At 41.0% G+C, this 144,179-nt stretch overlaps 1 protein-coding gene and 1 long non-coding RNA gene across 3 annotated transcripts; both read left to right on the top strand.

Annotated features, from left to right (window-relative positions):
* Positions 1–20,168: 20,168 nt before the first annotated feature.
* Positions 20,169–23,827, top strand: kcnf1b (potassium voltage-gated channel, subfamily F, member 1b). Its single transcript, XM_063071245.1, has one exon. The coding sequence runs from the start codon at positions 20,709–20,711 to the stop codon at positions 22,155–22,157; it is 1,449 nt and encodes a 482-aa protein (XP_062927315.1). The 5' UTR covers positions 20,169–20,708; the 3' UTR covers positions 22,158–23,827.
* A 49,246-nt stretch (positions 23,828–73,073) lies between these two features.
* Positions 73,074–122,398, top strand: LOC134358766 (uncharacterized). 2 transcript variants are annotated; one of them, XR_010020945.1, is made up of 3 exons: positions 73,074–73,349; positions 77,283–77,424; positions 122,160–122,398. It is a non-coding gene; the product is annotated as an uncharacterized LOC134358766 (long non-coding RNA). The 2 variants fall into 2 exon arrangements; XR_010020946.1 differs by having other exon boundaries at positions 77,280–77,424.
* Positions 122,399–144,179: the final 21,781 nt, after the last annotated feature.

Here is a 144,179-nt window from a genome sequence, read left to right as displayed (position 1 = left end):
AGGGAGGGCATAAGATTTTTGGATTATTGGGCTCTCTTCAAGAGAAGGTCGGACTTGTCTAGAAGGGACAGCTTGCACCTCAACAGGAAAGGGGACTAATATCCTCACGGAAGGTTTGTTAATGCTGCACAGTGGGGTTTAAACTAGAGTTGCAGGGGGATGCAAACCAGAGTGCCAGAATAGTTAGTGGAGCATTTGCGGAGGCAGATGTTGGTAAGACCTCAGACAAAGTTATGAATCAAAAAGGTGAGCATAGTGTGACTGGTGTCATGAGCTGCATATATTTCTATTCAAGAAGTATTCAAGCAGATAGTAGTGCCGTAGACGAGGTAGCTGGCTTACAAGCAGAGGCAATGTGTAGTGAGGAGAGGCTGTTGATAGGGAAAAATTGCAGTCAACAGCATAAGTTGCAATGTAAAAGGCGGATAAAATCAAAAAGGTGAATACAGGACTGAAGGTATATTTGAATGTGTGCAGTATACAGAATAAAGTAGATGAACTTGGAGCACAGTTGCAGATTGGGAAGTATGATGTAGGCATCACTGAATCATGGCTGAAAGAAGGGTATACATTGTATCAAAGGGATAGACAGAAAGGCAGAGTGGCTGGCATTGCTCTATTGGTAAAAAAATGAAATCTAATCATTGGAAAGAGGTGACATTGGATCAGAAGGTGTTGAAACATTGTGGATAGAACTAAGGAATTGCAAGGGTAAAATGATGGGAGTTGTATACAGGCCCCCAAATAGTATTCAGTATGTGGTCTACAAATTACAATGGGAGATAGAAAAAGCTGCCAAAAGGGCAATGTTTCAAAGGTCATGGGGAACTTCAAAATGCAGGTAGATTTGAAAAATCAGGTTGGTGCTGGATTCCAGGAGGGGGAATTTCTAGAGTGCCTACGAGATAGCTTTTTAGAGCAACTCGTGTTTGAGCCCACTAGAGGATCAGCTATTCTGGATTGGGTGTGGTGCAATGAACCAGAATTGATTAGAGAGCTTAAGATAAAAGAACTCTAAGGGACAAGTGTTCTTAGGGAAAATTTACCCTGGAATTTGGGAAGGAGGAGCTAATGTCAGATGCATCAGTACTACAGTGGAGTAAAGGGAATTACAGAGGCACGAGAGAGGATTTGACCAGAATTGATTGGTAAAGAACACTGTCAGGGATGTTGGCAAAGCAGCAATGGCAGGAATTTCTGGAAGCAATTTGGAAGGCAGAGGATGTTTGCAACCCAAAGAAGAAGTATTCTAAAGGAAAGATGACATAACCGTGGCTAACAAGAGAAATCAAAGCCAACATAAAAGCCAAAGAGAGGGCATATAATCGAGCAAAAATTTGTGGGAAGTTAGAGAATTGGAAAGCTTTTAAAAACCAACAGAAGGCAACTAAAATAGTTAGTAAGAGGGGAAAGATAGAATATGGAAGTAAGCTAGCCAATAATATTAAATTGGATACCGAAAGTTTCTTCAGATACATAAAGTGTAAAAGAAAGGCGAGAGTGGCTATCGGACCACTGGAAAACAATGCTGGAGGGGTAGTAATGGAGGACTAGGGAATGGCGGACAAACTGAATAAGTATGTTGCCTCAATCTTCATGGTGGAAGACTCTATCAGTATGGTCAAAGTTCCAGGTGTCAGGGATCATGAAGTGTGAAGTTACTATAACCAGAGAAAAGGTTTTTGGGAAGCTGAAAAATCTGAAGGTAAATAAGTCACTTGGACCAGATGGTGTCCACCGTAGAGTTTTGAAAGAGGTGGCTGAAGAGATTATGGAGGTATTATTAATGATCTTTCTAAAATCATTAGATTCTGAAATGGTTCCAAAAGACCGGAAAATTGTAAATGCCACTCCATTCTTCAAAAAGGGAGAGGGACAGACAAAAGGAAACTATCTGCCAGTTAGTCTGACCTCAGTGGTTAGGAGGATGTTGGTGTTGATCATTAAGGGTGAGGTCTCAGGGTACTTGGAGAATCATGATAAAATAGGCTGTAGTCAGTATGGTTTCCTCAAGGAAAAAATCTTGCCTGACAAATCTATTGGAATTCTTTGAAGAATTAACAAGCAGGATAGAGAATGCAGAATCAGTTGATGTTGTGTGCTTGGATTTTCAGAAGGCCTTTGACAAGGTGCAACATGAGGCTACTTAACAAGCTATGACACCATGGTATTACAGGAAATTTAATTCTAGCATGGATAAAGCAGTGGTTGATTGGCAGGAGACAAAGTGGGAATAAAGAGAGCCTTTTCTGGCTGGCGGCCGGTGACTAGTGACTAATGATTTGGATGATGGAATTGATGGCTTTGATGCAAACTTTGCAGGAGATATGAGGTAGGCGGAGGTGCAAGTAGTTTTGAGAAAGTAGCGAGGCTACAGAAGAACTTTGACAGATTAGGAGAATGGACGAGGGAATGGCAGATGGAATACAATGTTAGGAAGAATATGGTCATGCACTTAGGTAGAAGAAATGACAGGGTTGGCTATTTTCTAAATAGATAGAAAATACAAAAACTGAGGTGCAAATGGACTTGGGAGTCCTTGTGCGGGACTTCCTAAAGGTTAGTTTGCAGGTTGGGTCTGGGGTGAGGAAGTCAAATGCGATGTTAGCATTCATTTCTAGAAGATTAGAATGTAAAAGGAAGGAAGTAATGTTGAGATTTTTTTTTAAAGCACTGGTGAGGCCTCACATCGATCCAGGATTGAATTTTTGTCATATGAAGAGGGTCTGATGGCTCTGGGCCTGCATTCACTGCAATTCAGAAGAATGATGGGTGACCTCACTGAAACCTATTGATTGTTGAAATGCCTTAATAGAGTGGATGTGGAGAGGATGTTTCCTATGGTGGGAGAGTCTAAGACCATTGCGGATATGATAGGGTCTTTTAAGAGACTTCTGGATAAGTACATGGAGCTTAGAAAAATAGAGGGCTATGGGTAACCTTAGGTAATTTCTAAATAAGTACATGTTCGGCTCAGCATTGTGGGCCAAAGGGCCTGTATTGTGCTGTAGGTTTTCTATGTCTATGTTTTCTATGTAAGACCAGAGGAGACAGCCTCAGAGTACATGGACGTCCTTTTAGAATGGAGATGAGGAATTTCTTTAGCCAGAGAGTAGTGAATCTGTGGAATTCTTTGCCACAGGCAGCTGTGGAGGCCAAGTCTTTATTTATATTTAAGACATAGGTTGATAGATTCTTGATTGTCCAGGGGATGATGGAATATGGGGAGAAGGCAGGAGATTGGGGTTGAGAGGATAGTTGGATTAGCCATAGTGAAGTGGCAGAGCAGACTTGATGGGCCAAATGTCCTAATTCTGTTCCTACAGCTTATGGTCTTATTTGCCCTTTCGTAAATCCATGTTGATTTTCCAAGTTCCCTGATAGTGTTTTCTTAAAACAGATAATAGCATTTTCTGCATCAATCCATTTTCATCAAACCTCTCACCTCATCCAATCTCACAGGTATTGGACCCCAGTTTTAGATGTTATTATATCCTCTGCCTTCACTCCTATGCCTCAGTTTCATCTGACGGGGGGGGGGGGAGGCAAAAGGTCTTGGCAGGCTTGGATGTCATGGGGAAGAGTCGTCAAAGAGTCTGGGTAGCCTTATTTACAGGAAAGAGAGCGAGGGGTTCTGCATCCACTGACCTCGGTGGAGGTGGATGAATGTGGGTGTAGCTGACTCTATACACCCTCCTGGCTTTTGTGGGATGAGGTTACTTATGATATTTGGAACCCAGGGAGTCTACTCACTCTGTGCACCCAGTTTACTTCAGAAATTCAGAGTATACATTCACATAAAACACATACTGCACAGAAAATGAGAAGGAACATCAACAACCTAAACATCATTGGCAAGCTTGCAAACTCAAAACAGGGAGTGCCACAGCCAAAATCAGGGCCTCTGTTCATCCTATACTATTCTAGCATCTAATATGCTTCTTCAGTTTAGGAGTACCCTGGTCATATCAAGAATATAGCCAGTGTCTAACCAGAGAATTGTGACCAGTCAAGCAAAGGTAAAGTGGAGAAGGAAGATTGCCCGTAGTTCTTTAAAGGGCAATACTAAATTAAATTCAAGAGCTTCCTCATTGCAGACACCACAATTGATCAACTATGGGGAGATGTGCCAAAATAACTTAGACGACTAAGTGTTGGGATCCACATGAGCATCAGAGGAATTGATCTACTTCATCTTGTGGCAGAAAATACTATCTGAATGCCCTTAAGCTGCCTCCACAAGTACAAAACTATAAACTTTGGAATAGGAACTATAATAAAAGGCAGACCCCATACTTTTTCATTTGCCTATTGATCATTTTTAGTGAAAACTTGTCAGTGGTAACCCATGAGTATTAATATATGAATTTGTTGAATGGGCATGCAAATGGAGTACATCCCCTTACCCTCTATCTGTGGCTCACTATTATATTTGTCCTTTGATAATACTCCTATTAAGTTCCAATGGGCATTTTATTATACTGGAAGTAATAGACAAATTAAATTAGTTTACTGAAAATTTCAGCCAATCGATTAAATGGTTATCATCTGTAATTATGCTGAAACCAGGCTTTCCAAAGATGACAATCCATGAGTTTCAAATGAATTGGCAACATGGGGCATAAAAATTAAGTAGTATTCTTACTTTCCTGACAAAATAGAATAAGGTCAATCTACCCATTGTCTATGTGAGCTCGCTTGAGTAATCACTTTCCTTCATGCGTTTTTCTATAACCTCTCACATACCCATTAATTCCCCTCTGATTATTCAACCACACACCTACCGACCAATTTACAACAACCAGTTAACCTATCCACAATCAGACTATGGGATGCCTATGAGGGAAATCCAGACAGTCACAGGGAGAATGCGCAAACTCCACAGAACAGGACTGGAAGTCGGGATTGAACCCAGATCACTAGAGCAGTCGGTAACACTAATTGTGTTGACAGGAATACAAGCATTAGGCTTCAATTTTCACTCATTTTTGGCCAGGGATTCAAGCAGTTCTTTTAATGGAATTATTTATAACTGTATTAAGTTGTTTTGTCAGTGAGATTTCATATATTTATTATGCAATAGGTTAGAAAATTATTTTAATTATTGCTTGTACTTGAAGCAATACTCTATTATAGTTTTGTAATCACATTTCAAATCATATGATTAATTAGATCTTCTATTTGATTCATCCAAATTAAACCTTTAGTTGCATTAGTGAGTCAGGATTAGACATAAGTCGTAGGAAATTAATTTCCCCATTCTTCATCCAAAGTTTAGACTGCCAACCAAATATGTCTTAGCTGCATAGGTTAGTTCAGTAAATTATTTCTTATTTTTGGAGGACTATCTTGTACAGCACACACAGGAGTCCTTTGGCCTGCCACATCCATGCTGACCTTTTTGCCCATCTACACTAATCCCGTCCACCGGTGTTAGGACTATATCTTTCTGTGCTCAGCCTATAGGGACATCTTTAGGGAGCGGTGTCTCAGAAAGGCAGCGTCTATTACTAAGGACCTCCAGCACGCAGGGCATGCCCTTTTCTCACTGTTACCATCATGTAGGAGAGACAGAAGCCTGAAGGCACACAATCAGTGATTCAGGAACAGCTTCTCCTCTGCCATCCGACTCCTAAAGACATTGAAGCCTTCGACACTACCTCAATTTTTTTAATATACAGTATTTCTGTTTTTTTGCACATTTTTAAAAATCTATTCAATATATGTAATTGATTTACTTGTTTATTTATTATTATGTTTTATTTTTTTTTGAACTGCTGCTGCTAAATTAACAAATTTCATGTCACATGCCGGTGATAATAAACCTGATTGATTCTGATTCTGATTCTGATATATAGGCACCTGAGTAAACCCCTCTTACTTTTGATCTCCCTTGCATCAGGAAAAAAATTCTGACTTTCTATCTAACCCTCTCATAAGATACTTCTATCAAATCACTCTTCAATCTCCTAAACTTTAGGGAAAACAATTCTAGCCTATTCATTCCCTCTGCTGAACTAAGGTCTTCATATCCAGTCAGCATCCTGCAGAATCTCCTCTTCAATCTTCAATCTCTCCAGTGTAATCACATCTTTCCTTTCACGTGGTGATCAAAAATCCACATAGTGTGGCCAAGCTAGTATTTTGTAAAGTTGCAACGTAACATCCAAACTTACCTTCTATGCCCTGACCTATGAAGGCAAGGACGCCATACGCATTTATTGCCTCACTATCTACCTATGTTGCCACTTTCACAGAACTTGGGACTTAGATGCTTAGGTCTCTCGGTTTATCAATATTCCTTAGCATCCTACCATTTACTATATATGTCATAGTCATATTTGACATCCTAATATGCTTCACTTCACACTTGATGGGATTAACCTCCATCTCCAATGTTTGCTCAGATTGCTATCAGATGCATACATTGCTGTAGCCGTAGACTGCCTTTCATGCAGGTTCCTGCTCTGATCCTGCATAACACCACTAGTCCGAACGTCCAATAAGAAAAACACCACTACCATCAAGCTTCCTACTGCTGAGTCAATTCTGGATCCATTGCTGCTTTCACTTTATCATTAGACATTCTGTTTTACAACTGTGAGTATTGTAGTTAATTTCTAAGTTTACAAAGTTGATTAAGTAAGTGAAATATTGATCTAACATTATAGTTAACTGATATCTGATAAATGGTTCCTATTTAATTATTAAAAGTAAAGAATTCATTGTTGTTTTTGTGTCAAAACATTCAACAATAATTAATCTTTGCCATTTAACTCAGGTATTAGTAATGTTATTATCAGATACGGCTTGAGGAAATGTAAGCTAATAGCCAATTTGCACAGACCTTTGAAAATTATATGCTTTCCAATGCATTTGAGATTAGTACCTGCAGAGCTTATTTGTACTAACAAACTTTTAACACTCACAGCATCTCTTTACTGTTGGCTGAGGTCAATCATAAAATTCAGTTCATCTGCACTTATGGAATCAGTGTTCATTAGGTACCTATTTGTTAATAATGCAGGGGAAGGCAGCTTTTAAAAATTTAAAATATTGTTCAAGGAAAATCTGGTAGACTTTTTATAAATGTACCTGGCAGATATAGATTGAATAAAGTGGTCCTAGATTGGCTAAAACCATCAATGAAACAGTTAGTTCACCTGAGATCTCTGCCCTGAAAAACAACTACAAAGATTGCCCAATATTTAAAATAACACCTTTCTGACAATCAGATAATTAAATGTTAGGACTTCAGCAGCATGATGAAGAGAACTGAATTCTTCTCTTTGATACTTGTATTCAAATGAAAAATTAATTTTGACCCAATAGTAGCTTTGTGAATCAAGTTTATAATCACTTTGTTTACAGGAACATGCTGGAGATAAACTATATGAGGTTCTATGCCGTGGTCTCGTCACATATCTAGAAGAAAGTAGTAGGATACTTGTAGAAACCCTGTTGTTATCAGACTAGTAAATGGTTCTTTAATATGATCAGATGGATTCCTGACCTCACAATCTACCATGATATGATTTTGCACTTTCTCTGTTGCTTTATTCTGTACTGTTATAGTTGATCTTGGTCTATCTTAGTGCACTATGTATGAATTGATCAGTATAAACATTATGCAAGTCAAACATTTCACTGTATTTCAATACACATGGCAATAGTAAACCAAATCCATTTCCAAACTCAGAGAAACAAAAGAAAGTAGATGGAAATGCTGGAAGCAGTGACATGGAGAGGTTAAATGTTATGGAGAGCATACAGAGTATAAAATTGTAAGATCAAAAATATGAGAAGAAAAAAAATTGGAGAAGCAATTTCATGAACAGTTATCATAGTTTTCTTTTCCTTCCAACAAACATGTTCATATATCCACCCGCTGACTTAACATATTTTAAAATTAAGGTATTATTCATCACATTATTGTTAAAACTGTCTTAGGTGACTGCTATAGGGAGGCTAATTCTAAAGACAAAACTGTTATCGACAATTGTTTGAGAAGGTTAGGAGTGCAGCAGCATGACAAAGAGCATTGAATTCTTCTCGTTGATACTTATATTAAAATGACAAGTCGTCTATGGCACAGTATATCTTAGTGAAAAAAGGTTATAATCATGTTGTTCACAGGAGCACACTGGAGATAGATAATATCAAGTTCTCCTCTGTGGTCTCAAATCACATGTCCAGAACAATGGTTCAAAGTTAAAAGTAAATTTATTTTCAAAGTACAGATACGTCACCATATACAACCCTGAGAGTCATTTTCTTGTGGACATACTCAATAAATCCAATAACCATAATAGAAACAATGAAAGACTGTACCAACAGGGTCAACAGTATTGAGAATTTAATAATTAATAGAGTGTGAAATCTGCTTGACTGATGGCTTTGATTATTGTGAGGACTGCTCTTTATCTTTCTTTTGTACCATTTTAACTACCAACTTTGTAAAAGAGAAGCATGCAATTATTTGTCAATCTTAATTCTTTAATTCTTGCTTCTGCAAGCCTGAACGTGAAGCAGTCTATAACAGCTCACATATTTTTCATTACAAGTTCATGGTGGGAATATAAGAATTACTGGCAAGGTCTGCTGTACTTCATTTCTGGGAAAAAGCCAACTAATTTTGGTGTAACATAGGAAGGGAAGAGGGAGGACTTCAGGAATTGGAGGCACATTTCACTCTTGAAGGTGAATTATAAATCCTGTCCAAGGCTGTCGCCAACTGGATCAAGTCTGTTCTGGGACAGGGGATCCACCTGGATTAAATTTGTGCTGTGCTTGGCAGGTAAACTTCTGCACTGCTTGGCTTGAACTGCCTATGTTCAGGGCAGTGGGGTGGATGCCTGTATGGCTGGCTTAGAACAAGAGAAGACTTTTGATAGGGTATCACACATGTGACGTGGATGGGCTCTCCAAAATAGGTTTTGGCAATGGAATCAAAAATCCAGCTGCTCTACACAGATATCCATAGTGCAGTACAAATCAATGGGTAGGAGACGGATTGCGTCTCATCAATCTGGAGTCAGGTAAGGTTGTCCACTCTCCCCTGTCTTGTTTGTTGCAAAGAACCCTATGTCAAATCCAAAAGGAAAAATGTGAAAATACATTTGTAAGAGGAGTGATGTTGCCAGACAATAGAAGTGCACGGTCAAAACCTCCCCATACATAGATGATGTTGCCATCTTCTGCTCAAATCCGTGGTCACTTCGCTGATTAATCAGTATCTGTGACTGTTTTAAATTGGCATTGGGAGCTAGAGTCAACCGTGGTAAGAACAAGACCATTCTCTTTGGCAAATGGCCCAAATGATCCAACATTCCCTTTACTGTCAGGTCCAACTACTTAATTGTGTTGAGGATCTGGTTCAGAGGGGCTGATGTGCACGACAAGAATTGGTTGCAATGGATTGGGAAGGACAAGCAAAAACAGTGTCCCTGAAAACTGTATTCTCTGTCAATAACTAGGAAAAACTTGGTCATCCCTGATGTACTCTCAGGTGTGGCCTGTTTCCTGCTCCTCTGCCATGGTAATTACTCAACCTGTCTTCCAGTTTATCTGAGGGGTTCAAAATGGAACAGGTCAAATGGGTCAAGATGTACAACTCCTGAGGGAATGGCGGGGGGGGGGAGTGTACCCAACATTTGCCTCATCCTGATGACCATCTTGAGTGGCTGATTCACTTGTTATGCAGATCCAAAGTATGTGGGCTCCAAGTGTCACTATGTAGTGAGGTTCTCCCTGTTCCTAGTGTTGCGGAGGATAGTTCTGGCCCCATTGTAGCACAACATCCCATTCAGTTGGACATTGCTGTTCTACCTGAAAACATTCTTGACTACAAGTTCATCAGGCAGTGGTCAGCATAGAATATACTGCAGATATTGTGGGACACGGACTATTATAAATGCAGTGGAATAATTCCCTGAGCAAATTGTCCAGAATTGCCTCATTGCCAGATCTTACAATGAACACCAAGACCTTATCTGGCTGGCGGTGAGAGGCCTTTCCATTCAGGTCCTTCCAGTACGGATAACATATCATCCCCAGCTCATGCTGCCCATGGGATGGTGGTGGTGGGGAAGAGACTGTCACTCACCTTTTTGTGGACTGTAGATTTGCCTAGAGGGTTTGGGAAGGATGCAAAGGTCCTTATCTTGGTTCATCAGCTACATAACAGATGATTCTCTGATCTATGGACTGGTCCCAGGATTACATACCAAGACAGACATTAAGAATTACTGGAAGGTCATCAGTTCGGTGAAAGATGTTCTTTTGGTGTGCTTGAGACCTATTGGTCTTACAACACAGCAAGATGCCTGTAAGGGAATGCTGCTAACTGGCATATTCCAGTTTGCGGGACTATGTGCTGAGGAATGCACTGAAACTTGGTACAGCCAATGCAATGGCTCTGTGGGGAAGGACCACAGTCTAGGATCCCTTTGCTACTGCACATGGAGCTGAGTTGAATAGGGAAGCTCTCAAACAATGATGGCTGTATCACTCTCTCCAGGGGACCACATGAATGGTAATTCTTCCAGGACAAGGCTCATGTGTGCTCATGCCTGCAATTTCCCCAACGTGAGATACTTGATTGCAAAATCTGTGGTAGTGGGGAATTGCATTTGCATGCTTTTCTGATTTACAATGAAAAAATAGAACAATTCAGAACTCAGTTCTGTTGTATTTACCATGTACTCGATGAATATGTATAATAACTTTATACTTTGAGCTGCAAACCATTTCCTTTCTCAACAGAGAATATAATTTACTGCAACAAATTTCATCTAAAATTACGGTAACTTCAAACAGTGAAATTTTGGCTATATGGATGGAAACTGTGCTAAGTTTTGCTTACTTTAACAGTACAAAATATATTGACCGTGATGTAGAATGTAACATTGTCTTCATTTGGTTTAATCATTGTGCATTTTTAAAATGAGGATAAAGTCTATGTTTCAAATTTATAAGGTGGGTAAATACTTTCTGGTTTTTTTCATCTTTGGATGAATATTTATATAAATGGTGGTAAATTGGAAAATATTGATGCACAGAGGGATCTGAGTGTCAGTATACACCAGTCCATAAGACCATAAGACATTGGAGTAGAATTAGGCCACTTGGCCCATCGAGTTTGCTCCACCATTCCATCATGGCTGATTTATTATCTCTCTCAACCCTATTCTCTTGCCTTCTCCCTGTAACATTTGATGCTCTGACTAACTAAGGACCTAAAAATCTCTGCTTTAAACATACTTAATGACTTGGCCATCACAGCTATTCCTGGCAATGGATTCCACAGATTCTTTACCCTCTGGGGAAAGAAATATCTTCTCATCTTTGTTCTGAATGGATTCTGAAGTTGTGCATTGTGGTCCTAAACTCACTCACTACAGGAAACATCCTCTCCACCTCCGCTCTGTCTAGGTCTTTCAATATTCCACAGGTTTTAATGAAATTCCCCTTCATTCTTCTAAACTCAGGTGAGCACAGGCCCAGGGACAGCCATCAAGTGCTCTTCATATATTAACTCTTTCATTCCTGAAATCATTCTTGTGGACCTCCTGTGGAACTTCTCCAATGTCAGGACATCTTTTTTTAGTTAAGGGACTCAAAACTGCACACAATACTCCAAGTGTTGACTGACCAATGCTTTGTAAATCCTCAGCATCATATTTTTGCAGTTTTATTCTAGTCCTCTCAAAATGATTGCTAACATTGCATTTGCCTTCCCTACCACCGACTCAATCTGCAGAGTAACCTTTAGAGAATCCGGCACAGGGACTCCCAATTCCCTTTACACCTCTGATTTTTGAATTTTCACCCCATTTAGAAAATAGTTTACATCTTTATTCTCCCTACCAAAGTCCATGGCCATACACTATATTCCATCTACCACTTCTTTGCCCATTCTCCCAATCTATCCAAGTCCTCCTGCAGACTCCCTGGTTTCTCAACATTACCTGCCCCTCCACCTATCTTCGTATCTTCTGCAAACTTGGCCACAAAGCTATCAGTTCCATCATCCAAATTATTGACATATAACATGAAAAGAAGCAGTCCCAATACTGATTCCTGCAGACCACCACGTCACTGGCAGCCAACCAGAATAGCTTCCTTTTATTTAGATTCTTTGGCTCCTGCCAATCAGCCAGTCTTCTACCAATGTAAGTATCTTTCCTGTATTACCATTGGCTCTTTTGTTGTTAAGCAGCTTCATGTATGGTACTTTGTCACAAGCCTTCTGAAAATCCAAGTAAACAGCATCCACTGACTCTTTTGTCTATTCTGCCTGTTATATCCTCAAAGAATTTCAACAGATATCATTTCCCCTTAAGAAAACCATGCTGACTTTGACCTACTTTACGATGCACCTTCAAGTACCCCAAATCCTTACCCTTAATTATGGACTCCAACCAGGGCTGGATTAAGCTAGTGTGAGACCTATAGCATATGATATAAAGGGGCCCTAAATTTAAAAAATGCGTGTAAGTATTAAAACGTAAATTATTTACTTGCATAGTAAAGTAATTCAATTTTTTCCTTTGCTATACAGCCAGATAATATGACAAATGTCTGACACTTCAATAACAGTATTACTTACAAGTAGGTATCAATTTCAAATGTCAAAAGTCACAATACTACAATTTAAAAGTTAGATTTTCTAGACTTAGCATGAGCAAATTTGTTGATGGTACTGGAAATGACTATTTCACACAGAAGTTCATCTTCAATGCTCATTAAAGTGAGATTGTTCAATCTGTTTTGACCCATGGTGCTCCTTAGTTCATTTTTAATCCTTTTCAGTTTTGAAAATGAGCGTTCTCAACTGCAGTTGGTAACCATGAGTGACAAATGGATGCACAAGGCATTTTCTACATTTGGAAAACATGACTCCAAAGAATTGTCAGTTATCAAATGGTACAATTGCAACTCTACAAGGTCTTGTTTGGCACCAATATGAGAAGCAAGATCAGCTTTCAACAGTTCAGTAAACTGGACAAATCCTTCATTAAGACTTTCTTCCAGATCTTCTGGATATGATTTAATAAGATCTGATGACCTCTTTACCATCTCTTCGGGTGTAAATGACTGTAACTGATGAAGGAATCCAAAAACACCATTCATCTTTGGATAAGCTATCTGCCTTTTTGACAGGGCAGAAAGCAAGCTGTCAATAATGGCAAGAAATGTTCGGCTTTTAAACTTTTGAGAAGGCGTTTGAGATTCAACAAGTGGATCAAGAGTGCTGGAACCACTGAAATCATCATACGTGTGATTTTGCTTGTGTTGTCTTCGAGTTTGCTGTTGATAATCTTCACACTTCGTCAAATCCTTGGCTTTTTGCTCAATGTCTGAAAAAGTAGACCACATAGCTTGAATATATCCATGCAAGGATTCATAGAGTGCACAAGATGTGTTCAAGTCTTGGCCAGAAGATTGCAAGGAAGCACTGGTCATTTGAAAATGCTGTAATATTTGATCCAACTTCTTCAGGTAAGTAGTTCGTGAAAGTAGTCCACGAGCATGTTGTCGACACACTGCCTTCTGATCATTGTTATTTGGAATGTCATCCAAGACTTGTTTTATTGCAGAAAAGCTGTGTAAAAGTGCTTTTGTTGCATCTGCACAAGCTGACCACCTCATATCTGACATTTTTTTCACAATGGGCAAATGAGCACCGCCATCAGATAATGCAGCAGCATTCACAACACGATAGAGGAACTCAGCAGGTCAGGAGCATCAGTGGAAAAGATCGGTCGATGTTTCGGGCCAGAACCCTTCGTCAGGACTGTAGGGGGAAGGGGCAGAGGCCCTATAAAGAAGGTGTGGGGAGGGTGGGAAGGAGAAAGCTGGTAGGTTCCAGGTGAAAAATCAGTAAGGGGAAAGATAAAGGGGTGGGGGAGGGGAAGCAGGGAGATGATAGGCAGGAAAGGTGAAGAAAAAATAGGGGAAAACACAATGGGTAGTAGAAGGAGGTGGAACCATGAGGGAGGAGGTAGGCAGCTGGGGGAGGGGGCAGAGTGACATAGGATAGGGGAAGGGAGGGGAAGGGAATTAACAGAAGTTGGAGAATTCTATGTTCATACCAAGGGTCTGGAGACTACCTAGACGGTATATGAGGTGTTGCTCCTCCAACCTGAGTTTAGCCTCATCATGGCAGTAGAGGAGGCCATGTATGGACATATCTGAATGGGAATGGGAAGCAGAGTTGAAGTGGCTGGGTACTGGGAGATCCTGTCTGTTTTGGCGGATGGAGCGGAGGTGCTCGACGAAGTGGTCCCCCAATGTGCGTCGGGTTTCACCGATGTAGAGGAACCCGCACCGGGAGCACTGGATGCAATAGATGACCCCAACAGACTCACAAGTGAAGTGTTGCCTCACTTGGAAGTACTGTTTGGGGCCCTGTTTGGGGAAGTACTGTATGTCTAGGGAGTCTCCAGCCCCTTGGTATGTCTTGCCACCAATCAGGGCCCCAAACAGTACTTCCAAGTGAGGCAACACTTCACTTGTGAGTCTGTTGGGGTCATCTATTGCATCCGGTGCTCCCAGTGTGGCCTCCTCTACATCGGTGAAACCCGACGCAGATTGGGGGACCGCTTCGTCTCTCACCTCCGCTCCATCCGCCAAAACAGACAGGATCTCCCAGTAGCCACCCACTTCAACTCTGCTTCCCACTCCCATTCAGATATGTCCATACATGGCCTCCTCTACTGCCATGATGAGGCTAAACTCAGGTTGGAGGAGCAACACCTCATATACCGTCTAGGTAGTCTCCAGCCCCTTGGTACGAACATAGAATTCTCCAGCTTCCGGTAATTCCCTCCCCCTCCCTTCCCCTATCCCTATCTCTACCCCCTCCCCCAGCTGCCTACCTCTTCCCTCTCGGTTCCGCCTCCTTCTACTACCCATTGTGTTTTCCCCTATTCTTTCCTCACCTTTCCTGCCTATCACCTCCCTGCCTCCCTTCCCCCACCCCTTTATCTTTCCCCTTACTGGTTTTTCTCCTGGAACCTACCAGCCTTCTCCTTCCCACCCTCCCCCCACCTTCTTTATAGGGCCTCTGCCCCTTCCCCCAACAGTCCTGATGAAGGTTTCCGGCCCGAAACGTCGACCGATCTTTTCCACTGATGCTGCCCGACCTGCTGAGTTCCTCCAGTGTGTTGTGAGTGTTGCTTTGACCCCAGCATCTGCAGATTATTTTGTGTTTAAGATAATGCAGCAGAAAGGAGATCCCACCGATAAGTAGAAGCAGAAAGAAATATGTACAGGCTTTCTACAAATTGCAAGAAAATAAATGCTTCTTGACAACATTCAGTGACACATTTTCCAACCAAATTTAGTGAATGTGCAAAACATGGAATGTAATCCACAAACTCATTCAGCTTTTTAATTCGTGCTTTTAACCACTATGCTTGCCACTCATGTTGCTGGCATTGTCATAACTTTGACCACGGCAGTCTTTTATATCAATGTCATTTTCCTTTAAAAAGTCAAGTAAACTTTGAGCAAGTTGTTCATCACTATGACCTTCCATATCCAAAAACTTCACAAATCTTTCAACTGGTCCAGACGGCAAAACATAGCGCACAGTTGAAGTCAGCTAGTCCACATTAGCTATATCTGGAGTAGAATCCAATGAAACAGTTGGATTCTTCACTTGTATTTCTTCACTTTACCGATAATGTGATCCAATCTGCTGGATCCAATCTGATTGATGAATTCCTCACATGTTGTTTTAGATAGGTATGATTTATGTCCGCTTCCTTGGTTTGCATGAGCATTTATACCACGACACAGCAAGGAGCTAACACACGCCTACACACACATACTGTACCATGCAGCATGCAGCTCCCCCAACATGAAAACAACAGCATTGTCAGATCGTCGTTGTTGTGGTGTGTATGAAATCACAGAGCATTCCATTACCGGTAGGTACAAGGCAGTTTCTTTATTCGACAAAACAAGGTTACAGCAGGCAGAGACCCCTGGCAAAGCAGGTCTAACCACCTTGTGATTGAGGTTCGATATTTATTTGCTAAACACGAAGGACAGTTCGTAGTTACAAGTATAGACAATTCTTTGAAGTTTTCACATCTTTTGATTAAATTCATTCTACTGGTGCCAGTATGCCTAAACTGGCATTCATGGCCTTTAGGAATGCAAGTTAAAATCCATAATACAATATTCGGTATGTTACGTGCTAACATAGAGGACAATTCATATTCAAAAGGCATAAATATGGTGTCTTTGCAATTACCTGTAAACTTAGCATTCTTGTCTCAGAGGTGCCAGAGATGCATTGTTACAAATGAAACTGGGCTCACAGCTTTTAGGAAATGCATTGTTATGAACTCAATCCACAGTACTTTGTCAACGAACAGAAGACTGATGGCTGAAGTCATTTATTATTTAAGTGTAAATGAATCGTCTACCCAAAACACACTCTAACAGTCATGAGAATACAATTTCACCAGACTGCAGCTTGCAAGCATTCAGTGTGGGCGGGGCCCTCGAAAATGTGGGGCCCGTAGCATATGCTACTTCTGCTACTAGGTTAATCCGGCCCTGACCTCAACATCTTCCCAGTCACTGAAGTTAGGCTAATTGGCCTATAATTTCCTTCCTTCTGCCTCCCTCCTGTCTTAAAGAGTGGAAGGATATTTGCAATTTTCCAGTCCTCTAGTGATTCTTGAAATCACTGAAATCAAATATGCAGATGAAGTGAAAATTTAAGAAGGCAAATGATAGTGGGAGACAGCCTTATAGAGCGGACTTCAGAGTACAAGGAGACAGAGTAGGAGGGCTTTGGCTCAACGGGGCTTTGGCAGTAACACGTCGAGGTGAGGTAGGTTGCTTGTGTAGAGTACAGACAGGAAGTATGTGTGTGAGGCCGGTGTTAGATTTGGGAAATCCTGGGACCACCTTAGGGAACTAGAGATGCAGCTCAATGACCTTCGTCTGGTCAGGAAAAGTGGGAAGGTGATAGAGAGGAGCTATAGGCAGGTAGTCACAACGGGGCCTTGGGAAACTGATAAGTGGGTAACAGTCAGGAGATGAAAGGGCAAGAGTCAGATGCTAGAGAGTAACCCAGTGGTTGTTTGTGTACTGTTGGGGGGGTGGGGGAACGGCCTACCTGGGGGAATCAACAGTGGCAAGTCTGGCCCTGTGGCTCAGAATGGTAGGGAAAGAAAGAGGATGGCAGCAATGATAGGGGACTCAATAGATAGGGGTTTAGACAGGCAATTCTGTGGATGCAGGAAGGAAACACAGATGGTAGTTTGCCTCCCAGGTGCCAGGGTCTGGGATGTTTCTGATCAGGTCCACGATATTCTGAAGTGGGAAGGAGAACAGCCAGAAGTCGTGCGACATATTGGTGCCAACGAAAAGGGAGGAGGTCCTGAAAACAGACTTATCAGGCATCAGGAGTTAGGAAGGAAGTTGAAAAGCAGGACCTCAAAGGTAGTAATCTCAGGATTACTGCCTGTGCCATGCGACAGTGAGTACAGGAATAGAGTGAGGTGGAGGATAAATGCTTGGCTGAGGGACTGGAGCAGGGGGCAGGGATTCAGATTTCTGGATCACTGGGACCTCTTTCGGGCAGGAGTGACCTGTACAAAAGGGATGGGTTGCACTTGAATCACAGGGGGACAAATATCCTGGCAGGGAGGTTTGCTAAAGCTATTGGGGAGAGTTCAAACTAGAATTGCTGGGGGGTGGGAACCAAACTGAAGAGATGAAGGAAGAGATGGTTGGCAAATGATAGTGGGAGACAGTGATAGAGAAAGCTTGTAGACAGTGCAAGAGGGAGGATAGGCAGGTGATAGAGAAGGGATGCACTCAGACCGATGGTTTGAGATGTGTCTATTTTAATGCAAGGAGCATTGTGAACAAAGCAGGTGAGCTTACAGCGTGGATCAGTACATCAGGATCAAGCTATGATGTGGTGGCCATTACAGAGACTTGGATGGCTCAGGGACAGGGATGCTTACTTCAAGTGCCAGGCTTCAGATGTTTCAGAAAGGACAGGGAGGGAGGCAAAAGAGGTGGGGGTGTGGTACTGTTGATCAGAGATAGTGTCACGGCTGCAGAAAAGGAGGAAGTCATGGAAGGATTGTCTACAGGGTCTCTGTAGGTGGAAGTTAGGAACAGAAAGGGGTCAATAACTCTACTGGGTGTTTTTTATAGACCTTCCAAAAGCAACAGGGATATCGAGAACAGATAGGAAGACAGATTCTGAAAAGGTGTAATAATAACAGGGTTGTCATGTGGGAGATTTTAATTTCCCAAATATTGATTGGCATCTCCCTAGAGCGAGGGGTTTAGATGGGGTGGAGTTTGCTAGGTGTGTTCAGGAAGGTTTCTTGACACAATATGTAGGTAAGCCTACAAGAGGAGAGGCTGTACTTGATCTGGTATTGGGAAATGAACCTGGTCAGGTGTCAGATCTCTCAGTGGGACAGCATTTTGGAGATAGTGATCATAATTCGATCTCCTTTACCATAGCATTGGAGAGGGATAGGAACAGATAAGTTAGGAAAGTGTTTAATTGGAGTAAGGGGAAATATGAAGCTATCTGGCAGGAACTCGGAAACATAAACTGGGATCAGATGTTCTAAGGGAAAAGTACAGAAGAAATGTGGAAAATGAGACAGGGAAAGGATGGTAGGGTGGAGGAACCGTAGTGTACAAAGGCTGTCGTAAATCTAGTCAAGAAGAAAAGAAAAGCTTACAAAAGGTTAAAAAAAACTAGGTAATGATAGAGATCTAGAAGATTATAAGGCTAGCAGGAAGGAGTTTAAGAATGAAATTAGGAGAGCCAGAAGGAGCCATGAGAAGGCCTTAGCAGACAGGATTAAGGAAAACCCCAAGGCATTCTACAAGTCTGTGAAGAGCAAGAGGATAAGGTGTGAGAGAATAGGACCAATCAAGCATGACAGTGGAAAAGTGCGTAAGGAGGAGACAGCAGAGGTACTTAATGAGTACTTTGCTTCAGTATTCACTATGGAAAAGGATCTTGGTGATTGTAGGGATGACTTACAGTGGACTGAAAAGCTTGAGCATATAGATATTAGGAAAGAAGATGTGCTGGAGCTTTTGGAGAGCATCAAGTTGGATAAGTCACTGGGACCAGATGAGATATACCCCAGGATACTGTGGGAGGCGAGGGAGGAGATTGCTGAGCCTCTGGCCATGATCTTTGCATCATCAGTGAGGACGAGAGAGCTTCCGGAGGATTAGAGGTTTGTGGATGTTGTTCCTTTATTCAAGAAAGGGAGTAGAGATAGCCCAGGGAATTATGGACCAGTGAGTCTTAATTCAGTGGTTGATAAGTTGATGGAAAAGACCCTGAGAGGCAAGATTTATGAACATTTGGAGAGGTATAATATGATTAGGAATAGTCAGCGTGGCTCTGTCACAGAAGTCTATCGAGACTAAGCTACTCAATATATTTACAAAATTAGATTTCTAGATACAAAAGGTGTTAAGAATTATGGAGAAAGATAAATATTCAGATAAAGGATGAGCTATGATCCTATTGAATGGCAATGTCGGCATGAAGGGCCAGATATCCGTCTCCTGTTTACTATGGTATAATTACTTCTTCAGATTGCTTCCGTTAGTTATACCTCTTCAGCTATGCTAATTTAAGCCTGATCTACGAGGTTAACCAGCATGCTATTTTATACAGATCCGAGGAATCCACCAACATGTTCCACTCTACACTCCAATGGGAAAATGCTTTTCTTCTCCTGAATTCACAGAAGAATTTTATGTTGCAAACGAAACATGTAAATAAGCAGTAGGACTAAAGGCGATCAACGAGCTTGTACATTACCCAAACGGAAGAAAAAAAATCATCGAATTCTTTCAGCAAAACATAACACGTGCGTTTTGTGTGGCTTGTAGCTGCATATTTTTCATCACTATGCAATAAAGTTTGTTAAATCTTTCTCGTTCCCAAGTGTTTGCTTTATGAAACGTAAAAAGCGCGATGGGGTTTGCAGTAATTCAGCAATTATTTTCAGACGCCGTGGAGCTGTTTCACCAGTAGGGCGCGCGGCTGGTTTCTAGCTGCTCAGATGTGGTGGATGTGAAGAATTTCAGTACGCGTCCAGGAGACAGATTATGTTACCTTTTGTGATCCGAACTGTTGACATTCTCCGAGGCTGTGGATAGCGGTGATAAAATTTGCCTCTCTCATTGCGTTACACGCACTGACTCTGCCGACAAGTTATCAGCCTATTGCCCGTTTATCAAACTGCCTGCAGGAGAAACAGTCCTTTTAAAACTCCACGTTTGTGAGGTATAGTTTTGTTCTGGTTTCGTGAGATTAGCGACCTGACAGAACGCCGCGTGTTTGGTTTATTTGAATATATTCTATTAATCGACTGCCAGATGATGACGTACGAAGGTATTTGGATGGCTTTTCTGGGGGAGGTTTATAAGTAGGCGATTCCAACTTTCAGCGCGACAGATTTGGTGAATTTTGATCTAAAGCGTTTCATTCGCAGTATTTCACGAATAGCGTTTCCCTTCAACTGCATTCCAGAGGTTAATGTAATGGTTTGTTTTACATTTTCTATCTATAAATTTTACGAAAAAGCGAGGCAGTCGATGCAAGTAATCGAATTCAGACATTCATAAAAGGAGCGAGAAGTGTGGCTGTTGAACTTGTGTCAGTGTAAGGTATCTAAACCATGGGGACGGAGCCCAAGAGCCCAGATTCAAGTGAATCAGAAGCTTCGGAGGATCAGGAGCTGGTGGTGAACATCGGCGGAGTCCGTCACCTACTTTACGGGTATGTTGTGAACCGTTACCCGGAGAGCCGGTTGGCAGAACTCCTTCGCTGCAGTGGGTACGAGGCCATCTCCTCCCTCTGCGACGACTACGACCCAAGTAAGAGAGAGTTCTACTTCGACCGAGATCCAGATTCCTTTAAGTGTGTGATGGAAGTGTACTATTTCGGAGAAATACACATAAAGAAGGGCATTTGCCCTATTTGTTTCAAAAACGAGCTGGACTTCTGGAAGATCGACGTGGACTTTTTGGATGAGTGTTGCAAATGCTTGCTGGGCGAGAAGAACGACGAGCTGGAAGAAATCGCCAAGCAAGTGCAGATTATCCTGGCCGACAGGGGGGTATCGGCGGATACCTGTTGGGGCAAAACTCAGAAGTTCCTCTGGAAACTGATGGAAAAGCCCGACTCGTCCTGTCCGGCCAGGGTGATTGCCGTCTTGTCTTTCCTGTTTATTCTGATCTCTTCCGTGGTCATGTGCCTGAGCACCATTCCCGAGCTCCAAGTGCTGGACGAGGAGGGGAGCCTGGTGGAGCATCCGGCCCTTGATTCTATCGAGACGGCATGCATCGGCTGGTTCACAGCCGAGTATATCCTCCGGCTCCTCGCAGCGCCCAACAAGCTGAAATTTGCACTTGCTTTCATGAACATCATAGATGTGCTGGCCATTCTGCCTTTCTACGTCAGCCTGATCCTCACCACAGTCGGGGCAACCCTGATGGAGCTGACGAACGTGCAGCAAGCCATCCAAGCTCTCCGGATCATGCGGATAGCGCGGATTTTTAAACTGGCTCGACACTCCAGCGGTCTGCAGACCCTCACCTACGCGCTGAAGAGAAGCTTTAAGGAGCTGGGCCTATTGCTTATGTACTTGGCTATTGGTATTTTCGTGTTCTCGGCTTTAGGCTTCACCATGGAACAGAGCCACCCCGAAACGCTTTTCAAAAGCATACCGCAGTCGTTCTGGTGGGCTATCATCACAATGACTACCGTTGGGTACGGGGATATTTACCCAAAGACAACTCTGGGGAAGCTCAACGCGGCCATCAGCTTTCTCTGCGGCATCATAGCTATTGCCTTGCCTATTCATCCCATTATTAATAACTTTGTCAGGTATTATAACAAGCAGAAAGTGTTAGAAACAGCTGCAAAACACGAGCTTGAACTAATGGAATTGAATGCCAAGGCCAGAGATTCCGAGGATCCCAGGCATCAACATGTGGATATTGTGATTACCAAAACCAGTAACCTCTCGCTCAGTAAGAGTATTCTGAACACGTACACTGATACTTTTATTCCACTCTTATCAGAGGAAAAACTGCATCGAAACAGACTTCAGAGCTGTAAATGAACTGATAGTTTGCTATCAAAACAGATTGGGAAATGTGCAATTTTATTAGGTGCATCGGAATGCCATTCCTGTCGTCTTACCTGTCGCCAAACATTGATGCCGCAGACATTTATGACTATGCATGCTTGATACAAAAATATAAAGGAACATCCAATACTGTCAATGTTATTTAGAGTTACAATAAGCTACACCCATATAGTGATTATTTGGCATCGATGATCATATTAATATTTTTGACATTTTAGAAATGTTTGAGTAGTAAAGAGAGATAGGTATGATTTATGGGGTATTTATAAAGTAACATCTGATTTTAATTAAATAAATGGCGTATTGGATCCTTGCATAGTTACATAATGCTGGACAAAGAATATTCCCAAGTAAAAACTTGATAACAAATCTATTGGAAGTGGTTTAACACTGTGACTTACATTTACAGGTTTTCAAAACAAATTATGTGCAAACTGTATCACGACCTCTTGATAAAGTATAAGTATCACCTCTATCACGGGCACAGGGGCAACATGAGAAAATTTTGGTAATAGTTGATCATGATCATTGTCATATGTTATAAATAATTTTGAAAATTCATAAATAAATATCTTTAATACTGTATCAAACATGCTACATGAAAGGGAACAGAATAAAAATAATGGAACTAAAAATCAAACCAGAATATATTATATACAGGTATATGTTTGCCTGGTAGGTCAGCTGAGACCTGTAATGATAAAGTTACTGATAACTTTATCTGTGGCATTGGATCAGAATAAAGAGTACCATATTGCAGGAAAAAGGAGCAACACAAGCATATGTAACTTGGTTTAGAAAAAAAAGTACTTCAGGATGTATATTGTATATATTTCTCTGACATTAAATTGACCTTTGAACCTTTGAATTTTTAATATTATTTAAAAATCCAAACCAAGAGCAAATTATTTAAACTTCATGCAATGGACTCACTGTGAGACAAATACCAAAATAATTTACTTTTATTAGAGTCGATTTTAATACATTTATAGAAAGTAAGACCATAACTATTGGGATGATATAATTTACCTGGGATAAGAAGCACAAAACTACAATGTTTTGCCAACAAGAACACTAATTTCAGAATTACTCTATTAACCAGAAAAGTAAAGTATATGTGCACATATCTCAGTGGTATAATTATTGTTTTATAAGAATAAAGTTCTACAATTTTCATTAATTTTGAGAACCACTTAACAATTACTAATCATCCACTACTGGAAATAATGTCCCAATCCCAATCAATATGTTCTGACAAATATTTCCCATGTTATATACCTTCGAATGTACATTAGGTCTGTTGTACAGTGGTTATATTCTTTTTATGTGAACTACTTTTGTCATTGTGCAGTTCTTATTGACAGAAACCTGTATTAATATTTCCTGCTTGATTTTGTTAACTGTACAATTTTTGTATATTCAATTATTCAAAAGTTCTTAAAATACCATCATTGCTTGAAATCATGCTTTACAATTATAATGTATTTGGAAATATGGGAATATGGTCCAAATATAACAGATGTATCTAGCATACTATGTATTAAACCTTAAAACTATGCATATCAGATTTATAAAATAAATGTCTTATGTAATCTGCCACATTGCACTGCCATCACTGAGATGGTAAATGTACATAGACAATGTCACAGGCATAAGAATTTATGATGAAAATATGTAAATAAGAACAGAATAATGAACTTTACATGGAGACTGAATTACATTTCTCTGTCCTAGTCCAGTTAAAAGTTATCCTTTAACCCATAATTTGTTGCAACTCAAGGAGGCATAGTGGTCAGAGTAATTCATTACATTACCAGCGATTTGCAGATCGGGGTTCAATTCCCGCTGCCCTCCGCAAGGAATTTGTACATTCTCTCCATGACTGTATGGGTTTTCTCTGGGTGCTCTGGTTTCCTCCCACGTTCGAAAAGATATATGGGTTAGAGTTAGTAAATCACCTCACTATAGGAAGGATGTGGAAGCATTAGAAAGGGTATAGAGGAGATTTACCGGGATGCTGCCTGGTTTAGAAAGTATGCATTATGATCAGAGATTAAGGGAGCTGGGGCTTTACTCTTTGGAGAGAAGGAGGATGAGAGGAGACATGATAGAGGTGTACAAGATAATAAGAGGAATAGATAGAGTGGATAGCCAGTGCCTCTTCCCCAGGGCACCACTGCTCAATACAAGAGGACATGGCTTTAAGGTAAGGGGTGGGAAGTTCAAGGGGGATATTGGAGGATGGTTTTTTACTCAGAGAGTGGTTGGTGCGTGGAATGCACTACCTGAGTCAGTGGTGGAGGCAGATACACTAGTGAAGTTTAAGAGACTACTAGATAGGTATATGGAGGAATTTAAGGTTCGGGCTTATATGGGAGGCAGGGTTTGAGGGTCGGCACAACATTATGGGCCGAAGGGCCTGTACTGTGCTGTACTGTTCTATGTTCTATGTTCTATGTTAAATTGTAGGCATGCTATCTTGGCGCTGGATGCATGGTGACAAATGCAGGCTGTTCCCAATACATCCTTGGATTGTGTTGGCTGTTGATGCAACCAACACATTTCACTGAATGTTTTGATGTTTCAATGTACATGTGACAAATAAAGGTATTCTTAATCTCTCTGTGTGAGAAATCAACTGGTAAACATCAGAAAAGAAAAAAATAAACACTCATTGTGACAGTACTAAAAAAGATAATTAACCTTTAAGAAACATTGCACCATTGTATCACTGCTAAATTTCACTTTCCAGTTAATTCCAGAAAAGTAAAATTTAATAAATAGTGACAATGGTATGTTTGTTGCACTAGCATTATTCATTAACCAAGGTGGTGCTTGCAGGTGAGATTTTATTACAGATTTGTTTCCTAATTTTGCTATTAATAAATGCTACAACTTTAACATATTTGATCAGTGGAATATATTTCGGAGGCATAGTACAATGTGTTAATACAACTGAATACCATGTTTCATGCATATGAAAAATTATTTTGTTAGGCACTATTGAAACAGCTTATGACAAAATTTATATTCTTTGATATTAAATTGCATACATCAATTCAAAGCAGGAGTAATCACGAAGCATGCCTATCTGAACTTTGTGTTACTACATCCTAATTTTGGTGGTTCAAATAGTCAAGTTGGGTTTGAAGTCTATTTTCAGATGTTTGTATCATGGGCTCCTCATTCTTATCAATTGTGACTCCTTCTTCACTGGGGTATTACTTCAGATAGTTACATAAGGAAACTATTTTCACTGTAGTTATTACAATCCAAACAACAAATGCTCTTCTTCTGTCCTGGATTTGAAGTCTAGATCTTCAAACACTCATTTTCCCCAGTGTACAAAGACGACACTGTTGCATTGCGGGCAATGAGAAATTTTGTCAATGATGTAATATGCCTTCATTGGGAGATAACATTCATGATACGGGAGGCAGTCTACATTTTCTAGGTTATCAATATGGATCGTTATTGTCAGAGGCAGTGTTGTTAACTGGAGGTATGCAAGTAGATGGTCTTTGTATTCTGGATGTCAAGTGTAAAGCTCAGATTGTAGTGAAGGTGTTGATGATGGTTTGATGTGGGAGGTCAGCTCTGCCATTGCAAAAGGAAGGACTGAGGGAAGTTGCTCAGCAACAGTTAACAATGGGACTGCAGTTGTTGTGATGACAATGTGCATATCATTATGAAACAATTGTAAGATGGAGATGAGTTTTATTGAAACAGCTTATGACAAAATTTATACTCTTTGAAATTAAGAGATGTAGATTAACTCAAAGCAGGAATAATCATAAAGCATGGCTATCTGAACTTGGTGTTACTTCATCTTAATCTTGTTGGATCCTATCAGAAACAAGAGAAAATCTACAGATGTTGGAATTCCAAGTAACACACACAAAATGCTGGAGGAACTCAGCAGGCCAGGCAGCATCTATTGAAAAGCGTATAGTGGATGTTTCAGGCCATAGACGCTGCCTAGCCTGCTGAGTTCCTCCAGTATTTTGTGTGTTGTTTGGTGGTTCCTAATTTGGTGGCAGCCACATTTCAGAGGAATAATTCATTTTCTCTCGATTCAATGAATCAGAGGTTTTGTAAGGCCACTGATGGCCACATGTAATGGTAGTTGGTGATGTCCATAATAAATCTTGCGCAGACAGTTACCACAATTCTGCATGAAGTTTGGGATCTGGAACCTTAGGACCCTCATGAATAGATGTACAGAGAAAGATGTGGATTATCTGCTGTCATATCTAGGGAATCAAAAGCTTTGACAACAGCATCACCACCCTGAAACAGACATAATTGGCAGGAGATGTACAGTTCAATAATAAAGCTGTGGTGTATTTTTTTCTGGAAAGACCAACCAGGGGCAACGAGTTTTGCCATTAAAAATGAACTAGTCTGGTCACCCAGTCACTCCCTCCATGGGATAAATGACTATATCAGCACCCATGGATTTTAAAGAAAGTGGCTATAGAGATTGTCATTGGTTGTAGTTTCTGAACTAATGGAATTTCAGAAAATATTAGCAGACTGGAAAATAGCAACTCCATTATTCAAGAAGAGAAGACGACAAAAAGTGGGTAACTATAGACATTTCAGCTTAACATCTGTTACTGGCAATACAATGGACCTTACAATCAAAGAAGAAATAGCTGGTTATTTAGACAAGCTTAAAATAATTGAGCCGAGTCTACATAGTTTCATGTAAGATAAATTATGTTTGGCAACTTTGCTAGGGCTCTTTGAGGATGTATGAAGTAGAATCAATAGAAGGGTGTAGTTGTAAGTGTATTGGATTGTCAGAAGATATTTGATAAATGCTACATAAATACCTGGTGAACAAGATCAGAGCTCAAGGTATTAAGAAGTGTGTTAGGATGAACTGAAGATTTGTTCATAGTTCAGAAGTTCTAAGCAAATTTATTATCAAAGTTGTATATGTTACCATATGACTACCTTAAGAATCATTTTCTTGCAGACATTTACAGTAGAAAAGAAGTACGATAGAATTTTACATAAAACTATACAAAACAGGCGGAGAATGAGAAACAAACAATGTGCAAAAGAACATAAACTGGACAAATAAAAATAATACTGAGAACAGGAGTTGTAAAGAGCCCGTGAAAGTGAGTCTTTATGTCATCGGATTAGTTCAGAGTTGAGGTGAGTGAAGTTATCCATGCCAGTTCAGAACTGTTCCTGGACCTGGTGATGTGAGATTTGAGGCTTCTGTACCTCCTGCTGATGGTAGTAGCGAGAAGAGGGCATGACCTAAATGGTGAGAGTCTTTGAAGGCGGACACTGCTTTTCTGTGGCAGTTTTCTGTGGGAAAGATTTTACCCATGATGAATAGGGCTGTATCCTCCATTTCTATAGCCTTTTCTGTTTTGTTGAAGATTTATTATTGCATAGAAGACAGAGTCAGAGTAAATAGATTTCAGGTAAAAAGTATGTAACTAGTGGGGCACTGAAAAATCAATTTGTTGTCTTCATTTAGTTATGATTTATATTAATATACTGAAGGAGAGACAACAGTGTAAAATATCAAGTTTGCTGATGACATGAAATTAAGTGAATAGATATACTGCAAAGAAGACAGTAAGCTTATGGATATGCACTGCAAGTGGATATAAGTATGTTGAGTGGTAAATGGGGTTTAATATGGGAGAGTATGAGGTGATGCACTTTAGTAAGAGGAACCTAAAAACAAATTAATTCTATTTAATGTAGATGAGTGAAGTACAGAGAGATCTAGGTGTCCTTGTGCTCTGTGCTGGGCTGAGTCTGGACCTTCCAGTTCATATTCATGGACTCTGAAAGCTGTACTAGTTCACTAAAGATGATGGCAAATTATGTCAGCAATATCTGACTTCAGTGAATAGTCTTCCAAGAAAATGGGAAGCCTTAAAGCTATAGATTTGACTAAGTAAGTGTTCCATGACCTTGAAAAAAAATCCCTGGCCCTCATCCCAGAGGAAGAACATGATCTCACTGGGCAACTCAGTGCCAAAGGTGGAAGAGGCTGAATCCTCTGATGAGGACAATTAACAAGGAGGGCATTGGAAAGGCTAATTACAATGGAGTTTCCCTACAAAATACTTGGAACACAGTCTTGTCATAACCAACATCTTGCTTCAGCAGAAGGACATTCATACAACCTCACAATAGTATTCACATGCCAACCAACAGCTGCGTCCACAACCTTTTGTCCTGGAGATAACCTTCCAACTGGAAATTAGGTTAAGAATAATGAAATCAAAAGCAGCTTCCATTAGGTTGCCACAATTAATCAACTTCGATAGTAAAGTGGATTAGGAGATAGCAGGCTGACTAATCGGTTCACGCTGTCCCTGGCCATGTTATACTTCTTTGTGCAACAAACCTGAAGGACCAGAAATATGGCATCCACTGTTAACTCTGTGCTCACTTCCCATTTGGAAAGAGAATCAATGAAGTAACAGCTACAGAACAAACTCAGTTCTTATTGAAAATAGGTATCATAGATCAGAATGCTTTGCAGACAACAGTCACTTCTTGTAGTTTATTTGAAAGAAATTGCTGTATATCTTATTCAGTGGAAGTTCCCCAACTATATTGCAGCCACCACCCTGCGTCCAGACATTGTCCTAGTGTCTGAGTCTAGTAAGCAAGTGGTGCTGCTGGAGCTGACAGTCCCATGGGAAGATAGCTTGGAAGAGGTCTTTGAAAGGAAGCTCTCCAAGTACGCAGGACTGGTCAGCAACTGTCAGCAGGCTGGATGGAGAGCGAGGTGTCTCCCAGTGGAGGTTGGTTGTAGGTGATTCGTAGCCCGTTCCTTAGTTAGAGCCTTCATCATTTTGGGCATTGAAGGAGAGAGGAAGAGGGGAGCCATCCGCAGTACCATCGATGCGGCAGAGAGGGCCTCAAGATGGCTGTGGCTCAAAAGAGGGGAGCCATGGAGTCATAAGTAGCTAGCCATCTGGACACATGCTGGGGTCTGATCAGCCCCGGCTGGGTCACCTGGAGGAGGTTGTATGATGTTGAAAGACCCGAAACACCCGATGATTCCAGGAACATCACTGAAGATGTGTCCGGAAGCATCAGTAGATGTATGTACACAGCCAAATATAGGGCTTCAGTCTGAAGAGCTAAAGCTGATTTGAGTTCACACCTGCTTCACAGGGCCTCAGATTTTATTGCTGAAGTGGGTGTCAACAGCCTAAGTAAATTCCTTAGCTATGGTTGAGTGGCTGTTGGAAGAAAACCAATGTAAAAGGGCTAGTAAATCCTCAGAGCAATGTTTTCCCCACTAATACACACAAAATATTTCATTTGGGTAGCATCTAACCTGATGGCACAAACGCTGATTTCTCCAATTTATGGTAATTTCTTCCCCTCCCATTCTTTCCTTTTCCATTCTCCATTCTGGCTTCCCTCTTACCCCTACTCTTCTTTTCACCTGCCTATCACCTCCTCCTGGTGCCCCCCTTCCCTTTTCCCATGGTCTATTCTTCTTTTCTATCAGATTCCTTTTCCTTTCCCTTAACACCTATCTCCTCCGAGCTTCTCACTTCATCCCCTTCCCCACCCACCTACTTTGCCCCTTACCTGACTTCATTTATCACCTTTCAGCTTGTACTCCTTCACCTCCTCCCACCTTTTTATTCTTCCCCCTTCCTACTCAGTTCCCCCCTCTTTATTCCTCTTCATAGATGCTGCCTGATCTGCTGAGTTCCTCCAGCATTTTGTATATGTTGCATATTTCTGGGATCTGCAGGCTCCCTTGTGTTTAACTCAGCTAACATTGTTTTCTAGTGGGGAAATAGAATTAATATTACATCTTGCCATGCACAGATGGTCCAAATTAACAGCTTTTGATGGAAAATGGGAATTACTATTTCCTTTGAAGGGTAACATTTGGGCTTAAAAATAGATGATCAAAAGAGATGTCTTTATAGAGCATGGGTAAAACATGGAATGATGAGCATTAAAATCAGTGAGAAATGAATCCATAAAATAAGGTAAAATAGACAAATATTTATAAGGTTTGAATGGAGAAAATTACATCTGTTTTTCAAAGAGCCGGCTTTGTCGTAAACATCTAAAAGTAGCAGTAAAATTCCATATTCCATAATGCATTGAGAATCAGGAAGTGGCAGATGAGTTAACACATAGGTTTTTAACAAATAAGGTTTCCTATACTAATCTGGCTCAGAAACATTTGAGTAATTATCTCAAAATATTTCAGTTTCGGAGTTGAAATCTTGTTAATTCTTGTGCATCTGATTCAAAAAAATGTCTGCTAGCCTGCCAACCCAGCACTTTTTTTAGTCATTAGAGGCAGAGAGGAAGAAGCTTTAATAGTCTTAATCTAGTAAAGAGTACTGACTGGAATAATGCAAAAAGTACGCACTCCACAATGCATACTTAACACTTAAAACATGTCTTCAAATTTAGGAAAAGTAAAAGGAAAACACCAAAATTTCATTTTTTGAATGTGACAGTACTCCATTTGTGACACCCAGTTGTCATTAAAGATGCCATGTAATCCAGCTCTTTCCTTCAACCTGGGGTACAGTAATCCATTAATTTAATGTTGAAATTGTGTTAAGTCTGTCATGAACATGCCTACGAATTGAAAGAAAAGTAGCAGTACAATAGTTGGGTTGAAAAGATCATTGTATCTTTTTCTTTCTGCCATAATAATTAAAATATAACAACAATACTGGGAAAATGATATCACCACACAAAGAAACTATATATTAATGATTAAATGTTTATACTGTATGCAGTTTTTATTCTTTATCTGGTTTATTTGCAAACAACAATGGCTGTGTGTATGAAGAACAATTTCACTACATTTTAGATCAATTATTTTTTTATTGGCACCTATCTGTCTAGATAGTACCAGTAAATCTCTTATCATAAAATGAAGCAGTGGTATAACAATGAAATAATAATTGCATTTAAATTGGATTCTCAGCTCCTTACAGTGACTCATAAAGAAGCTGTTAGGAGCACTGATTTGAAATGCACTATTAAGGAGGTATTTCTCATTAAGCTTAACTAATCAACTATTAGAAACAAAAGCCAAAGAAAAATTGCAATTTGTGATTTAAATAATTCATCAGCTCATCTTGAACAGAATATATTACTTGCAAATATATTGAAGTTTATTCAGATTCTGTTGTACAAAATGTTATAATATAATATTCTCAGCTCATTGCAGTGCTATCATGTATGTTAGTTCATTAGTTTAATGGGCTCTGCTGAGGATATGATACATTTCATCTAAGTGAACTGGATTCATTTCACATAATGCAAATATTTCAAAAAACAAGTGTTTAATTAATCAGAAAATTGTAACATTACTTTGATGTGTTGGAAAATTTCAATAGAAAATAGTGGTCTGGATTATTAGATTAGATTAGATTCAACTTTATTGTAATTGTGCCGACTACAGATGCAAAGCCAATGAAATGCAGTTAGCATCTGACCAGAAATATAATTTTGTGATGTGGTAAAGTTAGGAATATTTGGCAGATAATGGTACAGTACATCCACATATCTTGTATCCTGGGCAGTGATAACAACCTGAAGAAAATAACTTAACTCCAGTGTTTAAAGGGACAATCCAATCATTAACTTGAAAGAAATAACTTAAGAATTTGAGAAATAAAAGGAGTAGGCCACGCTGCCCTTTGAATGAGTGCTCTACCAGATTTGTTGACTATTCCCTATATTCAGTAGCACAAGAGATACTGCAGATGCTGGAAATCTTGGTCAACACACACAAAATGATGGAGGAAATCAGCAAGTCAGGCAACATCTATGGAGGGGAATAAGCAGTCGATGTTTTGGGCTGAGACCCTTCATCAGGATTCAGCATTTTATGTGTGATGCTCCATATTCCTTGATTCTCTTGATGTCTGAAATTCTATAATTGAGTATCTACAGTCATCGGGCAAAGAGTATTCCAAAGGCTTACAACCCTTTGTGAAATCAAACTTCTCCTTTCAGTCAGGAAATGTTGGCACTAAAGCTGAAACCATACCATGATTAATAGTCTACAGCCCAAGACAACTGGCTCTCAGTTTATCATCAATCAATACTTCGCATAAAGTTGTATGTTTTTTTTCTCATTGTAAATGACAGAACCTACCAATGTCAATTTTTGAAGTTTGCTATGAGTAATGAATAAGAGATTGACTGAGATAGAAACATACCCTTGGAACGCCAGGGCATACTGCAACCCATACATACCAAATTGCCTTATACACTTCAGATTTGAGAGACCCTCCAAAGCTTTTGTGTTGCAGCTTAAGTGACTGAATATGCAGCTTCAAGAGCATTTCCACTAACAGGGAAAAATGATTGATGAGTAAACTATAGTTGTAAGGGAGTTGTTAGTCTGAATATTGTTTGGGAGGATGCTGGTAGCGGGGTTGGTTGTGGAATCAAACAATATAGGCTCTTTGCCAACCAGCTGCAGTATTTCCAGCAATGCGGTATTTTTCTTTTGGATGAATAGAAGAAAGATGGTTAGTCACCTTCAGAATTGCTTCAGTAGTGATCCATTAATCTTTCATAAAGATGACTGAACTATGCATGGTACTATATCCTTTAAAGTTCCTTGTATTGTCACTAATTTTAACACATACTTCAGTGATAAACAGCAAGCATCGTAGGCTTCTTAACATACCTTCAGGATGCTTCACAGCCAGGTGACCTGACAGCTAAGTTTTAAAGAGCATCATAAAGATGAGGGAGGTAGGGAGATAAAAAAGATTTAGGGACAGAATTCCAGAGCTAAGGGCTTTGAGAACTGAAAGCATTGCTGTGGATTGTTGAAAACAACTGGCCAATACAAAGAAGAGCAAGGACATTGGAAGTTTGTAGATGATTAGAGAGAAGGGAAGGCACAATGGGTTTGAAAAATTGTGCTACATTTGCATCTATATACAATTAGTTTTTGCCCAGAACTCTTCCTTTCCAACTCAACTTTCACAATGAACATCATGTAATAATTTCTACTGTTGCTCAGACAACACCACTAACCTTTATCTATTTCTAGCACTGATAATACCTTCTGTGCTTTTCTCCCAGACGAATACTCTAACGCATTAATACTGTGAACAGGCAAAAACAATAGCATCATGTTTAATAGCTTCTGATTTAAGATGGAGCAACCTACATGTGCAACAACTTATTTGTAGTTCAAAAGCAAAGGAATTTGATTAAAAACATTGATGATAACACTTTTTAAAAAAGTAAGTTTTGGTAACTAGCACCATAAACAATGAAGAGGTAAGTGAGGGCAAAGCAAACTCCAGAGATGTTCCCTACTGGTACGCAGTAAGATCAATGCAATTGGAGTTGGATCTGTACTGGTGGGAGTGGACCGTAAGACATAGGAGTAGAATGAGGCCATTTGGCCAATCGAGTCTGCTCTGCCATTTCTTCATGGATGATCCAATTTTCCTCTCAGCCCCAATCACCTACCTTCACCCCATATCCCTTCAGGCCCTGACCAATCAAGAATCTATCTGCCTTAAATATACATACAGACTTGGTTTCCACACCTGCCTGCGGCAAAGAATTCCACAGACACACCACTCTATGGCTAAAGAAATTTCTCCTCAACTCGATCTAAAAGGACACCACTCTATTCTGAGGTTGTGGCCTCTGATTTAGGCTTCCAATAGAGGAAACATCCTCTCCATATCCACTCTACAAAAGTCATTCACCGTTTGATAAGTCTTAATTAGGTCACCCCCTCATTGTTCTGAATTCAAGTGAATACAGGCCTAGGGCCATCAAACACTCCTTATGTGACAAGCCATTTAATTCTGGAATAATTTTTGTGAACCTCCTTTGAACTCTCTTCAGTTTCAGCACATCTTTTCTAAGATAAGGAGCCCAAAGCTATTCATAATATTCCAAGTGATGCCTCACCAGTCCTTTATAAAGTCTCAATATTACTTCCTTGCTTTTATATTCTAGTCCTCTTGAAATAAACACTAGCATCACATTTGCCTTCCTCACCACAGACTCAACCTGCAAATTAATCTTTAGGGAATCCTGTACAAGTGTACAAGGACTCCCAAATCCCCTTGCACTTAAGATTTTTGTATTTTCTCTCCATTTACAAAATAGTCAACTCTTTCATTTCTTCTACCAAAGTGTATGACCATACACTTCCTGACACTGTATTCTATCTTGCCATTTCTTTGTCCTTTCTCCTAATCTGTCTGTCATTTGTATCTTCTCTATTTCCTCAAAACAACCTACCCCTCCACCTATCTTCGTATCACCTGAAAACTTTGCAAGAAAGCCATCAATTCCATCATCCAAATCATTGACGTATAGCATAAAAAGAATGGGCCCCAACACAGAATCCTGTGGAACACCACTAGTCGCCAGCAGCCAACCAATAAATGCAACCTTTATTCCCACTCTTTGCCTCCTGCCAAACAGCCACTGCTTTATCCATTTCTTATCCATAAGGTACTGCTATCCATAAGATAATCCCATATCTTTCCTGTAATACCATGGGCTTGTAGCTTGTTAAGCAGACTCATGTGTGGTACCTTGTCAAAGGTTCTGAAAATCCAAGTACACAGTTATCCTTTGTCTATCCTGCTTGTTATTTCTTCAAAGAATTCCAACAGATTTGTCAGGCAAGACTTTCCTTGAGGAAACCATGCTGACTATGGCCTATTTTATCGTTTGCCCCCAAGTACCTTGAGACATCATCTGAGTTTCAATTTTCCAGTCTTCTGGAACCATTCCAAAATCTAATGATTCTTGGAAGATCATTAAAAATGCCTCCACAATCTCTTCAGCCACCTCTTTCAGACCCTAAGTATACACCGTCTGGTCCAGGTGACTTATCTACCTTCAGACCTTTCAGTTTCCCAAGAACTTTCTCTCTAGTTATGGTAACTTCATACACTTCATGCCCCCTGACACCTGGAACTTCCACTATACTGCTAGTATCTTCCACTGTGAAGAGTGATGCAACATACTCATTTAGTTCATCCAGCAAGTCCTAGTCCCCATTACTATCTCTCCAGCAACACACATCAAAGTTGCTGGTGAACGCAACAGGCCAAGCAGCATCTGTAGGAAGAGGTGCCGTTGACGTTTCAGGCCGAGACCCTTCGTCAGGACTAACTGAAGGAAGAGTGAGTAAGGGATTTGAAAGTTGGAGGGGGAGGGGGAGATCCAAAATGATAGGAGAAGACAGGAGGGGGAGGGATAGAGCCGAGAGCTGGACAGGTGATAGGCAAAAGGGGATACGAGAGGATCATAGGACAGGAGGTCCAGGAAGAAAGACAAGGGGGGGGGAACCCAGAGGGTGGGCAAGGGGTATATTCAGATGGACAGAGGGAGAAAAAGGAGAGTAAGAGAAAGAATGTGTGCATAAAAATGAGTAACAGATGGGGTCCGAGGGGGAGGTGGGGCATTAGCGGAAGTTAGAGAAGTCGATGTTCATGCCATCAGGTTGGAGGCTACCCAGACGGAATATAAGGTGTTGTTCCTCCAACCTGAGTGTGGCTTCATCTTCACAGTAGAGGAGGCCGTGGATAGACATGTCAGAATGGGAATGGGATGTGGAATTAAAATGTGTGGCCACTGGGAGATCCTGCTTTCTCTGGCGGACAGAGCGTAGATGTTCAGCAAAGCGGTCTCCCAGTCTGCGTCAGGTCTCGCCAATATATAAAAGGCCACATCGGGAGCACCGGACGCAGTATATCACCCCAGTCGACTCACAGGTGAAGTGTTGCCTCACCTGGAAGGACTGTTTGGGGCCCTGAATGGTGGTAAGGGAGGAAGTGTAAGGGCATGTGTAGCACTTGTTCCGCTTACACGGATAAGTGCCAGGAGGGAGATCAGTGGGGAGGGATGGGGGGGACGAATGGACAAGGGAGTTGTGTAGGGAGCGATCCCTGCGGAATGCAGAGAGAGGTGGGGAGGGAAAGATGTGCTTAGTGGTGGGATCCCGTTGGAGGTGGCGGAAGTTACGGAGAATAATATGTTGGACCCGGAGGCTGGTGGGGTGGTAGGTGAGGACCAGGGAACCCTATTCCTAGTGGGGTGGCGGGAGGATGGAGTGAGAGCAGATGTACGTGAAATGGGGGAGATGCGTTTAAGAGCAGAGTTGATAGTGGAGGAAGGGAAGCCCCTTTCTTTGAAATCTCCCTCGTCCTAGAATGAAAAGCCTCATCCTGAGAGCAGATGCGGCGGAGATGGAGGAATTGCGAGAAGTGGATGGCATTTTTGCAAGAGACAGGGTGAGAAGAGGAATAGTCCAGATAGCTGTGAGAGTCAGTAGGCTTATAGTAGACATCAGTGGATAAGCTGTCTCCAGAGACAGAGACAGAAAGATCTAGAAAGGGGAGGGAGGTGTCAGAAATGGACCAGGTAAACTTGAGGGCAGGGTGAAAGTTGGAGGCAAAGTTAATAAAGTCAACGACTTCTGCATGCGTGCAGGAAGCAGCGCCAATGCAGTCATCGATGTAGCGAAGGAAAAGTGGGGGACAGATACCAGAATAGGCACGGAACATAGATTGTTCCACAAAGCCAACAAAAAGGCAGGCATAGCTAGGACCCATACGGGTGCCCATAGCTACACCTTTAATTTGGAGGAAGTGGGAGGAGCCAGAGGAGAAATTATTAAGAGTAAGGACTAATTCCGCTAGACAGAGCAGAGTGGTGGTAGAGGGGAACTGATTAGGTCTGGAATCCAAAAAAAAGCGTAGAGCTTTGAGACCTTCCTGATGGGGGATGGAAGTATATAAGGACTGGACATCCATGGTGAAAATAAAGCGGTGGGGGCCAGGGAACTTAAAATCATCGAAAAGTTTAAGAGCGTGAGAAGTGTCACGAACATAGGTCGGAAGGGATTGAACAAGGGGTGATAAAACCGTGTCGAGGTATGCAGAAACGAGTTCGGTGGGGCAGGAACAAGCTGAAACTATCTCTCCAGCATCATTTTTCCAGTGATCCGATATCCATTCTCGCCTCTTTTTTACACTTTATGTATCTGAAGAAACTTTTGGTGTCCTCTTTAATATTATTGGCTTGCTTACTTTCATATTCCATCTTTACCTTCTTATTGACAATTTAGTTGCCTTCTGTTGGCATTTAAAAGCTTCTCAATCCTCTAACTTCCTGGTGATTTTTGCTTGATTATATGCCCTCTCTAGGGTTTTATGTTGGCTTTGACTTCTCTTGTCAGCCCTGGTTGTGTCATCTTGCGTTTAGAATATTTCTTCCTCTTTGGGATATATATATCCTGTGCCTTCTAAATTGCTTCCAGAAATTCCAGCCATCGCTGCTTTACCATCATCCCTGCCAGTGTTCATTTCCAATCAATTCTGGCAAACTCTTCTCTCATGTCTCTGTAATTTCCTTTACTCCAATGTAATACTGATACATCTGATGTTAGCTTCTCCTCAAATTTCACGGTGAACCATCTCGTAGGCACTCTATAAATTCCCCCTCTTGGAATCCAGCATCAACCTGATTTTCCCAATCTACCTGCGTATTGAAAACCCCCATGACAATTGTAGCATTGCTCTTTTGACATGCATTTTCTATCTTCCATTGAAACTAGAGTTGCAGGGGGATGGGAACCAGAGTACCAGAACAGTTAGTGGAGAGTTTGTGGAGGCAGATGTTGGTAAGTCCTCAGACAAAGTTAGGAATCAAAAGGTTGACCATGGTGCGACAGAATTGAAAAGGGCGAATACAGGACTGACGGTCTTGTATCTGAATGCACACAGTATACGGAATAAGGTAGATGAATAAGGTAGCAGTACAGTTGCACATTGGCAGTATGATGTTGTAGGTATCATTGAATCATGGCTCAAAGATTATAGCTGGGAGCTTAATGTCTAAGGATACACATAAGAACATAATAAACAGAAGTAGGAGTAGGCCATCTGGTCCGCCCATTCAATAAGATCGACCATTTAATGAGATCATGGCTGATCTGGCCATGGACTCGTCTCCACTTACCCGCCTTTTCCCCATAACCTTTTATTCCCCTACTATGCAAAAATCTATCCATTCTTGTCTTAGTGTAGTAGCCTCTACTGCTTCATTGGGCAGAGAATTCCAAAGATTCACCACTCTCTGGGAAAAGTAGTTCCTCATCATCTCCATCCTAAATCTATGCCCCTCAATCTTGAGGCTAAGTCCCCTAGTTCTAGTCTCACCTACCAGTGGAAACAACTTTCCTACCTCTATCTTATCTATCCCTTTCATAATTTTATACATTTCTGTAAGATCTCCTCTCATTCTACTGAATTCCAGTCAGTACCGTCCCAGGCGACTCAATCTCTCCTCATAGTCTGACTCCCTCATCTCTGAAATCAACCTGGTGAACCTCCTCTGCACTGCCTCCAAAGCCAGTATATCCTTCCTCAAGTATGGAGTCCAGAACTCCAGGTGTGACCTCACCAGTACCTTATACAGTTGTAACATGACCTCTTTGCTCTTAAATTCAATCCCTCTAGCAATGAAGGATAACATTCCATTTGCCTTCTTGATAGCCTGCTGCACCTGCAAAGCAACCTTTTGTGATTCATGCACAAGCACTCCCAAGTCCCTCTGCACAGCAGCATGCTGTAAATTTTCACCATTTAAATAATAAATCTGCTCTTCTACTTTTCCTTCCAAAGTGGATGACTTCACATTTACCAACATTGAACTCTTATCTGCCAGACCCTTGCCCACACACTTAACTTATCTATATCTCTCTGCAGACTCTCTGTATCTTCTGCACAATTTGCTTTTTTACTCAATTTAGTGTCATCAGCAAACTTAGATACACTACACCCAGTCCCCTCTTCCAGATCATTTATATAAATCATGGACAGTTGCGGGCCCAGTACCAACCCCTGTGGCACACCTTTCACTTCTGATTGCCAACCAGAGTAACAGCCATGTATCCCAACTCTCTGCTTTCTATTAGTTAACCAATCCTCTATCCGTGCTAATACATCACCCCCAACTCTACGCATCCTTATCTTATAGATATGTCTTTTATGCTGTACCTTATTGAAAGCCTTCTGGAAATGCAGTGAATAATGTCCATCTGTTCCCCCTATCCACTGCGCTCATTATATCCTCAAAGAACGCCAATAAGTTTGTCAAACAGGCAGGAAGTCAGAGGGGGTGGTGTTGTTCCATTGGAAAAAAAATGATATTGTATCATTAGAAAGAGCTCACCTCGGATTGGAGGTGTTGAATCATTATGGATAGAGCTAAGGAAGTGCCAGAGAAGAAAGAACCAGACATACTGACCCCCAAAAAGGATGTGGCCTACAAATTACAGTGGGAGATAGAAAATGTATGCCAAAAGGGCAATGTTACTCTAGTCATGGGGACTTCAATATGCAGGTAGATTGGGAAAATCAGTTTGGTGCTGGATTACAGGAGGGGGAATTTCTAGAGTGTTTACGAGATGGCTTTTTAGAGCTGTTCATGGTTGAGCCCACGAGAGGATCAGCTAATCTGGATTGGGTGTTGTGCAATGAAACAGAACTGATTAGAGAGTTTAAGGTAAAAGAGCCTTTAGGAAAAAGTGATCATAATATGATTGAATTCACCCTGAAATTCAAGAGGAATGAGGCTCGGGGTTCTTGGAGGCATTGTTTCCTTAATGGAAAATCTTGTCTGACAAATCTGTTGGAATCCTTTGAAGAAATAACAAGCAAGGTAGACAATGGAGCATTGACTGATGTTGTGTACTTGGATTTTCAGATGGGCTTTGATAAGGTGCCATATATGAGGCTGCTTAACAAGCTACGAATCCGTAGTATTACAGGAAAGATTCCAGTATGGATAAAGCAGTTGCTAACTGGCAGGAGGCAAAGAGTGGGAGAGAAGGGAGCCTTTTCTTGCTGACTGCCAGTGACTAGTGGTGTTCCAGGAGGATCTGTTTTGGGGCCTATTCTTCTTACGCTACATGTCAATGATTTGAGAGATGGAATTTTTGGCTTTGTTGCAATTTTTGCAGACAATATGAAGATAGGTGGAGGGGCAGGTAGTTCTGAGGAAGTAGAGAGGCTACAGAAGGACTTAGACAAATCAGGAAAATGGGCAAAGAAATGGCAGATGGAGTACAGTGTCGGGAAGTGTATGGTCATGCACTTTGGTAGAAGAAATTGAAGGGTTGAATATTTTCTAAATGGAGAGAAAATACTAAAAATGGAGATGCAAAGGGACTTGGGAATTCTTTGCAGGATTTCTGGAAGGTTAGTTTGCAGGTCGAGTCTGTGGTGAGGAAGGCAAATGCAATGTTAGCATTCATTTCAGAAGCGCTAGAATATATAAGTATGGATGTAATGTTGAAACTTTATAAAACACTGATGTGACCTCAGTTGGAGTATTGTGAGTAGATCTGAGTGCCTTATCTTAGAAAGAGTGTCCTGAAACTGGAGAGGGTTCAAAGGAGGTTCACGAAAATGATTCCAGGATTGAATGGCTTGTCATATGAAGAGCGTCAAATGGTTCTGGGCCTGTGTTCACTAGAATTTAGAAGAATGAGGGGTGAGCTCATTGAAACCTATCGAATGGTGAAAAGGCCTAGATAGAGTGAATGTGGAGAGGATTGTTTTCAAAGGTGGGAGAGTCTACGATCAGAAGACACAGCCTCAGAATAGAGGGGTGTCCTTAAGAATGGATACGAGGAGGGATTTCTTTAGCCAGAGTGTGGTGAATCTGTGGAATTCTTTGCCACAGGCAGTGTGGAGATCAAGTCTTTATGTATACTTAAGGCAGAAATTAATAGATTCTTGATTGGTTAATGCTTGAAGGATACAGGGGGAGAAGGCATGAGATTGGGGCTGAGAGGAAAATTAGATCAGCCATGGTGAAATGGCAGAGCAGACTCAAATGGTCCTAATTCTGCTCCTATTTTATGGTCTTAAGGTCTTATGGTAACTTGTAGACCACATCTTTCTATTGTTTGAGGGTTTGTATATAATGCCCATCAGGATCTTTTTACACTTGCAGTGCCTTCTCTCTATCCATAATGATTCAACACCTTCCGATCCTTTAGAACCATAGAACTATAGAACATTACAGCACAGAAACAGGCCTTTTGGCCCTGCTTGGCTGTGCCGAACCATTTTTCTGCCTAGTCCCACTGACCTGCACCTGGACCATATCCTTCCATAAACCTCTCATCCACGTACCTGTCCAAGTTTTTCTTAAATGTTAAAAGTAAGCCAGCATTTACCACTTCATCTGGCAGCTCATTCCACACTCCCATCACCCTCTGTGTGAAAAAGCCCCCCCTAATGTTCCCTTTAAACTTTTCCTCCTTCACCCTTAACCATGTCCTCTGCTTTTTTCTCCCCTAGCCTCAGTGGAAAAAGCCTGCTTGCATTCACTCTATCTATACTCATCATAATTTTATATACCTCTATCAAATCTCCCCTCATTCTTCTACGCTCCAAGGAATAAAGTCCTAACCTATTCAACCTTCCTCTGTAACTGAGTTTCTCAAGTCCCAGCAACATCCTTGTAAACCTTCTCTGCACTCTTTCAACCTTATTAATATCCTTCCTGTAATTTGGTGATCAAAACTGTACACAATACTCCAAATTCGGCCTCACCAATGCCTTATACAACCTCACCATAACATTTCAACTCTTATACTCAATACTTTGATTTATAAAGGCCAATGTACCAAAAGCTCTCTTTACAAGCTTATCAACCTGTGACGCCACTTTTAGGGAATTTTGTATCTGTATTCCCAGATCCCTCTGTTCTACTGCACTCCTCAGTGCTCTACCATTTACCTTGTACGTTCTACCTTGGTTTGTCCTTCCAAAGTGCAATACCTCACACTTGCTCCATCTGCCATTTCTCAGCCCATTTTTCCAGCTGGTCCAAATCCCTCCGCAAGCTTTGAAAACCTTCCTCACTGTTCACTACATCTCCAATCTTTGTATCATCAGCAAATTTGCTGATCCAATTTACCACATTATCATCCAGATCATTGATATAGATGACAAATAACTATAGACCCAGCACTGATCCCTGTGGCACACCACTAGTCACAGGCCTCCACTCAGAGAAGCAATCCTCCACTACCACTCTCTGGCTTCTTCCATTGAGCCAATGTGTAATCCAATTTACTACCTCTCCATGTATACCTAGCGACTGAATCTTCCTAACTAACCTCCCATGCAGGACCTTGTCAAAGGCCTTACTGAAGTCCATGTAGACAATATCCACTGCCTTACCTTCATCCAGTTTCCTGGTAACCTCCTCGAAAAACTCTAATAGATTGGTTAAACATGACCTACCATGCACAAAGCCATGTTGACTCTCCCTAACCTGGGTCTGGGCCATACCCTCCAAATATCCGGACCTGACTCTCGCTTTTTTTGCACTACCTTACTTTTCCTTTTCTATTTTCTATTTATGATTTATAATTTAAATTTTTAATATTTGCTATTGATTTGTACTCCAGGGAGCACAAAGAGCAGAATCAAATATCGTTGTGATGATTGTACGCTCTAGTATCAATTGTTTGGTGACAATAAAGTATAAAGTATAAAGTAATAAGTCCCTGTCTATCCAAATACTTGTAGTATCTCTCAGTACTCCTTTCAATAATTTACCTATACCGATGTCAAACTTACCGGCCTATAATTTCCTGGATTACTTTTAGAGCCTTTTTTAAACAACGGAACAACATGAGCTATCTTTCAATACTCTGTCACCTCATCTGTAGATACCGACGTTTTAAATATATCTGCCAGGGCCCCTGCAATTTGAACACTAGTCTCCTTCAAGGTCCGAGGGAATACCTTGTCAGGTCCTGGGGATTTATCTACTCTGATTTGCCTCGAGATTACAAGCACCTCCTCCTCTTCAATCTGTATAGGTTCCATGACCTCACTACTTGTTTGCCTTATTTCCATTGACTTCTTGCCAGTTTCCTTAGTAAGTACAGACGCAAAAACCCATTTAAGATCTCCCCTATTTCTTTTGGTTCCATACATAGCTGACCACTCTGATCTTCGAGAGGACTAATTTTATCCCTTACTATCCTTTTGCTCTTAATATACAGTACCTGTAGAAGCTCTTTGGATTATCCTTCACCTTGACTGCCAAAGTAACCTCATGTCTTCTTTTAGCCCTCCTGATTTCTTTTTTGAGTATTTTTTTGCACTTTTTATACTCCTCAAGCACCTTATTTGCTCCCTGTTTCCTATACATGTCATACATTTCTCTTTTCTTCTTTATCAGGAGTTCCAATATCTCTTGAGAACCAAGTTTTCTTAGTCTTATTCACATTGCCTTTAATCCTAAGAGGAACATACAAACTCTGCACTTTCAAAATTTCTCCTTTGAAGGCCTCCCGCTTACCAATCACATCCTTGCCAGAGTACAACCTGTCCCAATCCACGCTTTTTAGATCCTTTCTCATTTCTTTAAATTTGGCCTTTTTCCAGTTTAGAACCTCAGACCGAGGACCAGATCTATCTTTATCCATGATCAGGTTGAAACTAATGGTGTTATGATCACAGGAACCAAAGTATTCCCCTACATGCACTTCCATCACCTGTCCTAACTCGTTTCCTAATAGGAGACCTAATATTGCATCCTCTCTAGTTGGTACCTCTATATATTGATTTAGAAAACTTTCCTGAACACATCTTACAAACTCTAACCCATCTAGTCCTTTAACAGTATGGGAGTCCCAATCAATATGTGAAAAATTAAAATCCCCTACTATCACAACTTTATGTTTCCTGCAGTTGTCTGCTATCTCTCTGCAGATTTGCTCCTCCAATTCTCGCTGACTATTGGGTGGTCTATAATACGACCCCATTAATGTGGCCAAACCTTTCCTGTTTCTCAGCTCCACCATATGGCCTCGGTAGACAAACCCTCTAACCTGTCCTGCCTGAGCACTGCTCTAAAATTTTCCCTGACTAGCAATGCCACCCCCCCACCCTTCATTCCTCTGCCTCTGTCACGTCTGAAATATCAGAACCCTGGAACATTAAGCTGCCAGTCCTGCCCCTCCTGCAGCCAAGTTTCACTAATGGCTATAATGTCATAATTCCATGTGTCAATCCACACCTTCAGTTTGTCAGCCTTCCCCACAATACTCCTTGCATTGAAATAGACGCAGCTCAGAAGATTATTACCACCACACACAACCCTTCTATTTGTGACTTTGCGTGAACTTTTAACATCATTTATTTTCACCCCCGCTCCACTGTCAGCTCTGGCACCCTGTTTCCCATCCCCCTGCAAATCTAGTTTAAACCCTCCCCAATAGCACTAACAAACGTCCCTGCAAGGATATTGGTCCCTCTTTTGTCACCTCTTTCTAATGATTTAATTTTATTTTAGTTTTTACCAACAGAACCACACCAACACCACTGCCTATTCTTTCAATACAATGTGTAATCTTGGACATTAAGCTCCCATCTATAATCTTCTTTCATCCACGATTTAGTGCTCCTACAACATCATACATACCAATCTGTAACTGTGCTATAAGTTTATCCACCTTATTCTGTATATTGCACACATTCAAATATAACACTTTTAGTCCTGTATTCACTCTTTCTGATTTTGCCTGCCTTTTATGTTGCAACTCATCCTATTGACTGCAATTTTGGCCTAACATCAGCCTCTCCTTGCTATGAGTCTCACTACATATTGCCTCTGTTTGTAAACGAAGTACCTCATCTTCAGCACTGTCATTCCAGTTCCTATCCCCTGCCAAATTAGTTTAAACCCACCTGAACAACTCTCACCAACCTGCCCAAAAGAATATTGGTCCCCTGGGTAACCCATCCCTTTTGTATAGGTCATACCTTCCCCAGAAAAGATCCCAATGATCCATAAATCTTAACGCGTGCCCCCTCCTCCAGTTCCTCAGTCATGCATTCACCTGCCAGATCATTCTATTCTTATCCTCACTTGCACGGGGCACAGGCAGTAATCCAGAGATTACTACTCTGGAGGTCGTGTTACTCAGCTTTCTATCAAGCTCCCTAAAATCTCTCTTCAGGACCTCCTCACCTGGTCTATCTATGTCATTGGTGCCAATATATACCAGGCTTATGGCTGCTCATCCTCACCCTTGAAAAAATGCCATGGACATGATCTAAAAGATCTCTGATTCTGGCTCCCTGAACATACCATCAGGAGATCTCTATCACACCCATAGAAACTTGTCTCTGTTCCTCTGACTAAGGAATCTTCTATCAACACTGCATTCCTCTTCATCTCTCTGTTCTTCTGAGCCACAACACCAGACTCAGTGCCAGAGACCTGGTCACTGTGGCTCCTCCCTGGTAGATCATCCCACTTAATAGTATCTAAAGTTATATACATGTTATTGAGGGAACAGTCAAGCTGTATTCTGCACTGGTTGTGAATTTCCCCTCCTTCTCCTGACAGTCACCCAGTTATCTGTCTCCTGCACCTTGGGGGTAACTACCTCCCTATAGCTCCTGTCAATCAGTTCTCATTCTCCCGTATGAGTTGAAGGTCATTGAGCTTTGGCTCCAGTTCGTTAATATGTTCTCTCAGGAGCTGCAACTCGGTGCACCTGGTGCAGGTGTTTTATCTGGGAGACTGGATGTCTCCCAAATACCCCACATCCCACACACAGGACAAAACACTGCTCCTGGAGCCATTCTCACTCTACTATGCACTAAAGGGGGAGGGAGAGAGGGAGAGAGACGTCAATCTATCTCACCCAAGCCTGATGAGCCAAAGCCACTCTAAAGACTGATGCACTCCAAAAGAATGGCCTCTCAGTTTGTACTTGAATTATTCATATTGGCCCTTTCTAATGAGTTCCTTTTGCTGATTGGTCGCTAATCAACACAGAGAAACTGCAGCAAAACACTGCCTTTAAAATTTCTATCGCTGCCCTGATTAATAATAGCTCTTTTTATGGGACGGGATGGTGGAGTTCTGATGCCCGCCCAACTTATGTGGGTGCGAGGGTAGATCGTTCTAAGCGGTGAGCCGATTCGGTGAGGTTGAGAGCAGCTTCACTGGGAGTGAAATCCAGGGCCGACGCGACTTGCTGGGTGGCAAGTTCTAGGCCTGGAGTGATTTGTGTGGCGATGCCCGGGTCCTAACGTGAGGTACAATGAGCTGTTTAGACAATCGAAAAGCCTGCCCAGATAGACTGGAAAGGCAGATTGTCGAGAGTCAGGTGAGGTTTGGATTGCTTGAAGTGCTGAGCCAATTTGGAGAGCTTGAGAACGGCTTCTCCTGCAGCGAAATCTAAGCCCAGAGCAATTTGCCACAGCGGGGTCTAGTTCCTAGTATGAGGTTTGGACAATTTAAACGCTGACCAAAAAGTCTTGGGGCTCTTCTCTCCATGATGCTAAGGCTGTGAGACTGCTCCCAACTGCTGTGTTTCATGTTTGTGAACTTTGCAGCGATTTTCCCCACTAATATGATGAACTGAATACCAAGCATTTGGGCCTACTCTGGGCTTCTCCAGAGATTTGAATCTAAGGACCCAATTTGGTTCGGAATGCTGCTGTTGTTGCTCGCTCCAATTGATGCATGATTTGTTTTTTTTTCTCATTCTCTTTGCGCACTGGGGGTTGGTCTTTTTTTTATTAATTGGGTTCTTTCATGTTCCTTGCTTTGTGACTGCCTGTTAAGCAAGCAAATCTCAAGGTTGTATAATTTATACATTCATTGATAATAAATGCACTTTGAATCATTGAATTGTGGTGAAGGTACTGGAGACTTGAGCCATTGAAATGCAAACATGAAAATGACCATGAAGCTGGGTAATTAATAAGGTCCTTCAGGGAAGAAAACTTCGTTATCCTTACATGTTCTTTTTTTGCTGGAACTGGTGACCCACTATTCTGCTGCTCTGTGAAGTGGCCTGGAGGGTAATTTAGGACGACAATAAATGCTGATTGTGACAGGGATGTCTGTATTACGGAAGTGAATGAGAAGAAACATTTCAATCAAAGGACTATTACTGAACTGTCAGTATCTCAGTAATAGTCATAGGGTCAAAGGAAATGGAAACAAGCTCTTCAGCCCAACAGATTCACTTCAACCACTCAATAACTCACCTACACCAAGCCGACACTAATCCCATTTTACCTCTTGTAACCCCATCACCACTTCACCAATTTCCCTGCTACCTACCTACACCGGAGGCAATTTACAGTGGCCAATTAATCTACAACTGGCATGTGGGGAAACTCGAGAACTTGAGGGAAAACCACACAGGGAACATGCAACCTCCACATAGACAGAAACAGAAGTCAAGATGCTAATAGTTGCAGCACAGTATTTTGAAGAGTCTGGGCATGTGTGCTGAAAAAGGGAGATTGAAATGCTCCCAAAAACAGAGCTCTCACTATTCCACAGTCCTTTCTAATTTTCACTCTCTATATAACTCACCCACTCACAATAAACAACTGATCTGCTCAAACAGATGGTGCTACCAATTCTAATAATTTTGTACATGATTCAGTGATTATAACACTAACTCTCAGAGGTACCTGGACTATACTTCTTCCCGCCCCGTTACTTGTAAAAATGTCATCCCCTTCTCTCAATTCCTCCATCTCCGCCGCATCTGATCTCAGGATAAGGCTTTTCATTCCAGAACGAAAGAGATGTCTTCCTTCTTCAAAGAAAGGGGTTTGCCTTCCTCCACCATCAATGCTGCCCTCAACCGCATATTGCCTCCACCCCAGCAGGGATAGGGTTCCTCTTGTCATCACCTACCGCTCCACCAGCCTCTGCGTCCAGCACATAATTCTCTGTAACTTCTTCCATTTCCAATAGGATCCCACCACCAAGCACATCTTGCCTCCCCCCCACCACCATTTCTGCTTTCCTCAGGGATCACTCCCTACGTGACTCTCTTGTCCATTCATACCTCTCCACTGTTCTCCCTCCGGCACTAAGCTGAAAAAGTGCTACGTCTGCCCCTACACCTCCTCCTTCACTACCATTCAGGGCCTCAAACAGTTCTTCCGGGGGAGGTGACTCTTCACCTGTGAGTCTGTTGGGGTCAATTGTTGTATCCAGTGCTCCCAATATGGCCTCTTGTATATCGGTGAGACCTGACATAGATTGGGAGACCGCTCCGCTGAACACCTACGCTCTGTCCACCAGAAAAAGAGGGATCTCCCAGCGCCCATTCTAGTTCTTATTCTGTTTCTCTGCGTACAGCAGAACGAAATGCAGCACAACATGTTCAAAATTTCACTACAGCCATTCCCACAATCCTGATTCAGTAGTTACAGAACCTGGGCCTCTGTAAACACAAAATACTCAGCAGATGCTGGGGTCAAAGCAACACTCACAACAGGCTGGAGGAAATCAACAGGTTGGGCAGCATCCGTGGAAACGATCAGTCAACGTTTCGGGCCGGAACCCTTCGTCAGGACTGAAGAGGGAAGGGGCAGAGGCCCTATAAAGAAGGTGGGGGGGAGGGTGGGAAGGAGAAGGCTGGTAGGTTCCAGGTGAAAAACCAGTAAGGGGAAAGATAAAGGGATGGGGGAGGGGAAGCAGGGAGGGAATAGACAGGAAAGGTGAAGAAGGAATAGGGGAAAGCTCAATGGGTAGTAGAAGGAGGCGGAACCATAAAGGAGGTAGTAGGCAGCTGAGGGAGGGGGCAGAGTGAAACTGGGATAGGGGAAGGGAAGGAGGAGAGAATTACAGGAAGTTGGAGAATTCAATGTTCATACCAAGGGGCTGGAGACTACCTAGACGGTATATGAGGTGTTGCTCATCCAACCTGAGATTAGCCTCATCATGGCAGTAGAGGAGGCCATGTATGCACATATCCGAATGGGAATATGAAGCAGAGTTGAAGTCGGTGGCAACCGGAAGATCCTGTCTGTTGTGGCGGAAGGAGCGGAGGTGCTTGACGAAGTGGTCCTCCAATCTGCGTCGGGTTTCACCGATGTAGAGGAGGCCGCACCGGGAGCACTGGATGCAATAGATGACCCCAACAGACTCACAAGTGAAGTTTTGCCTCACTTGGAAGGAATGTGTGGGGCCCTGAATGGTGGCAAGAGAGGAGGTGTAGGGACAGGTGTAGCACTTACGCTTACAGAGATAAGTGCCGGGTGGGAGATCCGTGGGGAGGGACGTGTGGATAAGGGAGTCACGGAGGGACTGATCCCTGCGGAAAGCGGAGAGGAGTGGAGAGGGAAAGATGTGCTTAGTGGTGGGGTCCTGTTGAAGGTGGCGGAAGTTGCGGAGGATAATGTGCTGGATCCGGAGGCTGGTGGGGTGGTAGGTGAGGACAAGGGGAACTCTGTCCCTGTCGTGGTGGCGGGAGGATGGGGTGAGGGCCAAAGTGCGGGAAATGGAGGAGATGCAGGTGAGGGCATCATTGATGATGGCAGAAGGGAAACCACGATCCTTAAAGAAAGGGGACATTTGAGATGTCCTGGAACAGAAAGCCTCATCCTGGGAGCAGATGCGGCGGAGACGGAGGAACTGGGAATAGGGAATGGCATTTTTGTATGTGACGGGTGGGAAAAGGTATGGTCGAGGCAGTTATGAGAGTCAGTGGTCTTATAGAAGATGTCACTTGTCTGTATTAAACTTATAGATTATGGTTCCGCCTCCTTCTACTACTCATTGTGCTTTCCCCTATTCCTTCTTCACCTTTCCTGCTTATCCCCTCCCCCACCCCTTTATCTTTCCCCTTACTGGTTTTTCACCTGGAACCTTCCAGCCTTCTACTTCCCACCCTCCCCCCACCTTCTTCATAGGGCCTCTGCCCCTTCCCTCTTCAGTCCTGATGAAGGGTTCCGGCCTGAAACATTAACTGATCGTTTCCGCGGATGCTGCCCTACCTGCTGAGTTCCTCCAGCTTGTTGTGAGTGTTGCTGGGCCTCTGTATCTCCCTCTGCAATCGGATCTTCAACTTCCTAACTGGGAGACCACAATTTGTGCAGACTGGTGATAACATCTTCTCCTTGCTGACGATTAACACTGGTGCACCTCAGGGGTGTGTGCTTAGCCCACTGCTCTACTCTCGGTATACCCATGACTGTGTGGCTAGGCAAAGCTCAAATACCATCTATAAATTTGCTGACGATACAACCATTGTTGGTAGAATCTCAGATGGAGAAAATAACGCGTACAGGGGTGAGATTTGCCAGCTAGTGGAGTGATATTACAGCAACAACCTTGCACTTAATGACAGTAAGACGAAAGAGCTGATTGTGGACTTCAGGAAGGGTAAGAAGAGGAAACACATAGAGGGATCAGAAGTGGAGAGAGTGAACAGTTTCAAGTTCCTGGGTGTCAAGATCTCTTAGGACCTAATTTGGTCCCAATATATCAATGCAATTATAAAGAAGGCAAGACAGCGGCTATACTTCATTAGGCGTTTGAAGAGATTTGGCATGTCAACAAATACACTCAAAAACTTCTGTAGTTGTACCCTGGAGAGCATTCTGACAGGCTGCATCACTGTCTTGAATGGGGATGGGGGGGTGGGTGGTTACTGCACAGGACTGAAAGAAGCTGCAGAGGGTTGTAAATTTAGTTGGCTCCATCTTGAGTACTAGTATACAAAGTACCCAGGGCATCTTCAAGGAGCGGTGTCTCAGAAAGGCAGCGTTATTAAGGACCCCCGGTACCCAGCGCATGCCCTTTCCTCACTGTTACCATCAGTCAGAAGCCTGAAGGCACACACTCAGCGATTCAGGAACAGCTTCTTCCCCTTTGCCATCCAATTCCTAAATGGATATTGAACCCGTGAACACTACCTCACTTTTTAAATATGTATTATTTCTGGTTTTTTTGGGGGCACAACTTTTAGTCTATTCAATATATGCATACTATAATTTATTTATTTATTTATTTATTATTATTTTTCTCTCTTCTTCTGTGTTATGTATTGCATTGAACTGCTGCTGCTAAGTTATCAAATTTCACAACACATGCCGGTGATAATAAAGCTGATTCTGATTTTGAGACAATACAACAACCAACTATTACCAGCTCAGGCCTATCCAACTTATTTTGCGAAGTGATGCTGACAACAGTGCCCATGGGAACTTACCAGTAAGTAGGATCATATGATGAAGATGGTAAAGAAATACAGTCGTCAATACTGGCTTATGTGTTGCTGGTCATGGGACACCAATATCCCAGCCACAATACCAGATTCCTGAAACAGACATTCTGTTCTGAGCTGTATCACAATAAGAGATTACCAGTAAGTTCAAACAAAAGAACTCAGAGTTGATGGATTTGTGGAATCTCTGGCCAGTGACCACTGAAAATACAGAAGGGGCATTTGGAATGATATTGCATACTTAAAAACAGGAGCATATAGAAGTCCTGTCTAATAAAAAGGAGTACATCACCTCTCAAATTACCTGTCTGCCTGCTCTCTCATGCACCTTGTGACCCACCATTGGTAGTGTCTGTGAGTCTGTAAAATAATGGCCTGAATTTTCCTAATTGCTATCTTTTTGCTCTGTAACTATCAGAAAGTTTGGGACCCACTGGATAAATATATTCAAAAGTTACAAACTTTTTGAGAGGCTGTTTTGAAATGTTTGTGGAATAGATCTTTGGCAGACTAGTCAGTTCAGAGGTGAGAGAAAAAAGGGTGTGGCTGTCAAACTCTTTCCATGGATAAGGCTAGTCCAACTTCCATGATCATATGGGTCTGTACTGCACAGCGCCTCACTGAACAGGTTGTGGGGAGCTCATGCATGAATTTACCACCTGAACTTCTGTACAAGGTAAATGTGCACCTAATAGTGAAGGAACAATACCCTTATAAATTCTGACCTTCTAACCTTGATATTCAGAACATGAAATAAAACTTTACAGACGGTCCCATCCTCTTTACACTCAAGCATTCAGATTGTTTCTCATAGAGTTATGTAGTATGGGAAAAGACCATTCAGCCCACTATGTCCATGTTCATATGCATAGCAATCCAAACTCCCTGCACTTGGCTTGTATCCTTCTATGCCTAGGTGATTCAGTTGCTTGTCTAGACATTCCTTAAATGACATCAGAGACTCCTGTTCTACCACCCCCTCCAGTAGTGTGTTTCAGGTACACACCACTCTCTGGGTGATAAAGGTCCCCTTAAAATCTCTAAATCTCTAAACCATTACCATGAATGCATGTCTTCTATTTTTATTCTCCTCTGATAAGGGGAGAAATTTCCATGCCACTCATAAGTTTACGTACTTCAATCTGCTCCAGAGAAAACAGAACTAGCTTCTCCACGGTTCCCTCGTAACTAGAACATTCCATCCTATGCAATATCCTCATGAATTGCCCTTGCACCCTCTCCAGTTCAATCACATCTTTCCCTGTAGTATGGTAACTAGAAATACATGCAATGTTCCAGCTGAGGTATGATCAATGTTTTATTAAGTTGGAACATAACCTCCCAGCTCTTGTATTCATTACCCTGATGCATAAATACATCCTTAACCATGTTATCTACTTGTACTACATCAAGCATCACTCTGTTTCTCAGTACTCCCTAGGAACTGATGGGTGCATCTCTCAAATGTATTTTTGGAAGCTGAATCTGAATGCTTCTCCCTGATTTAAGATACCTATAGAAACATTCAGTAGAATTATAGCAGTACAGAAATAGGCCACAGTTCCCTTCAAACTTGTGCAATTTTTGGCAGGAACAATCCAATTAGTCCCACTCCCATGCTCTATTACATAGACCTGGAAGAATCTTTTTTCTTTTCAAATACTTACCCAGCTTTTGAAATTCACGATCGAATTTGCTTCCACCACACTTTCCGTCTGTGCGTTTCAAAGCTTAACAACTTGTAAGAAAAATAGTTTTCCCACTGGTTGCCTTTGCCTTTCTCACCAGTCCTCTCAAGTACCTGATTCTAAGTGATTTTATCAATTGGAACAGTTCCTCTTTTTCACTCTGTCAAATTTCCTCCAAGAAGACAACCCCAGAATTTCCTGACCAACCCATGTAACATAATTCCTTGATAACATGAAAAATATCTAATAAATGTTTTCTGGTCATTCTCTGAGGCCTATGCGTCCTTCCTAATATACAATGCCCAGAATGGACAAAATAACCCTTTTCTGTCCACACCAGTGTTTTACAGAGGTTCAACATAAACTGCTTACATTCATATTGATATTGACTCCTGGAGAACAATGTTCACCATCATCCATCCTGATCAAATTTATTCACCTCTTCTCTGTTTCCTGATCATACCCAGCACTGAATACAATACTCCAAATTTTATGTTGCCACCACCCACGTTATCATATTCTAGTTTTGGCGGAGGCGCGATATCTGAACCCATGGAAAGTCTCTGCAGAATAAGTTGGGTGGGGAATACATCTTGCCAATTTCAGGCGTTCTTCATTCACTTTGATTACATCTCACAATATTCTGATGTGAAATAATGGAAAATATGGATAATTATCTTTCCAGAAGCTTCTGGAGTATAATACGCAGGTAATGAATTTATTCTCAGAGAAATTATATGCATATTTGTGTATCTCTGTTATTTCCTGATAGTCGATTTAGAGATAGAGTAATAGAACATTTCATTTGTCCGCATGCTTGTCCACCCCCATGCATAAATTTAGCCTCCATATGTGGGACTATAATAACATCCTTAATAATTGCTGTCACTAGACAACAGTAAAGTAATGTAAAAGGTATTATACTTGACAGGTTTAATGCCTGTACGAAAGACAAAGGACTTTCGTAGTCTTGTAAGAGAGGTAAACACATATAACACAAAGGTAGTCCATATTTTCATTTTCACTGAATCAAAAGCTTTAAGAATTAAGGAATAAGTTGCTTTGAACTTTTAATTCTCACCCACACAACTAGTTTTTGTACTTAATTGTGCTGATCCAAGTAATAGTGAGAAAATCCAACTGGTAGTTTCTCATTGTTTACTTGCGGGTTTACTCAGTGCTGTGTATGTTGCTAAATTACATAGCTCTCTGTAGTTTAGACAACATACAATTAGGAGACATTTAACAGAGTATCACTACTTTCTTACTGGGAAGTTGACTATTTTTATTTCTTTATTTTATTCATTTCGAGGTTGAGGACATAGCTGTCAAAACCAACAGTAATTAGTCATTACTAATTGTCCTGAGAAGGTGCAGGTTAATCAAATTCTTGGGCCACAGTAGTCCTTCTGATAAAATTATTTCTGCATTGCTGTTGATCAGCTGCTTGCTGCTGTTAGAAATTGACTATTAATGCAGAAAAGGAGGTAGACAGGGGGTGCAAGGCACTATTCACAAAGTGCAATGTTAGCAGCTCGGTTTAGTGGTGCTGCCTTTCAGATACTGCTGGGGCAATCAGGAGAATTGATATAACTTTTTCCCCCAAAACAGACAGCCTAAAACAAGATATTTAGATGTTCACCAAGCTGCTTCCCAGGAGAGTGCTTGCAGAGATAATGTATTGGCTCCAGACTGGAGATGACCACAAAAGGACAATTGGTGGGAGATATTACCCCTTTCTCCATTAGTCCACCCTGACACCCCTCAAAACCATCAGCCAGTATCCAATATGCCACCTTGTTTCTTGATGGCAGCTTTAGTGCATCAACACTGGGGTGCATCCTTTGACAGGGGCCTTGGGGGTAGGGGCTTGTGAGATTATGAAATTATAAAGCTGAGGGCCAAAAGGTTTCGTCAGTTATCCACCTCCTTGAATATCTGCTGAAATTCTGCAGGATGAATTACACAGCAGAAAATGGTAGAGACAGGTTTGATTTTGTCATCAAAAAAAATTGGATCGGTATATGGACAGGAAAGGAATGGAGGGTTATGGGCTGAGGGCAGGTCGGTGGGGCTAGGTGAGAGTAAGCGTTCAGCACAGACTAGAAGGGCCGAGATGGCCTGTTTCCGTGCTGTAATTGTTATATGGTTATATGGTTATATGGAAATAAAGTTAAAGAGACCGTAGGCCATTAAGGATGTGGACAATGGTACTTGCCTAATGTAAGGCTGTTAAGTTGAGTTATTTTATGAAGCTACATATAATTCAATGATGAGCACTTTTTCTACATGTTCCTTAATACTGCATCCAAGCACTAAACTGCCCTTGTATCTGCTACAAGATAAATGTCAATATATGATGAATCCTTTGGACAGGTGTGTAGTGAATGCATCGCAATGTTGAAGGACTGTTTTGTGTAAAGAGTGAAGGACAATTGGTGAGCAGTGGAGCCAGGAATGGTCGTGAGGAATTCAATCGTTATTTTTAATCTGTGAGTCAATCAGAAACAATATTTCACCCTAGCTTGACACATAGAAAGGTTGCCGTGTTTGTGAGAGGTAAATGATTTCAGTTCTGCAATTTCATGGTAGGAGTTCTTCAGGCAGTATTCTTGGTGGAACCATCTTCAGCTGCTCTAGCCTCTCTTCAATTCCTTTCCCTTCAAGGTAATGTTGTAAGAGGAAATGCTACTGATTACATCAATATGTTTATCTCTATTTGCAACTCGTCAGACGAGGCATCATTCCCTGTTTACATACACCAAAAAACACTGCCCCTTTCCTGAAGTTTGGTCGTTCTCATTGTGTCCGCACAAAACTAGTGTGGTTGGAGAATACATTTTCAATGGTACTTTCAAGAGATGTTATGATTGTTTGTATATTAGAGTGATTTTGTAAATACTATGACCTGTCAGAGGATTAGAGAGAAGCCCTTGTCCTGCAGGGTCCATCCCACTAGGCCAGGGGTTCCTAACATTTTTAATGCCATGGATGAATACCAATAAGCAAGGGGTCTGTGGACCGCAGGTTAGGAACCCCTGCTCTAGGCTGTACTGACCACTGAAAATGCCTGACAGTGCAAACACATACTGTAGCTGCTTGGAATGATCCTGTGGTAAGGAAATTTAAAGTTTGCTGATGACACCACTGTCGCAGGCCGAATCACAGGTGGTGTTGAATCAGCATATAGGAGGGAGATTGAAAATCTGGCTGAGTGGTGCCACAACAGCTTCTTAGTCGATGTCAATAAGACCAAGGAGCCGATTGTTAACTTCAGGAGGAGGAAACCAGAGGTCCATGAGCCACTATTTGGGGATCAGAGGTGGAGAGGGTCAGCAACTTTAAATTTCTCGGTCTTATCATTTCAGAGGACCATCCTGGGCCCGGCACATAAGAACAATTATGAAGACAGCAAGTTAGCGCCTCTACTTCCTTAGAAGTTTGTGAAGATTCGGCATGAAATCTAAAACTTTTATAAACTTCTATAGATGTGTGGTGGAGAGTATATTGACTGACTGCATCACAGCCTGATATGGAAACACCAATGCCCTTGAACAGAAAATGCTATAAATAGCAGTCAATATGGCACAGTCCATCACGGGTAAAGCCCTCCCCACTAATGAGCATTGTTACAGAACAACAGCATCCATCATCAGGAACCCTCCTTAATGAGACCATGCTCTCTCTCACTGCTGCCATCAGGAAGAAGGTACAGGAGCCTCAGGACTCACACCAGCTTGAAAAACTCGATTATGCCTGTGCTCACTCAGCCTAGCCTGACCTTCTCTGACAATGAATACATTCAATGCTTAGGTATCCAAGGCTGTTCATGGAATGCTGCAAATGTTCCACTTACCACACTCTGTTGTCAGGACAGCTCCCTCTTAACTTCATTGTGTTCAAACAGTTCAAAATAAGTATATTATCGAAGTACATACCTGTATAACATCATATACGACCCAGAGATTCATTTTCTTGCAGGCATACTCAATAAATCTAATAACCATGTTATTGGATTCATATCAATGAAAGACCACAGCACAGGATGGACAATCAATGTGCTAAAGCCAACAAACAATGGAAATACAAAAAGAAAGAATAAAAGGAAAAAAATAATAATGATAAATATTAATAATAAATAAATAAGCAATAAACATGTGATGAAGAGTCCCTGAAAGTGAGATCATAGTTTGCAGGTATAGTTCAAAGATGGGTAAAGTGAAGTTGAGTTAAGTTATCCCCTCTGGTTCAAGAGCTTTAGAGAAAGTGCAGAGGAGATTTACCAAGATGCTTCTCGATTAGAGCACATGTCTTATGAAGAAAGGCTGAGCAAATCTGTGATTTAGATGATTAGTGTCTAAAAAGGCACAGATGGATCAAATTTTTTAAGCTGGTTTTGTTTTAGCACTGCTCTAATAGATCTCAAGATGCTTATTTATCACAATACCTTTACTCCAAAAACAATGATATCATCAAGCTCCATATGCTTAGTTAAATATTCCTCATGTATATCCTGTTAAATGTAGCACTCTTGAAAAGGCTCTCCGAGGCATTTGATGGGATTTTAAATGCTATGACTGTGGGTTCAGTAATTAATAGAATTAGCTCTCTTTCTCCATGGAGACATTGAACAACATGAAGTTGTTGGGTATTTGGAATAACTTTACTTAAAGAAGAAAAGAAAATTAGTCTACATTAATAACCACATTTATTTGTGATTATTCCTTAAGTTATAGTTCAATAGCATTTTCATTACAATTCAATTAATAGTGTAAGAATGCTTTTGTGCCTTCACAAGTACCTTTCAGCACAGCAACTTTCTTGATTTGATGTTAAGTGGAATATTTGCAATAATAAAATTCAGAATATTAATTTACAAAGTGATAATGATAAGCAAAATGGTTGTTAAATATCATACATAATGTTTGTCACATGATATTTTCAGGACACAACTGATAAAATTCCTATCCAATAATAACAGGTTGTTGTCCTCAAATTATCAGTGTATGTTAATTTCCCATGAAATGACAGACCAAGAAATATTATTACACAAGTTATAGGTGTCATATAACTTTAAAAATATTTTCAGGTACTGCTAATGATACCTTTTGTAAACTACTAACTATGCTAAAAAATGTAAGGAAGAATCAGTGAGCGCATTGTTGAAAAGATTACATGTTATGTAAGGATAAACTGGTAAAGGACAGGAATCATCTTAATAGCCAGCTTTCCTGTTGCAGACTTCAGCTTAATTTTTTGTGCTTTCTGAAAAACAGAATGGAATTAAAGCTCCTCAAGTTTAGGTTCAATTTCAAGTTCAAATTTATTGTCATCCAACCATAGACATGTAGATATATTGCTAAACAAAACAGTATTTTCCCCGGACCAGGAGAACAACACATATACCGTAACTCACACGCAACACTTCAAGTAATATTACCACAAATGAATTAACAACTAATAAAATATATACCAGAAGATTGACATTTAGCATAAGGTGCATTTAATACCAAAAGATCATAAGACACAGGAGCAGAATTAGGCCATCGGGCCCATCGAGTCTACTCTGCCATTCAATCATGGCTGATCCTTTTATCTATCTCCTCCTCAATCCCAGTTCCTGGCCTTCTTCCTGTAACCTTTGATGCCATGTCCTATCAAAAACCTATCAATCTCTGCCTTAAATACACCCAACAATCTGGCCTCCACAGCTGCATGTGGCAACACATTCCACAAATTCACCATCCTTTGGCTAAAGAAATTTCTCTGCATCTCTGTTTTGAAAGGGCTCCCCTCTATCCTGAGGCTGTGCCTTCTTGTCCTAGACTCCCCAGCATGGGAAACATCCTTTCTACATCTACTCTGTCTAGACCTTTCAACATTCAAAAGGTTTCAATGAGATCCCCCCTCATTCTTTTCAATTCCAGCGAGTACAGACCCTGAGCCATCAAACGTTCCTCATATGATAACCCTTTAATTCCTGGAATCATCCTTGTGAACCTCCTCTGGAACCCCTTTCCAGTGCCAGCTCATCTCTTCTAAGATGAGGAGCCCAAAACTGTTCACAGTACTCGAGGTGAGACCTCACCAGTGCCTTATAAAGCCCCAGCATCACATCCTTGCTCTTGTATTCCAGACCTCTTGAAATGAATGCTAACATGGCACTGTGCTTGTAAAATCTACAAGAATGACCCAAAGTGATATAACACAGAAAGAAGATAGTTGCCCGTTATGGTAGAGCTTTCTAATCAGCTCCACTCTGAAAGATGCCAATAGACCTGTCAAAAGTAATTGAAATCCTGCTTCCAAACCTGCACAACTGCAAATTGATGATTTAAGCTGAAGTGACCTTGATTCTGGAATGAAGACAATGTAAGTTGAACAGTTTCTCAACTATCCTGTAGGTTAACTGCTCTCCAGCTTGAAGCTTGCTAGAGGCATGATGTAGCATTTTGGTGAGAACGATTGAAGTTTCCAGCTTTTGCAGTTTTTTTTAGATTTCCAGAATGAGAAAAGTGTTCAGGCAATGATATAGGCTTATTTGACCCCAGTTTTCACTGAGATTGGATTTGTGGTGGATCTGTGGGGTGGGATCAGACAACCAAACTGCTGTGTATTTCCTCTCCATTAACAGTCCCTAGCCTGGGATTAGGGAGGGGTCAGCATGGCGTGGAGCACAGGAAATCTTCTTGAAAAAATCTGATTGAGTCTTTTCATAAGGTTACTAAGAAAATTATGAAGGCAATACAGTACAGCTTATGTACCCAGACTTCAACAAGGCTTTGACAAAGCTCTGCATGGCAAGCTTGTTAGGGCATTTAGAATCCAGGGTGTTTTAATGAACTAAATTCAAAACTAGTTTGGTGATATGATGCGGAGGGTAGCTGTTTTTGTGACTAGTAGCTAGTAACCAATGGTGAACTGTGCTGTGACCTTCGTTGTTTGTCATATATACAAATAATTGAATGAGAAAGTCTGTGCTCTGGTAAATAATTTTGCTGATGCACAAAGATTGGTAGAGTTGTAGATAATTGCCTAAGTATATAGTGGGACATAGATCAGCTGGAAAGTTGTTTGGGATGATTGCAGATGCAATTTAATCCAGACGAGTGTGAGGTAATGCATTTTGGATCATCTAATACTGGCTGGACATATACATTATATGATTATATATCGTATACAATGTATACATATGTGCATAGATATATTGAGTAAATGGGAAGGACCACAGAAGCATTGATGTACAGAGGGACTCTGGTGTGTAAGCTCTTAGCTCCCTGAAAATGGTGACTCGGGGAAGGGGTAATGAAGAAGCTGTATAGTTTGCTTGTATCCATAGGCAGGAGTAATGAATATAAGACTTAGGACATCATGTTGTAGTTGTATAAGACAAGTGGTTAAGCCATAAATGGAATATTATGTACAGTCCTGTTCACCAAACTATCGAAAGGATGTGGTAGCAGCTTTAGATAAAGCGCAGAAGGGATTGGGGGAATTTACATACAAGAATGATTGGAAGGGCTGAGATTGTTATCACAGGAGCATAGGAAGCTGAGGAGTGACATTATCAAGCTTTATAATATCATGGAGAATATAGATTGTGTAGAGAGTTAGTCTTTTTCAAAGGGAAGAGGAGTCTAAATTAGAGAACATAGGTTTAAGGTGAGAAAGGAAATATTTAAAGGAAGTCAGAGTGACAGGTTTATCCACATGAAGGGTGGGTGGGTATAGAGAGGCTGCCATGGGAGGTGGTAGAAATAAGTACCAGCACAATGTTTAAAAAGCATTTGGACAGGTAGATGGATACAGGGATGTGGGTCAAATGCAGGAAAATAGGATAAGCATCGATAAGCAGCTTGGTCAGCATTGATGTGTCTGGTCAAAGGAGCTGTTTTCATGTTGTACAACTCTTTGCCTCGAGGTCAACAAAGTTGCCCTTCAAAGCACAGAAAAACCCAATGGAAATAGAGGCCCAATTGTGCCTAATGTGAAAAGTTAAAGGGAGCATTAGATCAAGAGTTCATGACTGTTACCCTCTCACTGTCGGTTTGTAATGAGTTAGCTAGTACTGTGAATGCAAACTAACAGTAACATAACCCTACAATGGATGGGGAATAACAATGACAAGGCTATTTCCAATAAAGAAATATGATTCAGGTAAACACAAAACATAAAAGTTTTAGTATTCCTTTAAATTAAAGTAAGACTGTTACTTGTATGAATAGTGACACACCCCTGCAAATATACTGTTCACCAGAAAGTAATAATTTAACTCACACCAGCATAAACTTAGATTAGAATTGTAATGACAAAATATTTTAAACTATAACAAACACAATAAAGAAAAGGACCCAATATATTAATTATCCTATAGTGTGCACAAAATCAATGGAGCTCATTGCTGTGTAGCAGTCCAATTTGCTTCACTTTATTTACTCACAGAACCAAACAATTCTGCCTGAAAACAAGCGAAGCATAAATAAATATCCATGCCATGTCCAAGGACAAGGACAAGGCATTGGACATTCTCCAAGGTCGCATGCTAACTAGCTAATTAAAAATTATCTGTACAATTGATAGAGGTGTATAAGATGATGAGAGGCATTAATCATGTGGATAGTCAGAGGCTTTTTCCCAGGGCTGAAATGGTTGCCACAAGAGGACACAGGTTTAAGGTGCTGGGGAGTAGGTACAGAGGAGATGTCAGGGGTAAGTTTTTTACTCAGAGAGTGGTGGGTGCGTGGAATGGGTTGCCGGCAATGGTAGTGGAGGCGGATACGATAGGGTCTTTTAAGAGACTTTTGGATAGGTACATGGAGCTTAGAAAAATAGAGGGCTATAGGTAAGCCTAGTAATTTCTAAGGTAGGGACATGTTCGGCACAACTTTGTGGGCCGAAGGGCCTGTATTGTGCTGTAGGTTTTCTATGTTTCTATGTTTCTCATGTGAGATCATTGCCTGCATGAGGATTTTCCAACAGCAGCTGTCCTTCCAATTAGGTTCTATAACCATTTCACCATGTTCTTTACTCATGTTTGTTGTCCATCTCCATTCTTTCGTGTTTCTCCTTCTCCTTCTTCCAAAACTCCTGCACTTTATCCAGAAAATGGCTACCCCTGATCACTCTAGAATGTTCTGGGATAGGTACATGGAAAGTAGCGATATAAAAGGCTATGGTCCAGGTGCAGGTCAATGGGAGCAGGCAGTATAAATGGTTTCAGCATGGACTAGATGGGCCAAAGGGTCTGTTTCTGTGTTGTAGTATTACTCTATGAGTCTATGAGCCTACCTTATCGACCAAATGTTAACAAGACAAATCTTATTGGCTAAGGCAACAAGCCCAACTTATCAATCAATTGAATTACTTGATTGTATAATATAATTAAATAGCACATTGTGTTTTGTGGAATTTGGCAGAAAATAAAATACCCAACAACATAACTATGTTAATATAATAAAGTATTGTCTTAAACCAAGGTATTACATAACTTTGCGGAAAAGAACAGTAAGTTTGAGGATTGGGAACGTTCAGGAATTTAGCAAAGTAGGATCAAGATATTATTAAGGAAGAGGAAAGGAGTGCATTGGGGTAACATGTAACAAACATAAAAAAATGATTTGATGCTTCTATAGGTAAGTGAAAAGAAAAGGATTAGCAAAAGTTAGGGCTGATCCCTTACAGACTAAGGTAGGTCAAAGTCAAAGTTGAGTTTACTGTCAGTACATTTTGCACAAGTGTAATGAATAACTTATTTGCAGCAAAATTGCAGGCACATAACATCACATAAGCAACATTCACAAGAAAAACTTAAATTTACAATAAATTATACAAAACTTTACGAGGGAAAAGAATTAGAAGAAAAATGTCCATTTGAGAGCAAGGTGGTCAAAGTGGTCTTACATTCAGTAGCCACTTTATTAGGCACCTCCTGTAGCTAATAAAGTGGTTACTGAGTGTATGTTTGTGGTCTGCTGGCCATCCTCTTCAAGGTTCAACATGCTGTGCATTCAGAGGTGCTCATTGCACACCACTGTTGTAATGTGTGGTTACTTGAGTTACTGTTGCCTTCCTGTCTGCTTGAACCAGCCTGGCCATGCTTTCCTGACCTCTCTCACTAATAAACCATTTTCACTCACAGAACTGCCTTTCACTGGATGTGTTTTGTCTATCACACCATTTTCTGTAAACTCTAGAGACTGTTGTGTGTGAAAATCCCATGAGATCAGCAGTTTCTGAGATACTCAAACTACCCCATCTAGCACCAACAATCAATCCATGGTCAGAGTCAACTAGGTCACATTTCTTCCCCATTATGATGTTTGGTTTGAATTAGCCACATGATTGGTTGATTAGATATTTGCATTAACATACAGATGTACTTAATAAAGTGGCCACTGAGTGTAGTGTAGTTTCTTTTCTATTATAATAAACAAGACTATTAAAAGATTATTGAAGTTTATAGAATTCCATTGTGAGATTACAAGAGCTTAATTGAAATGATTCTGAGACACCCTTGGGAACTTAATCATCTTCGAAAATTTACTTGGTTATTTATTTACATAAATTATGAGTTTATTGCAAGCTGCTCCAAGCATGTCATTGCAACATTATAAAAAAGTCAATCTGCATCTTGAATATAGATTTTAAATTTTATTTCCAAGTGGGAAAGTACAGAGGGACATCTGGTGGGGAGGATCATGCACTCTGAATGCAACCCTTGCATTGATTTGAATGATTGTAATACTTATAATGTGCAATAATCTCCGCAAGACTGCTCTGTCCAGAGTGATTTTAAATAGTAACGTGATGGATATTCACTTTCCGGGATAAAAGGCATCTTGTTGTTTTGCAAAGCTTGCTTTCTAAATACAGCCGCTGCCACTTTTAAGATCACGAACAGATGTAAGTAAACTTCCAACTAATATTGCTTTGTTTAGCTTCTGGTTGTAAATAGCAGTCAGTCTTTAGTTTTTAAAATGGAAATGGAAAGCAGTACTCAGTTTGAAGTTTAAAAACACAGCTTTGCAAACAAGCTCTGTAGATAGGAGACACTCTATCTGTGGAAAGTAGATGCTAGCTCACTGTACCTGGTTTATTATTGCTTTAGAGGTCAGAATAAGACAATGGGTTGTTTAATTTGGCTTGTTTCAAAACAGACAAGCTGGCTAAGTTGCTTAGTTCAAGGAAGCTTGTAGAACCAGATGGATAATATTATTTAGCATATGAATAAACTATGTGTTTTATTTGGGAGTTTTAAGTACTCAGGGGAGTTAGCTTCACAGCATTGATTATGGAATTGTGTCTCCAAAATGTGTTTAGATGGATTGTGTTAAAAAAGATATCTGAAGAAATATGATATGCTTGCGAAGATAGCCAAATAACAGAAAAGGGGTGTAAAGCAGAGAATAGCTCAGGCTTATTATGAATGGGGTAAGAAACATCAAGAAACATGAAAGAAACATGGGATGACCTAGAATTCATTCCTCTAGCTTCAGTTTTTGTGACAGGAAATTTGTTCATCTGCATCATTGGTATGTCTTTTTAGTTTATAGAAATTGTACTTGTGTTTTGGAAATCCTTTATCTTTTGTGCATTGAGTTTTAGAAATGGTTTGCAATTTGGAAATGGGTAAGATAGAAATCCTCTGGGAGTTTTGTCTTTTAAGAGTGTTGTTTGGATTTAAACATGCATCACTGAAAGTAAATGAACTGTGTTTAAACTACTTTGTTAGCTGAAAATATTTTCTCCTTGGTAGGAAGGAGGGACCCACTGCTCAAATAGTGGGTACTGGCAGCTAAACTGACCATGGAGAATAAACAGGGAAATAAATTGGTCTTTGACAATTAGGTAGTTACAATATAATCTCCCTTCAGCGACAGTACTTGTGGCTATTTATATCTGATAGGGCTTAAGGTCTTCTTGTGAGTTTAGAACTTCATCATCAGCAACCCCAATACCATGACAATAAACACAAACCTAATCTCTCCTCTCCTTTGTGATTAACACTTCTGCAACAACATATCTCGGAACTAACAAGGTGGTAGGCCATATCAGATCTACAAAAAGAGTATAAACTGAATTTTGTCGACAGCTTAATGTTCCAGGAGTATTTAACTCTAATCACGTTCGTCCGCTGCTCTAAATGTGATCAACGTATGCATGCTTCGATAGATAGAACTATGTCACTCCTATATGAGCCCCCACATCTCCAGATGACCATGTAATCCTTCAAGAGGATGAACCCATGAAAGGCTTCTGGTCAAGATGGCACATTTGGCTGAGGGTTGAAGATCTATGTGGGCCAATTCGCTGGAATGCTTACAGATACTGTATACTCAAACTCTCACCTCTATGAACTGAGGTTCCCACCTGTTTCATAAAGCATCTATTGTACCAGTGCCAAAGATGAATGTGATTATCTCTCTGAATGATTACCATCCGGTAGTGCTTACATCAATCACAATGATGCGCTTTAAGAGGTTGGTTATGTCGTGAATCAACCCCTGACTCAGAGATGACCTGGATACACTTCAATTTGTCTACCACAATCTATCAACAGTTGGTGCAATTTCTCTGGCTCTTCACTCTGCTCTGGACTATCTAAACAATAGGAAGTTGTACATCATCAGATTGTTGTTCATTGACTATGGCTCGGCGTACAACCGAATTATTCCACCCAAACTCATTATTAAGTTTCAAGATCTGGGTTTCCTTACCTTCCCTTTCAAATGGATACTTGACTTTCTCATTGGCAGACCTCAATCAGTGAGGATTGGTAACAACACCTCTTCCTCACAGACCATCTGACCATTAACACATGTGCACCTTAGAGCTGCAAAGTTAGCCCCTGATCTACTCTATATACACACATGACTGTGAGGCTAAGCACAGTTTTAATGCCATATACGAATTTGCTGATGACCCCACTGTTGATGGTGATGGTGATGCACCAGTGTACAGGAGCGAGATGGGATTGGTACCACAACAACAACCTCTCCCTTAATGTCAATAAAACAAAACAGCTGATCTTGAGTTCAGGAAGGGGAAGTGGCGTGCATATGTGCCAATCAACATTGGGGAATCGATGGTGGAGAGGGTCAGCAGCTTTGAGTTCCTGGGTGTTAACTTATTGGATAACCTACTTTGGGGCCTGCACATAGTTGTAATTACAAGGAAGGCACACCAGTCCATTTATTTTTCTAGGAGGATAAGGAGGTCTGGCTTGTTAGCAAGCATTCTAACAGACTTCTGCAGACCCACTGTTGAAAGTATCCAGACTGGCAGCATTATAGCCTGGTACAGCTATTTGAATGTGCAGGAACATAAGAAGCTACAGAGGTGAGAGGACTCTTCCCAATAAATCATGAGCAAATCCTTCCCCATCATTGGTGGTGTCTACAGGACACTACTTTTTCAGAGTTACCATCATACAGGAGGTACAAAAGCCTGAAGTTCCACACCACCTGCCTCAGATGTTTGCTTGCTCAATGAGGCTTCTTGGACATTGGGTTAGAATTTTATGCTCATTAATTAGTTCTGCTGGTTGAAAAGTCTTCGACTGAAAGATGTTTTCCAAAAATAAGATACAGGCCTTCGTACTGAAGTCGAGAAACATTACTCTTGTAAACAAAGTTGTTGCTGAGTCAGTTGTTGACTTAAAATCTAAAATTTAAGGACCTGTTGTACACTATGTTTATTCGTGGGGCAAAGATATAGACCTCAAGCTGGTGATAGTGTCACTGATAGAGAGAACAAACTGAAGGAATAAATTCCTTTACAGACATGTTAACTGTTACTGTAAACCTTGCAAGGTAGCTTGTAATAGAGCAATCTAACACATTTGTAGTAGATTGGTTAGCAAAGCTGCATGACCAGTGCTTTTAGATTCATGGCTGACCACTGGTCTTGTCTGTGTGGAGTATGCATGTTCTCTGTGACTGTGCTTTGGTTTTACCCACACGCCAAAATCTGGTTGAGTGGGAGTTCGATTGGCCACTGTAAGTTGGCCCTGATGTAGGTAGGTTGCAGAGAAATAGAGGAGGAAGTTGTTGACGATGTGAGAAGAAAGGGTTAGATTAGATGGGTGTGGAACACGATGGGTGTTTGACATTTGTCTTTGATACAGAGACCATAGGGCTTGTCTCGATGCTTTTGTCTCATTGTCTCACCCTACCTGAGTGGAAAAACCCTTTTTGCATTTGCCCTATCTATACCTGTGATATGCCTCTATCAAATTTCTCTTTATTTTCCAACACTCCAGGTAATAAAGTCCTAACCTATTTAACCTTCCCCTATAAATCAGGGCCTTAAGTTCAAAGTTCAAAGTACATGTATTATCAAAGTATGCATACAATATACAACCTTGAGATTCGTCTCCTTACAGGCAGTCACAAAGCAAAGAAACCCAATAGAACGCATTTTATAAAAAACAAGACCATCAAACACCCAATGTGCAGATAAAGCCCAACTATGCAAACAATAAACGTAGGCAAATAACATTCACAACTGAAAGAATGAAAGTGAGTCCACAGCTACAAAGCCAGTCATCACTGCAGCCGATCCAGGAGCCTGTTAGTTGCAGGGAGCCACAGCCTCTCAGCGCAGAGATGAGTAAGACTCACTGAGCAGCAAGCTGAACAATAGCTCATCCCCCGCTTCCATCCCTGACACCCTGACCTTTTCAATTTGGCTCAGCGCTTAAATCAGCCAAACCTCAGGTCCCTCTTCTTTCTCAGACCCAGGCCCTGCCACTTCAATGTACTCTTGGGGTCAGGACCTGCTCCCTTGAGTTGGCAGATATCTGACCTTTCCAATTTGGCTCAGCGCTTAAATCAGCCAAACCTCAGCTTGTTCCTGACTCTCAGGTCTGGGCCCCATTGCCTCAACTCTCATTCTCTGTTCTACTGCTTCAAATTGCCTCCAGCACTGCTCCAGCAGCCAAACATTTGACTATTTCCTGCTCTTAGGCCTGGACCCCAACACCTTGATTCAGCACGCACACGCCATGCTGCAACTGTCATGCACCTTCAAGACTTCAGTTCACACCACAAAAATTTGTCCATTTCACGAGGACGAGAATATAAAAGCAAGGCTGTGATATTGAAACTTTCTAAAGCACTGGTAAGGCCTCATTTGGAGTATTGTGAGCAGGTTTGGGTCCCTTATCTTAGCAAGGAAACTGCTGAAACTAGAGAGGGTTCAAAGGAGGTTCACAAAAATTATTCCAATGTAGCCTGGGGAAAAGAACACGCTCAGGGCAACAAAGACTTTTTCGGGTTTTATTTCCTTTATCGGTTTTCGATGCTTAAGTGCCAGTAGAGGGTCGCGAAACAAAACGAATGAATTTACAAGCAGTTCTTGCTGTTACAATCTCAGTTTAACTTCTGATTCACACCCTCATGTATGGACAGAATTGTGTATGCAGTATAAAAACACCACAACTAATACGGTACAAATACGGTAGTGGCAATCCTGAAGGAACACAATACATTAGAATCCAACCCACCCTGTCGCTTAAACATAACAGCGAAAAATGTAAGCGAATACATCTCATCTAAGACGTACACACGTGCTGAACTTCCGAACAGAGACAAAACATTCATGCTACGCAGTTACATGCACAATCAGTCCCGATACCATAAAGTTAGACAAAAGGTACACTTTGGCACAACGTTTACAGGATATTACCTGGTAGTTAAATTACAGGAAGACTGACCTACTTGGCTGGTGAGGAACTTTGCCCAAGCCACACGATCCAGCGTCGAGTCATTTACTCGAGAAAATCTAAAGCATCCACATGTAAAACATGCCAAACTACTGATATTCTCAATTTGCCAGCAAGCATAAACGAATTCACATGGATATTGTCAATTAATGCTCACCTTTCCTCACCATGCCCAGCACACTCTGGGAGGAACCCGATTCCAACACCTTACCACGTCTCCAGCAGAAAGCAAAATGGTCTCCCCACTATCCTGTGCGTGCGTAATGACATCACCATCTCCCTTAAAGGCACAGACAACTATTCTAGCATTACCCGGATGGATGTCTAAGTACACTTTTAACGATACTGAATAAGACTCAGTGGTCACCCGATTACACTAAGATTGAATGGCTTCTTATATGAAGAGCGTCTGTTGGCTCTGGGCCTGTATTTATTGGAATTCAGAAGAATGAGGGGTGACCTCATTGAAAACCTATCGAATGGTGGAAGACCTAGATAGATTGGATGTGGAGAGGATGTTTCCTATGGTGAGAGAGTCTAAGACCAGAGGACATAGCCTCAGAATAGAAGGGCTTCCTTTTTAGAATGAAGATGAGGAATTTCTTTAGCCAGAGCGTGGTGGATCTGTGGAATTCTTTGCCACAGTCAGCTTTATGTATATTTAAGGCAGACATTGATAGACTCTTGATTGATCAGTACATGAAGGAATAAGTAGAGAAGGCAGGAGAATGGAGCTGAGAGGAAAATTAGATCAGCCATGATGAAATGGCAGAGCAGACTCGATAGGCCAAATAGCCTCATTCTACTCTTATATCTTATGGTCTTATGGCCTGGTTAAAAACCCCCAAGAAGATTGGGAAGGTATCAGGCTGTGCTGTTTCAAGCCTCTTGATAACATCACTCAGTTCGTCTAGAGCCTGTTTTTCTCCAGACTGAGGTGGAATGTGCACTGTGACCAAACTGACCATAGACTCATCCAGATCGGTATCCCCCCTTTCGCCTTCTTAAAGGGGAAGTGCACCATCAGCCAGAGTCAGAGTCCGTTCAAGTTCTGTTGATTTTAAGTAGCAAAAGACTTTTTTGTCGCATTAAAATGATGTTACTAACTGCAGAGAACTTAGATGTAGTTGTAGTTCTCAGCTGCAGCAGACTGAAGCAGAGTATTTAATGGTATCCTACGGAGCTGTACATACAAGTTGCCTTGTCGGTCGCACCCTGGATGATGAATTAAGGAAACTCTATTGAGCATATTTGACGAACTTTTGTTACCTGCCGAAAACTTGCGTTCATCAAATGGCTGGAGTGTTCACCGACATCTTCAGTCTCTCTCTTCAGCCAGCTCTGGAATATCTGGACAATGAAGATTCAAACATCAAGATTGTCATCTTTGACTACAGCTCAGCATTCGACATTGTCATCCGTTCGGAACTAATCACTAAGCTCCAAGACTAAGGCCTTGATACTTCTTTGTGCAACTATATCCTCAGTTTCCTCACTTGCAGACCCCAGTCAGTATGGGTTGGCAACAACATCTCCTCCACAATCACCATCAGCACCAGTGCACCACAAGGCTGTGTGCTTAGTCCTCTGCTCTACTTACATTATACCTATGACTGTGTGGTTAAGTACAAGTCATATTTAGTGATCTTAGTGATTAGCTTCAAGGGGATATAAAAATGACTGACTAAGCCATACTGAAGTTTGTGATGACACTGTTGTTGTTGGCCAAATCAAAATTGGTTACGAATTGGCCTATAGAAGGGAGACCAAAAATCTGAGAACAACCTTTCACTCAAGATCAGCAAAACCAACTGCAGGAGGAAGAAAATGGAGGTTTATGAGCCAATCCTCATTTCAGATTTGGAGGTAGAGAAGGTCAGTAACTTTAAATTCCTTGGCATTATCATAATAGAGGATCTGTACTGGGACCAGTTCATAAGTCCCATCACAAAGAAGGCATGACAGCACTTCTACTTTCTTAGAAGTTTGTGCAAATTTGGCATGTCATGTAAGATTTTAACAAATTCCTACAGATGCATGACTGAGAGTATCCTGACTGATTGCATCACAGCCTGGTACGGATACACAAGTGCCCAAGAACAGAAGAGTCTACAAAATGTCATGGATATAGCCCCGTCTATCACAGGCAAAGTCTTCCCCACCAATGAGCACATCTACAAGGAGTGCTGACACATGAAAGCAGCATTCGTCATCAAGGATCCCAAACTTCCAGCAAATGCTCACTTCTTGCTGCTGCTATTGGGAAAGAGTTCAGGAGTTTTAGGTGCCAATCACCAGGTTCAGGGACAGTTATTAACCTTCAACCATCAGGCTCCTGAAGCAGTGTGGTTAACTTCACTCACCTCAAATTTGAACTGATACCATAACCTATGGATTTATTTTCAAGAACTCTGCAACTCATAGTCTCAATATTATCTATCTATCTATCTATCTATCCATTTATCTATCTATTCTCTATCTATTTATCTATCTATCTCACTCTGTCTATCTATCTATCTATTTATTATTTGCACAGCTTGTTTTCCTTTCCACACTGTTTGTACGTCTTTGTGTGTAAATTTTCATTGATTCTATTATATTTCTTTGTTTTACTGTGAATGCTTGTAAGAAGATGAATATCAAGGGTATATATGGTGATATATGTGTACTTTGATATTAAATTTATTTTGAACTTTGAACTAATAAATTCCCTCTCTCTACTGCTCTGCTCTTCCCCTCCACTTTCCCTTATGGAGCCAAACAGCTAGGCTCAGTGTCAGAGACCTGGTTTCCCCTGGTAGGTCTCCCACCACCACCCCCAACAGTATCCAAAAGAGTATACTTGTTATTCAGCCACAGTAGAACTTAACACTATCTACCTATTTCCTTTCCCTCTCCTGAAAGTTGCCCAGCTACCTGCCTCCTGCAACTTAGGTGTGACTATCTCTCTGTGGCTCTTATCCATCACCTCTGCATTCTCCCATATGATCCGAAGATCTTCCAGTTACAGCTCCAGTTCTTTTCATTCGCCTGTAACTAATAATCCAAATGATCTCAAGCACCGCAGGAAGTCTTGACAGGCCCCTCTCGCTGGTACTTGAACTCCACAAGCAATAGCCTCCAGTTATCTCCACAATCTCAAGCAGTGCACAAAATCCCACCAAGTCCTGTTAAAACACTAAAGGGGAACATTGACTCAGACCATGCGAGGCCTGTGTCGGGCATTTTCAAAAGATGCCATCTTACTAAAAATGGTACATAAAGGAGACAAATATATATGTGATGTTATAAATAATTGTAATAATATAGCCCCTAGGTTATTTTAATTTTTGCTTGCTTTTGGTTAATCTATTCATATAGTGGTATAGGAAAAAATAAAATTAGTATTTCATATAATTACAAATATATCCATCTCACATCAGCCAACATTTGTACCTTTGTAGCTGTGGTCTTTCTGTCACATTCTTTGACATTTCTTCACCATTCTTGATAGCAAAGTACTTCTGCCGAATCTGTCTGATCTCATGGTCTGATTCTGGTTTGCACTTGAGATGCTAGATCTTTAACATATCCTTTGTTATGCTAATCACTTAAAACTTTTCTAATCAATTTTTAGCAAAAATGATCACCAATCAACCAGAAAGTCATGATAAAATGAGTCATACTAATTTCTAGATGAAATGTCATTAAGGATAATTTTCCAACACATTTGTTACAGCTGCATTCACTGCCTCTCTGAAGACAATGTATATCTGAATTCTTCAATGCTGCATTAAATGAACAGGGATTTGAAGGCATTGTGAAAGTGACAAAGCAGCTTCGTGTTTTAAATGTTTCAAACAATTAAGATTGTTGGTACTAGCATCAGCTAACTAGAATGAATGATAGCATTTAATACTTCAGTTGTCCATTAAAAAATCATTAATGAAGAATTTTTCTATGGTGAAATTTCATCACAAGTCTATAGCATCAAGTAGGACCAGGGCAGCAGTTGTATTGGAACTACTGCCTGCAGGTTCCCCTCCAAGATTTATAAATGTTCTGACTTAGAAGCGTTTTGCTGTTCCTTCATTGCTGCTGAGTCTGTACCCTGGATCTTCCTATCCAATAATATTGTGCGTGTATCTTCACCCGAAGGACGGCAGCAGTTCAGGACAGTGGCTTGCCAGTAATAAATGTTAGCCTTGTTGTGTTACATACCTCATGGATATCTTGTGACTGTCTTATGAGGATGATGTAATGGTCTTGCGGAGGTCACATGATGTAATTTTACGGCTGATGTGAGGTCACGTGATGACCTGTTCTCACCAGGTATATAAGGGTAGACCCCTGGTGATGCAGTTAGTTTTCAGGTTAAATCATCAGTGAGATACTCCGCTGTGCTGCGTATTTGCCTGATGACGCAGTTTAATTTTAAAACTGAGTTTTACTGTCTATTGTAATGTACAGAAGTGTTGGGCCAGCAGTTTCACCAACAGCTGCTAGATTTGTTGATGTATCTTTTCAGTAGTATTGGAGAGTGAAGTCGGAAACCTGAAGGAGTCATTCGACGAGGTTTGGAGAGGATCGACCATTATTGAATTCGTTCAAGAAAGAGTGATCTGCATGAGATAACCTCTGCTAAAGCAGAAAAGGTTGTGCAGTATCTAGTCTATTCTACAGAGGAAAAGGTCAGTGCTTTTAAACCGTTTTATTTCCGTCATCGTGAATCCTGTGGACAAGGCAGGTTTTGGCTGGGATCAGCAGTAATGTCAAGTCTTCGGGGAATTCTTTACTTCAGGAAAGTCTCTCCTAATTGACTGTATAAATCTCTTGGACTTTCAAATTTACCATTCTAAGAACTGTGTTCTAATTTACCACTTTAAGATTGTGTTGGCATTACTAGTACTGAGTTTGGCGGTTTGTTAAATGACTGTATAGCAGTTTACATCCAGTTAAGGTTTTCATTTGTTTATCTATTTTACTAATTTTGAGCAGAGTTTAAAAAATGTTTATTTGTTTATAAAACCTGACTCATTTCTATATTCATTGTTGCCAGTCATGTGACATAATTTGGGGGCTCGTAGGATATGTTCCAATTTTGAGCTTAAGTGCGTGTTTAAGTATCAACCTGATTTGGAAAAGGGAAATACTCGATTCTTTTGTTTGATTGGTGTGTGGGTGGTATTTGGCAGCAATGAATATTGACGACTTTATGGCTTTGCCAGACCCAGAGGAATTAGCGAAGGCGAGAAAAACTGTTGTATCAGAGATTGCTAGGAGTTTGGATATTAAAGGGATTACAAAGGTTACAACAAAGCTCATAATTCAGAGAAAACCGTGGAGCATTATATAAGTTTGGGAAAGTTTGATGATGAGGTTTTAGGGAGGTTTCCAATGAGTACACTGGAAATGCAGTTACTTCTTGAACTGATAAAGTTTGAATGATTTAAAGCGGAAATGGCCGAAAGAGAGGCAAATAAAAAGAGGGAATTTGAGCTAGGGATGGAGAAATTAAGGATGGAAAATCAGTCCTCTGGTTCTAGGAAACAGTTTGTTGCTAGTCAAGAGGTTATTTTGGCTCCTCCATTTAATGAAGCAGAAGTGGAGAAATATTTCCAACATTTCAAAATCGTTGCTCTGAATTTAGAGTGGCTGAAAGAGTGATGGCCAGTGATGTTACAAAGTGTAATTAGCAGCAAGGCACAACAAATTTATTCAGCCTTAAATGCTGAGCAAGCACTTGATTATGATATTGTGAAATAGCATATATTGAAAGCGTATGAGCTAGTTCCGGAAGCTTATAGAGGAAGATACAGAAATTTGAAGAAACCTGTGGAAAAAACTTATGTGGAATTTGCTTACGAGAAATCTGTGTGTTTTGAGAGATGGGTTTCCTCTAAAAATGTGAATGGTGGATAACTGTGTGTCAGATTGGAGGACGGTGTGTAGCGGTGTGCCTCAGGGATCTGTACTGGGTCCAATGTTGTTTGTAATATATATTAATGATCTAGATGATGGGGTGGTAAATTGGATTAGTAAGTATGCAGATGATACTAAGATAGGTGGTGTTGTGGATGATGAGGTAGGATTTCAAAACTTGCAGAGAGATTTAGGACAGTTAGAAGAGTGGGCTGAAAGATGGCAGATGGAGTTTAATGCTGAAAAATGTGAGGTGCTACATTTTGGTAGAACTAATCAAAATAGGACATACATGGTAAATGGTAGGGCATTAAAGAATGCTTTAGAACAGAGGGATCTAGAAATAATGGTGCATAGTTCCCTGAAGATGGAATCTCATGTGGATAGGGTGATGAAGAAAGCTTTTGGTTTGCTGGCCTTTATTAATCAGAGCATTGAGTATAGGAGTTGGGATGTAATGTTGAATTTGTATAAGGCATTAGTAAGGCCAAATCTGGAGTATTGTGTACAGTTCTGGTCACCAAATTATAGGAAGGATGTCAATAAACTTGAGAGAGTACAGAGGAGGTTTACTAAAATGTGGCCTGGGTTTCATCTCCTAAGTTACAGAGAAAGGTTGAACAAGTTAGGTCTTTATTCTTTGGAGTGCAGAAGGTTGAGGGAAGACTTGATAGAGGTGTTTAAAATTATGAAGGGGATTGATAGAGTTGACGTGGTTAGACTTTTTCCATTGAGAGTGGGGAAGATTCAAACAAGAGGGCATGGGTTGAGAATTAGAGGATGAAAGTTTAGGGGTAACATGAGGGGGAACTTCTTTACTCAGAGAGTGGTAGCTGTGTGGAATGAGCTTCCATCAGAAGTGGTTGATGCAGGTTCTATGTTGTCGTTTAAAGTTAAATTGGATAGATATATGGACAGGAAAGAAATGGAGGGTTATGAGCTGAGTGCAGATCGGTGGGAATAGGATAGGGTAAGAGTTCAGCATGGACTAGAAGGGTCGAGATGGCCTGTTTCCGTGCTGTAATTGTTATATGGATATATGGGAGTATAATAAATTGAAAGAGTTCTTTTTACTGGAGGAATTTAAAGGATCATTCCTGTTGAAGTGAGGACATACTTAAATGAAAGGGACACTGCTACATTGCAGGAGTCTGCTAGATTAGCTGATGAGTATGCTTTAATTCATAAGAATAAATGTTCTCCAGGTAGGACTTTTAAAAGGAAAAATAGCACAGAGAGTCAAGGTAAACCAGAAATTAAATCTGAAGTTAGTGAGAAAGGTAAGGATGAAGGGAGACGTGAAGGAAAGACATATTGGTCTTATTTGTAATTATTGTAAGAAACCTGGACATGTAATAGCTAGCTGTTTTTGACTGAAAAAGAAAGAGAAAGCAGTCCTAGATGCTTGTGTGCAGCATATTGAAACACCCGTAAATCCACAGAGTTTGATAAATACCATGAAGTTTTGTCAGAGTCTGACCAAGTTGAGAGGGGATATGGACATTTTATAACTGAAGGATTTGTATCCTTGAAAGAGGGATCTAATCCAGTACCAATAAGAATCCTTAGAGATACTGGAGCTTCTCAATCACTAATGTTAGACAGTGTTCTAAAGTTTAGTGATGAGTCTGAAATGGGTGAGGTAAACTATATAAGAGTAGTTGGGAGTGCCCTTATGCCAGTATATTTGCATAGAGTAAATTTAAGGTCAGGGTTAGTTACAGGGCTTGTTAAAGTAGGACTACAACCCAGTTTACCTGTGAATGATGTTTCTCTTTTGTTAGGGAATGACTTAGCAGGTGGACTAGTTTTTCCTGAAGTGCATTTGACAATAAAGCCTATTTCTGAGGAACCACAGAGAGATTCTAACACAGATTCTTCCTGTGTTGTAACCCAAGCTATGGCTAAAAAGACTGATGTACAGGATGAGGTTGTTACCTATGACTGTTTAACTCGGGATGAGAATTTTGAGGATGTGTCAGAAACTTTCTTACCTTCATTATTTGATCAGGATTTTGGTAGTAAGTCTGACCATGAAGATTTATCTTTATCTCGGAAGGAGATGATAGCAGAGCAGGGTAGAGATCCTGAGATAGTCAAATTAAAGGAACAAGCTCTTCCAGATAGTGAAATTGAGAAAGCGGCAGTAGGATATTATTTCGAAAAGGGAGTATTAATGAAAAAGTGGAGATCATCTACAATTCCTGCAAGTGAGGAATGGGTAGTAGTTCCTAAAGTTTATCGAAATGAGATTTTAACTATGGCTCATCAAAGGTATGCCTTTGGGTGGTCATCTAGGTGTAAAGAAAACTATGAACAAGGTTTTTAAACATTTTTACTGGCCTAGTTTAAGAAAAGATGTGGTGACATTTTGCAGAATGTGTCATACATGTCGAATTGTGGGTAAACCTAATCAAGTTACTCCAGTGGCCCCACTGCAACCGATTTCAGTACTTGGTGAGCTGTTTTCCAAAATTATTATAGATTGTGTAGGCCCATTGCCAAAAACTAAAACTAGACATCAATATTTGCTGACTATTATGTGCACAGTGTTTGGGTTTCCAGAGGCAATACCTCTTAGGAATATAACAGCCAAAACTGACAAAGGCTCTTACAAATTTTTTTTTTAAACTTATTTTGGGTTGCCTAAGGAAATACAATCGGATCAAGGTAGTAATTTTATGTCTGGATTGTTTCAGCAGACAGTTTATAAACTGGGAGCAAAACAGATTACCTCATCTGCATATCATCCAGAATCGGAAGGAGCCTGGGAGAGATTCCATTCTACCCTCAAAACTATGATTAAGACGTATTGTGTGGGTAATGAAAAGGACTGAGATGAAGGTATACATTTACTTCTTTTTGCAGTACGGGAGGCAGTACAGGAATCATTAGGTTTTAGTCCTTTTGAACTTGTGTTTGGGCGTAGAGTTTGAGGACCTTTGGTCTTGGTGAAAGAACAGTGGATTAATAAAGAGGTACACACTAATTTGCTGGATTATGTTTTGAAATTAAAGGAAAGATTACATAAAGTTTATGATTATGAGGACACGCAGTCCCCTTTTATTGTCATTTAGTAATGCATGCATTAAATGATAAAAATGTTTTTCCAGAATGAGATCATGAAAACACATGACAAACCGACTTGTTTGTAACAAAAACCACATAATTATAACATATAGTTACAACAGTGCAAAGCAATACCGTAATTTGATAAGAACAGACCATGGCACAGTAAAAGTCTGAGTCTCTCGAAAGTCCCATCATCTCACGCAGACAGTAAACCTCCAGCGCCGCCAACTTGCCGATGCGACATCCTGGAAGCATCCAACCACAGTCCGACTCCGAGTCCGTCCGAAAAACTCCGAGCCTCCGACCACATATTCGACACCAAGTACCGAGCACCATCTCTGCTGAGCGTTTCGACCCCAGCCCCGGCAACAGGCGATATGCAAAGCCAAGGATTTGGGGCCTTAGTCTCCGGCGATTCTTGATCGCACAGTAGCAGCGGCAGCGAAGCGGGCATTTCAGAAGTTTCTCCAGATGTTCCTCTGCGCTTCACGGCTGTCCCCATCAAATCAGGATTGTGCACGGCGCCTCTAGTTACACATATCAATATTCATTCGGAACGGCCGCACGCACTGCGTCACACCACCATCTTCTCCTCCCCCCTTGTAGCTTGGCCAAGGAAAATTTAAAATTGGCTCAGGAGAAAATGAAAACTTGGTATGATAAGGAAGCCAGGATGAGGTCATTTAAGCCTGGAGATAAGGTGTTGGTCCTTTTCCCGGTGCAAACAAACCCATTACAACCTAAATTTTATGGTCCTTATGAGATTAAATCTAAAGTAAATGATGTGGATTACGTGATTAAAAACCCCAGATCGAAGAAAGCCAACACAGCTGTCATATAAATACGATAAAACCGTATTATGAGAGACAGGCTGTTATTATGACTGTTGTGGTCAATAATGAATCTGATCTTTCTAAAAACTTAATAGATGATTCATCTGAAACTCATTTTAAACCCAACATTATTTCAGCCAGGTTACCAAATTCAACAATTCTGGAAAATATTGATGAGAAATTAGTTCATTTACAGCCGGAGCAGAGAGAGCAGATGAACCAGTTAATTTTTAAATATAGGGATTTATTTCCAGACGTTCCTAGAAGAACCACCATAGCTTCACATGATGTAGATGTTGGAGATGCAAAACCCATAAAACAACATCTGTATCGGATGAACAGGGAAAAATGTGAACTTGCTGATCAAGGAATTAAGTATATGTTCGAGAATAATATTATTAGACCTTCGAATTCGAATTGGAGTTCACCTAGTGTTATGGTGCCTAAGCCAGATAATAGTATTAGGTTTTGTACAGATTACAGGAAGGTGAATGCTGTGACAAAAACTGATACATATCCAATCCCTAGTTTAGATGATTGTGTGGATAAAGTTGGACAAGCAAAGTTCCTTACAAAGATTGATTTGTTATAAGGGTATTGGAGTGTTCCATTGACGGATAGAGGTAGAGAGATTTCTGCATTTGTAACCCTATCTGGGTTATATGAATATAATATTCTTCCATTTGGGATGAAGAATGCACCAGGTACTTTCCAGAGGATGATTAATAGTGTGATTCATGGGTTAAAAGATACAGATGTCTGTATTGATGATTTAATTACTGGAAATAATACTTGGAAAGCACATATTACTGCGGTGGAGAAACTATTTGAGAGACTTTCAAAAGCTAACTTAACTATTAACTTAGCTAAAAGTGAATTTGGTTATGCCACGGTAACCTACCTTGGTTATGTTGTAGGTCGGGCTCAGTTAAAGAAAATGGTTAAGGAAATAAATCAAACTCCAATTTAGCAACAAAGTTTGATGTTACAGGAGTATAATATTTTGATAACTCATATTAAAGGTAAAGATAACATGATCCTTGATTGTCTATCTAGATGTTAAATGTACAATGTAAAACTTTTTATGGAGTGGTATTTTAATACTTGTAACACTCCTACTGTATATTAGGTTGTAAAATTCTGTATAATGATACTGTGTATATTTTGTATGTTGTATTTTTTGTAAATAGTTAATTGTTAAAATTTTGTTCCCAAAAGACCAAAAATTTTTTTTGGGGGGAGGTGTTACATACCTCATGGATATCTTGTGACTGTCTTAGGAGGATGATGTAATGGTCTTGTGGAGGTCACATGATGTAATTTTCCCACCAATGTGAGGTCATGTGATGACTTGTTCTCACCAGGTATATAAGGGTAGACCTCTGGTGACGCAGTTAGCTTTCAGGTTAAATCATCAGTGAGATACTCCGCAAGACTGCGTATTTGCCTTATGACGCAGTTTAATTTTAAAACGGAGTTTTACTGTCTATTGTAAGGTACAGAAGTGTTGAGCCGGCAGTTTCAGTTTCACCAATAGCTGCTAGATTTGTTGATGTACCTTTTCAGTAGTATTGGAAGGTGAATTCAGGAACCTGAAGGAGTTGTTCGACGGTTTTGGAGAGGATCGACCATTATTGAATTCATTCAAGGAAGAGTGATCTGCATGAGATAACCTCTGCTAAAGCAGAAAAGGTTGTGCAGTATCTAGTCTATTCTACAGAGGAAAAGGTCAGTGCTTTTAAACCGTTTTATTTCCATCATCGTGAATCCTGTGGTCAAGGCAGGTTTTGGCTGGGATCAGCAGTAACATCAAGTCTTCGAGGAATTCTTTACTTCAGGAAAGTCTCTCCTAATTGACTGTATAAATCTCCTGGACTTTCAAATTTACCATTCTAAGAACTGTTCTACTTTACCACTTTAAGACTGTGTTCACCTTTACCGCTTTAGGAACTAGTACAGAGTTTAGCAGTTTGTTAAATGGCCGCATAGCAGTTTACTTCCGGTTAAAGTTTTCATTTGTTTATCTTTTTACTAATTTTGAGCAGAGTTTAAAAAATGTTTATAAACCCTGACTCATTTCGATATTCATTGTAGCCAGTCATGTGACAATTGGCAATATTCATACAGTGAAGAATGAAAAAAATATTTTTAGTTCCACAAAGTCCACAATGTTATATTCTGAGTTCTCCAGGTGTCTGACGCATTAACACAACCAGAGATGTGAATGTGGGTGCCATTTCTGCAGTTTTCTTACATGTGTATGGCCTGTGCTCTGTGTGAATCATTCCTGTAAAAGCAGGTTTGTGGACTGCCTCCACATTAATTAACAGTAACAAAAACAAAAGAATTCAAATATTCAGCAGGTCAGGCAACATCTGTGGAAAAGAGTTAATCGTTCTCTTTGTCTAAATGGTAGGCAATACCACATAACATCTAAAGATTAACATACGTTTTACAGCCAGTCCACTTTTACTAATGCTTTGACTTAAAATTGAGCTAGGTGCACAGCAGAATGCAATTTATATTATATTTATGGGCAGGTTAGGTGAAAATTAAACTGCGTTTCTTTAATATACATGCAGTGCAACAAGTATGCAAATAGATTTTACACCCGTTCAAATACTTTGGGGAATAAAGTAATTTTCTGCAATTATCATTCAAGCTTTTACATCATATTTCCTTATTTAATTTTATCCAATTATCTCCCTATTTCAGTTGTAAATTCCAGATGGTAATTTTAGATTTATTATCTAAACTATGTTGTCAGTTATATATTATAGTTTACAGGAGAAATATCTTATTAGACTAAAGTAAAAATCAGCATCACCTGATGCGAGGTTGAATGGTTATGGATTCAACTCCTCTACCAGAAATCTGAGCACAAAACATTAGACTGCTGTGCCTGATGTGCACAGGCTTTCCTCTTGTTAGGAAAACCTGACTATGGGCACTCTACATACAAACACGCTTTTGGGAGACTGGTCGGATGAATGGGAATAGATTTGTCAGATGCTGTGGGGCTGCAGGCATCTTCTGCATGCTGTGACTGTGGCATTTTCGCATGCCTACTCCCCCTGAGACAAGTCCTTCCCTCGCACCCCCCCCCCACCCTGAACCACAACAAATGGGGCTGGATTGAACAAAGCTGGAAGCATTGAGCAGTCTCAATGCTCACTCACTGAGTCAGTGAATCCAGCTGGCAGCTGCTTTCCATGCCGGCTCACTCTCCCATCTCAGTAGCTTCTGTCAGCCTTTCCAACAGAGACTGTTTATCAGGAAAAATTTGGGTTACAAACAGTATGGAACCTTGTTATAAGCTGCAGGTTGCCTGGAGTTGAGCTCTGATGAAATCTTAGACTGAGGCTTGCATACCAACTATGTGATATAGAAGTTCCACTTCAAAGTTTGTTATCCCTCAGAGTCCACAGTGCAGATGACGACATTGATGTCAGCTTGCTCTGCACACATTGGCAGCTGTTTCCTACAGCACAACAGCGACCATGCCTAAAAGATACAATTGGCTGTAAGCTGCATTGAGACATCTTGAGGTCTTGAAAAATGTCTTATAAATGTTCACACTTCAAAATTATCAGTTTGTTATCTCCTAGCCCCAGGAGACTTAAGGGCTGCAAGTTATACTCAGTTGCTCAAGGGAAACAGTACCACATAGTATTGGCCTTTGCACTACCCCACTTCATTAGTCCGGTTGCATTGATGTCAATGTTACTAATATTATGTGAGTTTAACATGACTGATGGAGGAAACAACTCACTCTTACTCACAGCAGGATAGTAAATGTCCAGTAAGGATTAGACTAATGTAGTAAAGACCATGCTTATTTAAGATGGAAGGCATATTTCTCTTCATGTGTTACTATACAGAAAATGATTTTTTTGACATTGGCTTCACAGGTGTGATAAATAGTTCCCTGAAGGCTTCAATAAAATCTGAATAATAAAATAGAACCTATTAACACTAATTTGAAGGAACAAAGTGTGCAAAGACCTGTCATGTAATGTAAAAACTGCTTTTCAGTTGTTCTAGAAATAAACCACTTGAAAGGCATGCACTGATGTAAAATATCTGAATGTGCTTTGATTACAGTACACAAAGTCCATACAATGAACAAATTAATTATTGTGTTTTATTTGTGTCATCGAAGACACATGAAGATTCTATGAGAGAGCACTCTGTTACTAGCCTCTGAGCTACATGTTCATCTCTTCACTCCTGTTTTTCCACCAGAACACTCCTGGATGATCCCTTTAACATTTACTACCTGCTGCACAGTGTGAGGAAGCTTTGGGCACTGTCTCTCCTGTCATTCAGCACACATGACCAAGCCATCTACAGTTCTTCCAGTTCATTGTTTGGTCTTTGCAGACAATCTGCCTCTTTCCATAGGATTGACTCTCAGCTTCAGTCGTTGACATTCTAATTCACTATCTCACTCCCAATCTGACTTCTGTGAAACACACTCTCTCTGAGCTCCTGCACTGTTACAACATGACCCAATAGAAGTTCAAGAAACAACACCTGGAATTTCCTCTGGAAACAATACCCTGCAGGGATTGATATTGAATAATCCAACTTCAGATACAGTAACTAGCTCTTCAGAGGGGCTTGGCTTGAAATGTTGACTGTCCATTTCCCTCTGCAGATGCTGCATGACGCACTGTGATCCTCCAGCAGTCTGCTTTTGACTCCAGATTCCAGCACCTGCAGTGTCTTGTGGCTCTGTTTGCTCTTCTTGTTGCTTTGCATCAGGACTTCTCACAAGTGCTTGCCATTCCTCCCCCTCTCTCTTTTTCATTTGAATATTCTGGCCTCCTCAGCACATCCCAGACTATACAACATCACTCTGACTTCACAATATTACCAACATATTACATAGACAAATTGTCCATTCAATGGCTGCTCTTACAGACATTTCCTTTGTTTTAGCTATTTCCCCCTTCTTTTCCAGTGTTGAAGAAGGGTCTCTGCCTGAAACATTGACTATTCACTTCCATAGATACTACCTGACCTGCTGAGTTCCTCCAGCATTTTGTGTATGTTGCTTTCAATTTCCAGCATCTTTAGACTTTCTCGTGTTTATGATTTGCATTACCTTTGTTTCACTCATTGCCCTCTCCCATCTTCTCTCTGTTTAGAATAATACTTTCTTTCTGTTCTGATATAGGAGTTTCAATCTCAAACGTTGACTGTTTCTCTTTGCATGGATACTTCATGACCTCCCAGCATTTTCTGGTTTAATTTCATATTTCCAGCATTTGTATTTTTTTAAATTTTCATATCTTACAGCCCTCCAAAACTGCTCCAACAGTCATCGAGATCGTGGCAGCACTATCCATGTTATATTTTGATTCCTTTAATGTCAGACCACGATTAAATAATAGTGTTGGAACTTTAGTCAGGCCACACATGGAATATTGTGTGCAGTTCTAGTCGGCCCATTATAGAAATGATGTGAAGACTGGACAGTGTGCAGAAGAGGTTTACCAGGATACCGCCTGGAATAGGGGATATGAGCTACAAGGAAAGTTTGGACAAACTTGGACTGTTCTTTCTAGAGTGTCAAAGGCTAAGGGGAGACCCGACAGAGATTTTTTAAATTATGAGAGTCATGAATAGAGTAGACAGTCAGAATCTTTCCCCCAGGATGGAAATGTCAAATACCAGAGGACATATTTTTCAAGATTAGGGTGGGAATTTTAAGTGACAGGAGGGACAAGTTTTTCACTTCGCACATGATAGCTGCCTGGAATGGGTTAGTAGGGGTAGTTATGAAGGCAGACAGTTTGGTAGAATTTAAGAAGCTTTTAGATAGACACATGAATATGGAGGAACTGGAGAGATCTGGATGTTACACAGGAGGACACAGTACAATTTTGCATATAGATTGGCATAATATCTCATCTATTCTGCTAATCAAACCCTTAAACTAGTTATATCCTTAATCTTCTCTGGCACTAACTCTGGATGGGCTGTGAAGATAACTGATTTGTAGCTGCACCATGTTTAGACAGATCCCTTCTTAAATCTAATGACCATTTTTACATTGTGTTATTAGAATTTATTGGTGTCTGCCAGTAAATCAGCCATGATTTTTCTTTATTAAATTCTTGCTGAATTCCATTATACTTACCAAGATACTCTGTTATTACACCCTTCATTATAATTTCTGCTTTTTCCTTACCAGTGATGTCATATTAGCAGATCAGCAGTTGAAACAAGAGAAAATCTGTTGATGCTGGAAATCCAAGCAACACACACACACACACAAAATGCCAGAGGAACTTAGCAGGCCAAGCAGCATCTGAGGAAAAGAGTAAACATTCAACATTTTGGGCTGAGACCTTTCATTAGGACCCTTGTTTTCTCTCTCCTTTTCTTAAATAATCAGGAATAATGAAAGAATCTCCAAAACATTCAAAACAGATGATAAACAGAGTGCCCATGATTTCTACTATCACCTTCTTCAAATCTTTGAGATGCAAATCATAAGGTCCTTGGAATTTACCGGCTTTCAAGCTTAACAGCTTTTCAAGTGGTATTTTTGGACCAGCATATAATTAATCATTTCCTAATTCTTGCTTGAACCTAAATTTGTTCATAATTTTTGAATTATTTCCAATAGCTTTATTCTGGCATTATTCAATAAAACTTCAAATGTTTGAGCAAAAGACAAAGAAGGCTTTAGTTTGTGTGCAAAAAAATTTGCAGACTGTTAATGGAATAAGTGAACGGCATTGCCTCTGGGGCAAATGAGGAAACGAACAGGGATATAAATTTAATTTGTTCTAGATTAGTGGTGAAGCTTGACTGATACAAGTGTCTGTTCTTTATTCAACAATGACCCTTATCAGTGTTATATTGTGCTCATACAGTGATTCTCCTTGATACAAATTGTGCAGATTTGGGAAATACAATGATTTATTGTGAGTAATTTAAAATATTGTAGGTCTTCTAGTGCCCTGAAATTACTGGACATAGAGCTTAGGGGTTGCCTCTTTGTAGGTAGCCGGCTGGTCTCTAGGAACACCATTTGACAGCTAGCTCAGTTAGCTAATTTGTTATGTTGTCACCAGTGGTTTGTTGTTCCTTTTTAAAATCTACTTGTTATTACATTCTCAGAGCTTTTGATGAGTCATGCCTGTCAAGCCTTATGGGTTACCCTTACTTCTTACAGGTTTTATAAAGATAAAAGTCTTACAGCGAATCTAAGATCCCAAGATTTGCTATTGCCTCAATCTCTGAGGCTGAGTGAATCTGCTGGGTGAACCTGACTCCAGTACAGCCACCGAAAGTGGTGACAAGGAGCAAGGTATAGGGAGAGGGGGTATGAGAAAGGAGGAAAGGTTTGAAGGAAGAGGATAATTGGAAAAATCAGGGAAAAGGAGGGGAGAAAAGATGAGGGGAGAAGCATTTGCAAGAAATAGAGAGAAATGGGAAAGGCAAAGGTAAAAAGAGGGGGAGGGGTTTTAGGGCAGAGGGAAGAATGGGGAAGGGGAAGAGAGGGGGAGAAGGAGATGAGAAGCAAAAGAGGGGGAGAGAAGGAGAGAGTGAGAGGCAGAGATGGAAGTGGGCAGAGAGGGGGTAGGGAGAGAACTGTAGTTAGAGAAAGATAGAACAGAAAGGGGCAGTGGGTGTAAAATGCTAGCAGTAAGACTGCGTTAACAATGCTGAACCTCTGCAGACTGTACACTGAGAGAATGCCAATAGCCATTGTTTGAGAAACTACAGAGAATCAAATCTCTGTGGCTGTACAGGTTTTACGAAGAGTAATATTAATAAGGATGGGCATTGACTATGCATGGAGCTGTAGCATTCACAATATTGTTATACAACAGAAATTCAGGTCAGAGTGATGTCCTCAAAAAGCTTTTGAAAATGCTGAAATCGGTCAATGTTTGTTTACACATGAAATGGGTTTGCCTTGTTCTAGCAGCAAGTGCTAGGATTTTATTGTCTCACCCAAAATGCACCTCATAATTAATGAAACTTTGCTTACTTGCTGTGAAAATAATTCAATATTATGATCATGAAATGTTAAAATTGGCCTCAAGCAGCTGATATCAATATCAGACGAGAGAGGTGAAGGTGGCTGAAGTACTCCATTCGGGGCCTCGTGGGAGGGGACTGCAAACTTGCTGTTGGGTTTATTGTTTCGAGCAGAGGGGTTGTGCCCTAAAGACAAACTCTCAGCTACAAGATTTTTGCACTCATGGCAGGGTTAACTAGTGATTCAGAAGTCGTGCCTCAGGTAGATTAATGTTGGACTGACACCCTAAATCAGAATTATACAACATGGAAACAGTCCTTTCATCCCAGTATGTCCTCGATGACCATGATGCTTATCTTTGCTAATTCTATTTGCCTGCATTAGGCCCATACCCATCTACAGTTTTCAAATTCTAGTACCTGTCCAAAATGTTGTAAGTGCATATGCCTTCATAACCTTCTCTGGTAGTAACTTTAGATGGGCTGTGTAGATAACCGATTTGTAGCTGCACCATGTTTTGATAGATTCCTTCTTAAATTTAATGACCATTTTTACATTGTAATCAGTATTTGTTGCTGTCTGCATCTCATGTTCAAAGGCATACTACAAGTAGTCATAAATTTAAACAGATTTTCAGATGTTCACCTATCCCTAAAATGCCTTATAAATTTCTCTCCTCAAACCCATGCCCTCTGGTTTGAAACTCACCTGCCCTGGAAAAAATATTCTGACCATTTATGGTGCCCAATTTCATAAAACTCTGAAAGGTCACCCCTCCTTTATGTTCCAGTGATTAGTCAAAAAAAAAAAACTTTACCCAATCTTTCTTTCCTTATAACCACAGCACTTCATTCCAGGCAACATTCTAATGACTCTCTTCTGTATTCTCTTTATTGCTATTTCATCATTCTTGTACTGTGGCAACCTCAACTATACAGAATACTCTATATGCAGTCTAATCAATATTTTGCACAAGTGCTACAGTACATGGAGTCATAGAGTCAGAACACTACAGTACAGAAACAGGCCCTTTGGCCCATCTAGTCCATGCCAAACTGTTATGCTGCCTAGTCTCATTGACGAGCATCCAGATCATAGCCCTCCATATCCCTTCAATCTATATACCTCTCCAAATCTCCCTTCAAAGTTGAAATTGAACCTGCATCCACCATTTCTGCTGGCGACTCGTCCTACACTCTCACCACCCTCTGAATGAAGTTGTTCAAGAAGTTCCCCTTTAACATTTCACCTTTCATCTTAGCCCATGACCTCTGGTTCTGGAATCAGCCAACCTCAGTGGAAAAAGCCTGCCTGCATTTACCCCATTTGTACCCCATGCAATACGGTTCAAACTCTTAAACTCAATGCCTTAGGCAAGGCAAGTATACCTAATATATTTTTCACTCTCCTATCCGTCTGCATCACCACCTTCAGGGAGCTATGGACTTATATCCCAGGTATTCAATACTCCTTGCCATTTACTCTATATGTCCTACTGGAATCTGACTTGCCGGAGGGACATTACCTCATTTGTCTGAATTAAATTCTATCCACCAGTGCTCCACCCAAGTTTCCATTTAAACTATGTCCCTCTGTATCCTTAGAAACCTTCTTCCCCATTAACAACTCCACCAATTTTCATATCATCCTGCAAACTTGCTAATCACACCACCTACATCTACCATATTTATGAAAAAAAACAAATCTCAAAATGTTGATCACTCTGATACATCACTTATTATAGATTTCTAGTCAGAAAAACACTCCATCACTGCCTTCTGTCTCATATCACTGAGCCAATTTTGGAACCAGTTTGTCAATATGTCTCAGCTCCCTTATGCCTTAACTTCTTGGGCCATTGTCTGGGAATTGTCAAAAACCTATTAAACCGATTCTACTGATGCTGGAAATCTTGAGCAACACACATGAAATGCTGGAAGAACTTAGCAAGTAAGGCAGCAAACATGAGAAAATCTGCAGATGCTGGAAATTCAAGCAACACACACAAAATGCTGGTGAATGCAGCAGGCCAGGCAGCATCTCTAGGAAGAGGTACAGTTGATGTTTCAGGCTGAGACAGCATCTCTGGAGAGAAATAAACAGTCTACATTTTGGGCCAAGATCCTTCATCAGGACTCATAAGGTCCATGTAAACCATGTCCACCTCTCCACCTTCAGTTTTCTTAGTTACCTCCCTAATAAACTCAAACAGATTTGTAAACACTGATCTCCTCTGCACAAAAGCATGAATCAGTACTCTCCTCTGAATCAGTCCCCGTCTTTCTAAGTACACTTAAATCCTGTTCCTCAGGATCTTCTCCAATAACTTCCCTAACAATGATGTAACACTCACCAGCCTGTTCTTTTCAAGCTTATCCCTATTGCCCTTTTAAAATAAACAGTGTTAGTTAACCTCCAGTCTTCTGGACCCTTGCCTGAGGCTAACAAAGATGTAAACGCCTCTGTCAGAGCCCAGAATTCTTCTCCCTTGCTTCCCTCAACATCCTAGGACAGTTCCCAGCAGGCTTTAGGGATTAATCAGCCCTAATGTGCTCTAGTATTGTTAGAACTTCCTCATTCCTGATGCAGACGTGCTCCAAAATATCTATGTACCCTCCCTTAACTTTCCAGCCTTCACGTTCTTCTCCCTGTGAATGGTGATGAGTGGTGTTGATTTAAGATGCCACTCATATCCCCTGGTTTCTCCCCTCTCATCCCTGAGGCGACCTATTCCTTCCTTAGATATCCTCTTACTTCAAATATACTTATAGAAGGTTTTATAATTTTGCTTAATCCAAGTTTATTTTGTGGCATTTCCCCTTGCCCATCTTAAATTTTCTTTTATAACCCCTATCCTCAATTGACGTGCTAGATGCCAATTTCCAAAACTTGACATACTGTACACTTCCTTCTCTTACCAAACCTTGAGTGTCCTTTGTTAACCAAGTTTTCTAGAACGTAACGTTTTTACCCCTTACCCCACAAAGACATACTGACACCGAACTCTTTGTCTTGCTTTGAAACAACTCCCACTATTAGATTTATTTAGTTCATTATTTTGTTAGTAATGCAGCATGGTAACAAGCCCTTCTGGCCCACTGAGCTCGCGACACTCACCTACACCCATGTGATCAATTAACTAGTAACCTGTACATCTTTGGGATGTGGGAGGAAACTGGAACCACTAGAGAAAACCCATGAGTCATGGGAAAAACATAGAAACTCCTTACATACAGCACTGGGTGTTGCTTTAATTCTAGCAGCAGCTTCCTGTCTACTTCCAGAGTCATAGGAAAGCACAGCACCAGCACAGCACAGGCCTTTCAGCCCATCTAGTCCATGCCAAAAACATTTTAATAGCCTTCTCCCATTGACCTGCCGACAGGGACCGTAGCCCTCCATACCCTTACCATCCATGTAGTTATCAAAACTTCATTTAAACATTGAAATTGAGCTTGCATGCACAATTTGCTAGCAGCTCATTCCACACTCTCATGACCTTCTGAGTGAAGACGTTTCCCCTCATATTGCCTTTAAACTTTTCACCTTTCACCCTTAACCTCTGGTTACAGTCCCACCCAACCTCAGTGGAAGAAGCCTGCTTGCATTAACCCTATCTACTGTATACTCTTCATAAGTTTGTATATCTCTTAAATCTCTTAAGCTTCCAGGTTCTAAAGAATAAAGTCCTAACCTATTCAATCTTTCTTTAAAACACAGGTCCTCTGGACCAGGCAACATCTTTGTAAATTTTCTCTGTACTCTTTCAAACTTGTTTACATCTTTCCTGTAGGCAGATGACCAAAACTGCACACAATACTCCAAATTAGGCCTCACCACCGTTTTATACCACTTCAACATAACATCTCATCTCCTGTACTCAATACTTTGATTTATGAAGGCCAATGTGCCAAAAGCTTTATTTACAACCCTATCTACCTGTGATGCCACTTTCATGAATTACAGACCTGTATTCCCAGATGTCTTTGTCTACGACACTCCTTAAGTGCCCTGTTTGCTGTGTAAGACCTACCCTTGCTGGTCCTACCGAAGTGCAACACTTCGCTCTTGCCTGCATTAAATTCCAACTGCCATTTTTCAGCCCACTTTTCCAGCTGGTCCAGGTCCCACTGCAAGCCATAATAGTCCTCCTTGCTGTCCACAACACCCTTAATCTTGGTGTCATCTGGAAATTTGCTGATCCGGTTAATCACATTGTCATCTACATCAATGATCTGGATGACAAACAACAGCAGGCCATTGAATGTCAGGCAACTGAACCTTCTTGACCAATCTCCCATGCGGCACCTTGTCTAATGCCTTATTAAAATCCATGTAGACTAGCGATTCCTATTTTAGGTAACATATTTTTTCCTCCCTCTTTTACGGATCGCGCTTTTCAAACTTGGAAGACTAAGGGTATTTTACGGTTTTTGGATTTATTTTTAGATGGTTCCCTTATGTCTTTTGAACAATTATCTAACAAATATAACTTATCAAGAATACATTTTTTTAGATATTTACAAGTTAGAAATTTCCTAAGTACTATACTTACTTCCTTTCCAATGCTTCCTCCTATATATATTTTAGATTCGATAATTAACCTTAATCCATGTCAGAAAGGTGCATCGGCTATGATTTATAATATTATTATGAAACTTAGGAAAGCTCCATTTGATAAGATTAGGGTAGATTGGGAACAGGAATTGGGGCTTACCATTTTTAGTTAGTTGCACGGTGGGTTTTTTTTTGGGGTTTTTTTTTTCTTTTTTTCCATTGATATATATAAAATCTAGTATACTATTATGTTATCTTGGTTTCTTATGCTTAAATTACATTGTTTGTAGTATTTTCTTTTTGGTATTGTTATCTTTTGGAATTTTATTATACTTTAACATTGTATTAATGTTTATATGGCTTACCTTTTTTGTATACTTACTCAATAAAAAGATTTAAAAAGAAAGAAAGAAAATCCATGTAGACAACGTCCACTGCCTTGCCTTCATACACTTTCCTGGTAACTTCCTGGAAAAACTAAGTTTGGTTAGACATGATCTACCATGCACAAAGCCCTGCTGACTACCGTTAATCAGTCCACATCTATCCAAATACTTATATATCTGGTTCCTTCAAATACCTTCTAATAACTTACCCACAACAGATATCAGACTCACTTACCTCTAATTTCCTGGTTTATATTTAGAGCCTTTTTTAAACAGTGGAACAACATTGGCAATACTTAATCTGCCACAAGTTGCTTCCTTTTCTACTCAGTGAACCTGAGTGAATTATGTTTTCAAGCTTCTGATATCTCTGAATAGCTGCTGTTCAAAGCTCCAAAAAACTTCTACCAGGTCCAGCCTTTCACAACTAGGACAAGCTTAGATGGGCATCTTGGCTAGTATGCCGAAGGCTGTATCACTGTGACTCTATGTGAAATCCCTCTTCCCCTATATTAGGGCTCTAACTTGAGAGGATCTGTTTTATTGTTTTGCATGACTACCTTGAAGCTTATCAAACTATGCTCATGGGTTTCAAAAGATTGCTGCACAGGTATTTCTCACTTTAACCCACCCTTACTTCCTAAGGTGAAGGATAGCCCACATACTAGTAGGACTCTAAACCATTTCAGATATCCTCTTGGTGGCAGTTAGCAAATCCTTCCCTGTCTAAGCCCCTTGTAATAAGGCAATCGTAGCCAATATTGGGGAAGCTAAAACCAACTACAACTTTATCACTTCTTTGAGCAACACACAAAATGCTGGTGGAACTCTGTAGGCTGGAAAATATTACTTAAGTCAAAATTCTTATATTAATGTTGGCTCAAAAACAATTCACAGGTACATTATAAGATAACTTATAGTTGCTTAGAAGTCTAAAATGCAGTCATCCTCTATCTTGGAAATAGTCTCTGATTTTGAAATGCCTGATGTTTAGATATTTTGTCTTGTTATGAGATAATGCAGCATCTGTTGTATCAGTGAATTTCTGCTAGTCTGGTCTCCAGAGTAGTGCAAATCTCTTCTATAGGAACTACTGTCCCCCCCCAACTCCCCCATGATCTCAAGGGGAGTTCCTGCATGACCTCCATGCTCAAAGGAACAGATTTCTCATTTTAATTTTTTCCTTCAAAAGCTTTCTATAATTCTGTTCAAAGTTTTCATATTGTTGTTATACCAAGGAAGACTCTCCCAACATCTCTCACTTGCATGTGGCAGATATCCAAGGGACAACTATTTGTCTGAAAGTTGATGCTTTTCTTGTTTTCGGCTTTGAAATCCCACTCCTCACTCTTTCCCCCACATTGCCCACGCCCACCAGAATTCTTGTCTCACTTTTTCCAATTATATCAATAAAAGGAGATACATCTGGAAAGATGAATAGGGAGAACGTACACAGTGTAGGCCTTTTGCCCAAAAAATGAAATCTTTAAAGGGAAATGGGATCTTTGGATTCATATACATGCAAGGGTATTATGATTTATGCTTATTATAAGCATAATCTACAGAATTCTAACCAGCATTATTTAAGGAACATAGAATTAAAGTATAGAATAGTATAACAGTATATATCCTTTGGCCCACAATGTTGTGCCAACCTCTTAACCTACTCAAGATCAACCTATCAATGTATCAATGTATCTTTCTTACTGACTCATCACTTTTTTTTCCCCAGTCCCAATGAATGGTCTCAACCCAAAACTTCAACTATACTCTTTGCCATAGATGCTGCCTGGCCTTCTGGATTCTTCCAGCATTTTATGTGTGTTGCTTGGACTTCCAGCATCTGCAGATTTTTTCTTGTCTAAGATCAATCTAATGCCTTCCTCCCACATAGCCTGTCATTTTTCTTTCATCCACGTCCTTGTCTAAGAATCTCTTAAGTGTCCCTAAGGTATCTGCCTCTGCCACCACCTCTGGCAGCAGATTCCATGCACTTATCACCCTTTATGTAAAAGATTTATCTCTGATTTTAGCAAATTAAAAGGTGATAAGTTATGTACAATGAAATCTTGCATTTTCCCCATATCCATGCATAATTATATAAAATTTTTGAATACCAAAAATGTCCAAGGAAAATTATAATGAGTTTTGTAGTGACAGGTTGTATTTTCTTGCTATGCTGCATGTAGCAGAATTATGATTCTATTAATAAGAACTTTCAAAGTGTTTTTGTCTGAGTTCATTGCAGTAGAATTGGGTTTGAGTCAGAAGGGCAACATAATTACTCAAGATTTAGAATGAGCAGACTATTAGCTAAACTGTGGTCTAGAAAGCAAATAAAATTTAAACATCTACAATTAGATTAGAATGAGTATTGTGTTATCCTTGTGACCTCTTGATGACACTGTTTGCAGTAGCTAAGCATAATAGTTTGTTTCCTTTAAAGCCATAATTCAGCAATGAAATTAACTATATTGTTTTACTTTGAAGAAATTTTCTTTGCCTTCACTATAGAAACATAGAAAATAGGTGCAGGAGTAGGCCATTCGGCCCTTCGAGCCTGCACCGCCATTTATTATGATCATGGCTGATCATCCAACTCAGAACCCCGCCCCAGCCTTCCCTCCATACCCCCTGACCCCCGTAGCCACAAGGGCCATATCTAACTCCCTCTTAAACATAGCCAATGAACTGGCCTCAACTGTTTCCTGTGGCAGAGAATTCCACAGATTCATCACTCTGTGTGAAGAAGTTTTTCCTAATCTCGGTCCTAAAAGGCTTCCCCTCTATCCTCAAACTGTGACCCCAATTATATTGGAAACTCCAGTAGAACACCATTAATAGTTAACAAAGAAATTCTAACATTGGTACACAATAGAAAAGGAAAAGAATACCTTAACCACACTGTGTACAGAGAAACACGAGTACTGTGCTAACATTCTCCAAGCTTTGGATAATATATGAGTAAATGGCTGTGTCTGGGAGAATGCAGCATTGTGTGTGATGTTCCATGAAAGGAAAGTCCTTTCATGGCCCAAGGATACATATGCATACTTTATAAATGTATATTGCTTTCCTCCACCAGCTCCACAGTGCTCAGTCTAATGAATGAAGTCTTGATTTACTGATGCCTCTATTTGTCAGGAATCTAATGAAGCCTGATTTGCCAATGCCTCCATTTGTCAGGAATCTACTCACCCCTCTGCAGCAATATTGCACTCTGTAACTAGCAAGATATTGTGATTATTCTGTAAACCCAGCTTGGAAGATGTCACAAAGGCCTGATTACTGGAAACTTAGTTTCAGCAAAACCAAAACGTCACTTGCACACAGGGCATTTCTTCTACTCAAGTCTAATCAGTCTCAATTGTAGAATAACTCATGTCTTCTCATCAAGGATCCATTAATTACACCAATGTGTGTTTCAGGAGCACTAACTAAAACAAGCATTAACTTCCATCATTATCTGCCAAAGCTCAAATACCAGCTGCTCAGAAAGCTGCAGTTTTTTCTTTGGATTTGCTCGCAAGTAACAGACATATAATGCAAGAGGTAGCAGGTTATCTCCAAAATGTGGGCTGCCTTTTCCCATTGGTAGTGCATAGATACAGATGATAGAGATATGAAAACAAACCAGAGACTGTTCATCAATTGGGAGTAATGCTCCTTCATTGCTCCATGGTGCCATTAGTTATAAAAATCAGAAAAAATCCTCTCACATTTCAATTTTAACTTATTTACAGTGGGTAATGCATGGTTTAAACAAGAGGCACATTGTGAACACGATTACAGAATGAGAGACTTCTTAATTTGTCTGCAATTTTTTTGCAATTACAAAATAACTTAGTTGTCTGTTGCAAAAAGACCAAAAATTCAAAGCAAATTCATCACCTACTATATACAGATCATTTGTCTCCTTAGTATTCCTAAAGTCAATCTTTTACAGCAGCCAGGCTGAAAACCATTATCTGAAAGCCCTATGTTTCTCTTCATAAAACCTTTTCAGTAATCTTAAAGTAGAAGCATGTTCAGAGTTGTGGATATTTTATGCATTTTCCCTTTTACATTCAGTATCTGTGCTCTTTTACATCTGATTGGAATTTCCCAGTGTTTCAAATACCTTCCAGCTTGCAGTTGAATGAACTATGGAGAATTCCTAATGCCTGAGCTACAGACGTACATTCCTAGCTAATGGATTTGAACAAATAAAGCAACATTTAAATTTTGAATCCCTTTTTAAATCAAAATGTTGAACGATCCCTTTCGCAGTCTTTAATCACAGGACTACAAGATGGACAAGGAAGCAATTCATAGAAACAGAAAATAGGTGCAGGAGTAGGCCATTCAGCCCTTCAAGCCTGCACCACCATTCAGTATGATCATGGCTGATCATCCAACTCAGAACCCTATACCAGCCTTCCCCCCCATGCCCCCTGATCCCTTTAGCCACAAGGGCCATATCTAACTCCCTCTTAAATATAGAGAATGAACTGGCCTCAACTGTTTCCTGTGACAGAGAATTCCACAGATTCACCACTCTTCGTGTGAAGAAGTTTTTCCTCATCTCAGTCCTAAAAGTCTTCCCTTTTATCCTCAAACTGTGACCCCTCGTTCTGGACTTCCCCAACATCGGGAACAATCTTTCTGCATCTAGCCTGTCCAATTCCTTTAGGATTTTATACATTTCAATAAGATCCCCACCTCAATCTTCTAAATTCCAATGAGTACAAGCCTAGTCGATCCAGTCATTCATCATATGAAAGTCCTGCCATCCCAGGAATCAATCTGGTGAACCTTGTTTGCACTCCCTCTATGGCAAGGATGTCTTTCCTCAGATTAGGGGACCAAAACTGCACACAGTTTTGAATAGCAAATAGATGTCTTCATGTTAACAAGGGCAAAGAAATGGCAGATGGAATGTAGTGTGGGAAGGTATAGTCATGCACTTTGGTAGAAGGAATAAAGGGGTAGACTATTTTCTACATGGGGAACTGTTATGTTTTGTAACTCCAGAAACTAATTGAAAGAAAAATACAGGATTCAGGATCTTGTTTTTCTTTCCTTTTTTTTTAAAACTGAGGCACTCACACAAGACCTGGTGGCATAATGACATATGCCATTCACATACTTCTTACATAGAACCCTTAATGAATTTTGTAAACAAAAAGAATGCTCAAACAATATTTACAATATTACTGAAATATTAAATACACTACTCTCCTTCCCTCTTAGCTATAAACTTCAGCTCAATATAGACCGAATCTCAACTCAAATACATAACATATTGCTGTCTAGTCATCTTACACAGTATACCATACTGTATAATGCAACTACTATATAGACATCCACAGCACAGTAAATTTTACATTGTCCCATTCAGGCCTAAAGGTTTAAGTGCTGTGGAGGATTTCTTACTCTTGTGGGATAACATCTTTCCTGATGGAGTGGGGTGGGGGTGCTTGGCAGTTGAGATATGTGGCTGTGAAACAATCTCAAATTCTGGGGCCTCCTCTGAGGTGGGTGTAGGGGTTGACTGTAGGACTGCAGGAAGTGGTCCTGACAGCTCTGGCCACCTTTTTTCTCTAACAATTGACTTGGCTCTCGTCAACTGATTGATGTGTTGTCTCCAGATGAGATCAGGTGTAATCTCTACTGTGTAGGAGAGTGGTCCAGTTCTGTCTTTAATCTTCCCAAGTACCCACATTTGATCACCTCTGTCATCACTTGCCAGGACTGCTCGTCTAGGAGAGCAACATCAGAACTCCTTGTTTAAGGAGCCTGCAATTTGTCTCAACTGTTTGTCCTGCATCCTCCTTCTGAGATTGGGTTTGAGGAGATCCAAGTGTAAGTACAGGGGATGACACAGGAACAGCAAATCTGGTGAGTTATTGCTTCTGTAGTGTGCTGCATTGTGATATGCAAAGAGAAAATTGGCAAGCTTCTGATTCAGTGTAGTGTGTTCTGCTGACATTGCTTGCAGTGCTTTACAGGGGAGTTACTAGCATGGGTGGAGCACTGGCTGTTTGGCAGAAAACAGAGTGGGAATAAAGGGATCCTATTCTGGCTGGCTGCTGGTCACCAGTGGAGTTCCACAGGGGTCGATGTTGGGACCGCTGTTTTTTACAATGTATGTCAATGATTTGGACGATGGGATTAATGGATTTGTGACTAAATTTGTCGATGATACAAAGATAGGTGGAGGAGCAGGTAGTGTTGAGGAAACAGAGCCTGCAGAGAGACTTAGATAGTTTAGGGGAATGGGCAAAGAAGTGGCAAATGAAATGCAATGTTGGAAAGTGTATGGTCATGTACTTCGGTGGAAGAAATAAATGGGCAGACTATTATTTAGATGGCGAGAGAATTCAAAATGCAGAGATGCAAAGAGACTTGGGAGTCCTTGTGCAGCATACCCTAAAGGTTAACCTTCAGGTCAGTGGTGAAGAAGACAAATGCAATATTGGCATTCATTTCTAGAGGTATAGAATATAAGAGCAGGGATGTGATGTTGAGGCTCTAAGGCACTGGTGAGACCACACTTGAAGTATTGTGTGCAGTTTTTGCCTCATTTTAGAAAGGATATACTGACATTGGAGAGGGTTCAAAGAAGATTCATGAGAGTAATTCCAGGAATGAAAGGGTTACCATATGAGAAACATCTTGCAGCTCTTGGGCTGTATTCCTGAGTTTAGGAGAATGACAAGGGATCTTCTAGAAACATTCCGGATGTTCAAAGGACTGAACAGATTAGATAAGGCAAAGTTATTTCCCATGGTAGGGGATTCTAGGACAAGAGGGCACGACTTCAGGATTGAAGGACATCCATTTAGAACAGAGGTATGGAGAAATTACTTTAGTCAGAGGGTGGTAAATCTGTGGAATTTGTTGCCATGAACGACAGAGGTGGATAGGTTCTAGATTAGCTGGGGCATCAAAGGGTATGGGGAGAAGGCAGGGGAGTGGGGGATGACTGGAAGAATTGGATCAGTCCATCATTGAATGGTGGAGCAGACTCAATGGGCCAAATGGGTTACTTCTGCTCCTGTATCTTATGCTTTCTATAGACACTAGACAAACCTTTCCACTAAGCCATTTGTAGCTGGGTGGTATAGTGAAGATGTAATGTGTCTTATTTCATACGTTTTCAAGAATGACAAACTTCTGCAGAAAACTATGGTCTATTATCACTGACTAATTGTTCTGGAACACCAGTCTTTGAGAGGAGGCTTCTCCACAAATCTGTAACAGTGTGCGAGGCTGTAGTACAGGGTTTTGGGAACACTTCTGGAGACCTTGTAGATAAATCCACCACCAAGAAATTCATGCCCATGAATGGTCCGGCAAAATCCACAAAGTCCTCTGTCAGGATAATACAGGGCATTCTCAGGGATGAAAGAGCACCATTCTTGGCATCATCTGGACATATTGGCCTGGTGTTGTCTGATCTGCTGATTAACGTGAGCCACCAGACAAAGCTTTGAGACAGCGTTTCATTTCGACCAAGACTGGATGACCATTACAAGACCATAAGACAAAGGCGGCCATTCAGCCCATCGAGTCTGCTCCACCATTTTATGAGCGGATCCATTCTCCTATTTAGTCCCACTCCCCCACCTTCTCACCATAACCTTTGATGCCCTAGTTACTCAGATACCTATCAATCTCTGCCTTAAATACACCCAATGACTTGGCCTCCACTGCTGCCCATGGCAACAAATTCCATAGATTCACCACCCTCTGACTAAAAAAATTTCTTCACATTTTTGTTCTGAATGGGTGCCCTTCAATCCTCAAGTCATGCCCTCTCGTACTAGACTTCCCCATCGTGGGAAACAACTTTGCCACATCCACTCTGTCCATGCCTTTCAACATTCAAAATGTTTTTATGAGGTCTCCCCTCATTCTTCTAAACCGCAAGGGATACAGTCCAAGAGCAGACAAACGTTCCTCATATGTTAACCCTCTCATTCCTGGAATCATTCTAGTGAATCTTCTCTGTACCCTCTCCAACGTCAGCACATCCTTTCTTAAATAAGGAGACCAAAACTGCCCACAGTACTCCAAGTGAGGTCTCACCAGCGCCGTATAGAGCCTCAACATCACAACCCTGCTCCCATACTCTATTCCTCTAGAAATGAACGCCAACATTGCATTCGCCTTCTTCACTACTGACTCAACCGGGAGGTTAACTTTAAGGGTATCCTGTACAAGAACTCCCAAGTCCCGTTGCATCTCATAACTTTGAATTCTTTCCCCATTTAAATAATAGTCTGCCCATTTATTTTTTCTGTCAAAGTGCATAACCACACACTTTCCAACATTGTACTTCATTTGCCACTTCTCTGCCCATTCTTCCAATCTATCCAAGTCTCTCTGCAGACTCTCCATTTCCTCAGCACTACCAGCCCCTCCACCTATCTTTGTATCGTCAGCAAACTTAGCCACAAAGCCATCTATTCCATAATCCAAATCGTTGATGTACAATGTAAAAAGTGGCCCCAACACTGATCCCTGTGGAACACCACTGGTAACCGGCAGCCAACCAGAATAGGATCCCTTTATTCCCACTCTGTTTCCTGCTAATCAGCCAACGCTCTATCCACATATGTAACTTTCCTGCAATTCCATGGGCTCTTATCTTGTTAAGTAGCCTCATGTGTGGCACCTTGTCAAAGGCCTTCTGAAAATCCAAATATACAACATCCACTGCATCTCCCTTGTCTAGCCTACTGGTAATTTCCTCAAAAAATTGTAATAGGTTTGTCAGGCAGGATTTTCCTTTAAGGAATCCATGCTGAGTTCTGCCTATCTTGTCATATGCCTCCAGGTACTCTGTAACCTCATCCTTGACAATCGACTCCAACAACTTCCCAACCACCGATATCAAACTAACAGGTCTATAATTTCCTTTTTGCTTCCTTGCCCCCTTCTTAAATAGTGGAGTGACATTTGTAATCTTCCAGTCTTCCGGACCCATGCCAGAATCTATCAACTTTTGAAAGATCATCGCTAATGCCTCTGCAATCTCCACAGCTACTTCCTTCAGAACACGAGGGTGCATTCCATCTAGTCCAGGAGATTTATCTACCTTTAGCCTATTCAGCTTCCTGAGTACTTTGTCGTAATTGTGACTGCGCACACTTCTCTTCCCTGCCACCCTTGAGTGTCCGGTGTACTGCTGATGTCTTCCTCAGTGAAGACTGATGCAAAATACTCACAGTTCCTCTGCCATCTCCTTATCTCCCATTACAATTTCTCCAGCATCATTTTCTATCGGTCCTATATCTACTCTCACCTGTCTTTTACTCTTTATATACTTGAAAAAGCTTTTAGTATCCTCTTTGATATTATTTGCTAGCTTCCTTTCATAGTTAATCTTTTCTCTCTTAATGACCTTCTTGGTTTCCTTTTGTAAGGTTTTAAAAACTTCCCAATCCTCTGTCTTCCCACTAATTTTTGCTCCCTTGTATGCCCTCTCCTTTGCTTTAACTTTGGCTTTGACTTCTCATCAACCACGGTTGCATCCTTTTTCCATTCGAAAATTTCTTTTTTGGAATATACCTGTCTTGCACATTCCTCACTTCTCGCATAAACTCCAGCCATTGCTGCTCAGCCGTCTTTCCCGCAAGTGTCCCTTCCTCCAGTCAACTTTGGCCAGTTCCTCTCTCATGCCACTGTAATTTCCTTTACTCCACTGAAACACCGACACATCAGATTTCGGCTTCTCTTTTTCTAATTTCACAGTGAACTCAATCATGTTATGATCACTGCCTCCTAAGGGTTCCTTCACCTCAATCTCTCTAATCACCTCGGTTCATTACACAGTACCCAATCCAGTACAGCCGACCCCCTAGTGGGCTCAACAACAAGCTGTTCTTAAAAAGCCATCTCGCAGACATTCTACAAATTCTCTTTTGAGATCCAGTGCTGATTTGATTTTCCCCAATCTACTCGCATGTTAAAATCCCCCACAATTATCATAACACTGCCCTTCTGACAAGCCTTTTCTATTTCCTGTTGTAATTTGTAGTCCACATCCCTGCAGCTGTTTGGAGGCCTATAAATAACTGCTATCAGGGTCCTTTTACCCCTGCTATTTCTTAGCTCAACCCATAAAGATTCTGCACCTTCCGATCCTATATCACCTCTTTCTAATGATTTAATATCATTTCTTACCAATAAAGCCACACCTCCCCCTCTGCCTACCTTCCTATCCTTCCGATACACCATGTATCCTTGGACGTTCAGCTCTCAGAGACATGCATCCTTTAGCCAGGTCTCAGTGATGGCCACAATATCATACCTGCCAATCTGTAGCTGTACGACAAGATCATCCACCTTATTCCTTATGCTGCGTGCATTTAAGTACAATACCTTAAGACCAGTATATGATACTTTTTGCTTTGATTTCACTGCAACTTTATTGCACTGCAACTCATCCCAATGGCTACAAATTTGCCCCATCACCTGCCTGTCTTTCCTGACATCTTTACTGCTCACCATCTTAGACTTATTTCTGTTTTCCCCTTCCTCCACTCTATCATTCCGGTTCCCATCCCCCTGCCAAATTAGTTTAAACCCGCCCTACCAGCTCTATTAAACTTTCCCGCCAGGATATTGGTCCCCTTCTGGTTCAGGTATAACCTGACCTTTTTGAACAGGTCATACTTCCCCCAGAAGAGATCCCAATTATCCGAGAATCTGAAGCCCTGCCCCCTATACCAGGCTCTCAGCCACGCATTCATCTGCCTGATCCGACTATTCTTGCCCTCGCTAGCACGTGGCACAGGTAGTAATCCCGTGATTACTACCCTGGAGGTCCTGCTTCTCAGTTTCCTTCCTAACTCCTGGAAATCTCTCTTCAGGATCTCCTCCTTTGTCCTATCTATGTCATTGGTACCAACATGTACCAAGACAACTGGCTGCTCACCCTCCCCCTTTAGAATATTCAGGACCCAATCCGAGACATCCCATACCCTGGCACCTGGGAGGCAACACACCATGCGGGTATCTCTGTCGGGCTCACAATCTCCTGTCTGTTCCCCTGACTATGGAATCCCCTACAACTACTGCATTTCTCTTCTCCCTCCTTCTCTCCTGCACAACAGCGCCAGGCTCAGTGCCAGAGACCCGGTCACCATGGGCGTCCCCTGTCAGGTCATCCCCCTCAACATCCAGAACAAGATATTTGTTGCTGAGGTGGACAGCCACAGGTGTGCTCTCCACTATCCGGGCATTTCCCCTCCCTCTCTTGACAGTGACCCAGTTTTCTGACCCCTGTAGCCTAGGGATGACTACCTCCCTGTAGCTCCTGTCTATCACTTCACTTTCCCTAATAAGCAGTAGGTCATCAAGCTGCAGCTCCAGATCCCTAACACGGTCTCCGAGGAGCTGTAACTCGGTACACCTGGCGCAGATGTGGCCATCAGGGAGGCTGGAGGTCTCCTAGGATTCCCACATCTGATACCCTGAACAAAGCACTAACCCTGCAGGCATGCTATCTAATTCTACAGGAATGAAACAGGAAAAATAAGTCTACTCACCTACTTACCTTGCCAAAGAGAGGAACTTTTTAAACCGTTAGCTCGTACCGTTAGCTGTGAGAGCCCTGCTGTTCCTGTCTGTCCGGGCCGATTCACGAAAGGGGTGGGGGGGGGGGAGAAAGAGAGAAAAAAGTTGGCGCTTCGCTCTCGCCTCTTCCCGTTTACCGCCGAAGCCTGTTGAAGCCAAAGCCCTACACTCTGCTACCGCTCACTCCGCTGCCCGCTGTATAGGGTGGTCTCCTTTTTAAACTGTCCACGCAGTCCTGTTGACGTCACGTGTCTGCGCAGTCTCGCCCTTCTTGCACTCGAAGTTTTTATTAAAAAAAAACTGTCTTCCTTCAGAATTCAGCTCCCACAACGCTCTGTAGTCCTGATCGCACTGTAGCTCATTCAACACTAGTTTTCAGATTGGATGGTACAACAACTCAATCTCCATATAGGGCAACCCCTGTCAAAGGCAAGGTCATCCTGGCACTGGTTAAAAAAAATGGGAAAGCGTCACTGCAGCATATTACAGCGACTTTGGGTTGCCATGTAGACCTGAGACAGTGTGGGGTCTTTTCTGGTTTCCCTTTTGGTGATCTCTGCTGTAATAGGGAAATTTTTGATTTGCATTGGTGACAATACATCAAAAGTGTCCTCTTCTGTAAAATTTCCAGTATTTCCTTTCCCAAGGGTAAACAGGAAATTTATCAGCATTTCCATGATTGATTTTGATCTTGTAATTGTGTCCTCCAAGAACCAGAGCCCATCTCTGCATTTATGCTGCTGTTGTTAGTGAAACACCCTTCTGTGTATTCAAAATGGACACTAGTGGTTGGTGATCAGTAATGAGGGTAAACTCTCCCATACAAGTACTAGTTGAAACATTTTACACCTAAACCAGACTCAAGGCTTCTCCATCAATCTGTGTGTAGTTACTCTGTAGCAGTAAGGGAACCTGATGCAAAGGCAATGGGGCATTCACTTCCATCACCCATAACATGAGACATGACTGCATCTATACCATAAGACATGGCATTGCAGGCAAGCTTCGTTGGATGATGTGGATCATTATGTGTAAGTGCAGTGTCTGATGTCACGATCTTCTTTGTCTTTTAGATGTCAGTTGTGCTTCAGTTAGGAGCAGTTAAATGTCTAAGCAAACAGTATGCTTTTTCACCCATTGGACTCAGCAACACTGCCACTGTTTTCATTGGCTGTTTCATTTGCTTCAAAATACTACACAATTTGTTCAGTATACATCATCCAGTTATCTGTTGTGTAATTAAGCGTGCCTATTTTTCTGAAGTAGCCAGCCATTCTGCTTTATTTTTATTTATTATTATAATCACTCAGTACACACTGTTTATGAACCTGTGGCTGTACCCATGGCTTGTTTTACCTGTTTTCTGTGTTTTTTTTTAAACTTGAAAGTCTCTCTCCCCTTCTGAAGAAAAACTTGCTACACTTCAACAGGTAGGTAGTTGTCTTGGGTTCATTTAAAAATTTGTCATCACCAGACTGTTCTGTAATTCTAGAAATTTATCAAAAAGAAAAACACCAGACACAGGATCTTGTCTTAGCTTTTCTTTCCCTTCTTTTGGCAAGGCACTCTCAAATGACATGGTGGCATAATGATGTATGCCATTCATGTATTTCTTGCATGCAACCCAAAATGAATGCAAACAAAGAATGCCTAATCAAGCAATATGTTTGCAATATTACTCAAATATTACTTAAATACTGAGTACACTATAGGAGCAAATTCAGAATAGAGGTGCAAAGGGACTTGGGAGTCTTAGTGCAGGATTCCCTCAAGATTAACTAGTAGGTTGAGTCAGTTGTAAGGAAAGCATATGCAATATTAGCATTCATTTACAGAGATCCAGAATATAAAAATAATGATTAATGCTGAAGGTTTAGAAGGTATTGGTCAGGCCATATTTGGAGTTTTTGTGAGCAGTTTCTAGACCTCATGTCTAAGAAAGGACATGCTTGCATTAGCTAGGTTCCCAAGGAAGTTTATTGGAATGATCCCAAAAATGAAAGGGTTAACATATGGGGAGTGTTTGATGATTCTGGCTTGTACTCACTGGAGTTTAAAGAATTGGGGGGGGGGGCAGATTTCATTGAAACTTACTGAATATTGTAAGACCTAGATAGAATGAACATGAACACGATGTTTCGGAGAATCTAGAAGCAGAGGACACAGCCTCAGAACAGAAGGATGTCACGCTAGAACAGAGATTAAGAGGAATTTCTTTAGCCAGAAGATGAATCTGTGGAATTAGTTGCCCCAGATGACTGGAGGTTCAGGTTAAAGTAGAGTTTGATGGTTTCTTGCTTAGTAAGGGCATCAATGGTTACAGGGAGAAGGGAGATTAGTTTTGACAGGGAAAATAAATCAGCCCTAGTGAAATGATAGAGCTGTATGGCCTAATTCTGCTTCTATGTCTTATTGTCTTGTGGTTTAATGCCTATTCAAACAAAAAGGTCCTAATGTCTTCCAGATGGAGCATTTAACTGTTTATTCAGAGTTTGTCTGTGCTATATCTGGAAGTTTAGTTCATGGACTGACCATACACTGCACAGAGAGTTTTCTGAAATGTTTTTGCCTGGGTCTGTTTCAAGATTTTAAACCAAAATCCTACTTCCACAAATTGAAGTTATATTCCAGGTCTGTTATTAATAGTCTTCAGTCCCAGAAATTTTAATGCATCTGAAAGTGCTTGGCAGAGGCAGGATGCCAACAATCAGTTTGAAAGATGGATCACATCACTCTACTGCAAACTTCAGCTGCCACTGAAACTAAAGACCTACCTTTAGAATAACTGACCAGACTTTGCAAACTTTGTCTGCCATCTAGCTGTATCTGGGATGGCTGCTACCCTTATGACTGATGGTGCCTGTGCTTTGGCTGGCAGAACAAGGGTTCCACCAGATCACAGCAACAGATTGCCAGATGGAGGCAAGGAGAAGGTGCAGTTCTATTAAAAGCATACTGTACATGGTTGGATGTGATGAGGGCTGATAGGTCAGGATGTTTAATATAGTTGTGATGGGGAGTGGAGGGACATTAGAGGAAGCAGACTCAGTGCAGTGTAGGAAAGAGGACTAAGGCATGAACGGTAAGTAACTGATTTGCTTGAATGAAGGAACCAGTCAGTCATGTGCACTTGTGTAGCTGTTAGACACTATACCATGCTTAAAGCAAACAGTTGTGTCAGTTGCATGTACTTATGTTATCCATTTGGGCCAATGGATGCCAAATCAAAACTCACTGCTTTTTGAAATGTTGTTTTTATTTTGATTAAAAAAAAAATTGAGACCCTTGCCAGGATGCCACAAAATGTTTAGACACTAGCTGAAAAAATTCCCCTATTGAACCAACTTAAAAACCATCCACCTAACACAAATCATCAGCCGGCACAGATAACTAGAGTGCTGAAATCTACAATTACATACTTGATACATCAGTGAGGTAAATTGTGAGAAGAATGGGCATCACATGAGGGACAACAGGACAAATCCCAGAAACAAAAGCGTGAAGTTAGGATCCAGATGTTGACGAGGCCCTCAATCAATGGTTTGCCCTTGTAACTGGACAAGGCGTGCAAGTCAGTGGATCAATATTAAAAAACAAGTCAGAGGAGCTCGCTAAGAAGCTGGGTCATGGAGGTTTTAAAGCAGTAGATGATTGGTTGTCCTGATGGAAATGTAGGTACCACATTCAATTCAAGAAAGAACACAGCGAGAAAGGTAGTGCTGATGCTGTAAGTACAAAAAACATGGAAATCTACAAATCTCCCCAACTTGTTTTAAACATTTCGTGCAAATGACATCTACAACACTGATGATGCAGGCTTTATTATGTGCTCTGCCAGACAATTCCCTTTGTTCCAAATATGCAACACCATCAGGTTCAAAGAAAGCAATGGATCGCATAGCTGTTGTGCAAATATTTCAGGAACTGGTGAAAAGAAATTGAGAGTTACTGGGGAGAGCATTAAAACTTGATGCTTTAAGGGGCTAATAATGGATAGTTTGCCATTGGGTACAATGCTAATAGGAATGAACTGATGACTTCTGAAATTTTTAAGAAATGGCTGATGAGTTGGAATATGGAGCTACAGTGGAAATCGAGCAAAATTCCTCTGCTTGTTGACAATTGCACAGCACATCCTAATGCAGAATGTTTGAGAAACATCTATCTGGAATTTCCACCTGCCAGTACAATATCCTTCATGCAGCCAATGGATAAGGGAGTCATAAAAAATTTAAAGATATGGTATTGCAGAAAGTTAGTGAACCACATTCTCGAAGCAATTGAAGAAAATCTATTGACATCTCTTCAACAGCCAAGGAAGTGTGTGCAAGGGTTAATCTTTTACAGGCAGTATAGTGTGTTAGTAATAATTGGCAAGAAATAAGCAGCAAGACAATTCAGAACTGCATTTCTCACTGGTTTCAAGCATTTCAGGCTAGGAGATGTGGGAAATGGCTGGGAGTGAAAAGGAAACAATTTCACTATTTCAAGAAGTTAGGAACTACACTGAATTTGAAGGCATGATAATCATCTTGAATGTTATAATGAAAATGAAGATTTGAGGGATGCAGTCATTGAAAGCTTTGTATCAAAACACCAAGGTGGGGAAATATGAAGATATGGTGAGGGTAACAATTGAAACTGAGCTAGTGACTACACAGAATGCCAGGAAATTTATTGATGGATTACAACAATACTTCATGCAGGAAGGCAAAGAATGAATCCATTATCTACACAAGGTGTCAGCACTGATTTTGTTCACAAAATCAAAGTCTTGGAAAAGTACAGCATAGAAACAGGCCTTTTGATCCATCTAGTTCATGCTGAGCTATGTAAACTTACCTACTCCCATTGATCTGCACCTTAAACACTGAAATTGAACTCGTATTCACCACTTGCACTGGCAGCTTGTTCCACACCATCATAACCCTCAGAGCGAAAAAGTTTCCCCTCATGTTCCTCTTAAACTTTTCACCTTTAACAGTTAACCTATGGCCTCTAGTTATAGTCCCATCCAACCTCAATGGAAAAAGTCTGCTTAACTTTACTCTATCTGTGCACTTCATAATTTTGTATACCTTTATCAAATCTTCCCTCGATCTTCTATGTTCCAAGGAATAAAATCCTAACCTATTCAATCTTCCCACGTAACTCAGGTCCTCCAGACCCAGCAACATCCTTGTAAATTTTCTTTGTACTCTTTCAACCTTATTTATATATTTCCTGCAGGTAAGTGACCAAAACTGCACACAATACTCTGAATTAGACTATAGGACCACAAGATATAGGAGCAGAAGTAGGCCATTCAGCCCATCGAGTCTGCTCTGCCATTCAATCATGGGCTGATCTAATTCTTCCAGTCATCCCCACTCTCTTGATTCCTCCTCATACCCTTTGGTGCCCTGGCTAATCAACAACCTACATCTCTGCCTTACATGCACCCAATGACTTGGCCTCCACAGCCGCTCTTGGCAACAAATTAGCCGCTCTTGGGAACAAATTAGGCCGTACCAACATCTTATACAACTACAACATAACATCTACAACATAACATCTTCTGTACTCAATACTTTGATTTTTGAAGGCTAATGTACTAAAAACTTTCTTTATGACCCTATCTACCCGCCGCACCATTTTCAATTATGGACCTGCATTCCCAGATCCCTTTGTTCCACTGCACTTCTCAGTGCCCTGCCATTCAATGTGCAAGATCTACCCTGGTTGGTCTTATCAAGGTGCAACACCTCACACTTGTCTGTATTAAATTCCACCTACCATTTGTGTGCCCATTTTTCCAGTGGTTCCAATCCCACTGCAAGCTATGATAGTCTTCTTCGCTGTCCACTACACTTCCAATCTTGGCATCATCTGCAAATTTGCTGATGCGGTTATCCACATTATCATCCAGCTCATTGATATAGATGACAGACAACAACGGACCCAGCACCGATCCCTCCAGCACTCCACTGGTCACAGGCCTCCAGTCAGAGAGGTAGCCATCTACTATCTCTCTGGCTTCTACAAAGCCAGTGTCCAAACCAATTTAATAGAATGGAATGGGCTGCCGGCAACGGTGGTGGAGGTGGATACAATAGGGTCTTTTAAGAGACTCTTGGATAGGTACATGAAGCTTAGGAAAATACAGGGCTATGGGTAACCCTAGGTAATTTCTAAAGTAGATGTTCAACAGAACATTGTGGCTGAAGGGTCTGTATTGTGTTGTAGGTTTTCTATGTTTCTGTCTCATTTTAAATGCTGAGCTACTGACCCTTCTTGACCAATCTCCCATTTTAGCAAGGCAGTCGACAAGGTCTAAAGTCCATGTATTCAACATCCACTGCCTTGCCTTCATCCTTTCCTGGTAATTTCTTTGAAAGACTCTAAGACTGGTTAGACACAACTTACCACACACTAACCCATGCTGACTATCCCAAATCAGTCTGTCTATCCAAATACTCATATCCTCTCCCTGACAATACCTTCTGATAACTTTCCCACATCTGATGTCAGGCTCACCAGCCTATAATTTCCTGGTTTATTTTTAGACCCTTTCTTAAACAGCAAAACATTGGCTATCCTCCAATCCTTTGGTAATTCACCTATCACTGAGGATGTTTTAAATATCTCTGCTAGGGACCTGGCAATTTCTTCTCTTGCTTTCCACAGGGTCCGATGGAACACCTTGTCAAGCCCTGGGGATTTATCCACCCTACTTTTGCCTACTTACCAAATACGCTTTTGCCAGAAAACAGCTACACTTGCCAGATCCTTACTGATACCATCAAAATTGGCCTTTCTCCAATTTAAATCTCAGCTTGCAGACCCGCCCTCTATTTTTGCATATGTACTTTGAAACTAATGGAACTCTGATCACTAGATGCAAATGTTCCCCTACACAAACTTCTGTCACCTGCCCCATCTTATTTCCTAATAGCAGATCAAGTATTGCATGCTCTCTCACTCGGACTTCTACGTACTGATTAAGGAAACTTTCCTGAAGCCATTAGACAAACTAGTCCTTTTACAATACAGAAGTCCCAGTCAACATGTAGAAAGTTAAAAATCAGTTACTTTATTTACATTCAAAAGAACATGCCAGAATACAATCAATAAATTCCTCTGTAGTAATACTATATTAATATTGGTAGTGTGCCAAGTTATTCTAGGTCATTTAAATACATAATTTGTTACTCAGTTACATGGTAGTTTGCCTTTTTATAACTTTTTATTCTTTCCATGAAAAAGCAGCTAATTAGGGTGGCCAAGTAATTGAGCCATACACTACTGGTCCTGATGTATCCCAATTAACCAGAATCTATTGTACCTTAATGCTCCACAAGCACTAAGCTGCCTGGTCAAATATGATAATAAATGGGATTGATAGTCGGCATAGACATGTTGTACCTAAGAGACTCTTCCTGTGCCGTAATGATTCCATGAATTTGAAATAGTGGATTCTGATTATTTGGGCCACTATTTAATCTGGGAGGCCATTTATTTGCAACAACTCAAAGAACAAAAAAAGGGAAAATAGTTGGGATTCCCTTCTTTTTGGGACACTGCCACTTAATTGTGGTTGGAGACTGTGGCTGAACAGTTTGTAATTAGTGTCAGTCACATGCACTTGGGTGACCATTAGACATTGCACTGTGCTTAGAGTGATCAGTTTAAATAACGTCAGTTGAATGTGTTTGTGTTCAAAAAGCAGCAATTTCTGTCTCTGATAGTTGGCAAGAAGTAAGCTAAGAAAATTTGGAACTGTTTTGCCTACCATGGTTTCAAGCATTCAGACTTGGAGATGCCAGAAATGACCAGGAGTGAAAATGAAATGATTTCACTACTTCATTGAGTTCGAAACTACGTAGAATTTGAAGGTATCGACAATCGTCTTGAATATTACAATGAAAGTAGAATTGGAGGATTCAATTACCTAAAGCATTGTATGAAAGCAGTCTATTATCTGCAGTGGGTGTCTGCACAGTTTTTGTTCATTTGCAGTCAATCAAAAGAACACAGCAGATGAATCTGCCACTTGCACCGAGTCTGGCACTGTGGCTCAGAAGGGAAGGGGTGCAGAGTAGGAATGCAGTGGTGATAGGAGATTCTATAGTTAGTGGAGTAGATAGGAGAGTGTGGACGCTATACAGAGACCCAGATGGAATATTGCCTCCCCAACGACAGGGTCAGTGACAACTTGGATCGTGTCCAGGACATTTTGAAGGGGGAGGGTGTGCAGCCAGATGTAGGAAGGAAAAGAGAAGATGTCCTGAAAAAAGTATTTAGAGAGGTAGAAAGTTGAAAAGCAGGACCTTCAGGATAATAATCTCTGAATTGCTGCCTTTGCCATGCGACAATGAGGGCAAGAATAGGATGATTTAGCAGATGGATGCATGGCTGAGGAACTGGTGCAGCGGGCAGGGTTTCAGATTTATGGAACATTACGATCTCTTCTGAGGAAGGATTGATCTGTACAAAAGGGATGGGCTACATCTGAACCCGAGGGAGACCAATACCCCGTGGGTAGGTTTGCTGTAGCTATTGAGGAGGGTTTAAACTAATTTGCATGGGGATGGGAACTATAGTGATAGGGCTGAGGACACCACAATACACTATAGAGGTAGTGTATAGTGAGACTGTCAGAAAGGACAGGCAGATCATAGGGCAAAATTGCAGAGAGTGAGATGGGTTGCAGTGTAAATGGGGACAAAGTTCAAAAGGACTATACAGGACTGAAGGTGTTATATTTGAATGCACGCTATTCAAAATAAGGTAGATGATCTTGTAAAGCAATAAAGAGATTGGCAGGTATGATGTGGTGGATTTCAAGGAGACATGTAGAATCCACATGGGTAGAGTTAAGAAACTGCAAGGGTAGGATGACCTTGAAAGGAGTTGTTTACAGGCCTCTGAATAGTAGTCAGAATGAGCCCTGCAAGTTACAGTGAGATGGAAAATGCATGTCAAAGAGGCAATGTTATGTTAGTCATAGTGGATTTCAATATGCAGATAGATTGGGAAAATCAAGTTGATGCCAGGAACCCAAGAGAGAATTTATGGAATGCCTCTGGGATGGCTATTTAGAGCAGCTTATGGTTGAGCTCACTCGGGGAAATCAGCAATTTTGGATTGGGTGTTGTGTAATGAACTGGATGTGATTAGGGAGTTAAAGGAACCCTTAGGAAGCAGTGATTATAATATGAGAATTCACCCTGCAATTGGAGAGGGTGAAGCTAAAGTTAGATGTTTCAGTACTACAGTGGTGTGTAGGGAGTTACAAAGGCATGAGAGGAGCTGGACAAAGTTGATTGGAAGGGGATAGTAGCAAGATTGATGATAGAGTAGCAATAGTTCAACCTTTCTCTGCAATTTAGATGAAACCCCAGTAACATTCTAGTAAATCTTCACTGTACTCTCTCAATTTTGTTGACACCTTTCCTATAATTCGGTGACCAGAACTGTACACAATACTCCAAATTTGGCCTTACTAATTCCTTGTACAATTTCAACATTACATTCCATCACATTATATGTTGGGACCAGGTTATATCCTCAGATCTTGACACCCAGGAATTTGAAACTGCTCACTCTCTCCACTTCTGATCCCTCTGAGAATTGGTATGTGTTCCTTCATATTACCCTTCCTAATATCAATAATATCAAAAATGATATCAAATATTTTTTCAGATATACAAAGAGCAAAAGAGCAGCAAGAGTAAAGATTGGACCACTGGAAAATGAGTTCTGGGGAACAGGAAAATGGTAGATGAACTGAATAAGTATTTTACACCACTCTTCACTGTGGAAGACACTAGTAGTATGCCAAAAGTTCAAGAGTGTCAGTGGGCAGAAGTGAATGCAGTGCTATTACTAGGGAGATCATGCTTGGGAAACCGAAATATCTGAAGGTAAATACATCACCAGGACCTGATGGACTACACCCCAGGATTCCAAAGGAGGTAGCTGAAGAGATCATGGAAAAGTTAAAGGCCAGTTAGCTTGACCTCAGTGGTTGGGAAGATGTTGGATATGATTATTAAGGATGTAGTTTCGGGGTACTTGGAGGTACATGGCAAAATAGGCCAAAGTCAGCCTGGTTTCCTTAAGGAAAAGTCTTGTCTGACAAATCTGTTGAAATTCTTTTAGAAATAACAAGCAGGATAGAGAAAGGAGAATTGGTGAATATTGTGTACTTGAATTTTCAGAAGGTCTTTGACAAGGTGCCATGCATGAGCCTGCTAAACAAGATTAGAGCCCAGGATATTACAGGAAAATAAACTAGCATGGCTAGAGCATTGGCTGATTGACAGAAAAGTTAAAAATGGGAATAAATGGATCCTTTTTGGATTGGCTGCTGGTGACGAGTGGTGGGCCACAGTCTGTGTTGGGACTACTTCTTTTTACGTTTATGTCAACAATTTGGATGATGAAGTTGATAGCTTTGTGGCCAAGTTTGTGGATGAGATGAACATTGTTGAAGGGGCAAGTAGTGCTGAGGAAGCAGAGAGGCTGCAGAAGGATTTATTCAGATCAGGAGAATACAGTGTTGGGAGTTGTATGGTCATGCACATTGGCAGAAGGAATAAAAGTATAAGCTATTTTCTAAATGGGCAGAAAATTCAAAATTCCAAGGTGCAAAGGGATTTGAGAGTCCCCATGCAGGATTCCATAAAGGTTAATTTGCAGGTTGAGCCGATGGTGAGGAAGGAAAATGAAATGTTAGCATTCATTTCAAGACTAGAATATAAAAGCAAGATGTAATTCTGAGGCTGTATAATGCTCTGGTGAGGCCTCACTTGGAGTATTGAGAGCAGATTTGGGCCCCTTATTTAAGAAAGGATGTGCTGACATTGGAGAGGGTTCAAAGGAAGTTCACAAAAATGATTCTGGGATTGAAAAGCTTATCATATGAGGGGCGTTTGATAGCTTTGGGCATGTACGTGCTGGAACTTAGAAGAATGAAGGGGGATCTCATTGAAACCTATGGAATATTGAAGGGCCTAGATAGAGTGCAACCAGGTGCAACAGAGTGTGGACAACACAGAACAATTAGTTTATGAGTCACCTCAAAAATTCTACTTAGAATCATCATACTCTACTTAGAATAAGAAACAAAATTAACCAGCGATCAGTGAAGAACAGTGTGGCTTTGTCGAAGGCAAGGGAACATCAGACACCACCTATATTCTCAGGAGTATTTTCAGAAGGTCAATAGAAGTACAAGACCTATACTTCTGTTTCATTGACTACACAAAAGCCTTTGACACAGTGAAACACCAAGTCATCATGAAAATGCTTAAAGATATTAATATCGACAGAAAAGATCTAAGAATAATCAGGAATCTCTACTGGCAACAAAGTGCAGCCCTATGGATAGACAACAAGATTGATAAATATCAGCCAATAAAACGAGGAGTCAGACAGGGTTGTGTTCTATCACCAGACCTGTTCTCCCTGTACAGCAAAAACATCATGAGAACCATACAAGACCTACCTGGAATAAGTATAGGAGGATACAATATCAACAGCCTCCGCTATGCGGATGATACAGTACAGATAGCAAACAGTGAAGTTAATTTACAGAAACTAGTATCTACCATCAACACAGAGCGAAAGACTTGGCCTAACCTTAAAAAAAGAAAACTGAAGTAATGGTAATATCAAAGAAACCTGATATCCCAAACTGTGGGATTGTATTGGGAAATGAAATCCTGAAACATGTTCACAACTTCAAGTACCTTGGATCATGGGTAACATCTGATGGCAAGTGCAAAATGGACATGAAAGCAAGAATAGCAATGGCAAGAACAGCATTTACAGAAATGAGAAACATCCTAACAACAAGAAAATAGCGATTGACATCTGCCTTCGAACTCTCAGCTGCTACAATCTTCCTATATTGATGTACGGCTGCGAGTCATGGACCATCACAAATGCAATGGAAAAAAGATTCAATGCATCAGAGATGTGGTTCCTCAGAAGAATGCTATGGTTATCCTGTCCAAATATGATATGCAATGAAGTTCTACAGAGAACGAAAACAAAACTTAAAGTCAGAAAACAGGAATCAAAATTCTTTGGACACATCATGCAAAGAGAGACATTAGAACATTTAGCTACAACTGGAATGCTGGAAGGAAAAAGCAGAGGCAGACAGACAGAATGAAAATGATAGATGGAGTAACATCATGGTTAGAAACAGGGGAGGCAACAACTACAATTTGGAGGGTCAGGGACTGTGATGGATGGATAGACATGATCACCCACGCCAAACGGCAAGGCACCTGAATGAATGAATGAAGATAGAGTGGATGTGAATAGGATGTTTCATTTAGTGGGTGAATCTAGGGCCAGAGGGCACAGTGTCAAAATAGAGGGATGTCCATTTCAAACAGAGATTAGGAGGAATTTCTTTAGCTAGAGGGTGGTGAATTGGTAGAATTCATTGCCACAGGCAGCTGTGGAAGCCAGGTCACTATATGTACTTACCGCAGAGGTTGATAGGCTCTTGATTAGTTAGGGTGTGAAAGCTATGGGGAGAAGACAGGAGAATGGGATTGAGAGGAAAATGGATCAGCCATGATGAAATATCAGAGCAGACACGATGGGCTGAATGGCCTAATTCTGCTCCGATGTCTGATGTCTTGTGTCTAATTATTAAGCATTCACAGCTCTTTTACAGCCACCACCACCACACTTCTGTCATCCAGTCTCAACTTGGTCTTTATTCCATCATAGATACTTTGTGTTCTCACCACTTCTTCACCTCTGCAACTCAAAACTTGCTTGTATCTCCAAATTTTCCTAGTTTTTTTTTCTCTCCGCAGATGCTCTCTGACCTGTTGTGTATTTTCAAAATGTTCTGTTTCACTGCAGAGCCAAATCTCTTAACTCAAATCTTTCTAAACTTCCTTTCCTCATCTCCAATCCCCTGCTCCTCAAATGTTGTCTTTTTTTCAGCTATAGAAGTAAAGCTAATTGGGCTTTGATCGCCTGCTGTTTGCCTTCCTCCTTTAACACATTGGCAGTTTTCCAATCTGCTGACATTTCTTCAGTATCAAAGAATTTTTTTGGAAGGTTATAGCTAATACCTCTACTTCCCCAGTAACCACTTCTTTTTGAATTCAGTGATGCAAGGTTTCTGGGCCAGGGCATTTAGCAGCCTTTTGTCAAAACCTAATGCTAGTTCTCTAGTAATAATGATATTTACTTCCTTCCCAGCATTATTCCATATTAGTACAATGTTCATTATTAATTGGATATTAATGGGATGTTCACAGTATCTTCTGACATAAAGAAGGCTGTTCAACTCCTCTGCTATATTTTATAACTATTTCCCCTAGAACATCCTTCTAGGAACATTCTCTAGGAAACCAATGTTCCCTTGGACCTCATTTTTTATGTATTTTTATATTCCTCCCTACTGCCTTTTTAAATGTCCTTTATTAGATTCTGAATTTATCCCAATCCTTAGGTCAACTGCTAACTTTTGTCTCCTTGTCAGAATCAGGTCTATTATCACTAACACATGGTGAAATGTGTTGTTCTGCAGAAGCAGTACAGTGCAAGACATAATAATTACTCTATTATAAAACTAAATAGCTCACTTCTCTGGTTCATGGACTGTTCAGAAAACTTCCAATTAAATACAGAAACCTTCCAATGAAAATCCTCCTTAGCTTCATTAGCAAGCCACAGCTGTTTCATCCTTTCTCTAGAATATTTCTCCTTTACCCTGATGTATTTTAGCTGAATGTCAGCCAGTGCTCTCTAACTATCCTTCTGTGGAGTTTCAATGGGACTCAAGCACAGACCAATGAATACTTTTTCACCAGGATTTATTAGGGAGCACAAAAGCAACAGTCTTTCAAAACCAGAAGGCAGGCACGAATCTGAAATGGCAGGCAGAGGTCTTACCAGGAAAGGCAGTCAGGCAAGGGCAGACAATCCAGAGCACACAGGCAAAAATCAGGTCCAAGAACAGGCAACATCCAAAACACAGAATCAGGCAAAATCACTTGGCAGAAGTCACAATAACAGACTAGAACAACACAGGTTAGAACTGGGACAAACTGGCAGAGAACATACGTCAAGGCAGGGTTTAAATGGACAGGGTAATGAGTGAAAATTAGACACAGGTGGGTGCAAATGAGGAGACAAGCAAGTAATTGGAGGAAGTCCTAAAAGGAAAGGGGCTGGGCCAGAACCCACATGGCCAGGTGAAAGAAAACAGAAATTAAAGACTGTCATGATCCAGAGCTACCAGTAGAGGCCCTTCAACCCAGTATTCAGGCCGGATCCTTAACAGTCTCCAGACGCCCTTCTGGTACGGGATGGCTCCTATGAAAGTCCTTAATGAGAGAGGGATCCAGGATATCTTGAGCGGGAACCCAACACCTCTCTTCGGGGCCATAGCCCTCCCAATCAACGAGGTATTGCAGTCCACGACCTCTGCGTCGAACGTCCAGTCATCGGTGCACAGTGAAGGCCTCTGAGCCATCGATGAGACGGGGAGGGGGAGGGGGCAGAGGGGGATGCAGACAAAGGGCTTAATCCTTGAAACATGGAATGTAGGATGGATTCTGCGAAGGGTAGGGGGTAGTTTTAGACGTACCGCCGAAGGGTTGATCACTTTGGTGATGGGGAAAGGTCCAATGTAGCGTGGTGCCAGCTTGCGGGAGTCCACCTTCAAGGGAATGTCACGCAAAGATAACCACACCTTTTGACCCTGGCGGTAACGGGGGGCCTCGATGCGGTGACGGTCTGCTTGCTGCTTCATTTTGGCTGTAGATTGAAGCAGCGCCTTTCGGGTTCATCTCCAGGTCCGTGAACACCTCTGGACAAACGCTTCGGCTGAGGGAACACCCACTTACTCCTCCTGAGATGCGAATAAGGGGGGTTGATAGCCAAGACAGCACTGGAATGGGGATAAACCTGATGAAGCAGAAGGCAAAGAATTAATGGCGTACTCGACCCAGGGAAGTTGTTGACTCCAAGAGGAAAATTCCTGAGATGTCACACAATGGAGCAGTACCTCCATCTGCTGATTAACCCGTTTGGTCTGGCCATTACTCTGTGGATGAAACCCAGATGAGAGGTTAACCCTGATCCCGAGTAGTTTGCAAAAGGCCCTCCAAAAGTGGGAGATGAATTGCGAACCTCTATCAGATACCACTTCAACAGGGAGACCGTGAATATGGAAAACATGCTGAATCACCAGGTTGGCAGTTTCCTTAGCAGAGGGCAGCTTGGGAAGGGGAACTAAGCGGACTGATTTGGAAAAACAATCCACTATGGTAAGAACAGTAGTGTTACCGTTGGAAGGAGGGAGTCTGGTGACAAAGTCCAGTGCAATGTGTGACCAGGGCCTTCTAGGAACAGGCAGGGGTTGCAGGAGACCAGTTGGTGGCTGACTGGAGGTCTTGTTCTGTGCACAGACTGGGCAGGCAGAAATGAAGCTCTCAACATCCTTCCTCAGGGATGGAGAACCTAGGAGCGGACAGACTGGGGAAGATACAATAGATTAGCAGGGCAGGCACTAGGAACAGACTCACCCTGCTGGGCAGACTGGACCACAGATTCAATCTCCCACTGTGCTGGGGCAACCAGACATTGCTTGTGGAGAATGGTCGTAACCTCGGGCACCTCATCGGTTGTTGGAAACTGCCTGGAGAGCGTCAGGCTTGCTGTTCTTAGAGCCAGGAAGGTAGGCCAGGGTGAATCTAAAACGGGCAAAAAACAGGGACCACCGAGCCTGGCAGGAGTTGAGGCATTTGGCTGAACGGATATATTCCAGGTTCTTGTGATCCGTCCAGACTAGAAAAGGAGTAGTCGTTCCCTCAAGCCAATGCCGCCATTCTTCAAGAGCAAGTTTAACAGCCAATAACTCTTGATTGCCGATGTCATAGTTGCGTTCTGCGGGTGAAAATTTTTGGGAAAAAAAGGCGCACGGGTGTAGCTTGTCCTCTGCTGAACACTGACAGTATAGCCCCTACTCCTACATCAGAGGCGTCAGTCTCTGCAATAAACTGCCTTGTAGGATCGGGCTGAAGGAGGATAGGTGCTGTGGTGAAACGGGTCTTTAGATCGGAAAAGGCTTTCTCAGCCGCTGGATTCCAGGCGAACTGCGACTTGGAGGAGGTGAGAGCAGTCAGTGGGGCAGCCGGGATGCTGAAATTTCGAATGAATCGGCGATAGGAGTTGGCAAGCCCGAGAAAGCGTTGGACATCTCATTGAGAGGCGGGTTGTGGCCACTCCTCTACTGCCTTGATCTTCTGAGGGTCCATCTGGATTCCTCCAGCACTGATCACATATCCCAGAAACAAAGTTGAACTCTGGTGAAATTCACACTTTTCCGCCTTCACAAATAACTGATTCTCCAGGAGTCGTTGGAGCACCCGACGGACGTGCTGGATGTGTTCAGAGAGGGACCTAGAAAATATCAGAATGTCATCTAAGTACACAAATACAAATCGATTTAGCATGTCTCTGAGGACGTCATTCACCAGGGACTGGAACACAGCAGAACCATTAGAAAGTCCGAAAGGCTTTACCAAATATTTGTAGTGCCCAGATGGCGTATTGAACGTGGTCTTCCACTCATCCCCCTCTCTTATGCAGACCAGATGGTAAGCGTTGCTGAGGTCGAGCTTGGAGAAGATAGAAACACCCTGGAGCAATTCAAATGCAGATGACATAAGAGGAAGAGGATAGCGGTTCTTAGCGGTGATCTCATTGAGACCTCTATAGTCCACGCAAGGACGCAGGGACCCATCCTTCTTGGCTATAAAGAAGAACCCTGCACCTGCTGGGGAGGAAGAGGGATGGATAATCCCTGCAGCCAAGGCCTCCCGGATATACTCGTCCATCGTTTCCCTTTCAGGTGGAGACAGGGAATACAGACAGCCCCTAGGTGGTGTGGTTCCCGGAAGGAGATCTATAGTGCAGTCATAGGGGCGACATGTTACACTACGATTCATCTGAATTACTGCAATTCTGTTCTATTGTCTGCATGTCATTCCTGACAGTCTCACTACACACTGCAATCTGCTTGTGTACCAACTGCCCATCCTTAGCCCTATCACTCTGCCAAAATAGTTCAAACTTTCCCTAGCTGCTCAAGCCATGAGTTCACTTATCACATTTCAATGCTTCATGCATTACGTTTCAATGCTTTGAGGCTTGTTACTTTTAATCACCTGACTTTTTTCATACGCTTTTCTATAACCATCAAGATCTCATGTATCTCTATATGGCCATCCCTTAGCGTCCCATACTGCAAAGAGAAAACAACCAGTCTATCCAGTCTCTCCATATACCTCAAGCCCTCTTGATCCAATAACACCCTTGTGAATTTTTACTATAACCTTTCCAGCTTAATGACATTCTTCCTATAACAAGCTGGCCAGACCATTGTCTGTATAAATTTCTCCCTTCATTGAGTCACAGACTTGTACAGCACAGAAACACACTCCTTGGCCCAACTTGTCCATGCTGATCTCCAAGCAGCCATCCATACTAATCCCATCCACCAGCACTTAGAATCACTAGACTCTGGTGATTCGAGAGTTCATCTGGATTCTTCTTCTGTGTTGAGGGTTGCTGCCTCTAACCATTTGTCAGCTAATGCACTCCAAATTACAACTGCACCCTCTGGGTTAAATAATCCTTACATCTCCTCTCAGTCTTTCACGCCTTACTTTAAACCCATGGGCTCTATTTACCAATACTTTTGTGATGGGGAAAAGTAAGCCTCTGTTAGCTTTTCAATGACCCTCATAATTTTGTACACACCTATCACATCCCTTCTTAGCCTTCCCTTCTCCAGGAAAACAAACACAAGGTATCCAGTCCTCCTTATAACAGACACTCCATCCCAGCAACATCTGATGAATTTTCTCTGCATCCCCTTCAGAGCAATCACATCATTTTTGTACTATGGTGACTAAAACTGCATCTGATTTTATAGATGTGGCCCCACCAGGTTTTATAAAGCTGTACCATAACATGCCTGCTCTTACATTCTATGTCCAGCTAATGAAGACTACCTTGCATTTTCTTTCTTTAACATTCTAAATATCCAAGTTGCCACCTTCAAGGGTCTTGCAGGATGCCCTACAGTCTTTCTATGAGGCCCTTAAGCCTAACACTATGCCATTCAGGAGTCACTTACGCAGATGCTCTCTGAGCCAATGTTTCAGACCATTGGCAAAAGGTTATCAGCCTGAAGCATGAACTTTTTTCCATGCTGCATCACAGCTGGTTATTCCCAATATAGAAACTTTTATTTCATAATCACTGTTGAAGTGTCATCCAAATAATGCTTTAGGAAAAATGTAATTGAAAATTATTTATTTTATACGGACAAGAAAAGAAATCTTGAGGGATTAGAGAATTAAAGATTTATTATATGCCCACATGGAAGATGTCATATTTCAAATACTCAGTTAATTCGAAATGTCGCTTTTCACAGACAGCAAGGAATCTCTAAAGGTGACTGAAGTAAACCAATGTGCTTCTTTAACTTTGACCTTGCCAGAAGAAAGAAAAGTTATGTTGCATATGCAGGACAGAAATGCTTCTTTTATCAACTTCCAGATTATGTGCTGTGAAATAGGCCTGATTTAAATAGGAATTCTAGGCAAAACTGCAATTTCCTGCCAACTGTGTTGGAGTTGTACCACTCTAGGCACCAGAATATCAAGCCTTTGAAATAGTGTGTTTCAATATTCACCTGAGTGGTGAGAAACTGGATAAAAGGTTAATAGCTTCAAGATATTTCCATAAGAAAGTATTTTATTATACAAATGTGAAGAATTACACATTATCCATAATTTCCTTTCTTACTAAACAAAACCAGAAGCATAATTCAGTGGTTACTGCCCCCTTCACTCCCAGACCACATGCTCTGTGACCGCCCCCATCCCTTTCCAGCCATTACATAAAAACTATAAAGAATTTTGATTATGATATGCAGTGATAGAAAAAAAGAACTGCTAGTTCAAAGCAGTGAAAAAATAATTGCAAACATTATTCCAATCTGTTTAAAGCTACAAATAAAATTATTTCATTATTTAATTGCAGTAGAAACAACGTTCATCAGCAATTTTAGAGCATGCATTTGCATTCCAAATATTCACCACTTTATTTCTTTTTCACCAGTGTTTGGTGCCAATGGTATCAGCTTCTCAACATCAGAAGGAATTTCAGGGGCCGGCTTGCGGTGCAATGACATCAGCGCTGGACCCGGGAGTGGAAGTTCCCGGGTTCGAAGCCAGTCGGCTCCGCTCCCGGGTACACTTTCCATCCGTGTCGGTTTGGGTGTCGAGATTGCAATTCGACCTTGTAAAATAAAGGGAAAAATACTGCGAAAATGTCTGTGTGAGGAGTGGCGCGCCACACAGTCTCTCTCTCACTCCACGCCTTGTAATAGTCATGAAAAAGACATCATCACGGACGCGCGCACACGCACAGATGAGCACACAAGCACAGACTCACACGCACGCAGGTACACGCCGAAAAAAAGAAGGAATTTCAGATGTCTCCACTTTGAGTAACTTGCAGTCTTTTTCATTGCCTTGAAAGAAGGTGGGCAACTGCACAGAAACCGAGCTCCACTAAATATGATGATGGAAAGGTAATAAAGAAATCTTGACCTTTTTCCACAATGCAGGATAAGGTTCAGAGATTCTTTCTGCAACCAAAATTCTTGATATGAGTTTTTGAGCCTCAGCATCAGCTCAAAGTCATTTTGTAGCAAGATTAATTCTTCCTCCATCCTTCCTGTTAATTCCTCAGTACAAGTGTTCAGAATGGATTTATATGGAATTTTCAATCCAGAGAAGATCCTGAAGACTTTCTTCCATGTCACCCAGGTGGGCACAAGATACGTGAAGACATTCATCTGGTATTCGTTGTTTCTCTTCCAACTCAGTCAGATTCAAGATTCAACGATTCAAAAGATTCAAAGTACATTTACAGTGGTACTGGAAAGTTTGTGAGCCTTGTAGAATTTTCTCTATTTCGCATAAATATGACCTAAAATGTGATCAGATCTTCACCTAAGTCCTAAAATGAGAAAAAGAGAACCCTATTAAATACTTGTATATTTATTTATTGAGAAAAATGATCCAATATTATATGTATTTGTTGGAAAAAGTATGTGAACCTTTACTTTCAGTAAGTGGTGTGACTCCCTTGTACAGCAATAACCTCAACCACACATTTCCGCTAACTGTTAATCAGTCCTGCTCATTGGCTTGGAGGAATTTTAGGCCATTCCTCCTTACAAAACGGCTTCAACTGTGGGATGTTGGTGGGCTTCCTTTCATGAACTGCTTGCTTCAGGTCCTTCCACAACATTTCTATAGGATTAAGACTCAGCCCTTCCAAAACATGAATTTTCTTCTTTTTAAACCATTCTGTTGTTGATTTGCTCTTAAGTTTTGGATCATTGTCCTGTTGCATTATCCAACCTCTATTAAGCTTGAGGTGATGGACTGCTATGTTGATATTCCCCTATAAAATGTCTTGATACAATTTTGAATTCATTGTTCCCTCTATGATTACAACTGTCCAGGCCCAGAGGCAGCAAAGCAGACCCAAACCATTATGCTCCTTTCACCATGCTTCACAGTTGGGATGAGGCTCTGGTGTTGGTGTGCAGTGCCCTTTTTCCTCCAAACATAGCAATGTACATTTCTGCGTAAAAGTTCAACTTTTGTCTCATCTGTCCACAGAAAATTGTCTGAGAACCATTGTAGAACATCCAGGAGTCTTTTGCAAATTTGAGACATGCAGCAATTTTTTTTTTGAGAGCAGTGGTTTCCTCTGCAGTGTCCTTCCATGAACACTATTCTTGTTCAGTGTTTTTCTTATAGTGTACACATAAACAGAGACATTGCAAGTTCTAGAGATTTCCACAAGTCCTTTGCTGCTGCACTTGGGTTCATTTTTACCTCCTTCAGCATTTCTCATTGTGCTGTTGGCAGGGCCAGATTAACCTAGTTGCAAGAGTAGCATATGCTACGGGCCCTGCATTTTTGAGGGCCCTGCCCGCATTGAATGCTTGCAAGCTGCAGTCTGGTGAAATCGGCATCTCACCGTACTCTCACGACTGTTAGAGTGAGTTTTGGGTAGATGATTTATTTACACTTAAGTAATAAATGACTTCAGCCATCAGTCTTCTGTTCTTTGACAAAGTACTGTGGATTGTGTTCATAACAATGCATTTCCTAAAAGCTGTGAACCCAGTTTCATTTGTAACAATGCATCTCTGGTGCCTCCGAGACAAGAATGCTAAGTTTACAGGTAGTTGTGAAGACATTGTATCTATGCTTTTTGAATATGAATGCTCCTCTATGTTAGCACGTAACATACCAAATAATGTATTATGGATTTTAACTTGCATTCCTAAAGGCCATGAATGCCAGTTTAGGCATACTGGCACCGGTAGAATGAATTTAATCAAAAGATGTGAAAACTTCAAAGAATTGTCTATACTTGTAACTACGAACTGTCCTTCGTGTTTAGCAAATAAATATCGAGCCTCAATCACAAGGCGGTTAGACCTGTTCTGCCAGGGGTCGCTGCCTGCTGTAACCTTGTTTTGTCAAATAAAGAAACTGCCTTGAACCTACCAGTAACGCAATGCTCTGTGATTTCATACACGCCACAACAACAACGATCTGGCAATGCTGTTGTTTTCATGTCGGGGAGCTGCATGTAAGGTCATAGTGCCGAACAACTCGCTCAAAGTTTACTTGACTTTTTAAAGGAAAATGACATTGATATAAAAGACTGCCATGGTCAAAGTTATGACAATGCCAGCAACATGAGTGGTAGGTATAGTGGCTTACAAGCACAAATTAAAGGGCTGAATGAGTTTGTGGATTACATTCCATGTTTTGCACATTCACTAAATTTGGTTGGAAAATGTGCTGCTGAATGTTGTCAAGAGCATTAATTTTCTTTCAATTTGTAAAAAGCCTGTACACATTTTTTTCTGCTTCTACTTATCGGTGGGATCTCCTTTCTGTTGCATTATCTGATAGTGATGCTCAATTGCCCATTGTGAAAAGAATGTCAGATACCAAGTTATCAGCTTGTGCAGATGTAACAAAAGCACTTCTACACAGCTTCTCTGCAATAAAACACGTCTTGGATGACATTTCAAATAACAATGATCAGAAGGCAGAGTGCCGACAACATGCTCGTGGACTACTTTCAACCATGATGAATTTGGAAACAGGAATAATGGTCATATTGTGGGATCACGTATTACAGCGTTTTCAAATACTGGTGCTTCTTTGCCGTCTTCTGGCCAAGACTTGAACACAGCTTGTGCACTCTATGAATCCTTGCATGAATATTTTCAAGCTATGCGGTCTGCCCTTTCAGACACTGAGCAAAAAGCCAAGGATTTGACGAAGTGTGAAGATTATCAACAGCAAACTCGAAGACAACACAAGCAAAATCACACGTATGATGATTTCAGTGGTTCCAGCACTCTTGATCCACTTGTTGAATCTCAAACGCCTTCTCAGAAGTTTAAAAGCTGCCAGGGGTCGCTGCCTGCTGTAACCTTGTTTTGTCAAATAAAGAAACTGCCTTGAACCTACCAGTAACGCAATGCCATTTCTTGCCATTGTTGACAGCTTGCTTTCTGCCCTGTCAAAAAGGCAGAAAGCTTATCTAAAGGTGAATGGTGTTTTTGGATTCCTTCATCAGTTACAGTCGTTTACACTTGAAGAGATGGTAAAGAGGTCATCAAATCTTATTAAATCATATCCAGAAGATCTGGAAGAAAGTCTTATTGAAGAATCTGTCCAGTTTACTGTAAGCTGGTCTTGCTTCTCATATTGGTGCCAAACAAGACCTTGTGGAGTTGCAAATGTACCGTTTGATAACTGACAATTCTTTGGAGTCATGTTTTCCAAATGTAGAAAATGCCTTGGGCATCCTTTTGTCACTCATGGTTACCAACTGCAGTGTAGAATGCTCATTTTCAAAACTGAAGAGGAGTAAAAATGAACTAAGGAGCACCATGGGTCAAAACAGATTGAACAATCTCACTCTAATGAGCATTGAAGATGAACTTCTGTGTGAAATAGACATTTCCAGTATCAACAAATTTGCTCATGCTAAATCTAGAAAATCTAACTTTTAAATTGTAGTTTTGTTACTTTTGACATTTGAAATTGATACCTACATGTAAGTAATACTGTTACTGAAGTGTCAGACATTTGTCGTATTATCTGGCAGTATAGCAAATGAAAAAATTGAATTACTTTACTATGCAAGTAAATAATTTGTTTTAATACTTATGTGCATTTTTAAAATTTAGGGCCCCTTTATAACATATGCTACAGGTCCCGCACTAGCTTAATCCGGCCCTGGCTGTTGGTGTGATCTTTTCAGGCTGCCCACTCCTAGGGAGAGTAGCAACAGTACTGAGTTTCCTCCATTTGTAGACAATTTCTCTCACTGTGCACTGATGAACACTCAGGTCTTTAGAAATACTTTTGTAGCCTTTTCCACCTTCATGCATCTCTGCAATATTTCTCCTAAGGTCTTCTGAAAGTTGTTTTGATCAAGGCATGGTGCACATAAGCAGATCTTTCTTGAGAAGAGCAGGCTGTGTCAATAACCTGATTTTGTGTGTGTTTTTTATAGAGCAGGGCATCTCTACAGCCCACACCTCCACCTGAAATCATTGATTGGAACACCTGACCCCAAATTGCTTTTGTAGAAGGCATTACTCCAGAGGTTCACATACTTTTTCCAACAAATAAATGTATTTTGTGTTACTTATTTAATTGGGTTCTCTTTATCTAGTTTTAGGACTTATGTGAAGATCTGATCACATTTCAGGTCATATTTATGCAGAAATAGAGAAAATTCGACAGGGTTCACCAACTTCCTAGAACCACTGTATTATCAAAGAATGTATAAATTATACAGCCTTGAGATTTGATTGCTTACAGCAGGGGTTCCCAACTTTTTTGCACTGCGGAGTGGTTTAACATTGACAAAATTACTGCGGACCGGCCGACCCGGGGGGGGGGGGTGGGGTAGGGTTGCCAACGGACAAGAGTAGCAGTCAAATACGTTGTGTTTACCCAGAGAAAGACTACAATGACCATGAAGCCTTGCACGGGCACCAGTGTGCATGTGTGACCTGCGCATGCACGTACCAGCCGATTTTTTTTCTGCAAATCGTTTTTGGTGATTCTGTTCGGGGGGAGCAGGTAATCACGACCGGAATATAGGTGATAAGTGTCTAATACACTCAATTTCGTTTCTAAAGTGATTTATCTAACGAATTTAATTTTAAATACACAGCGCATATTTTCCTCACATGAATATAGTGATAAGTCAATTATCAGGAGAGGACGGGGGAGCTTGAAGTAAGTGTTGAATGAACTTCCAGTAGAAGTGGTAGAGGCAGGTTCGATATTATCATTTAAAGAAAAATTGGATAGGTATTGGGACAGGAAAGGAATGGAGGGTTATGGGCTGAGTGCAGGTCGGTGGAACTAGGTGAGAGTAGCGTTCGGCATGGACTAGAAGGTCCGAGATGGCCTGTTTCCGTGCTGTAATTGTTATATGGTTATATAAGTAAATCAATAGCATCATAGCATTTTAAGTAGCATTTGGATGTTAAACACACAGTGCATATTTTCCCCATATGAACATATAAAATCATTGCAACACACCAATATCGCTGAATCAGTGGGAGCCCTGGGCTTGTTCTCCTGCAACAAGATGGTCCTATCGAGTGGTGATGGGAGACAGCGATACTCGAAGGGGGTTCCTTATGTCCAGTCTATTACACAATTTGGTTTTCGTCGCAGAAAAATGTTGGAAATGAAAGCAACGTTTCAGTGCTTTCGTGTCTATCTCAGGATATTTAGCCTTGACTTTGATCCAGAATGCCGGCAGAGATGTTAGGTCAAACATACTTTTCAGCCCGCCGTCATTTGCAAGCTCCAGGAGTTGATCTCCTTCCCGCGCTGACATGGATGACGCGTGCGTAATGACCTCGCGTAAGTTCAAACTCAACAGTGGGCGTGTCAGGGAATGAGGAAAGATGCAGCTGACTCATATTGCCAAATCATATCGTTTCCTTGCAGCCCGGTAGCGCATGCTTTGCGGCCCGGTGGTTGGGGACCGCTGGCTTACAGGTAGCCACAAAGCAAGAAACCCGAAATAACGCAATTAAAGAAAAAAAATAAAAGACCAACACCCAATGCGCAAGAGAAAAATAAACACAAATCATGCAAACAATTGAAGCAACCAACAACAATCTAAACTAAATTGAGACCTCAGATCTGAATCCCAGAGTGGGCCAAAGCCTCGCTTATCTGCTGATCATATAGCGGACACAGAACAGTGCAGCTAGGGCAGTCTTCAGAGCCTCAGCGGAATGGAGAGAGGAGTGACCATTGCTGAGAGTGAGTGAAATCAGCTCTCACCTCAGATCCCAGCGTCCTGGCTTTTCAGTCTATCTGCCGGTGTTTAAATTGAACAAACAATGGGACAGCAGAAAGCTCCAACACCCTGGAGAGAAATGTGAACATAGCAGAGAGTGAATTAAATTGGCTCTTTCCTCCAATCTGGGCTGGCATTTAAATTGTCCAGACAGTGGATTGTGCCTCACACTCAGACCCGGCACCTGCAAACAGCTCAGGGCCTAGACCACACCACCCAGCAACTCACTCCAGGCCTAGATATTGCCGCCCAATCCAAAATCACTCTCAAGCTCTTCAAATCAGCTTGACATCCAGAGCGATCTAACCTCGCATCCTGGGCCAGTTGAGCGGGCATGGAATCTCCGCGTCACCGATTTCTCCTCTCTGAATGGCTCACTCCATCTGCATCGATTCTACGACACACCATCCTGGCTCATCCCCCACACTTGCCTTGCTACCACTCACTTCCTTCACTGCGGCAATAGTTTAACATAATTTACCTCAGAAAATGTGTTTTTTATTAATGTTTTTAGTCGGATTTCTTAACTTTTTAACTACCAGTGAGCTGTCACATGCATTCGGTACTGTCATCTTAAGCGGAAGGTTTGGAAAATGCAAAAGATCGCAACAGCCAATGCTGCATTTAATTAGATTTACCTTGACAGAAACATGAGACAACTGATTTGACTTTGATAAGTTTCACATCATAACCTTGAAATTGAAGATGGATTTCATTAAACTGAGTGAATAGTTCAAAGGTTCAGTGGTTCAAATGTTCATTTTATTCTCAAAGTATGTACAGTATGTACTATACAACTCATATTCGTCTTAGAACATAGAACATAGAAATCTACAGCACATTACAGGCCCTTCAGCCCACAACGTCGTGCCAACCATGTAACCTACTCCAGAAACTGCCTAGAATTTCCCTACCACGTAGCTCTCTATTTTTCTAAGCTCCTTGTACCTAAGAATCTCTTAAAAAACGCTATTGTATCCACCTCTACCACCTTCGCTGGCAGTGCATTCCATCCACCCACCACTCTCTGTGTGAAAAACTTACCTCTGACATCCCCCTTGTACCTGCTTCCAAGCACCTTAAAACTATGCCCCCTTGTGTTAGCCATTTCAGCCCTGGGAAAAAGCCTCTGACTATCAACACGATCAATGCCTCTCATCATCTTATACACCTCTATCATGTCACCTCTCATCCTCCGTCACTCCAAGGAGAAAAGGCCAAGTTCACTCAGTCTATTCTCATAAGGCATGCTCTCCAATCCAGGCAACATCCTTGTTAATCTCCTCTGCACTCTCTCTACAGTATCAACATCCTTCCTGTAGTGAGGTGACCAGAACTGAACACAGTACTCCAAGTGGGGTCAGACCAGGGTCCTATATAGCTGCAACATTACCTCATGGCTCTTGAACTTACTCCCACTATTGATGAAGGCCAACACACCATACGACTTCTTAACAACATTGTCAACCTACACAGCAGCTTTAGTGTCCTATGGACACAGACCCCAAGATCTTACTGATCCTCCACACTGCCAGAAGTCTTACCAATAAATTATATTCTGTCTTCAAATTGGACCTACCAAAATGAACCACTTCTCACTTATCTGGGTTGAACTCCATCTGCCACTTCTCAGCCCAGTTCTGCATCCTATTGATGTTGTGCTGTAACCTCTGACAACCCTCCAGACGTACAAAAATCAATTTGAGGAGTTCTCTACCTTAATTTTAGATAGTTGGAAGCCACAGTTAAAACTGCAGTTATCGACCGTGGTGAACAACACCCCCCCCCCCATCACTCATGTGATGTTACTGCACAATGCTAAACAGATTCAGTGATCTGGGTTCAATTCCTGCAGTTGCCTGTAGGGAGTCTGTACATCCTCCCTGTGACCACATTCCAAAGACGTATCAGTAGGTTGGTAGGTTAGTTGGTCATTGTAAATTGTCCCACGATTAGGCTAGAATTAAATCGGAGATTACTGGGTGGTGTGGCTTGAGGAGCCGGACGTCCCTATTCTGTGCTGTATGTCAATAAAAATAAAACAATAAATAAAACTTCTTTGCAGCACTTCTTTGAACTTCTTTCCAGGTCCTTAGTGGTGCGATATTTCAGATTTTGACCTCCAGGGCTGGCTGTTCCTTCTGCAAAACAGGACCTCGGTGGCTCAGGCAACATCCACGGAGGAAAATGGACAATCGATGTCTTGGATTCAAACCATTCAACTGGGCTGCTCTCTATTCCTATTGGCTTCAGAGTATGTGCCTGCAGTGTCTCCTGGTCTTCTGTCAATTCAGGATATCCTTCTTACTGCTTTATTTAAGGTCTTGCATTCAGCATCAAAAAACCATGGAGAGTGTCGCACTCAGATTCAGATTCATTTATCACATGTACATTATGTTACACAAATGTCTCATTTGTGCTAACAGCCAACACAACCCGAGGATGTGCTGGGGCAGTCTGCAAGTGTCAGCACTCATCTGGCTCCAGCTGCCAAGCTCAGCTTCAAATGAGGAGCACCCGCTTCCAGCTTTAGCCACAATCCATTCCCCTCTTCAAGCTAAGTCTGGGTTTAAATGAACAGTCTGGATTTAAATGGTAACCCAGTTTAAAGCCTTGCCAGTGCAACTAGTCAGCAAGCAGAGCAAGTCATGTTGGATGGATGCTCCAATTATAATTATCAGGCAGCCAAGAATTAATGCGTTGCTGCCTTCCGCCAAGAAGAAATGTGCATTGTGATTCCTGTGCCCGTTTCTGGGAACTATTTAATTTAGCTCCAACATTTTTAAACATCCTCATGAAGACGATTTAAATTCAATGAACTCTATCAATCACCAGGCAACTCCAGATGGAAATTTAAAGAAGACTATTCTTCAGATGCTGAGGGATTAGAGTTGCTTTGCTTGACATTCATAAAGAAGATGCATTTAAATCTAATGAAGCGTGGATCAGGAAAACAAAATACTGGTTGAATGGTCTAAAGAAAACTTCCAAAATTCCAAAATTGCTCACTATACTCCAAGTAGGACCTCCATCAATGCTTTATAAGGCCTTAACATTACATCCTTGCTTTTATATTCTAGTCCTCTTGAAATGATTTTTAACATTGCATGTATTTTCCCCACCACAGACTAAATCTGTAAATTAACCTTTAGGAAATCCTGCACAAGAGCTCCCAAATCCCTTTACACTCAGATTTTTGATTTTTTTTCCCCATTTAGAAAATAATCTATCCTTTTATTTCTTCTTCCAAAGTGCATGACCATACACTTCTTGACACTATAGTCCATCTGCCACTTCCTTGCCCATTCTCTTAATCTGTCTAATTTCTTCTGTAGCCTCCCTACTTCCTCAAAGCCACCTGCCCCTCCACTTATCTTTGTATTGTCCGCAAACTTTGCAACAAAGCCATCAATCTATCATCTCAGTCATTGGCGTATAACGTGAAAAGAAGTGATCCCAACACTGACCCCTGTGGAACACCACTAGTCTCTGGCAACCAACCAGAAAAAGGCTCCCTTTATTTATTGGCATATAGTGTGAAGTAGGCCCATCCAGCCCTTCAAGCTGTGCTGTCCCGCAATCCCCCAATTTAATCCTAGCCTAATCACAGGACAATTTACAATGATCAATTATCCTACCAGCCTGGACATCTTTGGAACGCAGGAGGAAACCGGAGCACCCGGAGAAATGCAACACAGTCACAGGGAGAACGTACAAACTTCTTACGGGAAGCAATGGGAATTGAACCCTTGTCGTCAGTATTGTAAAGTGTTGCACTAACGTGTTTTATTCCCACTCATTGACTCCTGCCAGTCAACCACTGCTTATTCCATGTTAGTACCTTTCCTGTAATACTACAGGTTCTTAACTTGTTAAGCAGCCTCCTATGTGGCACCTTGTCAAAGGCCTTCTTAAAATCCAGTTATACAACATCAACTGATTCTGCTTTGTCTATCCTGCATGTTATTTCTTCAGAGAAATCCAACAGATTTCTCTGGCAAGATTTTCCCTTGAAGAAACCATGCTGACCACGGCCTTTTTTTATCAATTGCCTCCAAGTATCCCAAAACCATGCCCTTAAAAATCTACTGCAACATCTTGCCAAACATGGAGGTTAGACTAACTGGGCTGTAATTTCAAGCAACATACATCAAAGTTGCTGGTGAACGCAGCAGGCCAGGCAGCATCTATAGGAAGAGGCGCAGTCGACGTTTCAGGCCGAGGCCTGAAACGTCGACTGCGCCTCTTCCTATAGATGCTGCCTGGCCTGCTGCGTTCACCAGCAACTTTGATGTATGTTGCTTGAATTTCCAGCATCTGCAGAATTCCTGTTGTTTGGGCTGTAATTTCCTTTCTTTGCCTCCCTCCCTTCTTGAAGAGTGGAGTGGCATTTGCAATTTTCCAGTCTCCTGCAACCATTCCACAATCTAGTGATTCTTGAAAGATTATTACTAGTGCCTCCACAATTTCTGCAGCCACCTCTTTCAGAACCCTGGGGTGTACACCATCTGATCCAGGTGACTTATCTAACTTCAGACCTTTCAGTTTCTCAAGCACCTTCTCCCTAGTAATAGCAAATGCACTTACTTTAGCTCCTTTACACTCTCAAACTTCCACCATACTGCTAATGTCTTCCACAGTGAAGACTGATACGAAATACTTATTTGTCCACCATTTCTTTGTCCGCAATTACTACCTCTCCAGCATCATTTTCCAGCGATCTGATATCCACTCTCATCTCTTTCTTACACTTTATGTACCTGAAGAAATTTTTGATATGCTCTTTAATATTATTGGCTAGCTTACTTTCATATTCTATCGTTCCCTTCTTAATGATGTTTTTAGTTGCCTTCTGTTGGTTTTTAAAAGCTTCCCAGTCATCTAACTTCCCACTAACTTTTGCTCTATTATATGCCCATTCTTTTGCTTTTATGTTGGCTTTGACTTCTCTTATTAGCCACAATTGTATCACCTTTCCTTTAGAATACTTCTTCTTCTTTGGGATATACAGTACATATCCTGTACCTTCTGAGTTGCATCCAGAAATTCCTACCATTGCTGCTTTGCCAACATCCCTGCCAGTGTTCTTTTCCAATTAATTTTGGCCAACACCTCTCTCATGCCTATGAAATTCCTTTTACTTCACTGTAATACTGATACATCTGACTTTAGCTCCTCCTTTTCAAATTTCTCAATTTACTAACTCACCCATCTACATTTTTGTCCAGGTCATTTATAAACATCACAAAAAGCAGAGGTCCCAGCACAGATCCCTGTAGAACACCATTAGTTATAGACCTTCAGCTTGAATAATTCCCTTTAACCACTACCCTCTGTCTTCTATGTGCAACCCAATTCTGAATCCCAACAGCCAGTTTGCTGTGGACCCATGCAACTTAATCTTCTGGATTAGCTTCCAATGAGGGACTATGTCAAATGCCTTACTAAAATCCATGCAGACAACATCCACTGCCCTAACCTTATCAATCTCTCTCACCACCTTGTCAAAAAACTCAGTCAATTTGGTAAGACATGACCTGCCCCACACAAAGCCATGCGTGCTCTCCTTAATTGGGCCTTGGGTTTCCAAATGTTCATATATCCTATCCCTAAGAATTCCCTGCAGCAATTTCCCTACAATTGATGTGGAACTCACCAGTCTATATTTCCCAGGATTTTTCTCTGTTCCCTTCTTAAATAGTGGTGCTGTACAACATTAGCCACTTGCCAGTCCTCAGGGATTTTGCTAATGGCTAGAGAGGACACAAAGACACTGGTCAAGGTCCCAGTAATCTCATCTCTTTCCTCCTTCTATAACTTGGGGTAAATCCTATCAGGCTCTGGGGACTTATTCACCTTAATTCTCATTAGGAAACCCAACACTTCCTTTTCCTTGACTATTAAATGCCCTAACATATTCATACACTCAGCACTGATCTCCTGATCTCCATATCCTTTTCCTTGGTAAATACTGAAGCAAAGTACTCATTAAGTACCTCACTCACATTCTCCACATCCAAGCAAATGTTCCCCTCTTTATCCTCGAGTGATTCTACCCTCTCCTTAGTTATCCTCTTGCTCTTAATATACAGAAAGCCTTGGGATTCACCTTAATCCTACTAACCAAGGACTTTCATGGCCCCTCCTGGCTTTCCTAATTCTCTTCTTTTGTTTTTTTTCTGGCTTCTTTACAATACTTAAGGGCTCTATTTGATTCTAGCTTCCTAAGCTTTACAAACTCTTTCTTTTTCTTCTTGACTGAATTCATCACCTCTCTGAACATCAAGAGTTCTCTTATCTTTCCATCCCCTTTCTTCCTTCTAATAGGAACATACCTTTTCTGTACTCTGTGCAATTGATCTTTAAACATCCTCCACATTACTTGAGTTACTGGCACCTTCCTGTCAGCTTAACCAGTCTGGCCATTTTCCTCTGACCTCTCTCATAAACAAGTTGTTTTTGCTTACAACACAGCCACTCATTGGATTTTTTTGTTTTATCGGACCATTCTCTGTAAGCTCTGGATACTGTTGTGCACAAAAATCCCAGGAGATCAGCAGTTCTGAGTTACAATCAACCCCATCTGGCACCAACAATCATTTCACAGTCAAAGTGAATGGATCTGGGGTTGAGAGGGTAAACAGCTTTAAGTTCCTCGGCATCCACATCACCGAGGACCTCACGTGGTCTGTACACAACAGCTGTGTGGTGAAAAAGGCACAACAGTGCCTCTTTCACCTCAGACAGTTGAGGAGGTTTGGTATGAGCCCCCAAATCCTAAGAACTTTCTACAGGGGCACAATTGAGAGCATCCTGACTGGCTGCATCACTGCCTGGCATGGGAACTGTACCTCCCTTAATCACAGGACTCTGCAGAGAGAGTTGCGAACTTCCCACAATTCATGACATTTACAAAGACAGGTGTGGAAAAAGGGCCTGAAGAGTCACTGGGACCCGAGTCACCCCAACCACAATCTATTCCAGCTCTACCATCCGGGAAATGGCACCGCAGCATAAAAGCCAGGACCAACAGGCTGTCAGACTGATGAATTCACGCTGATTTGAGTGTATTCTATATTACATTGACTGTTCTATTTATTATAAATTATTGTAAATTACTATGATTGCACATTGCACATTTAGACGGAGACGTAACGTAAAGATTTTGACTCCTCATGTATGTGAAGGATGTAAGAAATAAAGTCAATTCAATTCAGTTCAATTCTTCCCCATTTTGATATTTGGTCTGAACAACAACCAACTGAACCCCTTCATGGTGTTTGCATGCTGTTATGTGAGTTGCTGCTACATAATTGACTGATTAGAGATTTTCATTAAAAAGTAGGTGTGCATGTGTACCAAATAAAATGATCAATGAGTATAGTTTACAGTTGTTACATTGACTAAAATTAACATACTTACCACTATATTTCTAGTTCAGCGAGGCTCACAAGTTCCAAGTTACTACAGCCAATATTAAAAGGCATTGAATTTCGGAACTCAACTCCTCACCAAACATCAAATCTATACCCAGGAATATCGCACATTCCCAATTCCAAAGTCTCTCCCACCCTATTTATTTTTCCACTTGGCTGAAAGCTTTTTGTCCAATATTATTTCGGTTGACTCCTCAATGGACTCTAGCTCAGTCAATCTGTATCATCCCAGTTCCTGCACAAAGTCCCATTGATCCATTATATTGCAGTTGCTCCTTCAACAGGCTTCCTGCCACTCAACATGATAACTTGAAAACTCCAATCTTACTCTAAAGTTAAATGTTAAATATCATCCTATCTAGGAATTTACTCTATCTCAGTCTTTCTATTTATACCTTCTGTTCCTCCGATTTTGGTGTGATTTCCTCCTTCTGCCACAATGGTAAACTTTTCAGCACCTTGCATTACATCATCTCTTCCATTTTGAGTCTCACAGTAGGAGCCGCTCTTCTTTCTTCTTTCCCCCTCTTTCTGATAACCAAGAAAGGTAACAACTAAGGTCCTAGGATTGGCTTCAGCTAGAGAAGAGGAAGCAATATCAATTGTGGTTCCTAATCCCTGATCGTTAACTGCTAGAAAGTGCAGCTAAGACAAGTGAGAAAGAAAAGGGGAGATGGATATACAACAAGTAGTTACATATATAATTTTCTGTTTAAAGCAAAGGATTGGACGTATATCAGTTTGCCAATTGCTTTGTTGTTTGATTTGGCAATTTTACCTTCCTGTCTTTATGCTGCCACAATCAACTAGCTGAATTTAGTGACAAAATTAGGTGGACCTCCAATGGTAACAGAATAAAGAAGCTAGATTTATTTTGCTTTGAATTTCTGCTGACAGCAGAAGTCTCCATCCATCAACCACAATGATATATAATAGATTAAAATGCCTCCTTGTGAAATTAACACAGCCTAAAGCTGATATACATTATTCATTTCAGTAGCTAATCATCACAATAAAGTGCACTGCAACTTCAATAGAATCATCATTAAAATTGAAAAACCCAGAACCACTGAGCATTTGTATGTACTGATTTTACCATAAAGCACTCTATTAGCAGATAATAACGTATTTCTCAAAGGAAAAGCACCGAGGAAAAATTTGCATTAGTGGAAAGATTTCTTTGAAGCTGAAATAATTTTGCACTCACAAGATAAATCTACCTGCTTGGCTAAAGTTAGTATCCAAATACATTGCTTTCAATGTTCCATTGCCTTAGATCTCATAATCCTCCCTCACAATCCTTTTTTTTTGGTGCCCAGCCTTTCTCTGATTTCATAAATTGCAGAAAATTTTACCCATTCACATCATTTTAGACACAGACCATATAAAGGTCACCAGAAACCGTTTGTGCTGCAAGTCTGTGAATCCCTGGTGACGGGTTTGTATTACTTATGTCCACAGGCTTCCTATTAGAATACACTAACATCATACCTGAAGTCCCCCTCTGTAGCAATCCTCCTGTGTTGTTGTAACTGGAAATTACACTGATATGAGCTGCATGCATTTTAATACATGATAGAAGTTTTCAGAAGTAGTTTGTATTTTAGGCAGGCCTTGTTATTATATCACACAAAATAACCCAGATATTAGCACAGTGGACACCAGTTAATTGGGCCATCATTTAATTGGGGCATCCACTTATTTGGGACAACTCGTAAAAAATAAAAACTAATCGAGAAAATAGCCAGGATTCACTTCGATTATTTGCGACACCACCGCTTAAATGGGGCAGGAGACATTTGCCGAAAAGTTTTTTTTAAATTATCGCTTGCATGGTTATTAGACACAACCGTGTGCTTTGAGTGAATTTTATAATAGCATAAGTTGTGTTCAAAAAGCAGCGATTTTTGTCTCTATTGATGAGATGGGTGGCAAGGTGGAGATATGTCTTTACCAAATAAGGTGTAAGGCACTCCTTCCCTCTGCTAGCCTGCAGGTCACCCTTGGGCAAGGTGTAACATCCAGTTAACCTCCTCCCTCCACCAATCACATGAAGCTATGGAAATAGGTGGTGCATGGTTGTATGAACATCTGTTACATATTACAATTCCTGGTTATCCAACTGCAGACGCCAGGCAGACATCTGCAAAGAGCATTGATAATGGCTGAGGTCACCCCTCTTGTAAAAACACTGCCCAGAAGAAGGCAATGGCATATCACTTCTGTAGGAAAATTTGCCAAGAACAATCATGATCAAAGACCCTGATCACCCACGTCATACGACACAGCACATAATGATGATGATGAATCGATGAGAAAGAAGTACTAAGACAGTGCAGATGCAAGCAAGAGAAAACCTGCAGATGCTGGAAATCCAAGCAACACACACAAAATGCTGGAGGAACTCAGCAGGCCGGGCAGCCAGGAGAATTCAGAAATTTTTTGCTCAGTCTGGCTTTAAGTATTCAGGTTTGGAGTTGCCAGAAACAGCCAGGAGTGAAAATGATATGATTTCACTACTTCAAGAAGTTAGAAACTATGAAGAATTTTAAGGTCAGTAAATCACTAGGCAAATTGACGAGGAGTAACTTTCCATTCGTAGATGACAAGCAGTGGAACTCTAAAGGCTCTATTTTCTGCCTTTAAGAGGCAATGGAGAAAAACTAGCTTTTACATTGTAATTGATTTGCTTAGAAACTGGAGACATTTACACATATAATTTACGTGTAAATTGCACATAAAAATCATTTTCTGCCTAGCATATTTTTAAGTGCTTGCAACCATTCTCTGCCTGTAGGAAATTGGTCCAGAAATTTCCATCATAATTCACCCTAGCAGTAATGTCACTCCCCAGTTTCAAAGTTGAAAGTTTAAAGTTCAAAGCAATACCTGAACCCAAGTGGGGGGGGGGGACCTTGTGGGCAGATTTTCAAGAGCTTTTGGGGAGGGTACAAACTAATTTGGCACAGGGATGGGAACGGGAATGATAGGGATTTTAGTTTACAAACAGAGGCAGTGTGTGGTGTGACTCTAAGGGAGGACAGGCAGATGATAGGGCAAAATTGCAGTCAGTGGAATAAGGTGCAGTGTAACATGGAGACAAAATTGAAAAGGGTGACGGATACAGGACTGAAGGTGTTGTAGTTGAATCCATGCAAGATATGGAATAAAGTAGGTCATCTTGTAGTAGAGCTAGAGATTGGCAGGAATGATACCGTGGGCATCCCTGAATTGTGACTGAAAGAAGATTATAGTTGGGTGCTTAACATCCAAGGACACACATTGTATTGAAAGGACAGGCAAGTAGACAGAGAGTGTGTCTGTTGGTAAAAAAATGAAATGAAATCCTCAGAAAGAGGGAATGTAGGATCGAAAGATGCAGAGTCCTTCGGTATCAAATTAAGAAATTGAAAGGGTAAAAAGACCCTGATGGGAGTTATATACAGGCTTCCAAACAGTAGCCAGGACGTGGGCTACAAATTATAACAGGAGATAGGAAAAGAATGTAAAAAAGGGCAATGTTACGATAGTCATGGGGGCTCCAGAGATCAAGACAACTCAGAGGTGGTCACGAGAGGCAGAGGAACGGTACAGGATTGCCTTGAGTCAGTGGACTGGGCCATGTTCAAGAACTTATCTGAAGACCAGGGTCATTAAACAGCTTTAGATGAGTGTGTCCCCATGAAATCGTTCCGGGCTTACCCCAATCAGAATGAACAGAATCTGCTGAGAAACAGATTGGAGGCATTCAGGTCTGAAGATCAAGAATGCTACAGTGCAGGTATGATCTCTGGAAATCTGGAGAACTTCATCTCTCGGGTGAAGTGGAGATTCCGGACGAGACTGGGATCAATGAGGGAAGCTCGATATGTGTGGCAGGGCTTGAATGCTATAACCTCCTACAAAGTTAAATCTTGCGACATAGGGGACAGCAGAACTTTGCTTCCAGATGAGCTCAATGCCTTCTATGCTCGCTTTGACCACCAGAACCGGGAGAAACTATTGCACACCTCCGGGTCTCCTGATGTTCCTTTGGTCTCAGGATCTGAAGGTGATGTGCAAGACGCATTCAAGAGAGTGAATCTAAGAAAAGCATCTGGTCCAGATGGAGTATTGGTTGAGTACTGAAGACCTGTGCCGACTAACTGGCTGATGTATTCATGCGTATCTTCAACCTCTCACTCAGGTAGTGAGTGGTACCCACCTACTTCAAGCAGGCTTCAGTCGTACCAGTGCCCAAGAAGAGCTAGCCTCCCTCAAGGACTACCATCCAGTGACTTACATCCACAGTGATGAAGTGTTTTGAGAGGCTGGTGTTGAAGCTTATCAGCTCCTTTCTGAGTGGCAACTTAGATGCGATCCAATTTGCCTACTGAAGTAACAAGTCTACAGCAGAAGCCATCTCATCAGCTTTTCACACAACCCTGGACAGAAAAGATGCATAGATCAGGATGCTCTTTATTGATTACAGATCAGCATTTAATACCACCATCCACTCAAAACTAATCAGTAAACTCCAGGACCTGGAGTTGTGCAGTCGGATCCTGGAGTTGTGCAGTTAGTACACTTGCAGATCCCAGTCAGTTTGGATTGGCAAAGACATCTCCTCTACAATCTCCAACAGCAGAGGAGCACCACAGGGACGTGTGCTTAGCCCCTGCTCTACTCACTTTACACCTATGACTGTGTGGCTAAGCACAGCACTATCACCATATACAAGTTTGCTGATGAGACCACTGTTGTGGGCTGTATCAAAGTTGATGATGAATCAGCATATAAAAAGGAGACTGAAAATTTGACTATGCAGTGTAATAATAACAACCTCTCGCTCAATGTCAATAAAGCCAAGGAACTGATTATAGACTTCAGGAGAGGGAAACCAGTGACCCTTGAGTCCGTACTTCTTGGAGGATTAGAGGTGGAGGCAGTCGGTAATTTTAAATTCTTGGGTGTCACTATCTCAGGGGACCTACCCTGGACCCATCATATAAGTATAATTGCAAAAAAAGCACAACAGTGCCTCTAATTCCTTGGGAGTCTGCAGAGGTTTGCAGGTCATCGCAAACATTAGCAAACATCTATAGATGTGTAGTGGAAAGTGCGCTTACTGGCTGCACTTTGGCGTGTTATGGGCCAATCCCTTCGAGGGATTATGCTCAATCTCTTCGAGCAGGAAATCCTACAAAAAGTAGTGGATCAGCCCAGTACATCACAGGTAAAACCCTCCAAATTGCCGAGCACATCTACATGAAATGTTGCTATAGGAAAGCAGCACCCATCATCAAAGTTCCTCACCACCCAGGCCATGGCCTTTTCTCTCTGCTGCCATCAGGTAGAAGGTACAAGTGCCTCAGAGCTCTCACCACCAGGTTAAAAAACAGTTACTATCCCTCAATCATCAGGCTCTTGAACAAAAGGGTCTAACTACACTCATTCTATTTCTGGTGTTATCACAGCCGATAGTCTCACTTTAAGGACTCTCTACCTTGTTATTTCATGATCTTGTTTTTTATTTATATTTCCATTTGTACAGTTTGTGGTGATTTGTATGTACTCTGATAATAAATTTTACTTTGAACGTTTTTGAACTTTGGATTCTCAATACACAGGTAGAATGTGAAAATCAGGTTGGTAATGGATACAAAGAGAGAGAATTTGTAGAATACCTACAAGATGACTTTTTATAGCAGCCTGTGGTTGAACCCACTAGTGGATCATTTATTCTGGATTGGGTGCTGTGTATTGAACTGGATTTGATTAGGGAGCTTAAGGTAAAGGAACCCCTCAGAGACAGTGATCATAATATGATGGAATTCCCCTTGCAATTTGAGAGGAAGAAGCTATAGTCTGATACATCAGTATTACAGTGGAGTAAAGTGAACTACAGAGGCACGACAGAGGAACTGGCCAAAGGTGATTGGAAAGGAACACTAGCAGGAGTGATGACAGAGCAACAAAGCTGGAGTTTCTGGGAGCAATTCGGAAGGCGCAGGATAGATACGACCCAAAGAAGAGGTAGTATTCTAAAGGCAGTGAAACCACCTGGTTTCCTTGGCTGTATACATCTAGGGAATACATACTCTGGTCCCACCAAACCCACGAGATTGAGATGGCTCTCTTGCTCCAAACCCTGGTTTGTGTGGATGCTGTATAATTTGCTACCCTGTTACAACTCATTGCCAAGAAATAACAGATAGCACACTGCATACAACTACAGGAATCTTAGCTTAACTAAAGGGTCTTAGTAAAGAAAAGAAAGAAAAATCCAAAAAGGGCCCATTATATTAAACAGTCAAATGTGCAGAAGTTGGAGCTCAATTCTTCTAAAAGTCATACATATTCACCAACTCTCAGTAGACCTCAGCATTTTGCTCCATCGAATCACGGTCCCCCCACCAGGTCAAACCCTATGACCAGTTCTCTCCCGCGTCTTCTCTCTTCACGTCCTGCTGAAGAAAGGCCCTAGCTCACATCGATGCCAGGCATACAACACAAAAACACACCCCCCTCATTGGACGGCTCACATTCCAAAGCAGGGGTAAGTGCCAGGAGGGAGATCAGTGGGGAGGGACGAATGGACAAAGGCATCATAAGAAACCCCAAAGTATTAAGTTTTCTTACATGGTATCTAAATAAACTTTAGTAAAAACAAATTCATTTTTACCATTCTGCCAACTCTGTCCCTAAAACAACATCTACCTACTCGTTATTTATCTATATAAGTTATAATTCATTCAGATAGATATTTGGAAATATAATGATATTTAAGGTTTTAAAAGTCTATGATATTTCAGTTTCAATTTCAATCACATTCATGTTCATTATTTAGTGCTCTATATAATATTTCTGGAATTAATTAAAAAAAATATGCTTTCCTTCTTGGTTTGATGCCTGTGAGATCTTTGGCTGCGCAAACTTGTTGACATCATAGTTGCTGGGTGCCAGGAATCACATTGAATCATGAATAACAGTAAGGGAGATCGGTAAGAGAAAATCCATATCCCTTAACCCATAAGATATTTGTGCACAGCCTTTTGAGGTCACTGGTGAATGCTTTAGGTTTGATCACTAAAAAATCAACTGTAATTATATGAGATGAAATAATAAAACCACCACTATTATTTGCAAAGCACTGGCGTTTGTTAAGACAAAACAGCAAAGAAATCATTGCAATTTCAAAATAGCACAAGATGGAAAGATATTCACGAATATTTCATGGTCAAACACTGAAATAATATTCAGTTATAACAAGCAACTTTTCAAACACATGCCACTGATCTAATTTATGGTCAAATTTGTGTGTATGTTACTTTGACATTAATAATATTTGCATCTATGTTCAGCCTGTGTTTGTTCGAGGTGCAATGTCATAGTGCAGTAATCAAAATTGCATGGTCTTCATAAGTTTCCTGAAAGCAAGATGTATATAATTGATTTCATGGCATGAATGAAGGTAGTATTAAAATTAATAGAATTATCTTATTAGCTGCTTCGTGAAGCAATTTGTCAAAATGTCTTTCCCAATCACTATGATTGATTGTTACAAGTATAATACATTTCTCACTTTTAGCTGCAAAAGGTTAGATTGCTGAAAAGTCAGTTAATTGGACTAAACAGGTTTCACTATGTAAATGTCAGCCAATAACTGAGAAAGGAAAAATACAATTTTGTTTTGTAGCTCTCATTTCCATAAACTGTAATAACATAATGTTGTTACCTGGTCCAAATGTGACATACATAACGATTTCGATTTCAATCAACAACCACCATGCGGACATATTGGGAAAGGATGGCCACAAAGAGATAATAACTGTTGTGTATTTAATATTTCAGTAATATTTGAGTAATAATGTAAATATATTGTTTGATTAAACATTCTTGTTCATTTAAATAAAGCATTGCAGGTTATATGTAAAAGTATATAAATGGCATATATCGTCACGCTACCATGTGATACGTGCGTGCCTTGCTTAAAGGAAAAAACAATGTTAGACTCGTATCTTGGCTCTCTTGATTTCCTTAAAGTCATAACAGAGCCAATGAGGTATTTTTAAAATGAACCCAAGATGACTACATACCTATTAAAGTGCAGCGAGCCGTTCCGGTTTAAAAAAAAGTGCAATGAGAAACAGTTGAGTTGAAAAAAAGTGAGCACTTTTTTTCAGTATGTTTTCTTTGCAAAAAGAAAGATGATCAGGTAAAAAAAAAGGCAGAAAAGAATTCACAGGTTCATAAATAGTGAGTACCAGTGATA

Source organism: Mobula hypostoma, chromosome 2 (assembly GCF_963921235.1).
Source record: "Mobula hypostoma chromosome 2, sMobHyp1.1, whole genome shotgun sequence".
In the NCBI taxonomy this organism is placed as follows: domain Eukaryota; kingdom Metazoa; phylum Chordata; class Chondrichthyes; order Myliobatiformes; family Myliobatidae; genus Mobula; species Mobula hypostoma.
Note: the sequence above shows the minus strand (reverse complement) of the source record. Positions and strands in the feature narration are given on the sequence as shown.

Coding starts and splice junctions, on each gene's coding strand:
- kcnf1b (XM_063071245.1), top strand. CDS start 20,709: ATGGGGACGGAGCCCAAGAGCCCAGATTCAAGTGAATCAGAAGCTTCG.